The sequence below is a fragment of the Polypterus senegalus genome, chromosome 5, assembly GCF_016835505.1.
Source record: "Polypterus senegalus isolate Bchr_013 chromosome 5, ASM1683550v1, whole genome shotgun sequence".
Taxonomy (NCBI): domain Eukaryota; kingdom Metazoa; phylum Chordata; class Cladistia; order Polypteriformes; family Polypteridae; genus Polypterus; species Polypterus senegalus.
Genome location: NC_053158.1, coordinates 53,939,155 through 54,083,333, shown reverse-complemented (window position 1 = coordinate 54,083,333; position 144,179 = coordinate 53,939,155). Strand labels below are relative to the sequence as shown.

At 36.3% G+C, this 144,179-nt stretch overlaps 1 protein-coding gene across 1 annotated transcript; it reads left to right on the top strand.

Moving 5' to 3' along the window:
- The first annotated feature begins 31,263 nt into the window (after positions 1–31,263).
- trpa1b (transient receptor potential cation channel, subfamily A, member 1b) lies at positions 31,264–129,270 on the top strand. Its single transcript, XM_039754652.1, has 27 exons — positions 31,264–31,378; positions 37,084–37,246; positions 46,737–46,912; positions 48,540–48,647; positions 48,754–48,862; positions 50,646–50,791; positions 53,960–54,096; positions 56,332–56,380; positions 59,068–59,167; positions 59,691–59,791; positions 65,351–65,520; positions 65,876–66,040; positions 70,773–70,887; positions 71,985–72,151; positions 83,799–83,889; positions 90,048–90,107; positions 91,331–91,429; positions 92,452–92,522; positions 93,856–94,006; positions 96,645–96,734; positions 101,280–101,449; positions 104,894–105,023; positions 109,286–109,468; positions 110,565–110,633; positions 110,802–110,906; positions 115,286–115,392; positions 128,936–129,270. The coding sequence occupies exons 1-27, from the start codon at positions 31,292–31,294 to the stop codon at positions 129,135–129,137; spliced, it is 3,321 nt and encodes a 1,106-aa protein (XP_039610586.1). The 5' UTR covers positions 31,264–31,291; the 3' UTR covers positions 129,138–129,270.
- Positions 129,271–144,179: the final 14,909 nt, after the last annotated feature.

Genomic DNA, 144,179 nt, shown 5'->3' with positions numbered 1-144,179 from the left:
GGAATAAAAATAAACACAACATTAAAAAGGAGTGGTTTAAATATTAATAAAACAAGCTACATATTTTAAGAGAAATATACATAGGCAATCTTAAGGAAAAGTGCTTAAAAACAAACAATAGTACAATTTTATTAATTAATGAAGCTGCAGTTATATGGTGACCACACCACCCTTCCTGTAGGCAAAGCACTACAACATCATTAGTGACGAATCAAGTGGCTTGACATGATAATTAGATCTCAGAGCATACTGCAAGTACTGTATATAAGCTCTGACATTCTCGAGAGCAGGCAGTCTTCAGCCTGTCTTATGAAGCAGATGTCAAGAAACTGCAAATAGGTAAGGAGGGGAGTGGAGGGGTGGGAGTGGAGGAAGATGTTGCTGCTTTTTTAGTTTTCCTATTTTATATTTTTGTTTGCACAGTTGGTTTATTGTACCATTCAAGATGATTAAAATTATACTATCCTTCTGTTTTCTTTTCATCACACATTGTAGATTAAATTTTTTATTGTTAGTACGATGTAAATAGTGAAGCAGGGTAATATTGAATGTTTATTTAGAGTCATTTAAAACCCACATACTAGAGCTATTAAAATAGTGAAATGAAACTGTTGTAACCTTGTTTAATATCAGTACCTGACACTATAAAGTGCACTGCCATACACCTGGTTTAGTAAAGTAAAGATAAAGGCTTTGATTTGAGCAAAGATATTTGAAGCGTTTTCGACAATAAAAAGCTTTTTTTGCTATACAACTCTCCGTTTTTTTGGGGGGCTTTCACTTGCCTGAAAATACTAATAGGATGTCTTTAGCAGGAAATTGAATTTTTATGGTTGCTGAGTTATGGGACATAGAAACACCAAAACTACTGGCAAAGTGATAACTGCATGTACTGTACTGTATGCCTCATCTCACTATACAGCTTTAAAGGAAAAAAATGGCAGAGCGTGTACAAGAAATATCTACAGACAGAAAGTATTGTGTGTTTAAAGGTAAGACTTTATCATTATGCAATCTGACAACATGTCACCGCTTTGTTAGCTGTATCGTCATAGTTTTTCGTCTGCATGCTAAACAACACTTTCTTTGCTTGGCTTTCAATATATAACTTTTTGCTTTACTTGTAACGTTTACGTGTGCCTCATGCCTTTTTTAAACGTCTTGTGCAAACATTTCGGCTAACTTTAACATCTGTGGCATTCATCCTTGCTAAATGTAACAGACAGTCTAACACTGCAAATGTTGAACTGCTGTCATGGTGATCAAATGGAGGCTGCTGTTGATAATGTTGAGAACTGTTGCCTTCAATCACATTGACAATATAATAATAGTCAAGTTCAGAAGGCACCGTGACTAACTGAGTGCTAGAATTGAAGGGTTTAGGTGCTGACTGCAAGGTGGGTTGCTTTTAAAGTAAGAATCATGGAAAACAAGAAGGAAGAACTCATGAGTGAGCAACCTGAGCAAGTTAAGAGGCTTGATGCAAAAGAGGGCTCATTGCAATAAGAAAATGCACCGTTGAGGTGAGCAAGAAGAATTTGTGCTAAAATAAGAAGGCAGAAGTTCTTGTCTTAATTAGGTGGAAATGTCCACAACAGGGCTATTGACGTGTTGTTTAACTTTAGTGTTTACATGTAGCTTATGAGGCAAATGCAAAAAGACACATTAAATACCTGTTTGTCTCTAAACTGAATCTTTCAGCAGAGCATATAATGGTTCTAGGTTATGGGATATACCTCAACGGTAACCTCTAATCTCAATAATAACAATAACCTCAATAATAGCAACTTATTCACTTGATGTTATGTAATTTATAGAAGAAGAACAGTATTTTTATAATTGTTTAATATTCATGAAAGGAATGATATGGTTAGCTAGGTTTGTGATTTTAAAACTGATGAAGCATGCATCTGCAAACTATTATAATTCCCATGCTTAGAGCAATTAAAATAATGTGGTATTCAAGCACTTAAATCAGTTCTATTCTCAAATGAAAGTGCTCAGAGACAGGAAAGTGACAAGAAAACAAAAAGGAAGCAGAAACATAAAAGGCAAAAATTGGTGTGGCAAACTAAAGGAAAAAAGAACTAATGCGCAGAGACTGCCAAGCTAGGAGAAATACTCATTAAATGGTTCAGTTTTCTCAGCATGACCCCTCCAAGCTGCTCTTCTTTCTTGAAATACATAAAGAAAATTATAGCACAGAATAATTTGGATCTAGATGCAGTATATGTTTAATTCAAATATGCAGTATGCAAATACTACTGTACGAGCCCTTTTATAACATACATAACACGTGACGATGTAAAAGGCATTAGTAATTTTACTAAATCATCAGCTCTGAGGTGATTTCTGTAAGCAGCACTTTTTACAAATCCTCAATGTCAACTCTGAGGCACATCCATTTATTAGTGTATGTCCATGTATGTGTTTATCTAAAAGCACACTAACTTAATTTAGAGGAAAGATCACACACAATGTGTGATTTTTGTTTTTTGTTTGCTTTCTTTTGTGTTTTGAACTCTATTGCGGTGCAATAAAAATTGTTTTTGAGCTTTTTACCAAAGTACAAGAAATATTAAAATAAGCAACAACAGCCTCTCTCACAGACCCACAAGAATTACAAAAAATGAAGAAAATCTTCTGACTTTGATTAAATATAAGAGAGCAGTCAAACTGAGGCATTACACAGGTGAATTACTGGTATAAAGGAGCTCCAATAGCGTTCCTTGACACACGTCTGTTGAATGATTTGTTGGCTGAAAGTACTCAGTGTTAGTGTGTCAGAGAGAGGATGTGCAGCGTTGTTCATGTCGGCCATTAGCTTTGTCTTCATCCTCTCCTCCAGCCGGGTAAAGAGTGTTTCCCATAACTTAGCCTGACTTCTGAATTAGCCTGTTGATTTGTTGGGCTTCACTTAAATTAATGTTACCTGCCTAGCAGCACTCAGCAAAAAAAAACACACAGGCCATCACAGAGTTGTAGAATATGTGAAGGATGCCACTGACAACATTAAAAAAGTAAAAAGTGCATGTAATTTATAACACCTTGAAAGTACTTTATGTTTAATATGATGCTTTCACATTTGTCATTTTTTACAAATCAGCCTTAGACAATCAACTGATGATAATCAAATGTATTTTTAATGCATTTAAAAATATTAATTAATTAATCAAGAACTAATTATATATGTAGCTCATAATAGGAATAATACAAAATAAATCAATTTCAATAATATATATGATCTGGAGATGCTCTTCATATATACATATTGATTTGTATTATTTCTCCTATTGTTACTATATTTAATAATACTATTGTTTAAAATATAGGGTAATTTGGGTAAAACTTTGGGTAAGTAAGGAAAAAAAAGTGTTTTTCTATGTAAAATACAATTGTGCAAGTATAGTTAATATTATAATATACCAACATATATTTACATCTTTATTATTTAAAAAGTATATGAACAAAAATTTCCAGTATTAAATTAAACTTGATTATTTGCTAGGATTTGCATTTATTACAATTGTAAATTCAATTTTTACACAGTATAAATTATGTATTTATCCTGTAATGGCTTTAATATAGTTTGGGGTGCAGTTCCTTACTCATTTAGTTTTTTCTGCTCTCTGATCTTGGAAGAATGACAGTGTTCATTTTCCTTGATGTGTCTTTTATTCTCAGTATGTTGAGTTTCCAGGATAACTTCAGGTCAAAAATAAATCATACCATGTGAATGTCTGCTGTCTTATATTACAGTGCACTTATTATTTGTTTCAAAATTATATTAGTGTTTGTTAGTGATCCTGGAATGCATTTGGCTAAAGTGGCAGAGAAGATAGGAATTAAAGAACTTTTAACATGCTTAAATTGCCTGCCCATGAAACCAGTGGGAATTAATTTCATTAAAAATCGTATGCCTATAAGCTTTTCAAGATTGACATTCAGTAGCAACACCTAAATTAAAGTGACTAAAACAAATAAAGGCTCCTCTAACCAATGCTTCTTAAAGTCAGAAGAACTGAGTGATCCAATTTTCCAGTTTGCAATGCTATACAACAGTCCATTTGTAACTTTCCATTATGTATTTCTTACCATAAAATAAAAACAGCACTTATCAACTTTCACTTAGCAATTTCAATTAAAACTAGAAAATGCAGGGAAGCAAATTCAAAGTTTAAATACACTAAGAGGATTATAGGATTTTGTATAACAGACATTGCTCTCTTAGTCAACTGCATTGTAACACTGTGGATTTCATAATAGGAAGTGAAAATATTTGAAAAATGGATACATGGATTCTCTCTTGTCACTAAAAACCCATGTAGCCTAAAAATTTTCAAATGTTTATAGTCACAACTATGGGTTCCGCGAACAGAATTTCACAACATTTTTATGAAAGCATTTTTACTTCCCAAAACTGTGAAAAATTGTCTCTTGGATTTAAACAATAACTTTTGATCAGCTTTGTTGCTGACAATCATGTGACATAGTTCAACACTGAGAAGAACCATGAGTATAAACTGAAGTTTACAAAGGTCTGTGGTTGGCTTGTCATGGCCGGCTACAACTGTGTGGAAATACATACATAATACACTCACTTGGCATCTTACTAGTGACACCTGTACACCTGCTAATTTAAGCAATTATCTAATTAACTAGTCACGTGGCAGCAGCAAAATGCATAAAATCATGAAAGTACTGATCAGAAGATTCAGTTCTTGTTCACGTCAAACACCAGAATATGGAAAAAATGTTATCTCAGAGATTTTGACCATGATTATTGGTGCCAGGTGAACTGGTTTGAGGGTTTCTGTAGCTGCAGATCTTTCATCTAAAACATTTTCTCGAGTTTATTCAAGATGGTGAGAAAAGCAAAAACATCCAGGGCCTGGCAGTTATACTGATAGAAACCTTTTATTGATGAAAGAGGTCAAAAGAGAATGGTCAGACTGGTCCAAGCTGACAGAAAGGCTACAGTAACTCAGCAAGCCACTCTATACAATTGTAATGCGCTGAAAAACATCTCAGATATGCAACCTTGAGGCGGATGGATTACAGCAGCAGAAGACCACATCAGGTTCCATTCTTGTCAAGAAATGAAAGCTTTGGGCACAGGTTCACCAAAACTGGACAGTTGAAGACTGGAAAAAGTAGCTTGGCCTGGGGCCTCATGTATAAACAGTGCGTACACACAGAAATGTTGCGTAAGAACGTTTCTATGTTCAAATAGTGATGTATAAAACCTAAACTTGGCGTAAAGCCACACACATTTCCACGATACCTCATACCCTGTCGTACGCAAGTTCTCCGCTCGGTTTTGCAGACTGGTGGCACCCAGTGTCAAAGCAGTGTTACTGTTCCTGTGTGGTTATCCTTTCTTTTTCAGATCCACGTCCCTGACGCGGCTTTATAAATACATTGAAATTAACCGCATATTGTTTGTTAGTTTAATGCATCTGATTGTAATTAACCAGTAACAATATAATGGTCCACGGAATGGCCAAACTATTCCAAATACCATAGCTGCTTTGGCGTTGTTACTCTCACTGCACGTTCTTCTACTTCTTCTTTCAGCTGCTCCCATTAGGGGTTGCCACAGCGGATCATCTTTTTCCATATTACTCTCACTGCACCACTCGGAGTATTTATATCACTGTATCTGAGTGTGAATCACAGCAGCAGCTGATCGGAAAGAGACTTATCGGTATACTAAGCATCAAGCACACACTGCCTCACTGTAAACTTGCACTACACTTATAATATTGCACAACCTGAGCCACTTTATAAAGCGCATATTTACATATGATGACAATATCATTTTTAAGATGAAATGCAGCAAAATATGTTTATTATATTATACAGATAAAACTTTAACTTCATTTAAATAATCTACAGTATATTGTTAATAATTAGTGGACAAAGTGTCGCTACGCTAGCAAGGATCTGACGCTCCGTTTACGGATTGTTCCTGCCTCGCACTGTATGTTTCACTGGGACTGGCGTGAAGGATAAAATAATTAAACATGTTCTACGAAGATATTTCAATGTTCCTGAAAAGTTTTGAAGAATCAGAGTTATAAGCTTACAGATGGCTTAACGTCTGTTACAGAGCTGATTGTGTGGCGATTGGGTATTTGGAGAAAGAAAAGGAAGGACAAGAATTGGAGGTTAGAAAGAGACAGTACTGCTGCAATAAATTATTTCATTGAAGGTCGCGCACAATTACTGCGCCACCATGTTCCAATATTTAATAACATGCTTTAACTCTTATCATCATGAAAATGATATCAAGTATACATCTCAGTATTTTAATTATTCAGAGAGGTGTAATATTACGAATGTAATGGATTTTGTGACCCGTTTGAGGAAGAGAAAACCGGTAAGCACGTAGTGATTCACACACATAGAGCACATAGAAGATCAAATACAAAACAAAGCATTTAACGTGCTACTTTAGTTATGATGGGATTGAGAAACTGGTTAAACAAACGATTTTATGATGAAGTTTATGATGTTCTACTTTAATGACAAAATAAACTACGTGATCAAATTAGAAATTTCAACATTAAAGTTGACATTTCGTGTTTTTTCCCCACTGTGTGCTTGTTTTTTTTTCCCTGTACCCTAATAAGCTTTCATATGAAACTCGGACGGTGGACTACGAGGGCTTTTCAAGACAAATTTGATATCTGACAACTTATTTTTTTTATTTCGGGCACTGTGTGACTTTGGAAACTTGAGCTAACGAGTTTCTCCAACGCTCTGTCACTCAATCAATTTCCATTTCTTGTTTATGTCACTTTTTAAACCAACAAATAGTATGCTTTTTCTTTGCCTCCACTTGGTATTTACTGAAATTCTTATATTTTCCCCTGTGCTTTTCCCATTGCCTTTTCACAGAAGGCTGAGTTTAAAGGCTATTTATATAATTATTTGCATATTCAAAGAGGTGTAATTCTGGGCTGCGGTGGGTTGGCACCCTGCCCTGGATTAGTTCCTGCCTTGTGCCCTGTGTTGGCTGGGATTGGCTCCAGCAGACCCCCGTGACCCTGTATTCGGATTCAGCGGGTTAGAAAATGGATGGATGGATGGATGTAATTCTGGGAGAAGGTGCATCTGGATTTTTCTTGTGCATAAGCACATTTCGGCTTTTGTGCTTACATCATGTTATAGTGTGAGTTCTACGCATGCCATTATACATGAGGCCCCTGATGTGGTTTAGTGGTTAAGCTTTATATTTTAAACCTTGAGGTTGTGGGTTGAAATCCCACTACTGCCACTGTGTGACCATGTGCAAGTCACTTGACTTGCATGTGCTCCAATTGGAAAACCAAAAAAAAATGTAACCATTTGTATCATAAATGTTGTAAGTCATCTTGGATAGAGATGTCAGCCAAATTAATAAATGTAAAAGGCACACAGATAGTAGGTTCAGAATTTATCCCCAGCAGCATGAATCCTCACATCTAACCTGCCTTTTGTCAACAGTCCAGGCTAGTGGTGGTGGTGGTTGTGTAATGGTGTGGGGAGTGTTTCCTGGGCATACTTTTGGCCTGTAAATACTGATCAATCATTGCATGAATGCCATGTCCATTCTGTCATGTCCTCAATTTACCCATCTTCTAATGTCCATTTCCAGCATGATGATGCACCCAAATCAAAAGTCATCTCAAAATGGTTTTGATGAACATGACAATGAGTTCAGTGTTCTTTAGTGGCCTTCCCAGTCTGAATTCAATAGAACTCCTTTGGGATGTAGCAGAACAGGACATTAGTAGTATGAAAGCGCAACTGACAAATCTGCAGAATTCGACTGATGCAATTATGTCAATATAGACAAGTATCTCAAAGGAATACTTCCAACATCTTGTAGAATCCATGCTACAAATAATGGAGGCTGAAGACATAAAGAGGCTCGGCCTAATATTAGTATAATGTTCCTAAGAATATTCACAGTGAATGTATATTTACTGAATGTATATAACTGCTTCACATCAGCTGTAGAAATTCAATTTGGCAGCTTGCAATGGTAGTTCAGGTGAAAGCAGCTGCTACTCATTAATTTAGTAGTATCGTATTGATGCCTACTTTTCTGAGCTAAGTTGAGACTACTGTGCCTGAGTCATGAGTTGCTATTTTTTATAATGTTTTTAGATTGGAATGTTTGTGTTTAATTGAGACTGCGCTTGATTCACCAAGGTAGAATCTCTAACGATTGTGCTCAGTTCATTCACCAAAGGCAAGATGATCATGCTAGATTCACCAAGGAGATGCACTCTGATGATTGAGCTCAATTTACACCCCCTTGATGGATCATGATGACACTTAAATGGGAAAATGTGGGTCACTATGCCAAAAGGGCCGAGAACACTGCTCTAAAACACCTACTTTCTTTTTCCATGTGATTGCATGGCTGCACACTCATTGGTTGTCAATTCTCACCCATCTAGGAGGCCATTCCTATGACATAAGACAAAATCAAATCTGTTTAATTTCATTGTGGCTAGTCAATGAAATTAAACAGATGACTATGACAATTAGTGATCACAGGTGCATGCTGCAACAGTCATTGATTTGCTAAGATTATGTAAATTAATGGTTAAATTGAAAATTACTGAAAAAGTCAAAAAAGCATAGTGGGGCTTGACTAGGAGTGCTTAAACAAAGTGCGCAGGATGGTTACAATTGTTTAAGAGTGGCATTACCTCTGGGGCAAATGCCATGTGTTTTGCAAAAAATGTATGATCAATCCATGGCAAGAACACATATGCAAAACAAGCAAAAGAAAATATTTACTAACATAAATATGCAGCATACTTCACTGTTTTTTAGTCATTGCTGATTCTATGTTTTATAAAATGGGTCCTCCGCCTCCTCAGGTTCTTGAACCGTACTGCTTTTGAAGTTTGGGACCGATGGATCTACCCAAAAACAAACATGCTCTTTTGTAGCTATGAATTTAAGCCATCTTTAGCATTCTTTATGTGTGGTGCTTAATCTACACAGAAAAACTTAAAATGTCAATCTGCCAAATAATACATAGCAGTGTTGTAAAAAAGTTCTGCAGCTGCTTTTTTCACTTGTATATTTTTGGATTGGCAACTTTCATTAGCACTGTATTCTCCAATATTTTTTGTGCAGGTGCAGTATTTCATCCACTGGTACAGAACATTCACACTTTCAACTTTTGCACAACTTATTTTCTTATAATATGAAATTGTCTATACATCCATTATTAAACCAGATTCATATAGTTTAAGAATATATGGAGTTGAGCCAATTATGCAAGGAGTGCTAGTTTATCCCAGCAAACTCAATTACACTAGGCCAGTTTCAAGTTGCCAATTAACCTAACATATCTGTCTCTAGGTTGAGGGATAAAAACCAGAGTAACCAAGAGAAATGTAAGATAAACAATGGACAATTGTGACCATACAGGTAGTGACCAACCTGGGACTGAAAGAATGGAATCTACAGTTGTGAGACAGCAGCACAAGCACTGTGCCACCATTTGGGCCAAATGTGAAGTTGTAATGTTTATCATTTGTATTTGTTGTTATCACTCTTCAACACATAAAATGAAAGGGCAAAATCTATCTTTATTAAGTATTAAGTTTATCATGGTGTTTATACATGATGTTAGTCATTCTATGCTTAAACTTATGAGCAGGTTTAAGTAGTTCTGTAGAACACTACTGTTGAGCGAACTGCACAGTGTTTACTTTGCAAAATTGTGAAAATGTTTGGGAACTTTACTGAACTCCATGAAATGCAGAGAATTCAATGAGGAAGGAGCAGCCAAACTAGTTTTGGGTGGTTTTTAATAGTGCAATGGCCTTTAATTAATTTAATTTTGGGCATCTGTCAACTACAGTATTCTGGACTGATTATTGTGCACAAATAATGAACACTGAATATTCACTGTGAAAAACGCTTTGTGGAATTACTGTACATAAATGAATGAAACTGTGCATAAGACAACATTGGCCCAGGTTGTTAATACTGTATATCCGGTGTGCACATCAGGGAAGAGAAACAACACATATTGTTGAAAAATATTCATATTAATTCTTAATTACAGCTAGTCAGATGGGTCATGTAGCACAGCAACCTGGATTCAAATCCCATACTTGGTTTTTGTTAGCTATTTTTCTTCCATATCCTCAAAGATGTGCATATTTAGTTAATTCATAATTCCAAATTGGCTGTGTGTGGGTGCATGCTTGAGTGTGCACAGGCAGGTTACTCCCTTGTGACAGATACTGTCAGGATAGGATCTGGTCTAATGTGACCATGATTTGGATTAAATGGCTTTAAGAATATTATGTTAGTTTGCCAAATAATATGTGGGTGACTCTGTGTCTTTGAAATCGATTACCCTTCTGTGGTCTAAAAAGACCACAATTAACTATTTGGTTTTCTTTCTGTTTGGCATGCTCAGGTGCTCAGCAAATCATCCTGTGAACACTAGTCTTCTGTGAAACAAACTACTGGATTACATAGCTAAGATAGGATGCAACATTAAGACAGCTTTTAGTTAATCTAAGGAGTTTGAACAAATGGACGGCTCATTTCTTTTGTCAGATTTCATTACTTTCTCATATATGAAGTATAGGGAAAGTCCAAATCGTCCAAAGATTTAAGGTCAAGATTTTTTTTAATCGCGACTCTTCAATTCCACCCGGGGGAGTAAATGCTAACATTAATTTAATTTAAATTTTTTTCATTTTTATTACTATTTAATTTAATATTGTTTCTTTGTATCAGTATACTGCTGCTGGATTATGTTAATTTCCCCTTGGGATTAATAAAGTATCTATCTATCTATCTAATCATGACGTTTTAGACCTCCCTGACTTTCTTGTATACAAAGTATAGGAAAGTATTGGAATCCTCAAAAAATTATATTTCGAGATGTTGATGAATCTCAACATTTTAGACCTCCCTGAGTCCGAAAATACCGTTTTTGGAATTATGTCTGTGTGTCTGTCTATGTGCATGTGTATGTAAACACAGTAACTTGAGTATGCTTAAACTTAGGTCAACCAAATTTTGTATACAAGTATTAGGTATAAAACGTAGATTTCTATCAACTTTTGGGCTATTTTCATTAACCGGAAGTGGTACTTTACCTTTTATTCATGTAGCTGCAGAGTCCAATTTTTTCAACTTTACTTTTATAATAATTGTTCAATATATTATTAATTTGATTGGATTTGTTGTTGATGGTTCTTTAATGTACATAATATAAAAATATAATCATTGTCCTGCAGTTTGCTCCTCAAATATAAAAAATCTAGAGGAGACCACTCCCGATTTTTTGTTTTTACCTAAGTCACCAAAAAACAATGAGGCTAGTCTGGAACTAGTGGTGCAAAAGATTTATTTAAAATACAGTACGGATCTAAGGGTAAAACATTGTGAGCATTAAGATATGGTTTAAATTGGTACTTGTCATTAATAATCACTAGTTATAAAGCACATTAATAGTTAGGAAATGAGAAACTGCACTGATTTGCATTTTGAGCTCTTATGTTGATTCAGTTTTTTATTCATGCTAATAATATTACCACTGTTTTACTCTGTTATGGAGATGTGGCCATATAGTTTATTTATGTGAAATCTGTTTAACAAATACTGGTAGACTTTCCTTACATCGTAATTAATAAATGATATATCTTTATGACAGTGCTAATGTCACACACTTAAATGTGTTATGAAACATGGCTAATTCTGTTTATTTTTAATTACTGTGTCATAGTAACACCGCAAAACAGTTTAGTAAATGAAATCACCTGACAACCAAGCAACCCTGCTGTAATATCTTCATGAGCACTGTCTTTCTTTTATACTCCTATCTACTTTAAGCTGTTTTGTACAGACCTAAGTACATAAAAATGAAATGACATAGTGGATGTGTTTAAGGACTAATATACTGAAAGTATATTTCAGAGAGGGCTGCACGGTGACGTAGTGTGAAGCGCTGCTGCCTCACAGTTAGGAGACCTGGGTTTGCTTCCCGGGTCCTCCCTGCGTGGAGTTTCCATGTTCTCCTCATGTCTGCGTGGGTTTCCTCCCACAGTCCAAAGACATGCAGGTTAGGTGCATTGGCGATCCTATATTGTTCCTAGCGTGTGCTTGGTGTGTGTGTGAGTGTGTGTGCGCCTTGTGAGGTTTGTTTCCTTCCTTGCACCCTGTGTTGACTGGAATTGGCTCCAGCAGACCCCCGTGACCCTCTAGTTAGGATATATCGGGTTAGATAATAGATGGATGGATATTTCAGAGAAAGCTTAGCCCTTAATCAGGCCCGGTTCTGCCGGACGTGCAAAACAAAACACAGGCTCGGCGCGGGCCTCATCTTTTCCCGTTGAATGTCGGTAACTTGCTTCAAAGAAAAATGGGCAAGTCACAACACGTGAATTGTAGCAGCTCAAGTACGCAGCACATCAATCAAAAGTTTTTGTAGTGTTCAGTGGTTAAATGAGTGAAGGTACAGTATTATAGGGTGAGGGGGCGGCTGGAATTAAATGACACAATGGTGGCTTCGCCTCTAGAACGGGGCCTGCCCTTAATGATTTATATTTGAAACTTATTGAAATGCTTGTTGTTTTTATTGTGTACTTAACATGACAGTTAGTTAGTTAGTTAGCTAGCTAGTTACTTGCCATTAAATTGATGTCTACTCATGGCTACTCTGGGATGGCTGCCCTGAAAAGCATCCTGTCTTTGTTTAGCCAGCTAAGACTTGATCATGGAGCATCCATGGCTGAAGTAACTTTGTCCATCCACTATGCTGCAGATCTTCCACTTTGCCAAGCATGATGTCCTTTACCAGTGACTGTTCTCTTTCCTTGATGTGCCCAAAATAAGAAAGTCAGAGTCTTGTAGTTTGAGTTTTCAGTGATATCTTGGGTTTGATCTGCTGCAATACCCATTCATTTGTTTTCATGGGCTTTTCAGGGTATGCACAGGATTCTTGTCCAACACCACCGTTCAACAGCCTCAATTTTCTACCTGTCTATCTTCTTTACTGTCTGATTTCTTTATCTGTATAATGTGACTGAGAATGTCATGACTTAACATAACATGGAATAGCTAAATAGTGACATTTCAATTGCCTGATATTTGGGTAGTCTGAGTAGGATGATGGCTTGTGATGGACTGGTGCACTGTGTAGTGCTGGTTTCTGTCATGGATAGACTTGGCACACACAAACATCAGTTGCATAATCTGGTACAAAAAAGCAGAGAAGAGATGATAACTCACTGATGAATATAATCAAATGTTGGTTCCACACACAAACAAACATAATATAAGGTTATCAATATAACACCACATTAACAGTCCATTGTGTGACGCATTTCAACTTTCTCTGAACAGTAGAATGGGAGTGATGAATCCAGACATTCAAACAGGTTTGATTTACAGATAGGCTAAATGTTTCTTCTGAGGAAAGCCAGTTGAATGCATTGGTTTACTGTATGGGTAATGATACAGTAGATGTGTTAGATGGAAAGCATCAATAACAAGAATAACAAGAAGATAATGACTTAGCCATTAATATAAGGCATACAAAAATTTTAATGTCAGCAAAAAAATGTGATCAAAGGAAAGACTAGATTCCATCAAAGATTGAAGCAACCTAATTAGACTGTTTTTTGTCAGTTTATTTTATACACTTACTAAAAATGGAGACTATGGACTTCTGTATAATGACCTGTTTAGAAATAAGCTAATCATAAATTTAAGAGGAATAGTGTTATCACTGATGCTGTAACTAGGACAGCATTTAATGTTAAAGACAATATATGCATGACAGTGCAGCAAAGTTGAAAGACAAAGAAATGACATTTTCAGTAATGTGAATGGAGTAAGCAGTTACTGTATGTATTAAAAAAGCAATGAAATGAGAGCAAAAAACTTGAAAAGAATGCTTTAATACTATGATCAGGCTAAAGCTTTTCTAGTAATGCATGCACCATAGAAATCATATATAAAGATACTGTATATTATCAAATCTCAGTTAGTTCATGTTGTTTGTTTTCATAAAAGAAATATTATAAAAACATCTGTAAAATCTATGCACAGGATCATGGATCACAAAAGCCTTTGGCTCTTTGGAAAATGAATCAGATTAATTGATTGTGGATAGAAAATTTTGCAGTTTAAAACTGATGCAGAAGATCACCGACACTAGCGCCGATATTCAAGCCAGCTATATTCAAGTTTAAACTTGTGTTGAGACCAGAAAGTGGCTTCCTACAACCCTGGAGCTTTTTATTTATTTTTATTGTATTTTTTAAGGAATAGCATTATTCCTGACAGGGATAGTAAAGCCTATGTTAAGCACTAATTCAACAAAATATTTAATTATTTGTTCAATTGCCAGGCAGTATACTTTCATTGGAGACTATTCTGGTTACTTCAGCTCAGTGGCATAACTACAATCTGATTAGCTTTAGTGCAAAAAATAAATAAATAAATAAATAAATAAGACCTACCCGCCCATGTGAAATGAAATTAAATCCTATTAAAATGATTACCATTAATGAGATATGTCAAGCATATAAGCTAAATAAAAGATTAATAGTCATAATTAAGCTTTGTGGAGATGCAAGAATGAAGAAAACATTTAACATGATGACAAGTGGACAAGCATATTAACAATAACATCTTGTGAAACAACAACCATAAAGTCACTGTGGGCTCCTGGTGCAATTGCCCCATTCACACTGCTATAGTTATGCCATTTCTTCAGTTTTACTTACATCCAAAAAAAAAATGGAAGTTAGATTGAAAGATAACACAAAGTTGGATCAGAATGAGTGTGTGTAGTCAAGTCAAGTTGGGGAGCATGCACTGGTACAGTGTGTTGCCACACCCACTACACAACGAAACAACTCGGCATCCCAGTTTGCAACCCCCCATGCAGACATGCGGTCCAGTCCTACCCTCCGGAAATGACCCTCCATATGCTGCAGCCAGGTGTTACGTGGGCGACCCCTTGGCCTGGTCCAGCCACTCAGGTCCCCAACAATGTGGATCTTGCGAGCTGGATTACCCTCGGGGAAACGCGCCACATGGCCGTAGTAACTGACGCTCCCTCACAACGCAGGTAATGTGCCTCATTCAGGACTCCATGAGCAACCGCTCATTCGACACAAAGTCAAACCAATGGTACCCAAGGATTCTCCAAAGAGACACAGTACCAAAGGAGTCCAGTGTTCGTCTCAGGTCACTGGATAGCATCCATGTCTCGTAACCATATAGCAAGACAGGAAGCACCAGGACTCTAAAGACTTGAACCTTCTTTAGTGTGTGTAGGTGGGTGTATAATTATGTGCCATTTAATGAAGTGGTTGACCTGTTCAGGCTTGCTTCTTGCAGTATGCCACTTGCAGCTAATGGAGTAGGCATGTTTCTCACCATAGTACTGACATGAATTATCATGATTCCATAACTAATAAATGGGTTCATTAAATGGTTAAACAGACATATGATTTTTCCTCTAAAATGCTTATTTTTGTAGTAATCTAAAACATGGTGAACATTGAATTGATTTGTCATACTATTAACTATGTACAGAATGTTGACATTGTATTCCTAGAAAATGGTTTTAAAAAGCACATGTCTACCACAGATTTCCTTTCATGTTCGCAGAAGGTGGGCCAAGCAGAATTAATTATTATTATTATTATTATTATTATATAATTTAAAATGATCAGCATCAACACTATCCCTGATGTCAAAATGGGTAAAAGTGTCTTTGCAATGTCTTAAATGATTAAATGACCAACATTTTATGTAGAATGTTAATTCAATGATGCTCAGCACATCCTTCAAAATGTCTCTAACTTAAGAGTAATTACATGTAACAAATACAAATAAGACACCCGAAAAGATAAGTTCTGCTTCTTAAGGATTTCAAAGAGCTCCCCTGAGTCATGGGGCATACTTTAGGAATGCTGGCTAGTGCTCGGATTTTCAGAAAAGAAGACAAACATGGTATTTTGGGAGTTTTTTCTTGTCTTCCTAAGGAATCAAGGCTTGGGGGCTGTCAAAAAACTGCCTATTAAAGCCAAATGAGGGATTCCTTGTGTGATTTTAGGCTCCACAAGAAATAAATTGTTATTGTTGTTCTGGCAGAAATAAAAAATTCACAGTTCTGTGTAGGAGATATAAATATAGGCTTATTGCATTGTCATCTTAATTTACAAATGTCTAAAACGTAATGTTGACATAAGTGAGAGATGGCAGGATAAGTCACATTAATGATCTTTGGAGGCAGACTCAAATGAGCCAGGATGCTGGAAAGTGCTCAAAAAACTAGAAATACTTTTGTACCTACATATGAGAATTTCGGGGAAATTGATAAGAGACGCTATCTCTAGAAATAGGATAAAAGTGGATTGCAGTAAGATAAGTAAAATTTCACAGATTAAAGTGTAATCTACAGAAAGTAGAGGTGCTTTCCTTATAAAGCACTTATCACCAGTTTTGCATACTATGAGATGTAATGGTTTCAGGAGACAAATAACACGGTGATCTTTTTTATGATGTGCCTTGTCTATCGTAGCACCCAGTGAATGTACTGAAGGGGATAAGGAATAAAACTGTGATTGGTTACCTTTGTGATGTCTTTGGTCTCAATGAAATTAATTTTTCAGGATGATCTTTTAAAATGCATCAAAATTATACAATAAGTTCTGTTATCCTTAAAAATAGTATAATATTTAATTTAAAGTATCAAATATTATTGTGTTGAATGGTAGGTTACTGAGCTGTAAGGGAAAGAAAGTCGAAAAGCACAGAAATGAGTGTCCAGCAATAAAAAATGAAATGACCAGGGGTTTACTGGATCACAAAGTCGGTTCACCCCCAAAAGTGCAATAGACATATGAGCGCCGACAAAACCGCGACGGACAAATGAGCGGCGACAAACTCGCTAACTGGTTTTCAACAAATGCGTGGCAACAAAATCGCCACGACAAAATTGCGAGAGAGGCCAAGAGAGTGGGATGTGTATGTGCGCATTATGTACACATTATGTGCTAGGTTATAACTGTTATAACTGCTGATGGCATGCCGCAAACAAATAAGTCAGTCGAGGGTTGGCATAACACTTCGTATACAAAGCGGAATTAACAGCAGTCAGGCAGCCAGCAAGTCTAAATACGCTCAACTATCAAGACATCTTGCTGCAATTCTTCCTGCATATGCAGGGCGTGATCTTAAGGACTATCTGCGTGCCGTGTCTCATAATATTGACTTCTAAAATAAACATTATTATTTATGCTTTAAACTAGTAATTCATATTTAATGAAACCTTGTCGGTGCGATTTTGACGCCTCGTTTTAATGGGCGCTATTTTGTCAGCGCTCATATGTCTATTACACAAATGTCGGGTCACCCACAAAGTCTGGTGTTGCTGTCCATATAGAGAATGTTTTTGCTGGAGTGAAAATTCATTTTTTCGACTAAATACAGATTATCAAACAGACTTACTTTATCTCTGGCTCACTCATAAATAAATGTAAGGCTTAGTGTTAAAGCAAGTTCCTGAGCTGAAATTTCTATGCATTGCCTGTTTGTCAGCTTACACTGCTTGTCATATGGACCTTTGCAACTCAAGTGTTTTTGCTATTATTTCTGATAACTCTTTCCCAGATCAAGATTGTAGATATGATTCATAAGTAGAACTGAATGGCAGCTTTGGATTTACAAATAAGGTTCCTAAACTGTCCTTTAGCAGGTTGAGTTGCTCTGCTGACTTGATCCAAACAAAATAAACAGTGATTTGCAAAGTATTTTTGCTAAATTGTTCAGCATAAATAGTATGTTTAAAAAGAAAAACAGACAAATAGAGCAAGGGAAGTGCTTCAGTTATTCTGCTTTTACAACAGTCCAAGGATCCATGTAGAGCCATGAGACTGTTGTTTTGTATTTTAGCTCCATCGATTTATTTTTGAAAGCTCCTGGAACCAGACAATTAATTTGATTGATGTTTTGGTTACTGCTCTTCATGCATACATTTTGGAAACGAGTTCTTGAAACAACTGGGGAAACTAAGATAGTCATGGTGACATTGCAATCAATGGTTATTTTCAACCTGATTTGTCATTCAAATTAAAAGCTTGAATGTTTTATTTGCACCATGAATTTAAATAATCCATTCAGTTTTAAAATGTGTTTTGTTTTTACTTTTTGTGCAAAATGCAGTCAAGCAATTTTTGACAGTTTTCATTGTGACTTGGGAAATTTCAAAGAAACTGGAGCAAAGAGTGCTTTGTGCATTATATATAAATGTAAAAAAAGAGTATTACAAAACAGTAAGAATAACAAGTGTAATGAATAAATTCCTTAGGCCTAAAGGTCACCCTGGTTGTAATTCTTACAGGGGCTTGTCCATTGAGAGTGACATCCTGAGGTGCCTGAATGTTAATGAAAACATAAGGACTTTCCACAAATATGACAAAATTACAAATCTAAAGCTGGCCAGTTCTGAACAATCAGTTATTATTAATCTGAAGGGCGACTGCTGTAGGTTAATTAATGTATATCTTTTAGCTGATTCACACTTTCTTGTTTATTATTGGTGTTGCTTAACTGTAATTGTGCATCTAAGTTCTGAACAGCAGTTTATTAGGCCATTTTATGGTGTTTATGTTTGATCAATAAGTATTTTGTGCCATGTGAGGCTGTACAGTGCATGTACAGAAATTGTCAAGGTGGCTGTTTCTAAACATTTTAATAAATTAGTCATATCTGAATCTTGTATTATTAGTAAACAATATGATTTAGACATACTGTGGTCAAGTATACATCTTTATAATATTGAATATAATATAAGGTAGGCACTGCTTTGTTTAGATGTTGTGTAAAAAGAACAAGATATTGGGGGGTTGCACCTTGAAATTATAGCTCCTCTGTCTTAATGTGTCTCTATAAAGATAAATCCATATAGTACATTCCAAGGAAGGAGCTGCTAACTAAGAGAAGATGCTAAGATTCTATCTCATGTACCCCTGCACTCTGCCAGCTTGATCTCTACCTCACTAACATGTCTTTCTTAGGATTACATAAGAGAATAAGTGATTACCAGCTCCTTTAATGAGTAAATTCCAGCACAGTTGCTGTTACATGAAGCACTCTATCACTGTCCCAACACTTCTAGAAATGTAGAATTGAAGTCTTTGCTAAGTAAAGTGAGAAGAGGTGGCCACACACAAATGGTTTAGCATGACAAAAGGGGGCGAGCAATCTAAGAAGCACTCTGCCCTGGGAAACAGAGTGAGTCACAGATGCAGGGTATTGTGAAGTACATTTATACAGCTTCCATTACTTAATCAAAGTGCCAAGCAGTGCATTCAGGAGGGAAACAAATTATTTGGAGCCTCAGAAGAAGATGAAAAGCAATTATGGTGACTGACTTTGGAGACCTTTTCAACTTTTCCATAGGAGACTAATCTGGTGCTACTGCTTAAAACTCAGTTAGTTAAACTATGTAAGAGATCTGAAAAAAAAAACTAAGTTAGAAATTAAAACTTATGATAGATATGACTGTTATGTTTCAGTCAGGGTTTCTGTGGTCTAAACCAGGGGTCGTGAGGTCCTGTCCTGGAGGACCACTGTGGCTGCAGGTTTTCATTCTAACCCTTTTCTTAATTAGTGACTAGTTTTTGCTGCTAATTAACTTCCTTTGACCTAAATTTAATTGACTTGCTTTTGAAGACTCAGGCCCCTTAATTGTTTCTTTTTACTTAATTAGCTGCCAAACAATAATAAGATACAAAATGAGCCACAACAACTGAGGGCTGTTCCACAAAGCGAGCTAACCTCAAAATCCAGGTTTATTTCGATAATCCCGGCTTAATTTCTCGAAATTCGGTTCCACGAACGAGGCTAACCTGAAGCTCCGCTTAATTACTATGCCAACATATGCTCTTGGACAAGCCTGCTCCGTGGCAGGTTAGTTGTGAAGCTTAGCTTAGCTTGATGAATATGATTGGACAAGCCATGTGATGTCACAGCACGACATTCTGCGGGGCTGGGATTATTCTGCTGCTGTTCACTCCCTCTTTCACACACATCGACCCTCCAATATAAAATTATTACAGATTACATGCAGGCGATTCTAATTACTTAGAAAGTATAAAATGACAAGGAGTGCATTGAAGGCTTTTATATGAATAACCATGGCGTGCCCATTTATTCATAATCCAGTTGATGAGGGAGCGAGGCTCATTCGTAGAGCTTTAAGGCAACAGGTTCCACAATTACTTCAGCCCAGGATAGATCCCTTGCATTTTGCGGATGATTATTTATCTGGCGCTATAGATTTAGTAGACACAGTATTGCATATTTGTGTCAGTTATTGGAACCTTACATTTCTAAAAACACACGTCGCTCTAAAGCCCTTACGGTTGCACAGTCTTTGTGTATCGCTTTGCGTTATTTTGCCAGTGGTTCATTTCTGTACAGTGTGGGGGATGCTGAACATTTAAGCAAAGCTACAGTGTGCCGTGAAATCAGGAAGGTTTGCGTTGCATTAAAGTCCTTTTTAAATATATTCATTACCTTTCCTGGCCACCGAGGAATTCTTGCCATTAAGGAAACTTTCTTTAGAATTAATGGTGCTTAATCTTTAAACATCTATTCATTTACAGCACATAAATCATTACCTGATAAGTAACTGAATTTAATTTGTCAGGCTTTCCTAACGTCATTGGAGCCATTGACTGTACACACTTGAGGATAAAGGCTCCAGCAGGTCCAACAGAGCCTGATTACATAAACCGCAAATCATATCACAGTATTAATGTACAGGTAAGTACTGATAATATCTCACATTTATATACAAGAGGTGAAAGTGTAGTCGTCCAACATTAGCAATGTATGTCATTACCATTTCCTAAAATGTTTCAGATGGTATGCACTGCTGAACATCTAATTTCAAACATTGTGGCAAAATGGCCAGGATCAGTACATGATGCCAGAATTTTTTGCGAGTCTTCACTGGCTCAAAGCCTCAGACAAGGCAAGTCAACTAAAATTCACAAATATACTATAGTTTATTATATTACAGTCTAATGTGTCTACTTTCCATTATAGGAATTTTTCCTGGTGTGCTGCTTGGTGACAGAGGATACCCATGTCTACCGTTTCTTCTCACACCATATACAGATCCTGCAACACAAGCAGAAAGACATTTCAACCATGCCCATTGTAAGACAAGGGCACGCATTGAAATGACATTTGGACAGTTAAAATCCAGGTTTAAATGCCTGCGGCATCTCAGAGTTACACCAGACAGAGCGTGTGACATTGTAGTAGCCTGTGCAGTTTTGCATAATGTGGCAATACTGCAGCAGGAGCGTATGCCAATAATGACGCATTCTTCACTTGCTGCCAGGACCTTTTCGTTCCACTCATGTTGCTCCTGAAACCAAGCATTATTAATAATTATATTAATAATTACAATTATATATCACTTTTTATCCAAGATGAACCCATATAATTAACATGCTGTCCTGTTTATCAATGTGTTAAAATAACCTTAAAGTACCTTACAACTGATAACAAAATGCATATGTAAAAGGAAATTTTAATGACTATACATTTTGAAGGCTTGAAACTGTTCTCATTTAGTTGTTAAATAGTTTGACATCCTTAACACAAAAGTTACTAAAATCATGTTCTTACGCATTTAACTTGTCAGCTGTTTTCTGCCATGCAGCCTCACGAGCTTTGATAATACAGCTCGTGTTCCCCTTTCTAATTATTATAGCTTTGTAGTCCTCATAGGCTTGTAATAATAATTCTTGCTCCGCCTGCGAAAAAAACACAGCTCTTTTCTTAGTTTCCATTCTTACTTATCCAGCATCGATTAACAAGGCTGCCTTTTATATCGCGTGGACACGCACGAGCCTCGCTTATCAAGCTTGGCTTGAATTAGCGGAGATTAAATACACCTGAATTTTGTTTGTGGAACTCAATGAGCCTGAAGTGAACTGTTAGGCTAACTCAAGCGAGGCTATTACAAATAATCCTCGATTTTATAAGCTCGCTTCGTGGAACAGCCCTCTGGTGTCTCACGCAATATCTGAAAATAAAGAAAGGTGACGGTCTCAGGAATGTCGATCTGCTCGGCTTGACAAAATATTTTAAGAGTATGCTCTTAGAAAAGGGAAAATCAACAGTTTTGTAAATGTCTGCTAATGTACCATGAGAGCAGCAACAAGCCACAGATTTAAAGTACAGGTTTAATTAACGACAAGAATCGGCACCTCATTAAGCAGCTGGTTGGAGTGAAATTGGTTGGAGTTTGAGGCCCTGACTTAGGTGGCCTTCTGTTGGCTCACTCACTTCACATTTCATTTCTATTTGGGTGCCATTGAAGGAAAGAACTGAAACAATTCACAGAAACGACAAAGAAATTCAGGGAAATAAATCTTAAAAGACAAGTCAATTAAAAAATAAAATTAAGCACAAACAGGGAACTCATTAAAGAAAGGGTTAGAATGAAAACCTGCAGCCATGGTGGTCCTCCAGGACCGGAGTTGGTGACCCCTGGTCTAAACTTCTCATTTATGTTTTTTTTATTCATTTTTTTGTGATCAAATGTTTGTTGAAGTTTAAATAACATTATTGAGAAATACAAATAATGACATCAACAGGTTTGTCATAGAATAAAGTCAAAAGAAAAAAATTGTAAATGCAGTAATAACAGTTAAAATGCAACACCACAACACAGAAAATGTGCCATATTTAAAAGGTAAAAAGAAAAACGTCTGAATAAAACCTAGAAAGGAAATGCAGCCCCAACATCAGAGCCCACAGGGTCAGGATTTAAGAAGCAGGAAGAGGAGAGCAACAGCAACCACTGGCCATTCGGCTGTTCAGAATTTCTACAGTTCTTGAGCATGCCATTTTGTAAAATATGAAATGGATAACCCATTGATCACTATCACTGAGAGTGCTAGGATAGTAACATTGGAAAATGAAGCTTGCCAAAGCAGACAGAAACATCAGATTTCCAGCGAGAAACTAAAAATACTTTGCAGCAGTTGTGTCTAGACTAAACAGCCTCTGCTGGACAGAAGTGAGAAGGAGAGAGATTGAGAGTGAGACAAAAGGTCCGGTAAGAGAAAAATTTGACAAAGAGAAATATTAATGAAAAAATAAGATGTAAAAAGAGATATTAATGTAAAAAACAGGTCAGGAAAATTTAGTGACAGACAACAACAAAGTCGAGACTTGGGGACTCTCCCAAAACATAAAAAAGTACCTGGGATGCATGCCTGCCAGAAGGGGCAATAGCGATTAATGTACAGACCCATGGCAAAACACTTTTGGGGTGTAGATTAAGTGATATGAACAATCCTAAATAGAATGTTTTGAAGATTGGGGATCTTAGATGAAAATAAAATACTCATAAAAATACATTTCCTGGGAAGTAGTGGTGTTAAGGGACGGTCCAGTTGCCAAATAGAGAGAATTGGTAAAGACTGATATGGAGCCTTGCCCAGGCAAGCATATAGAGATTCTAGAGGTCTCAAGATGGAGGATTGAAAGTTACAGAAATTGAGAAGAGGAGAAGTTAGGGAAACATCATAAGATTTGAGAACAGACCTTAGTTGTAAGTTAGTGGAAAAAGAGGAAGATGGGATTCCAGACTCAGACCTAAGGGACTGGAATGCCCAATGCTGCTAGGATAGGCTCAGGTCTCCTGGGACCCTAAACTGGATAAACCAGGCTTGAGAATTTACATTATTTTAATATTGCTAAAAGTTATTGTTGATATGTCAAGTAAATATGTCATGTTTAAAACCTTGTATTCTTTTGACTTAAAAAAAATACTTTATAAACATTAAATTTGTATGTCAAAGTATAGTTGTTAAGGAAGATTTAAGGAATGGTCTTTCAGAGCATTAGATTAGTAGCTTTGACCATCAAGAATACTTTAGAGTGTTATAGCCTTTTCTCACTGGCCATGCAGGGTATACTCTTAATGAACAAATCCTTGAATGAATACCTACCCTTGAAGTCTTTACTATAACCCTTTGTATATTTTGTTGTCACCACTGTCCTTGTGGTGTCAGTCTTCCTTTTCCCCATGCTCTTCTAAGAGTGTGGTAGCTTTCAAGGAATGTGGAGGAGGTGCAGGGTGAAGGTCCAGAAGATGACACCATTACAATCAGCTCATCCAAAAGTCTTTTCACAGTTTTTAGCAAGTTGTGCAACAGATGCACAACAACAGAAACAAATGCCATTTTGTCTCAAAAAAACTTTTCACTCTTCAAAGTGAACCTGCGGCACTCGTGCAGAGGCAAGGGTGAGGCCTGATATGTATAGATTATAATTTTTGATGGAGCTACAGTCTTTGCATGTGCAGTGCCTGTTTGTGCAACAGCAGGTGTAGAAACATTTGTGTTGAGATCTGACACAGTTGTTCTATGGTTGACATACCCAGAATGAAGTCTCTCACTTTTAGGTCAGTCAGAGATGGAAGGTGTGGTGATACTTGGAACATTATGCATCTTTTCTTGCTGGCAGACATAGTTCACAAAGAAAGGTGAAATGCACACTATACTCCTCCTGAAATTGAGATCCCTGTAACATCCATTTTTCTTGCAGTGAAAAATGCAGTTTTTGCATAATAGTATTTATAACTTGAGTTGTATCTATGTAAGCAAGTCCTGGGAAATCACATTCTGCCTTTGTAGCTTGCAAGGTCACCTAACTCTAACCAAGGCCTGTAAAGGTAGCCTCTGTTACTGAATAGATAGTTTTGCATGGATCAACTGCACAACACCTAAACTGTTTGTCCTCCCCTTTCGGACAAATAAATTATTACTGTTCAAAGTCTAAGTAAATCTACAATACAGCTGCCCTGAGCCTAAACCAAATCAAGTCAGAAATTCATTATTATGATGTGCGTTTTAGGTTAAAATATGGTCACATGATTACCATTACCTGGCATGTGCAACAATGAGTAGTTAGCTTGCATTTGGCATCTATGTCCTCTCCAAAGAAAACCCCTTTTAAAATGGGCAAAGGGTGTATAAATAGTAGGCCTAAAAATGTAATATGTTACATCACACCACCTTAAACTTTGTAGTTGTTCTACCCACCATCAACAAAGATGACAGGGTACATCCAAAAAAAATCAGAATACTGAATATTAAGCAAGTGCAATTCTGTTTGTTTAAAATTTTAGAAGTGATAGAAAAAAATAACTATACAAATATGTATGCAACTAAAACGATTTCCATCTCAAAAAGGAAAATAATTTTTCAAGTTTGTCACCTGCTCAAATGCTTCTTCAAATCCCTCACACTGCGATAGAAAGGGAAAACATGCTTTCAGAAAGCATTTGATAAGATGCCACATGAGAGGTTGGACATCAAATTAAAAGAAGTGGGAGTTCAGGGTGATGTTTTTAGATGGGTGCAGAATTGGCTCAGAGATAGGAAGCAGAGGGTGATGGTGCCGAGGAACCTCATCAGAATTGGCCGATGTTAAGAGTGGTGTTCCACAGGGGTCATATAAATGATTTAGATAGGAATATAAGTAACAAGCTGGTTAAATTTGCAGATGATACCAAGATAGGTGCATTAGCAGATAATTTGGAATCTTTTATATCATTACAGAAGGACTTGGATAGCATACAGGCTTGGGTAGATTTGTGGCAGATGAAATTTAATGTCAGTAAATGTAAAGTATTACACATAGGTTGGAAAATCGAGAGTACACCTTATGATAAGGATTTAGGAGTCATAGTGGACTCTAAGCTATCAACTTCGGACAGTGTTCAGAAGCCATTAAGAAGGCTAACAGAATGTTAGGTTATATAGCACGATCTGTGGAGTACAAGTCCAAGGAGGTTATGCTCAACCTTTATAAAGCACTGGTGAGGCCTCATCTTGATTATTTGTGCAGCTTTGGTCTCCAGGCTACAAAAAGGACATAGCAGCGCTAGAAAAGGTCCAGAGAAGAGCGACTATGCTGATTCCAGGACTACAGGGGTTGAATTATGAGGAAAGATTAAAAGAGCTGAGCCTTTTCAGTTTAAACAAAAGAAGATTAAGAGGTGAAATGATTGAAGTGTTTAAAATTTTGAAGGGAATTAGTACAGTGGATCGAGACTGTTATTTTAAAATGAGTTCATCAAGAACATGGGGACACAGTTGGAAACTTGTTAAGGGTAAATTTCGCACAAACATTACGTAGTTTTTCTTTACACAAAAAAGGATAGACAGTTGGAATAAGCTACCAAGTAGTGTGGTAGACAGTAAGACTTTACGGACTTTCAAAACTCGACTTGAAGTTTTTTTGGAAGAAATAAGTGGATAAGACTGCCGCGGTCTGTTGGGCTGAATGGCTGTTCTCATCTACAGTGTTCTAGTGTTCTAATGTTCTAATGTACAGGTTCAGGCACTTCTAGATAATTCTAAGCTCAAAACAGAGTCCACTTTTTGTGATGTTACAGGTAAATCGTATTTAGAAGCTGTGTTGCACCATACTTTCAAGACATTGTTGTGGAAGGCAGGGGAGAGACTATATAGATAACACAAATTTATCACTTTAAGAAAGATAATCTGAGTACCGGTAGATTAAAGGAAATTCAAACGAAAACAAACTTGCCAAATATTTTCAAGCATAACGTCTAACCAAATACATCTCTTTACAATCTATTAATAGCTTACCATGGACCATAACTCTTCAATTTATGTATTTACACCAAAACATTTTATCAGTGGTTTTGGAGATTTGGACCATAAATGTTAATTTTACTTTGTGTTTAAAAGAAGAAGCACAAATCAGAACCACTTAGGTTTTAGTTACAATTCATCTCATTCCCAAAGAAAAAGTGATGATTGTGGAGACAGGCTTGTACACATTTGGACTGTGTAGCACAAACACAGCTGCACTGCAGTTTATTATTAGCATATGCATTCAGTGTATTTTGAAGACTATTTTTATAAGTGAAGATGTAGCATTTGCTTACATGTAAAGCATCAAAACAACAGAAACGTAGTTCTACATACCTGATCAAATAAACACAACGTTTAGTCAGCAAATTGTGCGACCTGACTCCAGGTGAAGAGTTTGTATATACAGTTTGTTCTATTATTAATTTACCAAGCAGTTTATATACATGCTGTTTTGTAATTGTATTTACCCTAGAAACCAGCTGTATTGTACCACAGAAACACAATTTAATAAAGCTTTCACAGGTAGATTTTTATGTAGTTAACAGCCCTGAAAATCTGATACACTTCTGACTTCATGTAATACTTATCTGGCTATCCTGAAAAAAAAGATAATCTTGGTAGTGAAGCTTAGGAAATTAAACTATTAATTAAAAACAACTTATTCTAGTCTTGGAGTTAAAGCTACAAGTCAGGATAGGAACCAACCGCCAAAGGGGGCATTAGTCAATCCTATGGTACGCTCATTCACACTGGACCACTGCAGAATTGTCAAATAATTTTCCATCTGATTCTTTGAAATTTGTGAGGAAAAGTGGAGTAATGGGAGAATGCAACACAAGCCTAAGGAAGAGATTCAGGCATTATGGCCTGGAGCTATGAGGCAGCAATGATAACTATCCTTCTACTGTAATTTTGTTAATATTTGCAATTTAAAATAAATGGACCTACAGTGTTCAGGAACCACATGTTACTCTCATAAAGTTATGATATTAAATAACCCTGTTGTCCCAGGTGACATGCAAAATCAGGACACATTATAATTGTTACAGATATTTTTTTACAGTTGGAACACAGGTGGGCAATGTGACTTGCTCATGGTTACACAAAGAGGCAAACACAGAAACCAAACTGACAACCTTGTAGTTTGAAATCCAGTATCTTAAATATACTGCCTTATAAGATTTTTTTTCTCCTGGTTTTTGTCATGTAGGTTATTAACAGGCATCTGCCTAAAGTTCCACCTTTTAACTCTGGTTTTTGGAGATGTAGTATAATGTAAATGATTGTGAAGTTTGTTGTAGGGATGGGAATGGCCTTTGGTTTGGATTTTGGAGGATTAGTCTAGTGTTTATGTGATGTTTTTATTAAGGTTTATCGTTTGTATTATTTTTCATATTTTTCTATTTTATACAGCACTTTGGTTAGCTATTGGTTGTTTTAAATGTGCTTAATAAATTTATTTGAAATTTGGAATTTATATGTATTTCTTGGGTTTTTTTTTGCATTAACCTAAACCATGTTTTGATAGTCATACATTAATCTTTAATGAAATAGGCACATGTTTAGGGTGTATATGCCTATATACATGGCTATAATGCCCTTAATTCTTTCATTTCTACATTCAGTTTCAATCTGCATTGCTACTAAAAGGTTTAAACCTTTTTACTTTCTCGTATACGAAGTATAGAGAAAGTATTGTAATTGTCCAAAGATTCAATGTTGAGATTTTGATGCATTTCGACCTTTTAGAAATCCCTGACTTTCATGTATACGAAGTATAAGGAAAGTATTGTAATCCTCCAAAAATTCAATTTCGGGTTTTTGACGAATCTCAATATTTTAGACCTCCCTGAGTCCAAAAAAAAAAAAAAACAACATTTTGGAATTATGTCTGTGTGTGTGTCTATGTTAACATGATAACTTGAGTATGTTTTCACTTAGGTCAACCATAATACTTGCATACAAGTATTAGGTATAGATAGATAGATAGATAGATAGATAGATAGATAGATAGATAGATAGATAGATAGATACTTTATCAATACCAAGGGGAAATTCATAGGTACAAAATGTAGATTTTTATCAACTTTTGGGCTATTTCCGTTAATCGGAAGTGGTACTTACCTTTTATTCATGCAGCTGCTGAGTCTAATTTATTTGATTTTACTTTTATAATAATTGTACAATATATTATTTATTTGATTTGTTGTTAATGGTTCTTTAATGTACATAATATAAAAATATAATCATTGTCTTGTGGTTTACTCCTCCATATCTGAGTATAGTATAGGGGAGACAACTCCTGATTTTTTTTAAAGTATATATAAAATCTAGATAAAGTTACATGTAGGAAACCATAAGCATTAGCTTGCATCTTTTGATCCACATATATTGAAATGCTATATATCTTCAATATTAGAAAACAATGCAATAAAATATGTTTTGTTTTATAATAATGATATTTCTCTATCAGAATGTCTTTTAAAAAAAGTCTTGTTCACCAACATCGATGTATGTCAAAAGAGGATTTTCAAAATTGAAGAGTATGCTCACTAGATCACATAATTTCAATAGAGACAACACCAGATCTTATTTTGCTTTATAATCTTTAGGAGGGTTTCTTACATTATTTACTGCTATTTATAGTTAAATATAAAAACTCATTAAAAATATATTTAATATTGTTGTGGGATTTAGTCTAGGGATGGCATGGAAGAAAACTGAATTTTGAATCTCTTATTTTTCCTTCAGCATTTAGTGAGTGTTAATACCTTGTCAGTCCATCAATGGAAGTGCCAAGGGGATCCCATTGTTGGGCTGTTTTAGAGCATCAGCTGGCCTTAATCTGGTCCTGGTGTTATGTACCTAGAGTATGTCAGCACGTACCCAGAACAGGAGTATTAGAAAAATCAACATCAGTTTAGAAATGTTTCACTAATTTGCTGGAATTTCATTAAGAATAAACAAAAGCATACAATAGGAGACGAGAATATGTTATTAATCTTGATTTACATAAAGTTTTTGGTAAGGTACCACATATAAAGTTAGTAATCAAACTAAAAGAAGTGGGAATTCAGGGTGCTGTATGTAGGTGAGTACAAAATTTTCTCAAACACAGGAAGTAAAGGGTTATGATGAGGGGATTAGTGCTGGGGTTGCTGCTCTCTTTAACATAAAGTATATAAACGATCAGGACGAGAATATAATTAATAAGCTTGTTTAACCTGTAGATGATAGCAAACTAGGTGGAAGAGCAGATAGTGTAGCTAGTTGTTACAAGGGGCTTGGACAGCATTCAGATTTGTACCCAATTACATTTAATGTAAGTAAATGTAGGTATTACAATGGCTATACAGGTGGCTATGGAACTCAGACCCAAGAGATATTAAATGTTGTCAAATTTTTTTCATTACTGACCCTTTCCTTTGAATGTATTACCCAACCAGAAAATAGCAGTAAGGTGTGTTTAATCTGACACTGGTTATATTTTACATTTATATGAAACAAAACTTGAATGTGTCCTATGGCCAGCCTTCTGTTAACTTCTTCATCATCCTGAGCTAGGATAATTGGTTCATAGTTAGAGTATGTATGCTTTTTTTTTTAGAACCGTCTTCTATACTCAAGTTCAAAGCTGGCTGAACGCTTAATAAATGTGTGCCATACATTTTGTGGTATGTGACACTGCAGTTGGACTTCTTTTCCTTTAAAAGAGGTGGTGTAGGAAAACGCAAGTGCTTAAAATCTGCAGTAGAAGGCTAGATGGCATCTGTGTGGTATTTTTCTCCAACCTGCTGTTGTTTTCTTTTTTTGCCTTCTCTGTGTAGTTTACTTAGTGTATTTAAAACATGGTTATATTTTTAGAGATTTAGACTCCTTGGTTTTCTTAATGTTATTTTCAATTGATGTTATAGTGAAACAGGCACCTAGCAGTCCAAGTTTTCCACATTAGCATGTGGAGGAGCTCTCAGTTGATCAGTGTTTTGTTCTTTTTTATATAGAGGTTCTGAGTTGGGGTCTTCCACTACCTTGTGCCAAGCCTATGCTATGTACCTAGTGTCCCAGGCAACCTAAAGCTAATTGGAAAATTCATTACAGTAGAGATAAGCTATCTTCTTACACATCCTGATATAAAACACATGAGCTTTACATAATAGAAGGTATTTATATATTATATTTGTTGGGTTTTATATATTTGGAAATGATACTTACCATTCATAAATTAGCAAGAAATGGAGAATAGACCAGAAAGTCATGGGGCTGAATAAAGAGATTTCTGTCTCACACTGTCAATCAAGGTTTTTTCAATGCTAACTTGTGTTCAGCATCCATCCTGAATACAACATAATGTTTTTCTTCTTCTTTTTCTTACTACACTTTGACCTGTGCTTGCTAACCAAAAATATAATATTGTATAAATCTTGACTTTCCCTAGAGAGGCAATATCATACTTACCGTGTTTCATTGTTATTCTTTGTCTACATACTGTACATTTCACTCATTGTAGGTATAATAAATATTTCTCCCTTTTCACAGATTTTTTCAGCAGCAAAAAGCTGAGAAAAACCCAAATGCCTTGCGAAAAGGAAATGCAGAATTCCTATGAATGTGTCATTAATGAAGATGACTCTACTCAAGTTACACCAGATATATTTAAGGTATGAAATGTAATGGTTTTCATGGCTTAAAATCTGCAAAATGTTTCTGGCATCAGAATATTGTAACTACATTATGCTATCTGCAATTTCTAATAACCACTTGGCAGGTATAGTTCGGATTAGATATTGCTTATACGAAATAAAATATTCTTATATTCTTTGGTAGAAATTCTGAACCATTACATTATATATACGAGGGGGGACCCAAAAATAACTGGAATTTTGTTGTTGTTAGGTTGGTACTTGTAGTACGTGGTTGGGCGATGTAACTAGGGTTAGGGCGATCTAGTTACACTCCTCACAAGTCAGTCTGCCAAGTGCCATCAGTCTGGAAGGTTGTGCTTGTGTTCAGTGAATTTTGTAAAAGTAGTTATGTTCAAGCGTCGTTTTTTTACGATGGCCGATTATCGTGAGCAACACGCAGCAGTGAAATTTTGTTTTCTTCTTGAAAAAAGTGTTGCAGAAACTATTGTTATTGAAACGGTATGACAACCCTGAACCACCCACCCTACTCACCAGATTTAGCTCCGTGTGATTTTTTTTGGTCCTTCGGATGAAAAAAAACTTGAAAGGAAGGCGTTTTGCTGACGTCAAAGAGGTAAAACAAAAAATGACCAGAGCATTAATGGGCATTACTTCAGACGAATTTAAAAAATGTTTCGAACAATGGTTAGATAAGTGTATTTCCAGCAATGGAGAGTACTTTGAAGGAGAATAATTGTAGTTTGTACAGAAAATTAAATTAAACACGTTTTAAAAATATTTCCAGTTATTTTTGGATCCCTCCTCATATATATTGTGAAAGAACAAGTCTCAACACTCTCAAAAAAGGTTTGGGGCAGCCACCTGTATATTGTTCCTAGCTGCAAAGGATTAAATTTGACACAGCGATGTTGCTTGTTTGAGTTCCCACACTGAACTGAACTAGTTAGCCAAGCTGGAGGATTTATATTCTGTAACCCGGAAGTGACGTCAGTCTGGGTGCCGGAACAGGAAGTGACATCACTCTGGGTGCTGGAACAGGAAGTGACGTCAGGTCAGGCAGGTTTTCCCGTATTTGATCTGCAGAAATAACAGACAAAGGTTTAGATCACCCTGCCACCCCCTGGCCTGGCGGGTAATCTCCTCCACTTGGTCCCTTCAGCTCGCTCCCAGTCGCACATGTGTGACAATATATATATACAGTATATATATATTTGGGTAATGAAGATCTATGAATGAAATATAATACTAAATACCTATGCACCAATCTGCCACTACATTAAAACTACTGACAAGTGAGGCGAATAACATTGATTATCTTGTTACAATTGCACATATCAAAGGCTAGGATATATTAGGCAGCAAGCGCATGATCTGTTCTTGAAGGTGATGCACTGAAAGCAGGAAAAATGGGCATGAATAAGGATCTAAGAGACTTTGACAAGGGCAACATTGTGATAGCTAGATGACTAGATAACAGTATTTCCAAACAGGTCTTGTGGAGTGTTCCAGGTATGCAGTTTTTAGTACTTACCAAAAGTGATTCATGGAAGGACAACTGGTGAACCGGTGATAGGGTCACAGTAGCCTAAGGCTCATTAATGTCTCTGCGGCGCAAAGGCTAGCCTGTCTGGTCTGATCCCACAGAATAGTTGCTGTAGCACAAGTTGCTTAAAAATGTATTGTTGGCCATGAGAGAAAGGTGTCAGGACACACAATACATTGCAACTTGCAATGTATGGGACTGTGTAGCCGCAGATCAGTCAGAGTGCTAATAGTGACCTTTTCCCACCACCAAAAGCACCTGCCATTGGCATGTGAGCAGCTGGACTATGATGCAAAGGAAGTAAGCGGCCAGGTCTGATGGGTCATGTTTTCTTTTAGATCATGTGGATGGTTGGGTGAATGTGCGTCATTTATCCTGAGAAGAGGTGGCAATAGGATACACTATAATAATAATTCATTACATTTATATACCGCTTTTCTCAGTACTCAAAGCACTATCCACACAGGGAGGAACCGAACCCACAATCTTCAACAGTCTCCTTACTGCAAAGCAGCAGCACTACCACTGCGCCACCTGTGAGGACTGTGTGAGGACTATGGAAAGAACACAATCCAGTGGAAGCAGTGTGATGCTCTGAGCAATGTTCTCTGAGATCTTCAGTACTGGCCTTCAATGTGGATGTTACTTAACATGTACCATCTACTTAAAGATTGTTGCAGAACCCTGTGCACCCAGTCATTAAAATGTTATTCTCTGATGTATCCTGCCACACTGCAAAAATTGTCCAGGAATGTTTTAAGAAGCATGACAAAGAACTGAAGGTGTTGACTTGGCACGAGGAAGACCTACACAATACTAGGCAGGTGCTTTTAATGTTGTGGCTGAGTAGTGTATATAAATATACATAATGAAAGATAGGCTGTCCCTGTGTTGTCCAAACTCAAGAAGACCAAAGTAGTACTGAACGGCAAATTTTATTGTAAAATAAATACATAATGCAGGCTTAAACACAAAGCATCCCATTAATCAGTGATGCCTCTCTTTGCCTTCTAAAATATGTTACTCTGCTGTCTAGGAAATGGAATAGCTCTTGACCAAACATGTGCTCTCAACAACAAGCTAACCTACTTAACAGCAAAGAGGTGGCTTTAAACACTTTCATTGTATCACTGCCAGAGCAGTCCTGAAATTAACAGTGTTGGGAGTAGATCTTTATCAGGCCACTTCCAATGCTCCCTTGTGTCCACAATTATCAGATCTTCTGAACCTCATCCCTTGGCAGTGCACATGGATGGGAAATTATATTGACATGTATGCCATAATTCCATTGTCATATATGCATTGTCAGGACCTTGTATGCCACTGTCTCCATCCTATACCATGTTAAACCTGGCAAAATCCCCCATAAACAAGTTGTATACAGTGGAAATGTATAGAAAGACACACACACATAGTGTATGCTATATATATAAATATGCATATAGTGCATTTATGCACACACACATTTTTTTTCTATCCTCCTGTGTTCAATGTTTGTGATTTTAGACCACTTCAGATGGAACACATTTGGCTCACTACCCGTCATGCCCTATGTGGCAAAGGCACTATATAGGCGCCCAACCTGACACAGACTGACAACGGAGGCACAGGTAAAAATAAAACAAAAAGATTTTGTTTTCCTCAGCTGTGGGGCATGTCTTCCCCGTGTCCCACAGGCCCTGCACAGTCCCCAAAACACACACAAAGAAAAACACCGAAATACAATCTTCCTCCACTCCTCCCAGGCAGCTTTGTCCTCCTCCTCCTCCCGACTCTAGCGCCTCGAGTAGTGGCTGCAGGCCAGGCTGTTCTTATACCCTGCCTGGGAGTGGCTGCATTCCAGCCCACATGGGTTCATTAAGCCGTGCAGCTCCTCCCGGTGGTGGCCATGGAGCCCAACAGGGCTGAGCCCTGAAGTCCCAGGCTTGTGGCCCCAATGTAACCAAGGAGGACTGCCACCACATGTCCTGGGGGATGCAGTGTGCATCCCATGGCTGCTCCCCCGTGTCCATTGTCAAAGGGGCATCCTGGTCGGGCATGGGTCCCGGCCGTCCGCCAGCCACACCTATTTATAACAAGTTACAATTAGCAGTACATTCATTTCTACATTCTTCTTTATGTACCCATAATTTCCTTAGGTGTGTCTGTTAGCTGACGTTTGCCCATTTGTTACTGGGCTTACGTACTGTAAATGTATGATATGACTTTGTTACTTAGTTAATGTTTTTGTATGGGCAGGTGGACCTCATGAAGTGCTCAGCAAGCGTACAGACATTTGTTTGTCAGGACGCAATCTTAGGATATTATTTCTTTTGCACATTATATTTAGGTAGAATTTGACTCCCTTACTTGGGAATGCACATTTCTGCCATTGGTGGTAGTATGATGGCCATTGACCCAATTCTTTCTTGAATCCATACTCCAAACATGAACCACTCATGGCATGTCTGTATTATATTCAAAAGTAGCTGAATGCCAACATAATAAAAATGAGATGGTATATTAAAGATTTTGTTCAAGATGCAAACATAATCACTGAATTAGTTTTAAATGTTCATCTATTTGAAAATATTAAAATGACTATGTATTGTGCTCAAATGAAAAAGATAAAAAGCTATTCTAACAGCTGCTTTTGCTGCATTTTTCTAAATTAAGCCTGGCATACTTTGAACCTACAGTAATCCATTTTCTAATATAGTGGTTTGTGAAAACCCAGTCTGAATAAATATCATAAATCATCTTTGCCTCTTTATCATTGTGTACATGTGATAAGACTGAGATCTGTAGTCCATGAAAGGTAATGTCTTTGAAAATAGTATGATTACTATTAACACTAAGCCAGATTATAGTTGATATTGTTTGGTCTCTTCAGAAAAGATTCACTAAACTCATTTTTAATAATTGAGAGTACTAAATAATATTTTCCTAGAAGTATGTTAGTTTCATTCTGTATATTAAAAAATTGACTTATTGTACACATTAAAAGTAATGCCTTCTGTAAAATAAAACTTGCATTTTAATCTATGATAGTACATATAGTGCATTGAAAACCACATTTTTTTAAAGGAAGTCCTAGTTAGGAATACAAATTTTGCACTTTACTAATATATTACACTTTCAAAAAAAAGAGCAAACCATAAATTAGGCATATTAATGACTTTGTAAGGCAACAGACGTCCGTTATTGGGCGCAAACTATAATCCTGGTACTGTATACATGGCCAAAACCATACTCCATGGGATGAAACGTTCAAAATACACATTTATAGAGTACAATATTTAAAAAAAGTAAGTCATTGTTTAGCGGATTTGCCTTTCAGTAAAATACAGAGACTCAGTTTGATAATAATAAATGCATACTTCAAATTATCGGCTGAATCCACTAGCTGAGAGAAAGTGTTTTGATATTATCAATGGATGCCAACATTTTTTAAGTTTAACGTCTGTGTTTTATTACTTTAAAACTTATCACTGCATATTTAAATATACATTTATTGTTATTTTTGGTTTAATTAAACTATGTGCACTATATTAATTACAAGCTATAATTTACCTAAGTCTTATATGAAAACCATAAATAACAGCAATGTTTTGCTGCAAAAGAACATTTAGTTTACTACTAGCTTTATACAGGCACATCATCCTGAACAAAAAAAGTGAGTAGAAAAAGTGAACCAACATGTTTTTAGCAAAGAAGAATGGGTTTTTGTTTCGGCATGAAATAAGTGTAAGTAATGGGTGGCACGGTAGTACATTGGTAGCGCTGCTGCCTCGCAGTAAGGAGACCTGGGTTTGATACCCGGGTCCTCCCTGCGTGGAGTTTGCATGTTCTCCCCGTGTCTGCATGGGTTTCCTTCGGGTGATCCGGTTTCCTCCCACAGTCCAAAGACATGCAGGTTAGGTGCATTGGCGATCCTAAATTGTCCCTAATGTGTGCTTGGTGTGTGTGTGTATGTGTCCCACGGTGGGCTGGCGCCCTGCCCGGGATTTGTTCCTGCCTTGCGCCCTGTGTTGGCTAGGATTGGCTTGGTTAGGATACAGCGGGTTGGAAAATGAATGACTGACTGATAAGTGTAAGTAAGCAAACATAACGATGACCTGAACAAAGCAAGTTGTGGCTTGTTTCTACAAATGTGTACTGTCTTACCTTAAACTGTGGAAATTCTCTGTCAATGTAGATAATACTGAGTGGAGATGCATCCAGCCTGCAAAACCTGATTCGTAGAGACCCCTCCTGCCTCAGCAGCGTGGATGCCTCCAGTTCAAGACCTATTCACTATGCCGCTTCAAGTGGTCAAATACAAATGATTCATCTGATTGTAAATGTAACAGGCCTTGCAGGTAAATTAGACTTTTACTTCATACTTCTATTAAAGATGCTATTGTGAAGAATAAAACAATTTACACTTTGTTAACTGGCAGCACACCCTTCACGAAAACTGGATTATCTGCATGTTTTTATTAATAAATATTTGATAGGAGTGAACAAATGTATTTTTATCCTAAAGCCTTTTGAAACTGGTGAACATGACCAAAATTTGTCTTATTTGTAGATCGCCTTTTCTTTACAGTAGTGGAAATTTGTTCTTTTTCAAACAGAAACAATAAACAGCATAATGAACACACATTTGGACACTCAACCAATCAATTAACTGGTGCCTAAAACTGGATGACACGAATAACATAATCTTGAAATACTTGGCCAGTCCTTAATAAATTTGCCGTCTGTTTAGTGTTCAAAGAAATATTTATATTTTGCATTTTCAATTACATATAATTCTTCACTTTCATTGCTCTATGGATAAAGTTGTTTCTGTCTTTCTTTTAAATTTTGAATCTGGGAGACAATTAGCCCTTAAAGACTAATCACTGCTATCCATAAAGATCAATTCTAAGCTGTTTATTTTCTTCTTGACCAAAGCTAGGCTCTCATAACAAATCGGGAATTAAATGATAAAAGATGCTTCCTATTCTGTGGCTTCTCGCCATTCGGGAATTAGTGAAACGCTGTTAAATGCGTTCACAGCCTACATAAGTCGTGAGGCAAGCAAAAAGCAAATAATTAATCATAACTGAGGTTAAAGGAATACTCTACCCAAATATGATAATGCTAAAAAAATGTTTTTTTATTTATTACTTACCCCACGATGTTTGTCATCTCGTAAGTTTTTGGAGAATGAAGATAACAGAGGTTGCCAACACAGCAAGCTTCAATAGGAACAAAAGCTAAACAAACAGCACACAATGTACAAATGACCAAGAAAAAAATCTCACCAATCCATATGTCAGATATTCAATCTTTTGCTTACAACGTCCTAAACACATGCATTTTCACTGCAAAACCGTTAAGCAAGCCAATGCAGGAAAATACTCTAGTGAATGGCTGGAGAACGCATTGAAACAGTCTTGGTTTTATTATTGAAGACAAAATTCAAGGTATCTTCTCTTGCTATTTTCTCTGGACTTTACCCTAATTAAGTGAAATCCTGTGGTCAAAGTCATTCTTTTAGTCAATTTTATAAATTCTTTCTCATTGAGATCTACCACATCATTTGCTCTTATTTTCTGTTATCTACTTTTCTATATTTTTTATCTGAGTTTTTGTATCAACACAGCAGTAAAATACACTCAGCAAAAAAAGAAACGTCCCTTTTTCAGGACTGTGTATTTCAACAATAATGTTTTAAAAATCCAAATAACTTTACAGATCTTCATTGTAAAGGGTTTAAACAATGTTTTCCATGCATGTTCAATTAACCATAATCAATTAATTAACATGCACCTGTGGAATGGTCGTTAAGACCTTAACAGCTTACAGAAAGTAGGTATTTAAGGTCACAGTTCTAAAAACGCGGGACACTAAAGAGACTTGTCTACCGACTGTGAAAAACACCCAAAGAAAGATGCCCAGGGTCCCTGCTCATTTGCGTGAACGTGCATTAGGCATGCTGCAGGGAGGCATGAGGACTGCTGATGTGGCAAGGGCAATAAATTGCCATGTCCGCACTGTGAGACGCCTAAGACTGTGCTACAGGAAGACAGGAAGGACAGCTGATCATCCTCGCAGTGGAAGAGCCCGGATCTCAATCCCATTGAGCACGTCTGGGACCTGTTGGATCGCAGGGTGAGGGCTAGGGCCATTCCCCCCAGAAATGTCCAGGAACTTGCAGGTGCCTTGGTGGAAGAGTGGGGTAACATCTCACAGCAAGAACTGACAAATCTGGTCCAGTCCATGAGGAGGAGATGCACTGCAGTACTTCAAGCAGCTGGTGGCCACACCAGATACTGACTGGTACTTTGATTTTGAGCCTCCCTTAATTCAGGGACACATTGTGAAACATTTTTAGTTTATGTCTTATGGTGTTGACTCTTTTAGTGTTCATACAAATATTTACACATTAAGTTTACTGAAAGTAAAAACAGTTGAAAGTTAGAGGACGTTTCTTTTTTTGCTGAGTATATATTGTGGGCATTGATAGATTTGGTTCATCTGTCAGGCTGGTTTCTTTTTAATATTAACAATATTCTGGGGCCAGTCTGATGTTTACAGTTTGAAACACAGGTTTACTTGTGTGCAACAAGAGCTAAGGACTTGCAGTATGAACACATACGGGTACAGAGAGGTGTTTTCTAATTTCTCAAAACAGTGATATACCAATTTTGAGGTACTAACTGCTTCCAGAGATATAAACTACTTTCATATAAATGTTACCAACTTTCGAAGATAACTAGAAAGGGAGTGGAGAATTGTACAGCAGTTCTACTACCAGAATCGGAATCAGAATTCACTTTATTGACCAGGTACAGTAATGTGTCTTAGGAATTTGTCTTGATGGCATAAGTGTGACATACAAGGACAACACAAAATACATACAAAATAAATATAACAAGATAAAATATAAAATGATAAAATATGATGCAGTATACAAAGGCAGTAAAAAAATAAAAGAGCGGTCGCCCCCTCATGGTCTGGCTTCACATTTAAAAGAATTTTATTTTTATTACTCCTACAAATGATCCATTTATTTTTCACCTAAAAACTGATGGTTATGTAATTATAATGAAGGTGAAAAAAAAATCCAAGATCATTTGTTATCATTTCAGAATTCAGCAAAAGCTAAAATTTCACAAGATACTGCCAGACTTTTGATATCCATTACATATAATTAAAAGTTAAAAAATGGGAAAGCATACTGGTTAAAGATTATTTTACTATTTTAGAATGACAGTAAGTAAAAGATGCAGCTGTGCCCCTAGAGCAGAACAGCCAGAAGAAAAAGAGACAACAGATTAACAGCCAGAATGAAAAGTAATTCATAAAGAAGGAAAAAAAAAAACTAAAATAAGCAATGAATCACACCACAGGCAATATTTAATATTTAATGCTTATTTTACTTAATGTTATTTTTCTGAGAAATCGTGGCACTCTATAACATTAATAAAAATAGTTAAGCAATATAATTATTAATAACAATGAAATATATGATATCAAAAAGAATAGTGAATTGAAAGTCATATACTTCTATTCTCATTAATGATTGAAAATGCAAGTTTATCTGCATGGCAGAAATAACCGGATTGATACGGTTACATACAGTGCTACAACATTTTAACTTTCAAGATAAATGCAGTTTAAGATTTAATTTAAATAACATTATCAGCTAAATAGACAAATGGTTTAAATTAAGAATTAAAAGGTTAAACCTCCAAACAGAAAACTGACACTTATGACGAATTACGTGGTTTAATGAAATTAGGTTAATTCCCTGAAGATTACAGCATGGTGATCTATACACCCAAGGCAGTCTGGGATGGCATAACATAACCTTTTAGAGATAACTCTTCATCAGGTGATCAAGAGGTTTATCTGTTCATGAATATATTGTCTTAAATTAGGCAGTACACAATGCTGTTGTCTTGCAACAAGGAGATTATGGTTCATGTTTTTGGTGCTCTCTATGTGGAGCTTGAATGTTCTCCTCATGTCTGCATTCCCACCATCCAAATACGTGCAGGTTAGTGGAACTGGTGTTGTCGTATGTGGCCCGTGTGTGTGTGTGTGCGCGTGTGTGTGTGTGTGTTCACTCTGAGAGGGACTAGTGCTTGTCCAGGGTTCGTTCCTGCTCTGCGTCTTATGCTTGCAGAGATAGCCTCCAACTATCTCCAAATATAGGTGGAATGGAAATTGCTACATACCTAATGTTAGTATTTTGTGACTACCTTTTAATTCTTTCAAAGGAAGAATGTTCCTTTTTTGGAAGAATGTTTATGTCATATCCAAGCAAATCTTGAGGAATGTACATCTGAATGCATCAAGGCTCTTGTTCCTACAGAATCTTTGCAATACATAACTGTTTCAGTCTGGCAGTTTTCCAAACCATTGATTTTCCACTGTTGCTTCTTAAGATGAAAAAAATATAATAGCAATGCATTTTTGTGGAGGCGACTCAATCCACATCTTCTCAGTTAGTCTAGAAATATTTTATTTCCAATAGACTATTTGAAAAATGTATGAATAGAAATTTAAAGGATGCAGGATAACTGAGCAACAAACAGAGAAACTGAATTTGTAGGATATTCATTCATGTTATAAATGAAAATATGTACTTTTGTAATACTTTTTAAAATCACTTCAAATCAAAATAATATCATTTGAATCTTTTCTTTGGTACTCCAGCATACCTCCCACACCCCAAAGGTGTGTAGATTAGGTTAATAGATTACTGTAAATTGGTAACCCTTTAAAATGAATATGCCAACTTTGGCATCTTTGTGTATTGTGCCCAGTGCCACCAAGATCCATCTCCAGCCCTTGCAGAATTTTAGTGGATTATGAATTTGTTTGGAAATAAATCATAGAATAATAAAAGTGAGCACTTGCTGACTACAAACCCAACACCAAAAGCATAACAGGACCTGGAAGGAAATAATGTTGAAAAATATCCAAAAAAATCCAAATATAATACTAACACTAAAAAATAAAAGTAATCAAGAGTATTATTTAGAATTTATTAGAAATATATATATATATATAAAATATATATAAAATATATATATTCATGTATTTTATGAAAACAATTATGACATATTTAATATCATAAGAATTTTGTATTTAATTGGAAAGCATGATGGCACAGCTGCCTCACACCTCCAGATTCTGAATCTTAGCTGGTGCGAACCTGCATATTCTCCCCATTTTCCTCTTAGTACAGAGTTTTCCTCTAACGAGACAAAGAAGTCCTGGACGGATTAATTGGCAGCTCTAAACTGGCCTGGTGTGAGTGTGCGTGTGTGTGTGTGTGTTTTTGTGCGTGTGTATGTGACCTGTTACAGTAGGTATTGCTATACAATCCAGGATTCATTGCTGATTTGCACCCATAATAAATTTTGGCTCTCTGAGACTTTAAAAAAATAAGCAGCTTAGAATGTGGGTAATCAGAAGGATAATGTTTAATTGAAGAAAATGTTTTATGTAATGTTGATGAAATATTGTAATATTATATATGACTTTTGTATCTACTAACATGAAAAAGTTCAACATTGTTTGCATCATAAGGTGAAAAAGGTTTAGATATGCAACATATTATCAGTGGAAAATTAGCATCTAATAACATCTGATAGGGTGTAAGCTCATGTGGCTATAAAGGATGGTGAGTTGTATCGACAGGAGCATGTTGAAGTGTTTAATGGTGGTTTTTTAAGAGACTATGCTGTGCAACAGTATCCATTATCCGGTTTCTAGAGGTATCGTACTGGCTCACTAACAGGGATGTTTGAAGGCTCCCCATATCTTATATAGGATTTTTAATTTTGTTGCCCAAGTATTGTACACTGAAGTACTTTTGTAGCAAACAAGAAAACAAGTATACTGTCCACATAAATATTTGCTTTAAGAGGAAATGTTAAGGAGTGCGGTTGCCGGCTTCTTAGTCATTTGTCTTTTAGGGAATGACTAACCTATGTCATGCGATAAATATGGTGCATGATATGTGTACTTTGAATCATTCCAACATAATACACAGTTAAAGAGGAGCTGGGATGGCCTCTTGTCCCCATCCTCATGCTAAGACAAAAATAAAATAAGCAAACCACTAGCTTAGTAAGCTAAGAAATATAGGTACTTACTACTACACGCGTCACACTTGTGAACTTTAATTTTATAGCTCTGGCTATTTGTGGATGGCCCTTTTAAAAAACAAAAAACATTTACAATTAGTTCCAGATGCAACTACTTGTTGGAAAATAAACTATAAAATATTATATATATTATATATTATACAGTACTTCTAGCATTCACACTCACCGTGATTTCAAGATTCATTTTCATAATTATGAGGTGAGACACAAAAATAACCAGATTAGTAAAAAAAAATTTTTTTTGATGGATTACAGCATTCTAAACATTGTCACCTTCTATATACACCCCCTCCTGATCTCTACACCACTCCATATGTATCTTCCAGTAATAGAAACAGTGCTGGAAGGCTTCTTGCTTGAGGGTCTTCAACAGGCTTGCCATTTCTGTTTTCACTTCAGCAATTGAAGAAGAATGTGTTCCTTTCAGGTCACTTTTGATTTTCGGGAAGTCAAAATCACAGGGAGCTAAATCGGGTGAATAGGGAGAGTGATTGAGGACAGGAATGTTTTTGTCAGTAAAAAACTACTTTACGTAAAAAGCATTGTGCGCTGGAGTGTTGTCTTGGTGAAGCACCTACCCCCCTGTTGACCTGAACGTTGAACGTCTTCCACATTTTCTTGTCCTTCCTTAAAATGTTTTTGCCACTCAAAAAGTTGTGTGTGAGACAAACTGGTATCTACATACACTGTTTTAATCATTTAATAAGTTTCTGCGGCCGTTTTGTTCAATTTTGCGAGAAATTTAATGTTGATTCGCTGTTTGATTTTTTTCACCCGACATTATAGAGGCAACTCGTGTAGCAATTTTTGTGCAAATACTGACTGGGTTATTCACAGGATATACCTAGCTGGTCGGTGGTTTGATAGGGCATGTAGGAGGGGATATAGTTTTATGATGTTTTCCAGGAAAGCCCCAAGCCCAGTCCAGTTGTTTTTGTGTCTCACCTCGTATACATTCTATACTGATCAGTGACCTCTCTCAAATGTTTTGTAAAATGTCTTCCAGACACTGTCTGTGCCTACTGAATTTTTATTATTTAACTAGCCGTACCCCGCGGCTCCGCCCACATAGTAGTGAAACAAGACAAACTAAACAAAAAGGTACCGCTAGCTAAGCAGAGGCAAGGTACACTCCAAAACGCAGAGGTAGACCGACTTCCCACTTCTGACATCACGCTTCCCCCTCCCCTCAGCCTGCAGCCCTTGTCTCGGATTGGCACAAATATATCGCTCCTGGAAGTGAACTATGATTCTTAGCGTGATGAGAGAAATCGAAAAATCAACCAGAATGTTCAAGCAAATTCTAGAATAAAACCCATCTAAATCCAGTAAGTACTTCTCTCATCCGCTAGCTAAGCGTGAGTGAGGAAAGCCCCGCCCCTCTCCCGTCAACCCGCTGCGTTTTTCTCAGATTCACGCAAATAAATCGGGACTGCAAGCAAACTATGATACTTAGCGCAATGACAGAGGTCGTAAAATCAAATGGAATGTTCAAGCAAATTCTATAAAAAAAACCCGATCTAAATCTGTTAAGCAGTTCTCACGTGAAAAGCAGATAGACATACACACAGACAGACAGATGTTGGATTTTATATACAGTACTGTGCAAAAGTTTTCGGCAGGTGTGAAAACATGCTGTTTCATGTTTCATGTCATAGCAAGATTGAGCACAGCAACAAGACACAAGGTAGTTATACTGCATCAGCAAGGTCTCTCCCAGACAAAGATTTCAAAGCAGACTGGGGTTTCAAGATGTGCTGTTGAAGCTCTTTTGAAGAAGCACAAAGAAACGAGCAACATTGAGGATCATAGACGTAGTGGTTGGCCAAGGAAACTTAGTACAGCAGATGAAAGACACATCAAGCTTATTACCCTTCAAAATCAGAAGATGTCCAGCAGTGCCATCAGCTCAGAACTGGCAGAAACCAATGGGACCCAGGTACGCCATTCTACTGTCCGGAGAAGTCTGGCCAGAAGTGGTCTTCATGGAAGAGTTGCAGCCAAAAAGCCATACCTCTGATGTGGAAACAAGGCCAAGTGACTCAAGTATGCACGAAAACATAGGAACTGGGGTGTCAGAAAAATGGCACAATAATGGTACAATAATGAGTGTCTGCAGGCAACAGTGAAGCATGGTGGAGGTTCCTTGAACGTTTGGGGCTGCATTTCTGCAAATGGAGTTGGAGATTTGGTCAGGATTAATAGTGTTCTCAATGCTGAGAAATACAGGCAGATACTTATCCATCATGCAATACCATCAGGTAGGCGTATGATTGGCCCCAAATTTATTCTGCAGCAGGACAACGACCCCAAACATACAGCCAAAGTCATTAAGAACTATCTTTAGCGTAAAGAAGAACAAGAAGTCCTTGAAGTGATGGTATGGCCCCCACAGAGCCCAGATCTCAACATCATCGAGTGTGTCTGGGATCACATGAAGAGACAGAAGGATGTGAGGAAGCCTACATCCACAAAAGATCTGTGGTTAGTTCTCCAAGATGTTTGGAACAACCTACCAGCGAGTTCCTTCTAAAACTAAGTGCAAGTGTACCTAGAAGAATTGATGCTGTTTTGAAGGCAAAGGGTGGTCACACCAAGTATTGATTTGATTTAGATTACTCTTTTGTTCATTCACTGCATTTTGTTGATTGATGAAAATAAATGATTAACACTTCCATTTTTGAAAGCATTCTTTGTTTACAGCATTTTTCACACCTGCCTAAAACCTTTGCACAGTACTGTATATAGAGATTAAGTGTTCTTGCGGCAGCAAACAGATTTTCTTTTCGATTATTTGTAGTTGTGGTGAGCTGTTAGCAAAGGAAAAACAGATTAATGCATTTCTCTTATACTCACACAAGTTCTTTGGCCACAGCACACATGATCACTGATTCAAGGCTATTATGTGTCTTATTGAGCGCATGTCTGACTTAACAGTCACGATCTGTTCTTAAATGTCGGATTTAACAATTATGATCTGTTCTTAACACTATTTGAAAAACACTTGAGAAATTCCTCAGAAGTGAATCTACTAATTCAGCTGGGATATCAGTTCTTGGTTGAGTTTTCACAGGAAATGAAGGACATAAAGCAGAATTAGAGATATCATTTTTGCTTTGTCCTTTTACAGCTCTGAAGGGGCCAGAATACTGTTGTTTTGTGCCAGCACTGGGATTTTAAAAGCCATATATCTCACCTGTTTAGGAACGGTTGTGAAACCGAAACATATATAATATAATAGTCTGCCTTAATTAGTTGCATTTTTAATCATTTGTGTAGGTCCAAGGAATTTATTATTGATTAGTTTCTAGTGTTGGCTACATTAAAAGTAAAGAGTTACAGATGAAAAAGAAACAGATTTTCATGGTTCAAATGCTTCATCTATTGGTCAAGGAAAGTAGTCATCTCATGAGACAATAGAAATAAGTGTTATATGGTCAGGTTTTGTTAAGAGCACTCATGCATTTCCTGATTTATACTATATAATGTTTTCCATTAGCTTCCGTGAGTGTATCTAAATGCCTTTAAATCTGTAACTCTTTACTTTTACTTTTAATTTCAATAGTTTTTTATATTTTATATATCTTCTTGTAATGGAGACATTATCTTAAGTACTGAAATTCATAATTTAAAGTAATTGTAGACATTTTTCTAAATCCAAACATTTAGATGTTTTTAATATATTTTTTTCTAGAAATAAATGCAAACGATGAAAAGGGGAATACTCCTCTACACTCAGCTGTGGAAAAGGATCAGTTTGAGAGCTGCAAAACCTTATTAGAATTAGGTGCCGACCCAAACATTCTGAATTCTCTCTTGATGTCACCATTGCATATGGCTATCAGCCTTAGACACAACCAAATTATTCAGGTAAGCTATAATACTTTACAGTGGTGTTTCTACATTAAGGGCCAGTAGGATTTTGCACCAAATATTGTGTAATATATTTAATATGCTTACCTCAGTATTTTAGTTTATTATTAAAATATTAATAAGACTCTTGAACTTTGTCTACTTTAAGCAATTGTTTACCATAAGCTCAATGTAATTACGTATCTGGAAAAATTCTTGTAGGATGTGAAATTACCTTCAGGCCATGTAACGCAAGCATGTTTTTCAGCTGGCCAGGTGGACCATTTGATCCTGCAGTGTTCTCTATACACTTTGTGTGTACATTGAAACGTATCACCCATATTAAAATGAGAACTGCCTATTGCGCTCCATGAAGCACATGCCAGTAAAGATGCACAAAAAATCCAGTACCATTTGCTCACTTAAAGGCAGTCATTTGTAAGACAGAAAGAAAATGAATACCAGGAAAGAATTCTTCATAAGACATTACATCGTGATTTTTACCAAATTTCAAGGAAAATGGTGCTATCTTTGAAAGAGCCACCACGAAAAACTATACATGCTCCTTCCACGTTGTGGTAAAGAGACTAGCAGTGCATCTTCCAGTGAGAAACAAGCACATAATCCTGTTTTTTTCAATTGTTTGCTCACCTCATGCTGACCAGCAAATAAATGGATGCACAGTGGTTAGTTCTACTACTAGATGTGCATTGTGCATTTCATGCCATGCAGTATGTGCAGTCTACGTGTTCTCTCCATTTATTGAGGCATGTACTTTTTAATCTCAAAGTTAATGACATACTTTCCTGGGCAGTTGGTGGTTATGAGGCTCTCAGTTTTTCTTAACATTTCAATCAACATGGCTCTGTTTTGTAAGATCATGACAATGTCAGATGGTATCACAGTGATCTGATGCCAGTCAGGACAATTATGGCAGGTTTCTGAATTTTCATGTTTTGGTAGTCATTATCAAAAGAGGGACAGACATAATTAGTTAGGTAACTAAACGTTTACCTTAAAAAGGCTGGTTAGGTGGTTTGGTGGTGGGGAGTTAAGCTGGTGACCCTGTGTGAGAATGACGTTTTTTCTGTCTACTGTTTCCCTTTTGTATCACTAAACATGTGCACTTTACTTTAAGTAGCATCTCAAAGGAGTAAGTGTGGGTATGTGAATGAGTTTGCACTGCAATAGACTGGCAATCAATCCTGGAATGTTTCCTCTCTTGTGCTACTAACTGCAGTAAATGAGTTTAACAATGGTCCAATTAATCTCTTTAATATCGATATATTAAAAATAAATCCAAAAAAAGAATCGTGTGCTCCATTCTGTACAATTTTAATGCTATTTATTGTGTACTAATAAAGGCTATAAATGTTTTCCTTCATTTAATGTCAGTCCAAAAAAACAGTTTTAGTCCTATATTACTGTAAGTGAAGTATTGCAAACCACAGAAGCATGTAGACATTCTTTTTTATCAAGCATAATGCCATTGGCATTTGTATAGAAAAAGAGATTGCTTTAAATATAAAATACATGGGTAGATAGTTTAAAGAAATTGTCAAATTTCTCAACTAGGCCTTAAACCGTTCCACATTTGTAAAGAAATAAACATTTGTAATTAATAAATATGCTTATTTTGATTTAGCTTTTAGTGTCCCAAAACAATACTGATTTGAATCTTGAAGGAGATCTTGGGAACTCACCAGTGATGTTAGCTTGCTCTATTGACAATCATGACGCATTAAGCACTTTGGTAAGTAAATTCTGTATGAAATGCAATCTGTGTTGAATATATTACATCACATTGACTGCATGCTATCACTTTTGATTTTAAAACTATTTTTTTTTTTTCTCATCAGCTACTGTATGGTGCGCGCCTATGCAGTCAGAATAAGTTGGGACACTTTGCTGTTCACGCAGCAGCTTTTGCGGGATCAAAAAAATGTTTGGAAATAGTTCTTAAAAAAGGTAATGCTCATGAACGCAAAGTGATTTTGTGAACATACACTTTTAAAATTTAGAATTTTGAGAAGTGCTCAACTTGATTGGTTTTTACCACCAACCACTCAATCAAAATCTGCACAATATAAACTGTAGCATAAAAATAATCAATCCCAAGCACAATGGCAAATTTTTCTATGAAAACACACAGAAGACTAAATCAGGATAGTCAGGTATGCAAATGAATAAATACAATTTTATCCTTACATTCACAAATGTCATAAATTGGAATTTAGCCTGCTATAGATTCAGGCAGGGTCATATCATTTTGACCTAGCAATACTTCTAGTGCTACTACAGTGCTAGATGTATTTTATAGAGGCTGCATTGATGATTTTCATGAGCTCTGCCAGTTGGTCTTACATATTGCAGTACATGCAGATCACACAGGCTGTAGCTTTAAATGTTGACTTTTTTACCATGCAATTTTAATCCATCTTTTTCTGTTGATTTTGTTCCTTTAATCGTAGGGAAAAAATAGTAACCAGTGACAAGCAGTGCAGAGCATTTCCCATGTAAGCACCTAGTTGTACAATGCTTGATTTAAATGTACAACTGTATGTGACTTCCTTTAGCATCTGACTTTATGTGCTTTCACTGCAAACCATGTAGATTTGACTAATTACTAATGACCATCATTTCAAGCCTCATTCTGAATCAATAAATTGTTCTATGCTTGGTTTTATAAAATACTTTCTTAAAAATAGTTCAACAGTTCTGTATTTTTTTTTTGCAAGCGATGTGCAGATTTTTTTTGAAATGGTGGTATTTGGAAAATTTTAATTACTTATATAATACAGGGCTATTCAAAATGAAACAGCAGATTTCAAAAAATTATTTCATGCAAACTGAATAAGACAGAAACACATTCCTCACATCACTGGATAAAGGAAAGTTCAAAATTTGGTTCTATGGTCTTTGAGATTGCATGCACTCAACATGAGCACCATGTGTAGCACGACAAGCATCAAAACAGTAGACCATTTCTTGCCACACCCGAGTCAACTGGTCCATAGTTACTGAATTCACAGCATCTTCAATTTGATGTCGCAAATCTTGAAGATTAGTTGGCATAGGTGGAGCAAACACTCTTTCTTTAATGTACCCCCTTAGATAAAAATGGCAGGGGGTAAGGTCTGGAGACTTGGGAAGCCATAGACGATGAGCAAGACCTTGTTGTCCACCTCTTCCAATCCATCGTCCTGGAATGGTGTCATTCAGGTAACGCCGTTCCTCCAAGAGGAAATGAGGAGGGGCACCATCTTGCTTGAAAGTGAAGTCATTCGAATCTTCTTAAAGTTAGGGAATTTTTTTATGCCATTCGTAAAGTTGCTTATGACGAGTTTTTGATGTTTGTTAAACCATCGGCGGAATTCACATTGTACTTGAACAATGGACTGACGCTTTGCAAACTGCAGCACGCAAAATGATTTCTCTAATGGTGTTGTCTCCATTTTACTATAAACGAGAAACAGCTCTTGGTGGCATTCACTGGTACTTTTAGGAGGGCTTTTAAACTTTGAACTTTTCTCTATCCATTGATGTGCGCAATGTATTTCTGTTTTATAGTTTGTTTAAAATATTTTTGAAATCCGATCTTTCATTTTGAATAGCCCTGTACGATATAATATAATATAATATAAAATAATATAATATAATATACGCATTTGTTGATTCCTTCAAAATATTGGATATATTTGTTAATTCATTGAAAATTTAAACCTTCCTTACTGTTTTGTGTTTTTCAAAGGTGAAGAACTAGGCTATTCATTTGAACATCACTTGAATTTCACTGACAAGTCCTGTAGTAGCCCACTTCACTTAGCTGTTCATGGTGGGAATATTGAAGTAATAAAGTTTTGTATAGACAATGGAGCAAAAGTCGATTTGCAACAGGTAAATTCCTAATAGCTCAGAAATAATTCAATGCAATTTAACTTAATATAATGTATGTATAAAAATGTATTGAAAAATAATGAGATATTAATAACAACATTTCATCTGAAGAAAAATATGTAACTGTTTTCAAAAAGAACATTTGTAAATATTCATCAGAGTCTGAAACTATGAAACATATCTGCAAACCCAGGGACATGAGAAAATTATAGGAAAACGTAGTCATAGAGATTTGTTTAATCACTAAGGAATTGTCTGTCATTATGCTCAGATAAGTAGGAATGAGCGAAAATGAAAGTTTATATACTCAAACATCTATTTTATGAATCTTGTATTGATTTATAAATTTATGGGGTGGTAAAGGCTATCTATGATGGCATCAGAATAAAAGCAGGAATGAACCCTGAATGGACAGCCAGTCCTTCACATTTTACAAGGTCCTACTCACACTCTCACTCAATCAGTTCAAAGATATTGATTAACTTAACATGCTTATCTTTGGTATACCCACATGGATACACAGTGAATGTACAAACTACACACAGAAAGTTACTGTTTTGGGAATAAAATAAAATTCTTCTTCAAAATAGGAAAAATGGGTTCAGTTCTAATATTACCTGTTTACGAATGGAGCCAACTTTTTTTTAAAAATATGTTCTTAATCTGTCATTTTCCATTCAGTTGTATAAATGAAAACAGCCACAGAAATCAGTACTTCTTATTTTAAAATTGTGTAGCGGATTCTAAAGCATCTGTTCATCCGCACATCCAGAAGCAGATTTGTCAGTCCTGAGCAAATCTAACACCTATAAACCAGGTTATTTGTATTGCATGCAACTTAACACTTTTTCACTTGATTAGACATCTTTACTTACAGCCTTTCAGAATAAACATGATGCCAATGTGATTTGAAAAGCAATAAACATATCAAATTCAATCACAGATTGTATTACATATTATACGTTGTATGGTGGCTTTATTTTTTTAGGCTACAGTTATCACAGACACTGTAAAAGACACAGTGCACACTTTCAGAAATAAACTGCTCAAAAAAATTAAAGGAACACTTTGAAAACACATCAGATCTCAATGGGAAAAAGAAATCCTCCTGGATATCTATACTGATATAGACTGGGTAATGTGTTAGGAATGAAAGGATGCCACATCGTTTGATGGAAATGAAAATGATCAACCTACAGAGCCCTGAATTCAAAGACGCCCCAAAAATCAGAGTTAAAAAATTATGTGGCAGGCTAGTCCATTTTGCCAAAATTTAATTGCAGCCGCTCAAAATTGTACGCAGCACTTTGTATGGACCCTGTGTTCTTGTATACATGCCTGAAAACATCGGTGCATGCTTCTAATGAGATGACAGATGGTGTTGCGGGGTATCTCCTCCCAGATCTGGACCAGGGCATCACTGAGCTCCTGGACAGTCTAAGGGGCAACCTGGTGGCATTGGATGGACCAAAACATAAAGTCCCAGAGGTGTTCTATTGGATTTAGGTCAGGAAAGTGTGGTGGCCAGTCAATGGTATCAATTCCTTCATCCTCCAGGAACTGCCTGCATACTCTCACCACATGAGGCCAGGAATTGTCGTGCACCAGGAGCCACTGTACCAGCATAGGGTCTGACAATGGGTCCAAGGATTTCATACTGATACCTAATGGCAGCCAAGGTGCCTTTGTCAAGCCTGTAGCGGTCTGTGTGACCCTCCATGGATATGCCTCCCCAGACAATCATTAACCCACCACCAAACTGCTCATGCTGAATGATGTTACAGGCAGCATAATGTTCTCCATGGCTTCTCCAGACCCTTTCACTTCTGTCACGTGCTCAGGGTGAACCTGCTCTCATCTGTAAAAAGCACAGGGCACCAGTGGTGCATCTGCCAATTCTGGTATTCTATGGCGAATGCCAATCAAGCTGCATGCTGCTGGGCAGTGAGCTCAGGGCCCATTAGAGGACATGGGGACCTTGGGTCACCCTCATGAAGTCTTTCTGGTTGTTTGATCAGAGACATTCACACCAGTGGCCTGCTGGAGGTCATTTTGTAGGGCTCTGGCAGTGCTCATCCTGTTCCTTCTTGCCCAAAGGAGCAGATACTGGTCCTGCTGATGGGTTATGGACCTTCTATGGCCCTCTCCAGCTCTCCTAGAGTAACTGCTTGTCTCCTAGAATCTCCTCCATGCCCTTGAGACTGTGCAGGGAGACACAGCAAACCTTCTGGCAATGACACGTATTGATGTGCCATCCTGGAGAAGTTGGACTACCTGTGCAACCTCTGTAGGGTCCAGGTATCGCCTCATGCTACCAGTAGTGACACTGACTGTAGCCAAATGCAAAACTAGTGAAGAAACAGTCAGAAAAGATGAGGAGGGAAAAATGTCAGTGGCCTCCACCTGTTAAACCATTCCTGTTTTGGGGGTCATCTCATTGTTGCCCCTCTAGTGCATCTGTTGTTAATTTCATTAACACCACAGCAGCTGAAACTGATTAACAACCCCTCTGCTACTTAACTGACCAGATTAATATCCCATAAGTTTCATTGACTTTATGCTATACTCTGATTAAAAAGTGTTCCTTTAATTCTTTTGAGCAGTATATTTCTATGTTATGGATTTGGATTCACATTGCAACCATTAAGAATAGTTTTCTTCATGCACTGGATTTCAGACAAAAGATGTTGGCAGTCATAATTTTGGGTTGTTATGCCATCTTACGTTTTCTAATAGATATTTTTACATCTTGGATTACTAATCGAGTGTGAAGCCTTCTGTATGTGCATAACACATATGGTCTTTACATGTTCTTGCGGATTTTCTCCAACATTTAAATCTATTGCTATTAGAATCTTTTTGAGCCTGTGAACCAGAATTTATTGGTGTGTAAATATAGCAGACTGGTGTTCTGTCTAGGTCAGCTGACTTCTTTCTTTGTAGGTTTCTACTACTCTTCTAGATACTATTAAGAGAAAATAAGTGACAAAAATTAAAAAGACCAAAGGAAAACCAATCATAAAAAATTGACAAAAATGATTATTTTTTAGTGTTGGAATTTTAGACACCGTGATGTATTTTTCATGTAAATAATTTACGTGAATTGCCCAAATTTCAAATACAGTATCTTCAATTCAATACTGATTTTTTTCTTTCCTCCCAACACAGAATGATAAATCTACAGCTCTTCATTTTGCATGTTCTCAAGGAGCTATTGATGTTGTCAAGCTGATGCTTTCTTCATGCAAACAGGAAGATAATGTGATCAATATAATTGATGGCGGCCATCAGACACCATTGCATAAGTAAGGATATCACTTAAAAATACTAACCCTGAATAGCACTGGGGTTTGGAATATTGAATGATTGTTAATTTGGAAATTCACTTACAGTACTTAAAGCAATATACAGTACAGTATATTTACAGCAAACTCAGCAAAAGGGAATGGTAAGAAAAAAACAAACATGCTGCTGGCAAAATCATAAGACGGCAGATGCTGTGATGTGTGGTATCCAAAGGCGTTAAAACAAAAGATAAACAGTTGTCCTGGAGGAAAGCTGGCATGTGATATTCTGAGCAGACAGAGAAGCAAAGATGCCAGGAGAACATAAGGATGCTGGACCTTGGTATGGGGTTTCTTTTTATAAATGGGCCAAACCTCTGCCTGTGGAGAGGGAGCAAGGCCATGGTGACAGCAAACTGATTGTACCACGGGCATGTGGAATTCTGCTACATGGCAGAGAGAGACAGAATGCCTTTTACATACAGATTTTAAACAGAGTACGGAGGGTTTAAGGATACAGGGAAACTAAGAAAGGTTTATTATTAAAAGAGGTTCTGTTAAGCCCCAAGGAGCATAAGGCAAAAGGCCTAGAAGGCAATGCCTTCAAATTAGAGAATCCCAATCGCATATAAAGTCCCTATATGAAATCCAAGAATAGTTAAAAACAGGTCACAGGGGTATACAATCCAGTAATAAACAAAAACTTATTAAAAGAGAAACTCACCAGCACTATGAGCAAAATTCATAATGAACTGCAAGGAGCTGTGGGTTTTGCTAAGCCTTTAATTGAGGGCAGTCTCTTGTGATGATGGTCAGGTGGCCCCACCTTTTGGAGAACCACCCAGAAAACACACAGAACATGAAAGAAGATACACATATGCATAGAAACCAAATTACCTATAATCTATATATAAATAAAGTCAAATACCACTGTCTCACTAATCACGAAATCTCCCAAACCATGAGGACTTGGGACTTGAAATTTGGAATGTAGATTACCATTGGCCCATAGGTGCTCGCTAAGAAACGGTTTTAAAAATTTCGTGGTACAAGTGCAAAATTTCTTACAGTTTTTTAGACCTGTTTGAATGTCTGTCCGATTTTCACGAGAGAACTACTTAATGGATTTAGATCTTTTTTTCAATAATTTGCTTGAATATTCTGTTGACTTTGCGACTTTCTCATCACGCTAAGTATTATAGTTCGCTTGTGGTTCCGATTTATTAACGCAAATCTGAGAGAGACTCATCGGGCTGCGGGGCCCTCCTCACTTACACATCTGCCTCGGGGCATAACCTTAACTCTGCTTAGTTAGCGAACGAGAGAACTACTTAACAGATTTAGATCTTTTTTTTTTTTCTATAATTTGCTTGAACATTCCGATTGATGTTGCGACTTCTCTCAATTGTGCTAAGAAACATAGTTCGCTTGCGGGAGTGATAAATTCACACTAATCTGAGACAGGCTACCGAGGGGAGTAGAGAGCTATGTGGGGCCCTCCTCACTGTCCTGTTTCACTACTCCAAGGGCAAAGCTGCGAGAGATGGCTAGTATTAACATAAAGAAAGGAATCAAAATGAACAGAAAGAAATAAAAACAGCATTTGAACCCCACCAAGAGAGGAACACTGGCTAAAGCATAGCATACTGCATTTATGTAAAGAAAGGCTTCACAGCTGCATGGTATTGGCCAGTGTGCCATTGTGATTTAGGCTTCAACTTGTGTTTAGATGTGCAGTTGTTCAGTTATGGTGCTGTATTTTTGTTTTTTTTTTTGTTTACTTGAAGGAGCCATTTATTAGAGGAAGGGTCATAAATAGAGTTGATTAGGCAAAGCAAGCTCTTAAATAAGCTGTGGAATTAGTTGCAGCTTTTCAGATAGGAGTAAATGGAGATTTTTCAAAGTGTGACACACTTTTTTCCTCATAATTTAGCATTTTATGTTAATTTTCTCCTCTTAATTTAGCATTTTATGTTTATTTTATATTTATATGGCACTTCCTGTGCTATTGCATTGGAGAAGTGCAGTGCTTAGTTGTATTTTGTGTCTTCCATTAGATCAAAGTCCCATCTAGAGATTCCACTATTAATTCTTGTTGTCATGAATCTGAACTGAAAGAGCAGATGTACAGCATATAATGTCAGCAATATTAATTTTATTGGTTACAATTTCCTTTTTGCAAGCAAATATGTATGATTTAGAAGTATTTACTGCCATTTTTACATTTCCGTAATTTTTTTGTTTTTTTTATTGCAGGGCGGTGATATTTGATCACATTGAGCTGGTTCAGTATTTAGTATCAAAGGTAATTTTAATTATTATTTTAAAATTTTGTCACTGTCTCCACTATTCCATAAAAGAATCCCACAACACCCCCAAACACCAGTTCTGCTTTGGGCCCCACTCCATCCTTGAGTCAACGCTGACTAGTTTATTTATAGTTCTGTAATCTCCATGCTCTGTTACTTTAGGCTTTTTCTTGAGTGAGATCGCTATAGTCTGTCTGAAGTCTTCTGGCCATTCACTAATGATAGGGAACTTCTTAGAGACTCCAACCAATGCTTTCCAGAAGTTTTAAAACTCTTGACACATTATCAGTTCTTACATGCTGTGAATATTATGATTTTCTTACTCCTCTTATATTTTTTAATTATTTTGAATTTATTTATGTATTTTGATTTTTGGGATTTAATTCTGATGTTAACTTTTTATTTCACTTTCATTTCGATGTTGTTAGCATTAAATTGCATCTTTTTCTGACACAGTTTTGTTTTTTCTCTCTGTTGTCACTATTTTGTCGATCCTTTTGCTATGATGTGCCGTCCAGTTGCTGGTGGCGTGTTCACTGAGTTTGTGACCCAAGGGTTCAAAGGTCAGCTTGAGCAGCCATGTTTTATTCAAGTTTGATGGATAACTCCTGTCATACTTGTGTTCTGTTTTTTCCTAATTAATTTTCCAGGTATTTTAATCTTTGGCGAAGTTATTTGGAACATAATTTAAGGTTTTGTTTTGATTTGATGAAAAATTTACCTGATTTCCTGGCTTAAGAACATAACATGTTTCCTGACTTACAATTCATCTTCTGGTCTTCTCTTCAAGCAATATCTGTACTTTTTAGCAGAACACTTCTGTTTTGTTGTTTAGTTCATTATATAACTCATAATACTACATATATAACAACTTCTCCTTCTCCCTCTAAAAATGTGTATAAATTAGTGCTGGGAATTGATTAAAAAATGAACTAATTAATGGCATAACTGTGTGTAATTAATCTCGATTAATCGCTTCTAACATTAAAACATGTAATTATAAAATTAATACATAAATCTTGAAGTAAATACACACTAAATCACAAATTTAATGTAGAATCAACTGAAAGGAATTAGAAAATGCCATAGTTTAAACTTAAACAATGACCTTAAACCTGGACTTTTAATAAAATACTACTTGAGCAAGAAAAACCTGAATTAGAATGCCCAGCTTGTGGCATCATATTCAAAAAGACTTGAGGCTGGAATTGCTGCCAAAGGTGCATCGACAAAGTATTGAGCAAAGGCTGTGAATACTTATGTACATGTGCTTTCTCAATTTTTTTATTTTTAATAAATTTGCAAAAATCTCAAGTAAACTTTTTTCACATTGTCATTATGGGGTGTTGTGTGTAGAATTCTGAGGAAAAAATGAATTTAATCCATTTTAGAATAAGGCTGTAACATAACAAAATGTGGAAAAAGTGACGCGCTGTGAAGACTTAAAAATCAGTTTGGGGATGAGTGTCTCTCTCTCTCAGTCTAGAGTATATGATTGGTGGAAGTCATTCAGAGAGGTACTATCATCTCTTCGGTCCACTTAAGGAATTTTTAGGGGAAAAGAAATTCAAGCCAAATGAAGAGGTTATTGATGCTGTGCAAGAATGGGTCAACATGAAGTCAAAAGACTTCTACTTTTCGGGAATTAAGAAGCTTCCTGCGCACTGGAACAAGTGTATTGCAGTGGCAGGAGACTATATAGAAAAATAGTGTGTAAGTCGTTTCAATGTATTCAATAAATAAAGCATAGCTCATAAATTCCTGTTTATATTTGAACACCCCTCATATTTTGGGGGGAAAGGCAGCGCCTGAAGTGGAAATTTATAAGAGCTGGTACTCTGCTTGCCTCATGGCAAATTGTATGTTAGATTCCACAGTGCCATGGGTGCTTCTCCCTTGAGTTTCGGTCAGGATGAAAACCAGGCATTTAACTCGTATATTTGTACATTGAAGGTTAATATGTAAGATGCCAGTAAGCAAACAACTGTACCAAACATTGCCAATACACCACAACATAAAATGGAAAACTACTGGTGTGTACCAATCCACTTCAAACCCTGGGGAGGAAGCACATAAAACAATTGGAAACTTAAATAAAATTACTCAGCTGATGGGTAGACAGTAGCACTTTTTGCTGGTTAAAGGATATAAATTTCAAGAATATTAAATTGAAAAATAATTGGAGCTGCGTAATTTCAGAGTGGTTAATTCTACTGTTGCACAACTCAAGAAGTCTAGATTTAAATCCCAACCCTGTTACTCTTTGCAAAATTAGCACTTTCTCTCTGTGTTGGCATGGATAGTTTAAGTGTAGTATAGTAGTGTAAGAGTATAAATAAATTAGTCAAGCGAAACACCAGCATTCCATCTTGGGTTGGTTCAAGTGTTAAGTTATGTTCTGCTTCCACATACCTTTGTAATTGGATAAAGTGGGTTCATTAATTGATAAACGGAAATAATTTTTCAGAAAAAAAATTTACATGTAGTACAAATATTGGAACTGCTATTGTTTTCTGTGCTCAGAAAAGAACTGCAAAGCCAAATGGAATGAACAAGAACATTTTGCAATTACAATAATGTACTGTACAATAAACATATTAGATACACACTTACTTCGTGTGTCCCTCATTTATATTTTATGTTTTTTTTTCATTATTTATACCTTAAAATTTACTTTCTGCAGGGAGCAGGAATTGACAATATTGATTGTGAATGTCACACGCCACTACTCCTTGCAACATCCTGTGGAGCCTGGAAGAGTGTTGAATTTTTAGTTTTAAAAGGTACCGAATAATTCATGTAAAAATTTGTTGGGGTGGTAATTCAGTATCTGGCCCAGTTACTGTCTGTGTGGAGTTTGTATGTTCTCTCATTGATGTGTTTTCCTCATGCTCCTCTAGTTTTCTCCCACTTCCTAAAGTCATGGGTTTGGGATTAATTGGTGACTGTAAACAGACCTGTTTATACGTGTGTGTGTTCTGAAATAAACTGATGACTAATTCAAGGTTAAGTCTGGCTTTCTACTTATTGCTGGTAAGAAATATTCAGCCTCTCTGTAACACTTTAATTGAAATAGTTTGTAAAAAATGACAGTCTTTTAAATTAGACACTTCAATTCATGAAGAAAACAAACTGCTTTTCTTCTTTCTGTTATATGCTGAAAGTATGAGAACCACTCTTCTTGATTCTGCATTGAATGTTTTGTTATGTTATGATTTAGTGGAACGTTAAACTTAACTCATTTACGTTTTTCTTTAAAAGTAAAACAACAGATGATTCTATGTACTCTTAATCATTGTTCTTCAGGAGCAAACGTTAAAAAGAAAGATTCTGCTGGGTGCAACTTCCTTCATTTGGCCATTCAACAGCCCAAAGGACTAAAGAATCTTTCAGATTCAATATTACAAGTAAGTTATTATTCACCTTTTCTTATATTTACAGTTATGTAAAATGCAGCAAACCACCTGCGTTGTAATGCTACAAGTGCCAGATTAAAGAAGGATCAGCCAAGAACTACATTTAGCATGATATTGGTATGAAAAAAATAAAAATATGATTGGGCATTAAACTCAAGTATAAGTGCTATGGTAGGATGCAATGAGAATACTTTATATGCAGTATTAAATCATTAGTAGATGTTCAACTTTACAAATCAACTTAATTTTGAACAAAAATGAATTGTTTTGGGCCAAAATTGCATTTTTCTGCACACACATTAAAAAAGAGTAAAATAGTATTTGACTAAAATAAGTGGAAATGCACTGCTCAATAGAATACAGTAGTATGCCTTAGGGGCACCATCTGATTAGCTATTCATTGGTAATATATGTAATCTAATAATATTGCTCTACTAGTGTTGATTTCAGTGGTAAAGTCAAAAGTAGAACAGGACCACAAAAATGTGCCCTTTCTCTGCTTTGCTTTATTCTACAGTATAACAAATTTTTACATGTGTGCTACCACAAATACACCTTCATTTTTCTATCCTCGTCATGTGTCTCTTTGTTGTCCCCAAGTCAGCAGTTTTCCTCAGTGTCTCTTCCATTTGATAACTAATCTTACCTTTTCAACTTTTCAAACATATATCCCAAAGACAAATGTACTGTGATCAAAAATGAAGATCACAATGTCATAGGTAAAACTGTAAACAAGCAGATACTGACATGTTAGCTTTATGCAGTTTGCTTTGATAAATAATAAGTGTTATTTTTGTGCCTCTGGACCTCTATACACTATAGATGTACTTTTATCACTGCACATGTGCCAGCGGGACTGAGTGAATATAACATGTGAAATAAAGTGAGTAAGACTTTAGCATTTGTAGACAGCAACCAATCAAATGATCTAATGCTTGGATTAACTGGCTTTTCTGTTCCACTAACGACTGTTACTAAACACCTTGGCAGTTGGAGAGTTTGCCACTATATGTTCACACACTTACTTAAAACATGTCACTTATGTCTTTGGAAATTCTCTTCTTTGCAGCTATGCCTCCCTTTTGGTTTTATTTATTTTAATGTGCTGTACCTATGAAACTTGCTTAATGAGATTTACAGTAGCAGTGTGATGTAACAGCAGGCCTCTAGCCTACCCCTACTTTACAATAATAACTTATACCGCCTAAGATTATTTTTTTAAGTATAAAATTAATTACCCTCTGAAAGTCAAAGTTTTTCATTGCTTTCATACTTTTCACTCCAGGTGAGTTGAATCATCAAATTTTTTTGTTGATAATATTTTGACATTTCTCTTGTTATGGTCCTCCATCCATTAGTTAGGACATCGTCAAATCATGTTCAGGATTGCATGGGCTGAAACCTTGCGTGTCAACTCCACACACATTTCGTGTTTACTCATATGGGGACTATTCTGAGTTGTTAGTTACCATAACATGCACATCTTTGGAATGTGGAGGAAAACAAAGAAAAAAATGCCGACACAGGAAGCCTGTACCTACTTTACATAGAAAGCACCAACAATGAGATTCATACTCAAGTCCCTGGAGCAGTGAAGCTAGCACCCATACCACAATGCCACCCTTGTTATGATTATTACTTCTTAAATCTTTTTTCTTTCTTTTTTTTTTTACAAACATCTTACATTTTCGAAGGAGGTACAACTAAAAACGTATAGGTTAGGAGTATGCACCCACCACATGACAAACCACCTCAAGATCCCAGATTAGGAACCAAGTGCAGCCATGCGACGCCTCAGCACCACACTAGTTCAGATGAAATGAAACGGTGTGAGGTTTTTTATGGTGGCTGGAGTGCCAATTCTGCCACCAATCCCCAGGTTTTTCCCTGCAGGCTGGATATGAATTAATGTCATACCCAGGACATGGATATCTATTAATCAATAAAGCTTATTTTCTTTTTTCTGAGGTTGCTGTTTTAAGAAAATGTTTAGAAGAAAATGAACCTACACACAAAATACGCACACAGGGCATAAATTATAAGTATAGAGGCTGAGAAAATTAACAATTGATTCTTGCAAGTGTTCAGTCAAACAAATGGCCCCAGGCACTTAGTACTATAATGTTTTATATGCATGCAGTAGATTACACAGCTATCCAAGCTGACTTTCTCTGAAATACAATAATACATATGGATTTTGAATGGTGGCTTGCATTTTCTTTCCATTTTGTGAGTCTTGTGATCTTTATTTTCACCAGTTTTTATTTCATTATTGGTTGGATTCATGTAGATTGTAATATCTAACAGTAAGATTAAGATAACTGCGTTATTTAAATCGGATTAAATATGGAAGGTCAAAAATATATGTTAGACAGCTAATGTAGAATTTAGTTTTTTTTTTTTCTTTTGCAACATAACTAACATACAGAAAGCAATGTTGTAATATGGCACAATTTGATAACCACAATGAATATGGACCCAACCATTTGCTACTTTTAAACAATTAAATCATTTAAGAGTTGTCAGCATTTGTTCCTGCAGCATCAGCCATGAGGTATGAATGAATCCTGGAGAGGGATGCCAATGTATGGTGTTGCACAATCATTCCCCACCTTACTTATACTGGGCCATTTTAGATTTATGCCTTATAAACCAGTACAGATTTGAAAAATGGGAAGAAAAATCAGAGGAAGAACCAGGCAGACATTCCACAATTTTAATATCCACCCAAAGTCACAAATTACTTGGTCTGTTTGAAGTTTATACCTGAAAAAGTTTTGGATGCAGCCAACAGAGTAGCAAAAAAACCCCAAAAAAACAATAACATACTTGTATATTGCATAGTCCTCTAATTACTTGAGTGCAAAACACCATAAAACGTTGAGCAAATTTTAGAATGTTCAATTATTATTGAATAGCCAGCCTAATCAGATCTATTAAGTGCATTTACTTCTGTAGAAGAACTATACTTTAAGAAATGTTTAAAGAAGCTATTCTAGTTGGCAGAATTTCACATGATCTCTCATCATCACAGTCATGCTGGTGGTTCTCTAAGACCTCATATAAAGCATTACACAATACACCCAATTAAAACAACATATAATCTTCTTTAACAATGCTGCTTTTATGGCAAGTTAGTCAATAATTTACACAAGGTTCATAACTTTGTTGTCCTTTTCCTTGCCTTTCATCTCTTAAATGTACAGCACGTTGGTCAACGTAACATTGTTTTTAAATGTTCTTAAATTAAATTTGCCTGCTTGCTACATATAATTTCTAGTGTACAGTATGTCATCCCTGATTTTGATCAGAACTTAAATTGGGGAAGACTTGTGTCACCAAGAACTCAAAATTAAAATAGTAGATAACAAAGTTTAGTTCTTAATAAACAACTGCACTAAGCTTTAAAAAGAATAAATAAAACCAGTCTGTCAGCTCTAAGAAAAGAAAAATACAATACCAATATTCCTCTTTCTCCATCCTCACTGAAAAAAAAAGAAATAAATTAAAAATTGTGCCCAGGGAAAATCCACTCTTCCAGTATTCTGCTCAAATCATTGGATATCTGCTTAATCCAAATCCAGTTCAACCAGTCAGTCACTGGACACACACACCAACTCATAAGGGACCGATTTAGTTTTGCTATTCAGCCCAACCTGCACCTTTTGAGAATGTGTAGGAATCTCCTTGCCAGATAGAAGTAAACAAAAATTAAATGGTGTGAACGCCCGGCCTCGACCACAAACAGACACCAAGACCGTTATGTCCGAAACACACTCTTTTATTGTGTTTTCTCCTTCCAGTACAGCACAATGCACAAATCACTCACAGTCCTTATTTTCTTCTCCTGCCACCTCCACTCCTCTCTCGTCAAGCTCCGTCACACTACCTCCCAACTCTGGCTCCCCGAATGGAGTGAGGCGGCCCTTTTTATACAGTACCCGGATGTGCTCCAGGTGCTTCCTGACGAGTCTCATGTTGAGGCGGAAGTGCTGCAGTCCATGTTTCCTGGAACGTTTGGTTGCCCCTTGGCGGTGGTCACATGCCCCAACAGGGTGGAGCCTCCCAGCTCTGATCTTGTGGCTCCCCTGCACTCCATGGCAGTAGCCGTCTTGTGTCCCGGGGAAGGTATCGGAGCTCTCCCGGATGTTCCACGTCCCAGGTATCCTGACTATGCAGCCGTCTATCACAATGGATAGTGCCTGGGCCAGAATTCAAACTCAGTAGTCTGAAGTTATGAGGAAACAGTGTTAACTACCTTATCACCATACATCCTCTTTAAGCATAATCAGTCCATGAAAGTATAAAGTTTGCAGCATATCTTTAAAAGGCTAGCCTAACTGGGCTTCCTATAATTTTTGAATTGTGACAGTTTAATTTGGAATAACATACCTGAGAATTTCCTTTTGAGGCAGCCTTGTTAGGTTGTGACCATCGTCTCTCACAGGGGCAGTAGGATGCTGCTCTGATTTACTTTATTACAGTTATAGGAGTCATTTGGCATCTTGCTGCCTGCCAGCTGAAGTAGTAGTGTGTCCTCTCTGCAGTTGTACTTATAACAGGTCATCTATAAGAATATGCAGTTAGATTTGTAAATTATGACGAAATGCGTTTATATAACATTATCAAGAAAATTGTTCACAAGTTAATGAGGGAACAATCATGGAATTACACAAATGCAACAAAAGCCAAAGCTAGACTTTGGGAAAATCTATAAAAATTACCAGTGGGAAGAAATTAAAAGAAATGGATCCAACAACCTTCATGACACTGCATGACGATGGTGAATGTAAAACCTTTTAATATTGCAGGTGAACGTTAGGGACACCCAGTTATGTTCTGAGGGTTTGTGAATGCCTAACTATTTCATTTGTTGTGACTCACTGGATAATTCCGTAGTGGTTTAAACAGAGATACTCAAATGAAATCATAATTTTATCAAAAAATTAAAACTTTCAAATAAATTATGCTCTAAAAGTGTTAACCTACCTGCACAATAGTAATGTGATTGTTCAATAAAAGAAGTGTGAACTTTATATAATAACCTTTGATTAAAGAAATGAGTATAACCCTATTAACTGACACTTCATTTTACACCTGTAAAGGTATTTTCAGCTCTTGCAAAAGGCATTATTTCTTTTCTGTTGTCATGACTGAGGTATCTTTGTAGGAAGGACTTTTAGTAGCTATATTTCAAGGGAGATTCAATTTGGTGATTCTTACTGCTGCTAGAAAGAGAGCCAGGTTCAAAAAAGACAAACTATAAATAAGCAAAGTGTTAAATGGAGCAGTTGAGGGAAGAAAGTGAAATCTAATAAACTATTCTGATATAGTATACTTAAAAACAGAACAGTTGAAGTAGTGCTCAATACCTGGGACATAAATCCAGCTTGACATGCGGCCTACGAAAATGAACACTAGAATGAAGAATCAGAAATTATTACTTCTAAATTTTCCTTTTCAAAATAATTATCTAATGTTGTTTCTGACATAGAATGTTTTACTATTAAGTTTAACCATGTTTTTCCTTTTTATTTTTAAAATGTTAAGCGCAAGGAAGTCATGGCTCTACTAGATGACAAGGACAATGAAGGGTGCAGTCCCCTCCACTATGCCTGCAAACTTGGTGTCCCTGATTCTGTAAACAACATGCTGGGGTTAAAAGTGTCAATCAGCCTAAAATCAAAAGATAAAAAATCCCCTTTGCATTTTGCAGCTGCGTAAGTATGAAATATTTTGGCAGTCATTATTACTAAGCGTCTATAACAATAAACATACATCTCAGTACGTTTATTAGGAATGTCTTGTGCATTTTTTTTGTGTTATATAAAGTCAAACAAAATAGTAAAAAATATGACTCATTACTCTAACATTTTCACACTGGTTTTAGTAAAAATATTTTTTGCTATATTATTTAAATTGTAGAATTTCAGATTGTATCTTAATAATTTGTTGCTGATTAGAATATTGTATTTGTTATTTGTTAAAATGAGAAAAATGTGTATGGAATATTTAGTATAATAATATTTGGTTGCTATTTTTAATTCAGATGCCAATTACTTTTAATTATTTCAGGTTTGGAAGAATTAATACTTGTCAACGCTTATTAGAAAGAATGAAGGACACTAGACTTCTAAATGAAGGGGATGAAAAAGGAATGACTCCTCTTCATTTGGCAGCTCAGAATGGACACACCAGAGTTGTTGAAATACTCCTTAGAAAGGGTGCCTTATTTCTTTGGTAAATACTTATGCTAATAATATTGTTTTGAAAGCATAGACATGTTTCAGTGAGTAGTTTAGAGAATGTCCTTTTTGCTTTTTACAAAAAAAAAACATTTAAAAGCAGTCTAACTGAATAAACGGCGCACTATGCAATATACATGTGAGTTACCAGATGTCTTTGGGTAGAGAATTTTCTCCTTACAATATATTTTTGAAAACAGATAATGTTCAGGCACTCTGCTTAAACAATGTAGCTAATGTTTAAATCCTTTGGATTCAACTTTCATCCATTAAATACAAACACATTTAGCCAGAATTTTTGGACTTAAGTATAAACTTTAATGATCTTTTAAAAATACATTTCTGCTCCTATTTCAATGTAACATATAGTAAATTTAGAAACATATGACTGACACACATTTGAGTACAGTATTGCCATTTATGCAATAAATATAAAGCAGCACAGTAGAACAGTTGCAAAATGGTTTCAAATCGGTATTTTATTTTAATATGTAAATGAAAATCTTATTGAATTTCAGTTAAATTTCTGTTCTTCTTACATTTTAAAAGACAAATTAAATATTTCTCATTATTGATGCCTTTCGCACACACACAAAAAAAGCATGACACTCTTACTATCCTATCTACGCATTCACTTGGAACAGCACCAACAGTATATCACAAGCAACTTTTTCCTCCCAAGTCATAAATCTGACATATAATCACATATCTATGGTTTATTTTTTTTTAAAAAAAGCAATTTTTTTCGTTGCACTGTGTAAATAGAGACAGGGTAGATGGAAAAAGAGTTGCAGCACAAACAGCGTTCTGATGATCAGGTGTATATAGAGGGGCAGAAGAGGATGGGGGAAGTGATGGTCAGTTCAGGCAGAAGTGACATCACAGTTCCTCCAGATTGTGCTGCTCCATTCTAGGGCAAACGGAAATCGAGCTAGTAGTATTGTTACGACCAGATACTTCACTGTAAGATAGGATGACCCAAATCCTGAGTGACATGCCCAAAGCTTGCGTGTTTGACAACTGTAATATACTGTATAATGGCAGTTAATCAAACAAAATTGAAGTTGTAAAGATATTAGGAGCTACATTAGAGATTTTAAGTATTATGTTGTAAATTTATTTAAATGTAAAAGCCATGTCACATTTTGTGACTTTTCCAGTTATTTTCACCTGTAGACTTCATGTACATAATCTTATCGAGTTTGGATTCGCAATACTGTAAATTTCAATTTCATAGTCTGACATACCAAGGGACTCAGCAAAATCAAACCACTTTGTCTTAAGTTGTAGGGTGTGGCTCTGTGTGCATGAGAGTTGAAAAAAAATGAATGCTTACCCAGAAGTATAGTGCATATAATATAGCAATGAGGAATAAGGAATGCAGATGTTTTGGACCTCAAAACAGAAAAGAGTCTTGTCTGTCTCGTTTTTACCATGAATGAACGGAAGAAGAAAAAAAGGGTGGAGATTATGGCTGAATTAATCATACATGTTAACCCTTCATACAGCACCGGCACCAACAGGCAGAACATTACTGGCTGTCAGAAAAAAAAAAGTGAGCATGCGATTTTTTGAAAGTGTATGACTGTGCTGAAAAGTGTATTTTAAATCATTACCTTCCTTTCCAAATAGAAGTCACGTAATTTGACATCACCTTAACCTTTAGATATAATACCGCTCTTCTGATGTGATTTATATTGCATACATAATGTATTTATTATAATCTATGCATTCAATTTTGGAGCCTACAAGTCAGGGAGATAAAGTCTGTCCTTATATTGTCTAGAACTGGGTCTGGGAGGTCACCCAGGATATACGTATCTTTTTCCAAGGCTAATAGGTGAGAGATGTAGAGGAAATGATAAGCGTTGGCCCTTAAGGTTCACCATGTAATTCCAGACCAAGGGCCTAGTGCCTGGTGATTAGGCTTTAACTAATGTGGTTATTTGCTGTAAGCCAGAAGCCCCTGTCATTCTGTAGTTCACTTCACTTCTTCTTTCGGCTGCACCTGCATGTCCTCTCTCACCACATTCATAAACCTTCTCTTAGGTCTTCCTCTTTTCCTCTTACCTGGCAGCTCTATCCTTAGCATCCTTCTCTCAATACACTCATCATCTCTCCTCTGCACATGTCCAAACCAACACAATCTCGCTTCTCTGACTTTGTCTCCTAACTGTCCAACTTGAGCTGACCCTCTAATGTATTTGTTCCTAATCCTAACCATCCTCGTCACACCCAGTTCAAATCTTAGCATCTTTGTGTAGCTCACTTCACTAATCCTGCTTAATACTTTAGTGAAGCCCTTAGGTTGACAACTCCCAAACATGATGATCCATGACCAGAAAAATATAAGAATCTGGACCAAATTAAATTTAAAAGGTTCTTATCTGATTTATTAAAGCACAAAGCAAAACAGAAAAATAGAAATAAAATAAATATTCAGTAATATAAGATTTGATGGTTTAGCTCATTTGCCTGCTTTAACTAAATATATAAGTGACAAAGAAAAATAACGGTCTTACAATAAATATGCACTACTGACACCGATTCTGCCCTTCTCCTCTATCTTCAGGATGGAATTAGCCATTCAATAAAATCTATTGCACATTTACTGTATCTTGTATCTTTTAACAACAGGCCCAGGCACTTCCAGCTATACAGTTTTGCTCAGACACAACCATTTATTAGTAAGTAACTTTATTCTAAAACAGGGAACTTCACTCACAATTTCCTAAATAGAGAACAGTCCTTGTCGATAATGAAAATTGGTAATTAAATATGTTGCTAGTTAATTCTAGTTAAGACAAATTTTACATTGTATAGAAGGAATGTCATTTGTATTAGCAAATATCATTGGCTTTACCTCACCATTCTTATGTTGGCATGGGTTGTACATGAATATCAGATCAAAAAAGGGGGGTGGGATCTCATTGACACAGGAGCGGTGCCTCTCAAAGATCAGTTCTTGGATGAGTGAAAGACTAACACGCCATGTAGCTAAATAGCAAGTCTCATTATCAGCAAGGTCTGTCTAAGAAAATTGGTTGGAATGAACACATGCAGCCACTGCTGCCCATCAGGACTATGAGTGAACATCCCCATCCTAAATGGAACGTTCTGTCATAGGGTAATACAGTACTTTGGCCCTGGAGTGTGTTTGATTTGTGGCTGTGTGTGTGTGTGTGTTTGTATTAGCATGGCAATGGACTGATACCCTGTTCAGAGTCTGTTCCTGCCTTGTGCCTTATGCTAGCTGAATTAGGCTTCATCACCCCTGTGACTGCATGACATGACATTTCCTTACATGTTTAACACTTTTTTTTTTTTTTTACATTTCCTTATTTTGCATTTCAATTAAAATTAACAAAGGGTTTCACAATCCTTATCTTAAAAAGCAAATAGAGTAGTATATACTTTAATAATTATTTCAGAGCCAAGTGTTTCTGATGATAAAATACAGTATCTTAGGTCCCTTTTTGGTCTGCTTTAAGCTGGAACTTGGAAAAGATGAATTTACCCTTGTGACCTTTAATTGATCTTCTTTCTCAGCATTCAGTTCAGATTTTCTTGCTTAAGTTGTAATTAGATAGATAGATAGATAGATAGATAGATAGATAGATAGATAGATAGATAGATAGATAGATAGATAGATAGATAGATAGATAGATAGATAGATAGCTGCGGTGGGTTGGCACCCTGCCCAGGATTGGTTCCCACCTTGTGCCCTGTGTTGGCTGGGATTGGCTCCAGCAGACCCCCGTGACCCTGTGTTCGGATTCAGCGGGTTGGAAGATGGATGGATGGATAGATGGATAGATAGATAATTTATTTACTCAACTTAACAGTCAGATATACAAATCTGAATTTTTTATTATTTTCAGAATCTCTGCTTTATTCTGAACTGAATCAATCTTTTGGTAGTGGGCTAGGGTGGCCGATTTTCTTTGAGTAATGCCATACAGACGGCAGATAGGATACCAGTCCATTACAAGATACACTCATGATCAGAATGGGCCAAATTCGAATTAGTAAATCAATGTATTATGGATATCTTTGGGTTGTGATGTACAGTATATATTCTATATTCATTCCTGCTACCTCACATAAAAAAGACAATCAAATCTGTTGTAACAATAGTGACAGGTTTCCTAAAAAAATAGACTTAAAATGATAAAATATTAATGTAAAAATAATTACAATATACATGCATTGTGAGACGTTATTTCCACCCTTGCTGATGGAAAAGCTATATTTTAGCATGAGGGATTGTGAAGGGTAGATGTGATCATCACTGTCAGATAAGAAAAAAATATTTTTCATTTTTCCTGGGATTCATCCTTAATGTTTTGAGGGAAACTGACAATGTAATACAAGCATATGCTGCACAAATAAGTATCATCCTTTACTTTTACTCCCAATTACTTCTTTTTTTTTTTCTTAGTTACTAGTGTAAAAATTTCACATTAACTCCCTATAAAACATGTTATATTTACTCCTACTTAGTCTTCTTATTAAGAGGTATGCCTTCCTGTTTAACCCTGAAACTCATCACAGGTCAATTCTTTATTTGATTGAATGTTGTATTGCTTCATTCTATAGTAATATATTGGTTTTAAATTAAGTATACTGTGTTAACAAGAAAAAAACAAACAAGGAAATATATCTACTGTATTTTGCAGTTGACGTAAAGTCCTTGTTTTTTCTCATTTAAATCATTTACATTTTAGTGATCATAAAGGCTGGACTTGCTTCCATTATGCTGCAGAGGAAGGGTATACTCAAACTATGAAGATACTTTTGGAAACAAATATCAAATTAATGGATAAAGCAGATGAAGATGGGGTAGGTATGGATTTGTCTGTAGGTAAACCATTTTGTTTTTTTGAAGCCACATTTTAGCAAAAATGCACAGTACAACAATATAGTCAGTTTAGCATTTCAGTTACATTGTGTGATAACAGTATTTCTGGAAAGAGTCCAAGCTAATGACAGGAGTTTTGTTTTCCCCTCTCCTAATATCAACTGGCCAGTCAACAATGAATTGATGAACAAATAGTGCTGGGCTCCATTTATGTTAATCAGTAACAAACTATTTTGTGTCATTCTGTTTTCACTATGTAATTAGTGAATTTTGTATTTACATTTCATCTGAGAACTTTTTGCTTTCAGTGAAGAGTGCTACACAAAAAATGAAGTCTGAAATCAAAATTCTTAAATAAAACAACATACAGGGTAGGTAGGCAGAAACAATCAAATATCAAATGAACGGAAAAGACAGCTTGATGCCTGCATTGGCTGTTTCTGTATCAAGTTTATCTCTTTTCTAACCATTTGTTATATCTCACTCACTTGCCCATATGAAAACTACAAGCCACAAGCAATAAACGCAAAGCTGGTATTCCACCCACTTCCTATTTTCTCCACAAATACTCCTGATATTTGATTCTTTGCATCAATTACCCACCTGACTCAAAACTCAACGGTCCTCTGGTAAAGAGTAGCGTTTAATCTCTGAACAGGTAAAATTACTAAGATGTCACAATGAAATCCCAGGGATGCAGAAAAACAGTGCCCATTGGTAAACACTGGAATCACTGCACCCATGAATCCTCATTACAACTTAGAAGAATAGAAGATCTAAAATAATAATAATGTTTGGTAGGTGATGAACTCATTACATTCTGTAAGGGTTTTTCCACATTAAAATAATGTGAGTGATTTACAGGTATATAATGGATGTAAAATGTGTAGAATGCCAGGTAGCAATCGTTTAAGCTTAAGAGATATCAGACATGCCACAGGTTCAGATCCTGGTCATACATATCTTCGATAATAAATGTTGGGTCACCTTATGTTTGTTATACTAGTAAAATTTCAAACAGAACATTATTTGAGAATAATAAATGTATTTGCTTTCTTTATTGTTGTCTTTTATAAAGAACACAGCTCTTCATTTAGCGGCACGAGAAGGACATGCTGCTGCTGTGGCTTTATTGCTGAACAAAGGTGCTGAAATAAATTTAAACAAAAGTGAAGGTTCCTTCCTTCATGAAGCAATATATAGGGGAAGAAAAGAAGTAGCGTTTGTTGCTATTGGAAGTGAAAGGTACACTTAATTTATTTTACAATACAATACAGTATGCTGTTAGACAAAATCTGCATATTATTTATTTTCTTTTTAAAAAAATAGTTTGTGCAGGAGGGTTTTACCTTATCATGACATATTTAGTAAATTGTCAAAATATGAACCTCTGTAATACCGTTACACTTTAAAGAAAGTTGAGTTTCTCAGATATGATTTGGGTACAATGGCTTCCCTACACAATGTGATAAATTACTATTCTTTAAAACTGAATAGTATGTGAACGTACTTGTAATGTCATGTATGCACACACAATTGTATTATAAATTGTATGTTAAATGTTTTTAGAAACCATGTTAAATATACAGATTGTAAAAACTGCACAGTGATAAGGAGACCAGTTTGCATGTTCTCCCCGTATCTGTCTGGATGTTCCGGTTTCCTCCCAATCTCCAGAGGCATTTAGGTTAGGTGAACTTATGGCGCTAAATTGGCCCTAGTTTTTGTTTAGTGTAAGCGTGTTTGTGTGTGTGTTTGCCCTGTGACGGACTGGCATCTTGTTCAAGGTTTGCTCCTGCCTAGTGTTCTATGCTAGCTGAGGTAGGCTTCAAACCCAAATCCCCTAACACCAACAACCAAAACCTGGTCTTGATTAAGTTGGTTAGAGAATGGGACCATTAGGGGCCATTTTAGTACAGTAAACTCATTGTCATGTTCAAGAAACCAATTTGAAATGATTCGAGCTTTGTGACATGGTGCATTATCCTGCTGGAAGGTACATGGTGGTCATGAAGGAATGGACATGGTCAGAAACAATGCTCAGGTAGCCTGTGGCATTTAAACAATGCCCAATTGGCACTAAGGGGCCTAAAGTGTGCCAAGAAAACATCCCCCACACCATTACACCACCACCACCAGCCTGCACAGTGGTAACAAGGCATGATGGATCCATGTTCTCATTCTGTTTGCGCCAAATTCTGACTCGGAAATCGAGACTCATCAGACCAGGCAACATTTTTCCAGTCTTCCACTGTCCAATTTTGGTGAGCTCATGCAAATTGTAGCCTCTTTTTCCTATTTGTAGTGGAGATGAGTGGTACCCGGTGGGGTCTTCTGCTGTTGTAGCCCATCCACCTCAAGGTTGTGCGTGTTGTGGTTTCACAAATGCTTTGCTGCATACCTCGTTTGTAACGAGTGGTTATTTCATTCAAAGTTGCTCTTCTATCAGCTTGAATCAGTCGGCCCATTCTCCTCTGACCTCTAGCATCAACAAGGCATTTTCGCCCACAGGACTGCAGCATACTGGATGTTTTTCATACCATTCTTTGTAAACCCTAGAAATGGTTGTGCGTGAAAATCCCAGTAACTGAGCAGATTGTGAAATACTCAGACCGGCCGGTCTGGCACCAACAACCATGCCACGCTCAAAATTGCTTAAATCACCTTTCTTTCCCATTCTGACATTCAGTTTGGAGTTCAGGAGATTGTCTTGACCAGGACCACACCCCTAAATGCATTGAAGCAACTGCCATGTGATTGGTTGATTAGATAATTGCATTAATGAGAAATTGAACAGGTGTTCCTAATAATCCTTTAGGTGAGTGTATATATATTGAATATATTGAAATAGTTTTACTGTCAAATAATGCAAACAGTACGCGGCACGTGTTTCGCCCTAATTCTTGGCTTATCAGGCTGTACACACTCACCGCACCCCCTCTCGGCAATCGAACCTCGGACGTCGGCGCTAGAGGCGAAGCCTCTCATGTTGCGCCAGGGTGTGTGGTTCGTTTATTTGACAGTATGTAGATTGGGGTGTATATATATATATATATATATATATAGTATACAGTATATATATACTAGCAAAATACCAGCTTACGAAGTACTGCCTTAAAATTTTTATTAAGAAGAAAATTAAACCTTTTTAAACTGAGGGAAAATATACCAATAATTATTTGTTAATGATCTCTTTGTATACCACATTGTGAGTTCGGCCCTCCGGTTGTAATATGACCAAGCTGTGCGCTGAGCTTACTCTTGAGCATGCAACGTACAGTTGGCCATGTGAACAGTAATCTTGTTTCAAATCTCACAGCTTGGATTGCTGCTGTCATAATCGGTTTGAGATTCATGGTTTGTTTCAATTACGACAGTATTTGTAGGACTTGTGTTGAAGAGACATTCGGCATCTGTCAAGCGTTGTAAGTATACAACCGGTTTCATCGATAACTTCACATCCAGCTTTTGAGAGTTTAAACATTCATAAACATCAAAGTGTCCACTACTGAAATCGTCACCTGTCAATCTAAGATGTTTAAGAGGCATTGGCGGTTGTCGAAAGGTGTAAAATATTTGGCCATTTCAGTACACTTGAAAGCGACAACCTAACAATTCAGCGGCATCCATCAACTCACATGCAGATCCATAGATGAAGGGCTTAAGCATTTCACTCTTATAGTGCTTCTGTGTAGTATAATTATCTCCTGTACAGTCATCAGTCCACACCTTGAACCTGTCTAGTCATTCAATACATAAGACACAATGTTCCTCCAGATATCAAGAGTGAGCCTGATATGGCCGTGCAATATGTAACAAAGAGAATGGAAAAGGTAGGTGCCATCTCCGGGCATGGAAACCACTCGGTAAGTGACAGTTCTTTGATTGATGGTGATCACCTCGATAGACATGTTAATGTGGGTACGGTTGGAATGATAAAGGAAATGGGTACCTGAACAATGTAAAATAAGTCTAAAATACCTACACAATAACTATAATCATAATAAGTGAACAATAAAACAGCGGACTAGCCGTGGATTAAATAAAAAGGCTGTAGTTATCAGCAGAGAGACGTGAATCCCATGGCAAAGCAAGGAAGGCAATGTAGAGACTGGAGCGACGGATGGCCTTATATAGGCAGGCAGCCAACAACGTGGGAGGTGCTGGGATGGGGGACCCAACGCCGCCTCACACGGTGACGTGCTGCAGGCTATGGTCGTATATATGTACGTAAGTAGGATTCAGTTAGCGTTGGAAACCCGCTTACCAAATTTCTTGAAGATGGGCCCATAAGTAACAAAGACCGTTAAAAAGTTCAAATTGGCGGCCGACAGTGGCATCATACCACCGAAATAAGTACATACATTGGTTTCGATTAGCGCAGGGAAGCCGCCTACCAAATTTTGTGAAGATGGGGCCATAAATAAGAAAGTTCAACATGGTGAACGTTGTCAACCGTTATGACCGTTACACATAGAATTTCAAAATGAAACCTGCTCAAATTTTGTAAGTAAGCTGTAAGGAATGAGCCTGCCAAATTTCAGCCTTCTACCTACACGGGAACTTGGAGAATTAGTGACATTGGAAACTTCAATATGGTGGCCGACAGTGGCATCATACCACTGAAATAAGTACGTACATCGGTTTTGGTTAGTGCAGGGAAGCCACCTACCAAATTTCGTGAAGATGGGGCCATAAATAAAGTTCAACATGGCGAACATTGTCAACCGTTATGACCGTTACGTGTAGAATTTCGAAATGAAACCTGCTTAACTTTTGTAAGTAAGTAGTAAGAAATGAGGCTGGCAAATTTTAGCCTTCTACCTACACGGGAAGTTGGAGAATTAATGACGTTGGAAAGTTCAATATGGCGGCTGACAGTGGCGTCATACCACCAAAATAAGTACGTACATTGGTTTCGGTTAGCGCAGGGATGCCACCTACCAAATTTCATGAAGATGGGGTCAGCCTTCTACCGACACGGGAAGTTGGAGAATTAGTGACTTTGGAAAGTTCAATATGTCGTGAGACAGTTGGAGAATTAGTGACGTTGGAAAGTTCAATATGGCGGCCGACAGTGGTGTCATACCATCGAAATAAGTACGTACATCGGTTTTGGTTAGTGCAGGGAAGCCGCCTAACAAATTTCGTGAAGATGGGGCCATAAATAAGAAAGTTCAACATGGCGGACGTTGTTGACCATTATCGATCGTTATGACTGATACGTGTAGAATTTCGAAATGAAAGCTTCTTAACTTTTGTAAGTAAGCTGCAAGGAATAAACCTGCCAAATTTCAGCCTTCTACCTACACGGGAAGTTGGAGAATTAGTGATGAGTGAGTGAGGGCTTTGCCTTTTATTAGTATATATATATATATATATATACATATATATATATATATATATATATATATATATATATATATATATATATATATATATATATATATATATATACTTTTGAGAATGCAACATATAGTTTTGTCCAGGAGGAAAGCAATGTTGCCTCAAATCAATGGCAACCTTTTGTAGGGTGTGTCCCTGAGACTTATTAATTGTCATCGCGAAGCAGAGCCTTACTGGAAATTTGAGGCATTTCAATTGATCAGAGGGTATAACGGTGATGCCAGGAATACATTCAGAGTGTGGCACTCTGCTGTTTTTTTGTGTAGCTGCCTTCACACAGCTTCTCCGCTGCTTTATAAACGAACGCCATATAAGGCTATCGTTTCTCCTTGCTTCGCGGTTCTGTACTGTTTTATTGTTCGTTTATTACGATTCTTATAGTTATTGTGTAGCTATTCGAGACTTACTTTACTGTTCAGGTACCCATTTCCTTTATTTAATCCGCGGCTTGTATGTTATTTTTTGCTCGTTGATTACGATTATATAGATATTTATTGATTCCCTTCTTTAGCTGACTGCCTGCTCATATAAGACGCTCCACTGTTTTTTTGTGAAACAGCCTTTACACAGCTTCTCCGCTCTTTTATAAACGAACGACATATAAAGCCATCACCTTGTCAATTGTGTAATGCGTTTTTTGAACAGGTTTGATGCATGGAAGTGATCACTCGTACTGCGTTCAGGAAGTTCACATGAGCTGCTCTCTTGTGTGATATTGCGATGTCCACGGCTTAATTTAATGTTAGCTAAGACCCGGCACTTAAAGGTTTCTGGCTGTACTCCGGTTGTAATATGACGAAGCTGCGCGAGCTCACTCTTGAGAATGCAACGTATAGCTGTCCAGGAGAAAAGCAATCTTGCCTGAAATCAATGGCATCATTTTGTAGGGTCGGTCCCTGAGACTTATTACTTGTCATCACGCAGCAGAGCCTTACTGGAAATTGGAGGCATCTGAATTGAAATGGGAGATCAGAGGGTATAAATGGGACTCGAGGAATACATTGAGTGTGGAGAAACTCTAGAGAATGCGTGTGTATTAACTTGTGGATTTTTCTGTGAGTATTTAGTGGCAGCGTGACAAAGTTGCTTCCGCAAGACCGCGTTAGCTGTGGAGCTCAGCTCGGAGAGAAATGAAGTTAATGAAATGAGGTGAATGGGAGGGGAGATGATGATGTGACTCCCCCACCCACCTTAACTCTCAACCTCTCCACAAACACAGTCTCTTGGATCTCAACTCTTCTTTATATAAATCAGTAAAAGAGAGAGGACTAAACACTAAGGAAAAAGAACGGCAAGACCGCGTCAGGTGCGGGGCTCAGCTTGGAGCGAAATGAAGTGAATGAAATGAGGTGAATGGAAGGGGAGATGATGACGTGACTCCCCCACCCGCCTTAACTGTCAATCCCTCCACAAACACAGTCTTTCGGATTGTGATGTCCACGGCTTTATTTAATGTTAGCTCAGACCCGGCACTTAAAAGTTTCTCTCGCACTTTTTCTGAGTTTGAGCCAAACATTATTCTATCCCTCACGATCTCAACTCTCCTCTATATAAATCAGTAAAGGAGAGAGGACTAAACACTAAGGAAAAAGAACGGCAAGACCACGTCAGGTGTGGAGCTCAGCTCAAAAGTGAAATGAAGTGAATGAAACGAGGTGAATGGGAGGGGAGATGATGACGTGACTCCCCCACCCGCCTTAACTGTCAGTCCCTCCACAAACACAGTCTCTCGGAATTTGCATAAGCACAGTCCTTCACCAGCAATTTTAACTTAGTTACAAAGTGATCAAAACTCTCGTATATACCTTGCGTCCTCTCATTAAACTTGTATCTCGCGAATATCGTATTAGTCATGGGCATGACAAACGCTAGCGGCAGCCTGTATATGAACTTAATTTAAACTTTATGTTTACACCGTGCTTTGTTTCCGAAGTAGCTGCACTCATGAATATGCTTGTATGCGTCACTCGCTTCATATACTTTTCCTACCTTCTCAATTGTGTAATGCATTTTTTAAACAGGTTTGATTCATCGAAGTGATCACTCGTACTGCGTTCAGTCAGTTCACGTGAGCCGCTCTCTTGTGTAATCTTGCGATGTCCTCGGCTTTATTTAATGTTAGCTAAGACCCGGCACTTAAAAGTTTCTCGCTACAGCAATTTTAACTCCGTTACAAAGTGATCCAAAGTCTCATTTATACCTCGTGTCTTCTCATTAAACTTGTATCTCGCGAATATGACATTCGTCATAGGCATGACAAAAGGCAGCAGGAGCGTGTCTATAAGCTTAATTTAAACTTACGTTTTACACCGTGCTTTGTTTTCGCAGTAGCTGCACTTATATGAATATGCTTGTATGCGTCACTCGCTTCATATTCTTTTGCTGCCTTCTCAATTGTGTAATGCATTTTTTCTTCAGCGATCTTTGGAGTTCTTTCTTGTTTTCTACGTACTGCGTTCACAGTCAGTCCACGTGATTCCAGACGCAACTCTGCCTCCCACAGCCATCAAGCTGCAGTCTATTAGAGTATATGGATAAAAATAGGTTCCAGTTATGACCATTACGCATAGAATTTCGAAATGAAACCTGCCCAACTTTTGTAAGTAAGCTGTAAGGAATGAGCCTGCCAAATTTCAGCCTTCTACCTACACGGGAAGTTGGAGAATTAGTGATGAGTGAGTGAGTGAGTGAGTGAGGGCTTTGCCTTTTATTAGTATAACAACAACAACAACAACATTTATTTATATAGCACATTTTCATACAAACAGTAGCTCAAAGTGCTTTACATAATGAAGAATAGAAATAAAAGACACAGTAAAAAAATAAAATAAGTTAACATTAATTAACATAGAATAAGAGTAAGGTCTGATGGCCAGGGTGGACAGAAAAAACAAAAAAAAACTCCAGACAGCTGGAGAAAAAAATAAAATCTGTAGGGATTCCAGACCATTAGACTGCCCAGTCCCTCTGGGCATTCTACCTAACATAAATGAAACAGTCCTCTTTGGATTTAGGGTTCTCATGGAAGGGCTTGATGAAGATGGTCACGTAGAGTTCTGCCTTTTAATCCATCCATCATTGTTGGAGCATCATGAAGCTTTGAGTAGGTGGAGGTGGCGCAGGCCACCACCACAAAGAAACCGGAAAAAGAAACAGAAAAGAGAGTAGGGGTCAGTACGGATTTTAGAGTCACCATGAATAGTTATTATGATGAATTGAACATATAGAGTATCAGGATTAAGTTAAATTAAGTTAAATTGAAGTTATAGAAAGGCCATGTTAAAGTAATATGTTTTCAGCAGTGTTTTAAACTGCTCTACTGTATCAGCCTGGCGAATTCCTATTGGCAGGTTATTCCAGATTTTAGGTGCATAGCAGCAGAAGGCCGCCTCACCACTTCTTTTAAGTTTTGTTCTTGGAATTCTAAGGAGATATTCATTTGAGGATCTAAGGTTACGATTTGGAATATAAGGTGTCAGACATTCCGATATATAAGATGGGGCGAGTTTATTTAAGGCTTTATAAACCATAAGCAGAATTTTAAAGTCAATCCTGAATGACACAGGTAACCAGTGTAGTGACATCAAAACTGGTGTAATGTGTTCAGATTTTCTTTTCCTAGTTAGGATTCTAGCAGCTGCATTCTGCACTAGTTGCAAACGATTTATGTCTTTTTTGGGTAGTCCTGAGAGGAGTGCGTTACAGTAATCTAGTCGACTGAAAACAAACGTGTGAACTAATTTCTCAGCATCTTTCAGTGATATATGAGGTCTAACTTTACTTATGTTTCTTAAGTGAAAAAATGCTGTCCTAGTGATCTGATTAATAAGCAATTTAAAATTCTGATTACAGTCAACAATTACCCCTAAGCTTTTTACCTCTGTCTTGACTTTTAATCCAAATGTATCCAGTTTATTTCTAATAGCCTCATTGTATCCATTATTGCCAATCACTAAGATTTCAGTTTTCTCTTTATTCAACTTGAGAAAGTTACTATTCATCCATTCTGAGATACCAGTCAGACAATGTGCTAGTGAATCAAGAGAATCAGGGTCATCAGGTGCTATTGATAAGTACAGCTGTGTGTCATCAGCATAGCTGTGGTAGCTCACGTTGTGCTCTGAGATAATCTGACCTAACGGAAGTGTAGATTGAGAAATACAGCGGACCCAGGATAGAGCCTTGTGGAACACCGTATCGGATAGCATGTGTCTTTGAGTTGTAATTACCACAACTAACAAAGAATTTTCTCCGTGTCAGGTAGGATTCAAACCAATTTAAGACACTGCCAGAGAGGCCCACCCATTGACTAAGGCGATTTCTAAGAATATTATGATCAATGGTGTCAAATGCAGCACTCAGATCTAAGAGGATGAGAACAGATAAATGGCCTCTGTCTGCATTAACTCGCAAATCATTTACTACTTTAACAAGTGCAGTTTCTGTGCTGTGATTTGTTCTAAAACCCGACTGAAATTTATCAAGAATAGCATGTTTATTGAGGTGGTCATTTAACTGCATTATGACTGCCTTCTCCAGAACTTTACTTAAGAAAGGCAGGTTAGAGATGGGTCTAAAATTTCCAAGAGCCGAGGGGTCAAGATTATGTTTCTTAAGTAGGGGTTTAACTACAATATAGATAGATATAATATAAAATAATAATATAATACAGGGTGAGTCAAAATTATGTTAACACTAATGGTACTGCTATGTATATATGTACTTATATACAATTTATGTGGACAATCCATATGCCACATATGGTACATGTGTTGAAAATGATGGCGAAAAGGTTGAGACATTACTGTAAATCATCTTGCACATATGAAGTATCTTTTGTGAATAAATTGTTTCAGCCTTTCTAATGTTAACATAATTTTGACTCTTCCTGTATACATATATATATATACAATATACAGTATATGTACATTTTTTTTATTTTGTGTATAATTCAATTTCTAAAGTGAATGTCCCACCTTTACCACAATTTGTGTGTCCATGTTTGTCAAAGAATAACATTCAATGATTCACAAAATCATCTTTCTTTTCTGCTTGTTTGAATATAGATTTAGGTGTGATTAAGTCAAACTACAAACATTCTAGTGTGCTTAGGAAAATTCCATATTTGTGACACACTTTCCAAATCACTTGTTTAAAAAAGCATTTTTAGCATCTGTATAAAATACATCTTGTATTTTTGCTTGTTATGTTATTTCAATTAAGTGCTCAGATAGTTTTTTATCATTGTGAAATCATAGACTATATTTCTTAGGAATAGAAAAACGTCTGAATTAGCATAAGATGCCCTAATTCATGATGCACATAAGAAATGTAATGATTTATTTCATGAGGAAGAAGTACATAATAAACAAGAAAAAATGCTTCAGGAATCTGAAAAATTTAAATGAGTGCTTCAACTTAAATATTTAAAGTTTAAATATTTAAAATTGTAATTGAACATGAGTAATTTTTCACCCTCTGAGATCCCTAGTAAAGGATCAAAAATCTAAATCACATCATATTCCTAATCACTGACCTGGAAATAGACTAGAACAGGGGTCCTCAATCACGGTCCTGGAGAGCCGCAGTGGCTGCAGGTTTTTGCTCCAACCCAGTTGCTTAATAAAAAGCACTTATTGCTAAAGTAACACTTCTGCTTCACTTTAGTGATTTTGAGCCCTTATTGCTTAATTTTGTCTTAAACAGCTATTTTAATTGCTCCTTATTATCAATAACATGCAAATGACAAGAGAGAGCAGCATTTCTCCATTTAGCTTATTTACATTTACACCTGTGTGTATTTATCTGCACTATTGGGTTTAATTAAATACTTGGAAGAAAAATGAAGAGAAAAAAGTGAAGGACTGAGAATTACTCGTCCATTTTAGCCTTCAAATCATTTACATGATAGAAAGGGAAAGAAAATCTAGGATATGAGAATGACCTGACATAGCAGAGTTAATTTAATTTCATAGCTTGTTAGTGCTTTATTGGCAAGAATTGCTTTCTAATTAAGCAACCAGGTCAGAACAAAAACCTGCAGCCACTGCGGCTCTCCAGGACTGGGATTGAGGACCCCTGGACTAGAAGCAGGGGTTCTCAATATCGGTCCTGGGGACCCCCTGTGGCTGCAGGTTTTTGTTCCAACCAGATTCCTAATCAGTGACAACACCTGGTAACACTGATCTCATTTAATTAGCTGGTATTTTTTTTTCTTTTATTCGACATTCAGAAAAGCATAGCAGTATGATTTTTACATTTATAAGACATTTATAAATATTTCTGCTTTTGCTATAGATTTAAATGCTTAACTCTCTTTTGTTGATTTCATTATACTTTGCCCTTTCTCTGTGCAGTTTTCCCCCCTTCATTGTATCTTAATAATGACAACTTAAAACGAGCAGAGCAGACACCCAGGCAAACAGCACTGAATAATCAAAGGCTGCAGCTACTTTAGAGTCAGACCCACTAATTAGTAAATAATGGATTAATTAAACAATTAGAACACCTAGAAAAATAGAATGAAAATCAAGATTAAAATACTATTAAAAAGAAAAAAATACATTATTCCTATATAACTGCTTGGTACATTTTGATATATATATATATATATATATATATATATATTTTTAGCAAACTTAGTTTTCTAATTAATATATTGTTCCTTAAACACAGAACTTGGGAAATACAAGTTCACTTAATTAGCCCAGGAGTTCAATTAAAAACAGAAGCTGGTTGAAACAAAAACCTGTAGCGACAGGGGGTCCCCAGGACCGACGTTGAGAACCCCTGGTCTAGAGCAATACCCTATATGCCAATGTTTGAAATTTGCCATTTTTAACCTTCAGGAAGTGGCACTTAGAGGGCTAGGACCACAAGAGAAGAATCAAATATAAAAAATTTCATATTCGTGATCAGCAACCTTGAAATAGAATAAAACGGCACTCCACAAGTCTTTATTACAGAACCCTGTTTATTATACGTTTTGTGAAAAGGAGTAGCTTTGACCCCTCGTATCCCATTAGGAGGTGAACCCCTGGGGTCTGTTAATGTAGAAGGCACAACTTCAAGTCCTTCGTATTCTTTTTGCTGAATACATTTGTTGGTTTACGGTTTATCGTAAGGGTGTACATAATATGGTCCAAAATGGCCAAAAAATGAGGATCTTGAGTACTGAAAATAGGGAGGGGGGTAAAAGCTCAACATCTTGCATGACTAGGCATCAAGATGAGTCAAATGGTATAATGTGTAGAGGTTTTCTGGTGCCAATGAGTCAGAAGGTGATGGAAAAGCAATGAAATGATTTCAAAGTAATTATCATAAACACAAATTTACCCAAAACTGAACTACAACAAAATCTCAAATGGAATAAGCAATTACCTAATTAACAACAATGACAATCTGTTTCTTGTATAGCCCAAAATCACTCAAGGAGTGCCTAATTAAATTCCTTTAGTTCCCAAATCAAATGTATGTTTTTTTGTAGAAGCCATGAAACTCTTACCACTTATAAGCCTGGCTCTGTGAAGAAGGTTCCTGTGCTAGACATGATCGAACACCTGCCAGAAGCTGCTAAAGTAAGAATGTAAAGGATTATTAATAAAATATTTGTACATTGTATTTTACTTGTACATGCTTGACTTTTTTGGGTTTGTTCAAATGTTTCTTCATACAAAATTTCTTGAGGCTGAGCTGCTCAAAGGGCGTCAGGGCACTCCTCCATTAGAGAAAGCGATTGTATTTGAAGAGTTGGTATACAGAAGAGTATGTGGGGTGTGAGAGGAAGACAGTTTGGTCCTTAGTTATTATAAACAGAAAATCAGTTACTTGAGTATTTCACTATAACTGTCTATTTTAAATACCATTGAATAATAAAATGTAGTAAAAACTAAAAGTAAAAAAGTAAATCATAATAAAAAGTAAATAAAAAATGTAATTACGTTACATTAACACCTCATCATAAACAATATTATGAATTATTCTATCCTCTAACTTACATTCTATAAACGTTGTTTTTTTGCATTTCTGTTCACATATTGTTCAGGATATTTTTCTGTTTCTCGTTTATTGTATGATTCTCTTTGTTCATTACTTATACAGTATTATATGCAGCTCTTTTTGGTTCATTTTCTTTTTTTCAACATTCAATATCAGTGCTTGCCGCTGTTTTTCTGTCGCAATCTAAAATGCGACGTTCTTGATTAAGTTGTGGTTTTCTGCCTTGCCATTATAAACGACTGCATTGAAGGGCGAGTTAGCAGCACTGAGAGTGTCATGGGGTGGTACGGAGAGAGGATTTGCACTGTAGCAGAAATGATTGGGTGAGCTGAAGGCTGAATAAAGCGAACTTAACGGAAATCTTTTTTAATATCATAGAGAGGTACAGGAAATTCTGTAAAATGCAAAAAATATTATCTAAGAGCAGCTTTGCTAGCAAGTAGTTAATGCATTTATAAATGAAGCCATTTTTACATATATTATTTAAGTGGAGTGGTGGCTCTAAGGCTAGTGAAGGCTGCTGGTTCAAATCCAGTAAATGGCAGAAGTGATTCCACTCTTGAGCAAGGCTCTTAGCCTGCAACTGCTTCATCCTGGGTATGACGTTAATCTGTATCCAGCCCTGCAAGCAGGTCTTCCAAATTGCAGGGAAAGGTTTGGGGGTTCGTGGCATGATTGGAACTCCAGCCAATGTAAAAAAAACGTACACTGTTCCTCTCTATTCAAACTAGTGTGGTGCTGAGGTGTCACCCATTGCACGGCTAAGAAACACCACATACAGAAGTTATAAAGATAGATAGATAGATAGATAGATAGATATGAATAATCTCACACTGCCAAATGGAGCATTACATAGCTGGTTATATGCAGTTGATACAACTAATTTAATCTTAGTTAATTTGTTCATCTGATATACAAAAATAAAAGCAGTCTAAAGCATGCTTCATTCATACAGTACCGCATGAAATAAAAATCAAATCTGCCAGTTAGAGCCCACTATCCTGTCTAACTCGCTTAACAGTCAAACAGCCAAAACGCTGAGCAGTGCAACAATCTCAGCTACATGCCGCCAGATAATTCAATGAAGTAATTACAAGTAGCCCCACAAGGAGATAAGCAATTTAGTTACAGAAAACGGGGTTCTATTTGTCTTATAAAACACTATAGAGGAAAATGTTAGTCATTACAGTCTCCACTGCATGAACCAAGAACACAAAAGAATAAATTATATCCACTGGAAAGCATTGCAGCCTTGATCTAATTTCAAATGATTTATCTGTATCTCAAAAGAAACAAGGGTAGAATCTAGTACATTTTTGTGATTATGGGTCACCTTACCATGTCCTCATAGTTATATTCCACTGTGAAGAAATCAGGTAGAACTGCAGAATGCATACTTTTTAATGTTTTTATATTGTGTTTTGAATGCACAGCCAGATTAAATTATTATAAGAAAGCACACAGTTGCAAATTTGTGGACTACTGATCAATATAAACATATTTTTCAGTACTTGGGAATACTATTTAACTTTCTGGTATTTAATTCTTCAGTGAAAGAGTTAGTTGTAGCATTAGGACAATGGTTAACTGTTGTCCACGCTATTAGTGTATAGGCTCAGTTAAAAGATGCACTTTGGAACCCCTCAAAGTAGTGGTGATGGTAAGAATAAAAACAAATTATGAGCAATGCTGCACAATCTCTCTCTTTGACACACTAATAAAGGGTACTTTCAGCAAACTAATTATTCAGAAGAAATGTGTCAAGAAATACAACTTGGGCTCCTTTATAACAACAGCATCACCTGCATAATTCCTCACTGTGACTGCCAAGTCAGAAGTTTTCTTTCTTTTTCTAGTCATTCTGGTGTGCATTCAGAGATTATCTATCTATCTATCTATCTATCTATCTATCTATCTATCTATCTATCTATCTATCTATCTATCTATCTATCTATCTATCTATCTATCTATCTGCCAAAGTCTTAACTGAACTTTAAAACTTATCTAGAGCTCATAAAAATGAAGGAATAACTGGAGGTTATGATCAGCAACAGTAATGCTATTTGTACATTTGATGATGCTCAAATGCAAGGATAATGATAATTATTTTTTTAAAATGGTAAACCCTTTATTATGTTTTCTGCATTTTACAGCATTTGTCCTTTACCTTCAATCATTCTATCTGCAGTAGCCTCTTGGCTGGGTTAGGATTGTATTGGTTATAAGGGCACCTGTCAAAGTTTAAATAATTCCAACTTCAAAGTTTCTCTGCTACTATTGAATTTCTCATTAAAAATCCATGAATCTTCAAAGGCTGTTTATAGATATTGACCTTCCAGTAGAAGTGACCTTACCATATCTATTTTAGGATATATCAAAATCCATTTGAAATATCCATCCATCCATCCATCCATTATCCAACACGCTATATCCCAACTACAGAGTCACGGGGGTCTGCCGCAGTCAATCCCAGCCAACAAAGGGCGTAAAGCAGGAAACAAACCCCGGGCAGGGCAGCAGCCCACCACAGCCATTTGAAATATCTGAATGTATATTTGGGCTACTTCAGAATTAATTTGGATTACTTGAAATAACTTATTTTTGTATATTTTAAAAAGTATTTCCAATTTGTTCAAATGCATTTTGAAATATTTCAAATCCAGTGGTACTCATTTTGCAGTATTAAATGAAGTGTCAATATCTAATTATTAATTTGCAGTAAACTAATTTCAGAGTATTACAAATGTATTTCAATATTTGCTGTCCATTTTAAGATATCTGAAAATACAGATAATTTGTCTTTCAAAAGAGTCAGCATTTTAAAATGTATTTCACACATCTTTTAAATAGACCTATTTCCAAGTATCTGAAATACATTTTCATATGTCCATCTTACATTTCAAAATAATTTCTTAGACTTGTTGATGCATCTACAAAAGGTTTTTGCCATCCATTTAATTAAAAATGCATAAACATACTTAAAATCTTCTCTTCTCAGTTGAAAGCAAGATTTGCCTACTTCAACCACTGTCCTGTGAGCCATCTGTCACAAAAGCTGATAGCTCCTAGAAATTTATCTTCTGATTCTGCTGTGACTTTGAGTCTGTCAGATTTGTTCCTGCCAGTCTCCCCTAGTTTTCAAGTCCCTTTTGATGGTGTAGGAAACTCTACTCACTGTCAGCTCAGCTTTCTTTACAATTTCTCTAAGGGAAAGACCTGCACTTTTAAGGGCTGTAATGATCCGTCTGTCTTCCTTTCTTAATTGCCTTTTCCTTCCCATTATTATAGCAATACAGTATACAGTGCAATATTGTACAAATAATGCTTCAGTGGGTGTAGCAACACAAACACTGGTTTTAGACAGACAGAGGATTGACAACGGCTGGGACACCTGTAGGAATTGTTTGCCTCAACCTTCAAGGCTTAAATAACTTTAATTGCTGCAGAAAATATGTAAGCTGTCAACACATTACACTTCTCAAAATAAAAGTGCCAATGTGGTTCTTCAGAGCGATCAACAGACTCGTCCACTTGAAGGTCCCAGAAAGAACATTTATTTATTTAGATCTGAAGCAGGCTTCATATAGTGAATAACCATGAGTAGCAGATTTGTGATGTACCAATAGCTCACGATTTTAATGCAGTTACATGGGCTAAATTAAGTTTTTCTTAATCTGTTAGCTCCCAGGTAGATTGTAATACATTAAAGATTTAAGTTTTGTTCTACATACAGTGATCCCTCGCTACATCGCACTTCGACTTTCGTGGTTTCACTCCATCGCGGATTTTAAATGGAAACATATCTAAATATATATCATAGATTTTTTGCTGGTTCGCGGATTTCTGCGGACAATGGGTCTTTTAATTAATGGTACATGCTTCCTCAGTTGGTTTGCCCAGTTGATTTCATACAAGGGACGCTATTGGCAGATGGCTGAGAAGCTACCCAATCAGAGCACGTATTACGTATTAAATAAAACTCCTCAATGATATACAATATGCTTCCCGTGCGGTGCTTCGCATACTTGAAAGCCCGAACAGCATGCATTGATTTTTGATTATTTGCTTTTCTCTGTGTCTCTCACTTTCTCTGACATTCTCTGCTCCTGACGGAGGGGGTGTGAGCAGAGTGGCTCTTCGCACACTGGCCTAAAGGATACGGATGCTCCTCTAAAAAATGCTGAAAGACTACTTTCACATTGCTCCCTTCCTTGCAGATGCTTTGTCCGGCGGTGCTTTGCATACTTAAAAGCCCGAATAGCCCTATTGATTTTTGATTGTTTGCTTTTCTCTCTCTCTGTCTCTCTCTGACATTCTCTGCTCCTGATGCGCACTCCTTTGAAGAGGAAGATATGTTTGCATTCTTTTAATTGTGAGAAAGAACTGTCATCTCTGTCTTGTCATGGAGCACAGTTTAAACTTTTGACTAAAGGGTGTTATTTCATGTCTGGAGGGCTCTAATAATGTTAAAAAATGTATTTAGAAGGTCGTAAACATGTTTTCTATGCTCTAACTGCGAAAATATTCAATTTATGAATAAAGAATCCTACTTTGCAAAAAATTAATTTATCGCGGTAGAGTCTGGAACAGATTAACCGTGATAAACGAGGGTTTACTGTATTAGGAAGTTTTTCAAAGCACAAAGAATACAATTCATATGCATTACCAGAATGAAATGGTACTTTGTCTAGCACTGGAGCTGCGAGGAACCACACAATCATAAAATGCCATTAAAGGACCATTATTATTATTCTTTTTAAAACTGAATTTTATTAAAGGGTAAGCAAGCCTCTAAAACCTACATCAGTTCAGGACGATATGGAAACCATGCCCCCAGCTTAAGGGCCATTATTTTTAAGAGTGTTCCTTGAAAAAGACATTTTTTTATAATTCTAAAAATTACATTATTTACCTAAAAATTTTTTTTTTTCCTTTTCAAAGTTTAATTTGTTCCATTTCAGGTTATTCACTGGACTTGAACTGCTTAAATTTGAATCAAATCCAAAAAAATGGAATGCTCTAAAATTTTTTACCAATACTATATATTGTCATTAATACTGCAGGCCAAGTAATTCTGAAGGAGTTGCTTTTTATGGCATATGAACACTTACTACACTAGTCTTGGCAGCATTTACATTTTGTCAACACACACACGTACTGTACAATCAGATTTCATTTTTACACTATAAACTTTAATTAATCCAAAGCGATTTGTTCTTAGGCTGGGGAGTTCTGAATATAAACTTGCATATTTGTGCAAAGATAAAATTGGAGGTCTGATGTGGTGAAATGTGTGTAACAACTTCATTTTTATAACACATTATCATACACAAAATGTAGCTCAAAGTGCTTTACAAGATGTCAAATAGTTACAAGAAAAGAAAAACACATTATATTAGGCAAGAATAATAATGTAACAAAAAACACATTAATACAGACTTACATATCATAGATGCATAATTAGTAGAAAAGTATAGTCTAATATATAATATTGTATTCTAAGTCTCTAAAGAAGATTACAATGATGAGGTCAGATGACTGGGTGGAGAGAAAATAAAAACTACTTTTAAGATGGAGAAAAAAACATAATCTGCAGGGGCTCCAAGGCCACAAGATCGCCAAGACCCCACTGGGCTTTCTATGTAACATCGATGTACTTTGTGTAGAATAATGTACTGTACATTGGTATCAAAGGAGATCTGAATTTTAACAGTATTTTTATTTTTCCTTATTTAAGATGCTTTTGGATAAAGCTATACAGGAATCAGATGATGATGTCAACAGTGAAAACTACCATGTAAGTTATCAAGCTGTGTGAGCATTTAAAAATTGAAGGAAACTGAAAATGCTGGGTGGAGTACACATTAAAAAAATAATTTTATGGTTGCGTTTCAGTTCAACTCCTTTTAGATTATTTTTCAAAGATTCAACTACCAAATGTTGATGAGAGGTTAGCAAGTGCTTTCCTGTAAAGGATTCCAGTATGATGTGTGAAAATAAAGTAGAGGGAGGGAAAATACAAGGTGGAGTTTTACCCAGAAACCCTGTTTAATACAGTACAGAGTAAATAACAAGAAGTCCTAATGAAATAATCAAAGAGTAAAAGTATTATTTTGTGTAAGCTTTCTCTGGTGGGATGTACCCTCTGTGAAACTTTTTGGCTGAATGATTTGACTTTGAGTTATCATCTTCTTTTACCTTAATTAGATTGGAAGAGGTGGGATCAGACTGTGATGTTACAGACCTTTTGGTGGGGCTTCTTCTGACCAAGGAACAGGGACGGAAACTACTATTATAAACAGTGTTAAGCCCCTCTCCACACCCCAATAATTTTTTTATAATCCTTTATTCACCATATACAATTTCTTCTATTAGGAATTTGTAATTCTTACATATGCCAAATTACTCTCCAGAGAGTATTTTGGGGTCAGAACACAGGGTCAGCCATTTGCACAGCACCCCTAGAGCAACTGCAGGTTGAGGTCCTTGCTCAAGGGCCCAGCGACATAGCATTTCTTTTGTCACTGGCAGGATTCGAACTGGCATCCTTCTAGTTGCCAGAAGTGCTGTTGTTAGGTTATTTTGTGCCCTAGGCCAAGCTTATTCGGGTGTTTGGCAGCTACCCTGGGGGGCTGGGTCCCCCACCTTATGATCTGTGCCCTAGGTGAATGCCTAATTCGCCTTAATTGTGGCATGGCCCCTGGTTACCATCACAGATCTTTTAGCCCAGATCCTTAAGCTCCCTTAATTCGGTTTCTGTAAGACACTAACTATGTCCACATGTTGGACAGATGTAAATAATGAAGTTGGGACTTGCCACAAACTTATATTTTCTTCTACAATCAATTAAAATTATTAGTTATTCTACTTAAATCAAAAAAATGTCCTCAAAGATGATAATTACAAAATGGTAAAACGTATGCCAATATGTTTAAAAAACAACGAAAGAAAAAACAGTTACAATATAATTTAAAAAAAATATTTGTGCATGTCCTTAATAATGTATTTTTATCTTGACAGATTAATTATAATTTTAAGTACCTACAGTGCCCATTGTCTTATAAAAAACTTGCAGAAGAAGATAAAAAATACACATATCATCCTCTTGCTGCAATGAATGTAAGACAAATATCTTTTAAATTATGCACTATTTAAAATTGTTGAAGAATTGTTTCCTATGTGTAATTCCTTGCAAATATTTTCAACTATAGTTTGTTGCATTTTATAATATAAGAAGTAATTTTCTAATTGTTTAAGCGTCTAAAGTAGTAGTAAAGGCTTTTACTGGAACCAGTTTAGATAACCTACCCTGACTACATTGACAATAAATAAAACAATCAGCAAAAATCAGCAATACAGCATCTCAGATCAGTCAGCAAAATGTTCATTTTAGAAAATGAATACAGTAAAATAATTTTATATCCAAAGAAGCACACTGTTCTCAGCGTGTTGTGCAAATTCAAAGATTTGTTCTCTGGAGCTCTTTATTACAGGAGTGTGGAGCAAGGTCCAGTATTATAAGCAGATGTTACATACACTCAGGGGAGAAACTTGTTTGCCCTTCTTTAAAAATTGTATAACATTAAGGCTATGCATTAATTCAGGGCATGCAAGTTATAAAAATGAATCAAAACCAAGTTATACAATGGTTACTGAAGCATTTAAGACGTGATTCCATATAGAAGCTGCAGGCTTTTCGAAAGTACACGTCTTTTTAACAACACTTAGTGCAGCAATAAATCCAGGCAAAATTCAGAAGCAGAAGAAGGGATGGACAAGTGTAGAATGGATAGAAAAGAAGAAGGTTAAACATGTCCTGATAGGGAAAGTTAACAAGTTAAAAATCTCTTTTAAACCAATTAACACTTTTATAACTTTCTGTCTTCTTCATCCTGAAAATAAATCAAACACTTTCTTTGGTTAGGCATAAAGAAAGTGAAGCTCTTTAGCATTTAATGGTGGCTACTCCATCACAACCATATATATTATAAACTAAACTTATTTGTTGATGTGAAAAATTCACATCAGATTTTGCTTTGCTTTTTCGTTTAATTCAAATAAATATGATATGCAGTGTATGATGGTATTGATACACCTCTTGAATAAAATATGGAAATGTAATCATTATTTTTTTTTTTCAGACAATGGTCCGATTCAAACGTGTAGATCTATTGACCCACCCTGTCTGTAAAAAATATTTGCAAATGAAATGGTAAATATACTGATATTACAACTCAAATCAAATCGATTTATTCTATAATAAAGGCTAACACACTGTAATAAAAAACAGTAAAAGGTAATGACTGTAAATCAAGTCAAGTGACATGTTCACAACGAAAGCTTTTACAGGAGAAGCATTATAGATATATATGGCCTAGCAGATGATGAAATCCAAGTTGGTGCATAACGCATTTTTTCTGCTTTGCTCTACATACTTTAAGGGAATGATCAAAAAATGTACATACAAGGAATTTCTTATATATTTATTGTAGAAAGATAAACAGAAATACGGAGATGTGAAAGGAGACAGTGAGCCAGCCATGATCCTTGTTTAACACGGAGAAAGACTGCATACAGCATATATAGGGATGGTTTCTTTGGTTAGCACAGCGTTGGAGATCAGCATTAATGTGGTCACTAAGAGCATTGATAGTCAATGACAACTTCCTGTTCAAGTTTTCTTTTAAATTGTGGCAACTAGAGGAGAGGGAGTGAAATTAATTGATGGAGGGATCAGCCTACAAAAATGTCTTCATTATTCCATAATTTCATCACTTCAATTCAAGTTTCATTAATGCAAGCTGGATGTGGTGTTAAGATGGTCGAAGGTTGGCTTATGTTTGTAATACCTGAATTTCACAGAATGTCTGGAAGTTGTTGCCCGTCAGGTGTGTTTCATCTTGACAACAGTGTAGCCATCTGACAGAACTTTTGTTCAGTAGTTTAATGCAGTTGAATACAGTGGTGTGTTTAATCATCAGTTTGCAGTCTAATTGTGCGTCTCTGGAATGAAATGCAAAAATGGGAAAACCTTTTTGGATCTAACAGTTTATTTGTAATATAGTGGGATACACTAGTGCTAACATGGGCAAGCATCCATCTTCTCCACTTACCACACCTTGCTGAGCAAATCCCCTGTCAAATTCAGACTGTTCTGAAAGTAAATAGAGGCACCACTGAAAACTAACTAAATTTTTTGTATTCCTTCAGCAATATTATGATTTATCATAGTAGGCTTCAGTGAAGCAAATCCATTAAGGCATGTTTTATTAGTAATGTTTATAGTTTTTGTAAGTCTAAAGTTCTTAATAACTTTAGTAAGTTTGTACGCTTTTCTATAATTTTTGAATATCCTCGTAGATGTATGACAGCCTCTCCCACCACTTTGTTTTTAGTATTTTATTAAAAAAGATGCATGTCTTGAATGAAAATTACTTTATGTTAACAACTGAGTATCTGTACTGAAAAAGGATCTTTTCTATGTATAGTCATTAAGATAAAAAAAACAAAGAAACATTAATTCCTTTCTCTTTTTAATTTTCAAGGGTTGCCTATGGTTTAAAAGCACACGTTCTTAATCTGGTCATATACACATTTGGCCTCCTGCCTCTTACTACACTTATTGTAAAAATGCGCCCAAAAACAAACTTCACTACTGAAGATAACTTAAGAGTGAATAATGACCTAAAAGATAAGGTAAGCCTTCCTATATCTAAAGTTTTAACAAAAAGTACCTCCGATTTGAAAATGTATCTTCACATTCAATGGATTTTCTTTGTATTTTTAATTAAGCCATTTATTTTTGATATTATTAAAGAAATACTCTATCAAAAAGTGATTTTTAATACATTAATTACCCCATGTAGTTTGTAATGGTGCCAAGAAAAAAAATATGTTTATTGGAGAAATTATGGAAAGATGCCTCCACAAACTGGTATTAATTTAGGACACTCCCAAAACGTATCACCAGCCTGGTGGTCCTACTGTATATGTTTAATATAATTTTTAGTTGTTTCAGACTACTGCAGACTAATCCTTGAAGTCTGAGCTGATATCTCTAGCCCTGAGAATCTTTGGCTTAAATGCATGTCCTGCTTTAGACAGATTCTCCATATGGAGTTGTGTAATGTCTATCAGAAGTCTTATATTTAATTTTTAGGCTGTAAACATAAAAAGGCCTGTATTAATCTTAAATGATTTTAATTGCCTAAATCAACAGACTGAACAAAACAGCACATAAGAATTTGGAATAAACATTCATACAACAGAAAATATCTCTAAATATAAAACTGCTCAAAAAAATTAAAGGAACACTTTGAAAACACATCAGATCTTAATGGGAAAAAGAAATCCTCCTGGATATCTATACTGATATAGACTGGGTAATGTGTTAGGAACGAAAGGATGCCACATCGTTTGATGGAAATGAAAATGAAAATCAACCTACAGAGCCCTGAATTCAAAGACGCCCCCCAAAAAAAAGTGAAAAAATTATGTTGCAGGCTAGTCCATTTTGCCAAAATTTAATTGCAGCAACTCAAAATTGTACGCAGCACTTTGTATGGCCCCTGTGTTCTTGTATACATGCCTGACAACATCGGTGCATGCTTCTAATGAGATGACAGATGGTGTTGTGGGGGATCTCCTCCCAGATCTGGACCAGGGCATCACTGAGCTCCTGGACAGTCTGAGGTGCAACCTGGTGGCATTGGATGGACCAAAACATAATGTCCCAGAGGTGTTCTATTGGATTTAGGTCAGGAAAGTGTGGTGGCCAGTCAATGGTATCAATTCCTTCATCCTCCAGGAACTGCCTGCATACTCTCACCACATGAGGCCAGGAATTGTCGTGCACCAGGAGCCACTGTACCAGCATAGGGTCTGACAATGGGTCCAAGGATTTCATCCTGATACCTAATGGCAGCCAAGGTGCCTTTGTCAAGCCTGTAGCGGTCTGTGTGACCCTCCATGGATATGCCTCCCCAGACAATCATTAACCCACCTCCAAACTGCTCATGCTGAATGATGTTACAGGCAGCATAATGTTCTCCATGGCTTCTCCAGACCCTTTCACTTCTGTCACGTGCTCAGGGTGAACCTGCTCTCATCTGTAAAAAGTACAGGGCACCAGTGGTGCATCTGCCAATTCTGGTATTCTATGGCGAATGCCAATCGAGCTGCATGCTGCTGGGCAGTGAGCTCAGGGCCCATTAGAGGACATGGGGCCCTTGGGTCACCCTCATGAAGTCTTTCTGGTTGTTTGGTCAGAGACATTCACACCAGTGGCCTGCTGGAGGTCATTTTGTAGGGCTCTGGCAGTGCTCATCCTGTTCCTCCTTGCCCAAAGGAGCAGATACTGGTTCTGCTAATGGGTTATGGACCTTCTATGGCCCTCTCCAGCTCTCCTAGAGTAACTGCTTGTCTCCTAGAATCTCCACCATGCCCTTGAGACTGTGCAGGGAGACACAGCAAACCTTCTGGCAATGACACGTATTGATGTGCCATCCTGGAGAAGTTGGACTACCTGTGCAACCTCTGTAGGGTCCAGGTATCGCCTCATGCTACCAGTAGTGACACTGACTGTAGCCAAATGAAAAACTAGTGAAGAAACAGTCAGAAAAGATGAGGAGGGAAAAATATCAGTGGCCTCCACCTGTTAAACCATTCCTGTTTTGGGGGTCATCTCATTGTTGCCCCTTTAGTGCATCTGTTGTTAATTTCATTAACACCACAGCAGCTGAAACTGATTAACAACCCCCTCTGCTACTTAACTGACCAGATTAATGTCCCATAAGTTTCATTGACTTTATGCTATACTCTGATTAAAAAGTGTTCCTTTAATTCTTTTGAGCAGTATATTATGCCTATAGTGCTAAATCCAAGTTTTGCTTGAGTAACCAGTTTGCTGTCCAAAATACTATACTGTACATTAAACACTGTTTGGAACAAAAGTTAACATTTAGTTTTAAAATATATGTTATACACAATTCATTTCTTTTTAGATCCAGAGTTTTTTAATGAAAATTTTTAACAAACAACATCCTTACATTTATTGCATTATACTTTATAAGGTGGTTTTCAGGTACTGATTTGTATAGTGTTAAAAATATTAAAAAATAATAAAGATAATATAATATATTTCAAATCAGTCCTGCAATGCTGCACCATCCCTCGTTCATTTGTACCATGCATCCATTAGTATCTGCACAGACGTCAGATCATCATGATCTTAAATCAATTAATGGATGAATATTTAAATTCATATTTTAAATTGGCATAAAATTTGGTAATATGTAACTCAGGTTTGCAATGCTTCTGTTTTTACCTTTTTCAGGAAAACTACTTGCTGACTGTCTGTATGATTTTAGTTTTGATCATGAGTTTATATGCTGTTGGAAAGGAAATTGTGCAAATATTTCAGCAGGTAATATAGATATTTTTATATATATATATATACATTTTATTTAGTTTTTTAAAACCAGAACATTACAATGACATGCTATTCAATCAGATAAATAATAACATAACAGATGCAACCACTTACTTCAAAATAAATACAGCAAAAACAAAGGAAAATTAAAAATACAGTGCAAATAAAAAATAAGCAAAGAAAGAGCAATTTTTTTTTGTTGAAAATTTTTTTAATTTTATTTTAGTCTTTTCCTACTATGGAAAATAAAATTAGTATATTCCTGTATTAGCATAAATAAATATAGAAAAATATATAAGCATTAACTTTTGTGCAAATATTAATGCAAGTCAGGCCTGCTAAACGAATGTTTAAATAAAGGCACATGCCATATTTCTTTTTTAATTAAAGCTTAGCTCTAGCCACCAATATAAACTAGCTTGAAGACCAAGAAAGGGAAGTAATAAGATAAGACAGCCCAAGGGTGGAAAAAGGTGGAACATCTGCAAACTCAAGGCCGACTAGAAAATAAGCAAAGCAGAACGGTAGAGACTAATAACAAAAGATAAAAATAATAGTGGTTATTATGAAAGAATGTGACAGGCCAGCTACAGAAAAAGGAGTCAGAATGAGCAGCGAATGGGCTGTTTTGAGCGAGGTCAGAGTGATAAGAAATGATAATATAAACTGTAATTTTTGAACTGTTCGGGGCACAGCTCGATTTGGCCTAAATGGGTTGAGTCCATGTTATTGTTTTATTGCAATAAAGGCTATATACTCTGTTTGCCTATCCTCTGACTCCTAGAGCCTTCATTTCAGGTAAAGACCTTTTGGTGCATCTTTTGCTCCGATGATTTTGCTTCGTCACTACTCATATTTATATTTCAGCTATATAAAAATAAACATACTTAGAATTATAGACTGATATGTAACCAATGAGTTAATACAGTTCATATTGAATAAAGAAATAATCTATTATTTGTGTAAAGAAATCTGCATTCTGAAAAACAAGAAAGAGGTTGGAGAACCAGTTGTTTTTAAATTGTTAGTCAACCAAAATGCTCTAATTTTTACTTTTTTTCTGAAGTTTTCATATATGGAGAAGTCAATGACTTCCCAGCAGTTACATGGACTATTAACAACAACAACAACATTTATTTATATAGCACATTTTCATTCAAACAGTAGCTCAAAGTGCTTTACATAATGAAGAATAGAAAAATAAAAGACACAGTAAGAAAATAAAATAAGTCAACATTAATTAACATAGAATAAGAGTAAGGTCCAATGGCCAGGGTGGACAGAAAAAACAAAAAAAAACTCCAGTCGGCTGGAGAAAAAAATAAAATCTGTTGGAATTCCAGACCATGAGACCGCCCAGTCCCATCTGGGCATTCTACCTCACATAAATGAAACAGTCCTCTTTGGATTTAGGGTTCACACGGAAGAACTTGAAGATGATGGTCATGTAGACTTCTGGCTTTTAATCCATCCATCATTGTTGGAGCATTATGATGCTTTGAGTAGGTGGAGGTGGCACAGGCCACCACCACAAAGAAACCGGAAAAAGAAACAGAAGAGAGAGTAGGGGTCATTAAGGAGAGGTACTCAGTGATTCAGAAATTGTAGAGAAAGAGGGATGTGTGGCTTAGGATAAAAAGGTGACTGAGATCAAATAATTCAGTGGGATCAGATAAAATTTATAACAGAGTACTTATGGAAGAGAGTACGTAGGTATATAAACTCTTGCTGTATATTTTTCAAAAATTCCTGCACACAAGAAATTCTTAAAGATTAGAAGCTAGCACATGCTATACAGGATACACAAAAGATGATTGGATTGATCCAACCAACTATAAACTAGTAAGTTTAACATGAATCATAAGTGTAAAATAATGAAAGTAATTATGAAGAAAACATTTGAGCATTACATGGCAAAATCAGGTTTGAGCAGTTATCATGGGTTCAAATGGAGAAGATAATGTTTCCGTAATATGCTGGAAGAAGCAACAAAAAGCTTCACAGGTGTGTATATATTACTTACCTTGATTTTTGGAAAGCCTTTGATAAAATACCCCATGAGAGGCTACTGATCAAACTAAAAGAAGTGTGCTCTGCAGATGTTTGCAAATATTGGCCTAAAACCTGTAGCAAAAAGTTTTGGAACTTTCTCAGAATTTACTGATGTTAGAAGAATGTACCTCAGGTATCAGTACTAGGGCTGCTGCACCTTTTATTATACAGATGCAGATGATCAGTGGCGTAGCTAGTTTGCTGAAGGCCCCTGTGCAGCGCCCTGAGTTGGGCCCCTCCTGTCTAACATAACTGTTAGTAATCTATTCGCAACTAGATCCTGGGGGCCGGCTGGTCATTGGTCACTCTGGTGACAAACAAACCAGCTCTCTAATTGAAATTTGTAATAACTTTTTAAATTGCTTTATTACGCTGTAAGTTAGCAAAAATAAAATAAATTGTGAGAATAGAATGTGGGAGGTGTGGGTAGTAGTAGTCGCACATAAATATATATAAAATTTAGACCCGCTTACTTTTCCAAAACAACTTTGTAAAAGATGATTAAAATGTAACATAAGCTAGAAAGTAGAAACTGTTTTGTGCTATAAAATGAAACAATTTCAATTTGTAACAAATTAAAACGACAAGACCGAGTAACAGGATACTACTAAACAATTGACCCGTTTTACTCAAGTTCTGAGAAAATGGACATCATAAATTGGTCACGCTCATAAATGCTCACATTCGTGACACTAATGCACAGAAACCATACTAAGGTAGACAATAAAACAGATTACAGATATGTTAAACTATTAAAACTTACAAAAATTGATCTGACTGCCAAGTCACAAATTATATTGCTTATAATATCACTTCTTCTTTCGGCCGTTTCTGTTAGGAGTTGCCACCGCGAGTACCTTAAAATACTCGCTTGCGTTCCTTCTGTTGCTCAAAAGTCTCAACAATGTTTCACACGCCAAGTTGTCTGGCACACTTGTTTTCGATTGAGAGTACAGCCAAGCCACTAGGTTTGTCTTGCTGTGTGGTGCTTCTGAAGTCATTTTTGATGAGTTTTAACTTGGAGAACGATTGTTTACATGCAGCGACAGTCACTGGTATAGTCAGCAGTAACATGTAAGCCATGCAAATGTCACTGGAAGTAGACGGCAGTGCACAGTGATCTATCAGCAACAGTTCAGCTACTTCAAAAACAGTCGACTTGGTTGACAGGATTGATTTAAAACATGCACGAAACGACAACAATTGAGAGGAAAATGCCAGTGAAATGTCGGTGCTGTAGCGTTCAATGAGAAGATCGGCAGCAGCATACAATTTGTTGTCAGCCATCGAGGTCAGAGTTGATAGTAACACGGCACTGAACGTTGAAGTCACTACATCAAGACTGTGAAACCGCTGTTTTAGTTATTAAAAATTTTTAAAAATCTATACGGTCCCGAGTGAGCCCCCCAAGCTTGCAGGCCCTTGTGCTTTGCACAATCTGCACAATTCATTGCTACACCAGTGCAGACGATACCAAACCAGGTTTAACAGCAGATAATCTGGAGTCAGTAAAACCATTAAAGAGGGATGTGGACAGAGTAAAGGTTTGGGCTGATCTGTGCATATTAAATTTAATGTAAATGAATGCACAGTATTTCAAGTAGGAATTATTAATTTTAGATTTACATACAGGATGATTTGAAACTTGACAGCATAATTTACAGGAAAAGCACTACAATGACCTGGTATCCTTAATAGCGAGTAGTTGGAATAAAGTCTGCCCTCTCCTTGTCTTATTCATAATATTTACAAAGTCCCCGAATGCACCCAAATGTTATACCATATGTTCATTTTCTAACTGGCTTAATAGACTGCATATGGTATTTTAAAAATAATGCAACACAATAAGTAACGGTATAGTGTATCTCTAAATATTCCACAGTAAAATTATTTATTTTAATTATTACCTGAAGTACTACCTGAATTGTATCTCAAGTATTGTAAGTTAGTAGATAATAAGTAAATTTAAAATAATGAGAAAATTCAATTTTCTCTTTTGTAAGAAGCTTTGGATAAAAGCATTTGCTAAGCAAATAAATGAAAATGTAAATGTAGTACCACCAATCTACAGGTTTGTGTCAAGGTTTAGCGAACCACAGCTTTTGTTTAATATGACATAATTTCCAACGCTATTTTCTATGAAACAAAAAAATAAGTGGAAAATCACAAAATAGATTAGTGGATCCAGTGTGTAATTCAGGGGAACTGGAATAGAACTCTGCAAAGTATGCTCTGATTGCTATGTTTTTCTAAATTATATTCAATTCACACCGAGTTATTATGCAGAAAGTACTATAATTTTCTAGTGGAATTGATCAAAATCATTAGCACATGTGAAAAGAGCCTTGTAACTAAAGATATATAATGTAAATATATATGCACAATAATTCAACAATTTTGTTTATGTTGTTGATAAGCTAGAGCATTATGAAAATAAATTATAAGACATAAATCAACTGTTCCTTTTCTTTTTAATTACATTTGCAGCGTTGCAGATATTTTTTTGACTATTCTAATGGACTGGACTGGGCTGCTGCTATTACTTCTTTACTGTTTGTTCTTCCCATGCTTTTCAATGTCAAGGATACGTGGCACTGGCAATTTGGGGCTGTTGCAATTTTTATATCCTGGCTAAATTACCTGCTGTATATGCAAAGGTTGTATTCATTTTTTATTTATGTATACTACATAAATTAACTACTACTCAAATATTATTTACTGTAATATATTAAAAAAGGGCTTTTACTCCAAACATAATCTTAACAGAAGCACATATGGTCCTATAAGAATGTTGTACAAAGCTGATAACACAAACAGAATATTGATTTGTCTTCACCTGATCACTCTATCTACTTGCTCCCTATTCTATGTCCAAATGTAACTGTTTTAATCTCTTCAAAAAAAGTATGATCAGAACAGTAAAAAGAAAGTTAGTGAGGTGATAGTTCAGAAAGAAGTGAGATCAAACAGCTAAAAGGCAAAAAAATCAACAACCAAATTAAGAAGAAACAGACAAGTTTTGAGGTCAAGACAAGCAATGGTCAAAAACAATAATCCAAACCCCTCAAAAGCAGTTTTAGCAAAATCTGTTATGTTTATTGAACAAAGTAAAGATAATTACTGTTTTTGTGGATTGGCATTAAATAAGGTGCCAAAATCACTTAACCATTTCCCGATGATATCACATACCTAGGACATGTCCTCTAGTGACATCTGGCATCATGCCAGCCAAAAACTGAAACTGGTAGAGTGATGTCATCATCATCATGTGATGTTAAAACAGTAATCAAAAATAATAAATAAATGTCAAAAATACATGTAAGAAGATGTAATATTAAATTATTTACTGTCTTAGAGACATCCTGGTAGAAATGTTCGAGCAGTCCCAGTTCTCCTTGCAGTCCTGGGGCCTCATGTATAACGCCTTATGTAGAATTCACACTAAAATATGGTGTATGGACAAAACTAGTAATGTACAAACATACACAAAAATTTAGATGCATAAAACTCTGCATAATCAAAGTTCTACATACTTCATCCATCCATCTTCCAACCCGCTGAATCCGCACGGGGGTCTGCTGGAGCCAATCCCAGCCAACACAGGGCACAAGGCAGGAACCAATCCTGAGCAGAGTGCCAACCCACCGCAGGTTCTACATACTTTCCCTTTATAAATCCTAATCAACGTGAATTTTAGCACACATGCACAAGCCAAAACTGTGTCTATTTGAACATGCAAATCAATTTAAATAGACCCTTCCAATTGGTAAAACCACATGTAAAAAAGAATTTTAGTGAATGCGAAATGGAGGTCTGCCTAGTGAAGTGGAGGCAAGGAAAGATGTACTACTTGGTGGCTTAAGCAGTGGTATAAGCAGCTATAGGAAATTGGTGGAATGGTACAGCATGGTGGAGGCACTCAAAAGATCACGTTCAGAAAGTCTCACAGTGCCCAGAAATAAAAAAGAAGTGGTCTGGTATCATATTCGACGTTAAAAGGCAAGTTGTAGCCCAGTGTCTGAGTGTAAACACCACCAGAGGAGGTAGTGGAATTCTGGAGCTCACACTGTTTGAGCAATGAGCTGCTGCAATTATTGGCGAGACACAGCATTTTACCACCGACCAAGCCTGAGAGTGGAGGTCATTACAACAATGCTTTTGTTCAGTAAGTGATTGTCAAGCGGGGTGGGAAGCCACATCTTCAAAGGATACCCACTGTCACCTAAGTAATCATATTATATGGTTACATTATACAGATAACTTACAGTTTGGATCGAAGGGCTAATATTAAATGTCTTATTTTACCAAGAAGCCAGCAATCACACACACAACACCATCATGTTTGCTCCCCACACTCCTCTTTCTCAGAATGAAGGAATCATTAATGAGACGCATTTTCGCATTAGAGATAATCTGCACATTTATAGAGTGGAAATGCTTTTGACTTACATAAGCAAATTCAATGATTACATTTGGAAAACATAAGTTACATTTGGGAAACTGGACATTGCTGCAAATTGCACTTTGATGTTTGGCTGTTCAACCACAGTGTAAGGAAAACTTATATATCTAGATATCAAGTGGATAAAACCATCCCATGCAGCTGCCAGGGCACGACTTAGTGATGCCTGAGAAATACCTGATCAGTCATCCAGTTCATTTAGGAAAGCTCCTATAGCTAAACACCTGAGGGTGGAAAAAAAACTTGCAAAGGAACAGGTAGAGCACAATTGGTCAAAGTCTTCCTTTCTAAAGCTGGCCCCAGTTTAGCACATGGCTCCAAAAGGATAGCTTTTGGAAATCAAAATTGACTTAGAAGCGAGGTATCATCAAGGGAGAAGATATCAGTATGATCTCTAAACATGCGCTCTCTTCTAATCCTTCCACTTGCGATGTCTTCTAACAATGCTACAGCAGCCATGGTAGTTGGAATAGTTAGGCTATTCCGTGCACCATTATATTGAAACAGATTGGTTACAATTAAGTGCCTTAAATTTATAAATGATATGCAGTTAATTTTGGTGTATTTGGTAAGGCTTGCATTATGGATGTGAATCTAATAAAGAAAGGGAAACCAAACAGAAACAGTTGACGCTGGGTGACACCCATTTACAACACTTAACAGAAATGTGCGTACGCCTGGTCTGAGGCTGCCATGAAAATGTGCCAAGTTTAGCTTTTATACCAGTCGATTTGAGCGTGGAAACAGGCGTACCCAATATTTTTGTACATATGCACCATTTATACATGAGGCCTCTGGACTGTAAATCTCTAGGATTTAGAAAGGGACAGATAAAGTCTTTGACTCATTGCACAGGGTATTAATGCACCATCTACTTGGCTTGTGGGACTCCTGTTGTCCCCCACTCCCTTTGGACTACTGTATCTCTAATCTCTAAAAGTAATTTTCACTGAACATATTAGTGCTGGTCTTATGTGATCTTCAATTAACTTGTACTGCAATCCCCACCAGGCCCTCTGTCAGTACAGAATACATACTGAATACTGTATATAGTCTTTCTGTCTCTTTTTATCTCTCTATTAAAGTTAAGTCTTTAATATTCTAAAGGTGAAATTTAGAAAAATGTTGAAAATAACTTTTAGAAAGAAACTACACTATAAAACTTACTGTACTTGTGTAAAAGACATGAATAAACGATGGAGCAAACTGCCATTCTGTCTCAGGACATGAACTTGTTTCAGGTTCATAACAGTAAGAAGAAAGAAACTGATCTTTCTTTAAAAGTTTTTCAAAGTGTAATGCCTGCTTTGATTAAAAATGAAAAAATTACCAAGGAACGACAGAAAAATGATTAATTTTTAGGGTTGTAGTTAATTGCATAAGTGTCAAAATGTTGTACTATGGTTGTTTTTTTTATACTAGTATTATATGACTCTGCGTACTGTTTATTCCAACTGCAAAAAAATACCAGAGATGGGGTCTGACATTAAATATTTGATAGGAAGTCTAAGTGTAAGCACAGTCTGTGTACTTACTAAATTATAATAATGTAGCAATGGTAAAATCATCAAATTTCTTAAAAATAGCTATTGAATTTTCTGTTTCTGTTCATGTGATTTGATTCTTGTTTCTTTTGTAGGTTTGAAAATTTTGGGATTTATGTAGTCATGTTTGGAGAAATACTCCGCACTCTTATTCGAATTGTTTTAGTGTTCTTCTTTCTAATACTCGCATTTGCACTCTCCTTTTATGCTTTAATGATTGAACAGGTAAAGCACCATTTTATTCTTCTTTCAGATTCAGTACGAGAAACAATTTTGTATATGTAGGTATATGTTGATAGAAGGACATGCTTTATACTTTCTCATGGAAATTTGTTAGTGGTAGGGATATACTGTATAAGCGTACAATATGATTCCACAGATGCAGTAACATAAATCAGTATAGAAATGAGATACATTGCTGTAATATGATCTCACACCTGGTATTTCTATTAGTAAGAATATTCTTTCAGCATATTGCTTCATTTAAAGTTCATCATGTTCTCAACCCAAATATATAGATTCTTTATAATTTGGAGTTGCAAAGGCTCATCACACTGTATTCTGAAATTAATGTTATGTCATTGGAATTTAAACACTTAGTTTGTTATTAGTGTCTAAAATGTTGAATTGAAAGGATGTATTTTGTTTGACAGTAGGCTTTATTAACTTTCTTGTAATAAAGCTGTCTCTTTCGTTTTCCATTCAGGTCAGTATATAATGATTGCTTTTTCTCTATTACATTGCATAAAATTGGTTCTGTTGTTGCCATTAATTTATTTTTTTCCCAACCTATACTCATCAAGTCTACTTTTTAATTAAAAATTGTGCATGTTAAACATACTTACTCTTTATTTTCATGTTATAATTATTGCCTTCTATAGGAATATTTAATACTGTACGTTAAAAGAAATGCTATATAAAACATAATGTAATTACTGATTGAAAATGAGACATTGATTAAACAGTCGTGCTAGAAAGAAACAAAGAAAGAAAAAACACATTGTTATTGTCTTCTAGTTAATGTAACCCAACACTTAGTATAATAGACATAAAAAAGCACATATGCAGTAACTGCTTTCAAAACTGAATACAGCTTCTCATTTTGTCTTCAATTGAAATGAATATCATAATATAAAAATGTGAAAATTTAATTGAAAAAAAAAAACAATAAGAGATTCACACATTTCAAAATGTAGGAGATCCTGCTCAGTTCCCTTCAGGCTATTTTTAGGGCTAATACCTTCACGGATTTAATAAATGCAAACTAATATTCTGAAACATGAAATTAAATTTGAAGAACAAAAATTAAAATTAGTCACTAGCAAAAGGAGTCCACAAATTTAAAACTGTCAATGCATTTCCTTTATGTGTAAGAAACATGTGTTTGCATAATTGTAACATGCAGAGTTTTTATTCCAGTGTTCCAAAATTTCTTCATGAGCTCTTTTTTAAAACCTGTATACTATGTACTAAGAGATTATAAACTTTATCAAGTAGTCCTAATTTAATAGAAGAAAATCCACTGCATAAAATATGTAAAGCATATTCATGTCATGCATTTCATTTTTGCCACAATTTTTTGTGTTTTATTTAAAAAGACATCAATCAAATGAGTTATTGCTTTACAATGCAGTATAGAATAGAGAGCACTACATTCCTTTCCAGAAGAAGGTGTTAGCAGTGCCAAAATTAAATGAAATACAATAACCAATCAGTGTCAAGAGGTGAGGAAAGGGATATCAGCAGTAGGGGTTGTGAGTTTGTAGAGTACTTAATTAATTTTTATTGTTCTTTATAGATTTTTCTGTGTAAATCCTTTGGTGTGAACATCAGAGAATCCATGAGCAATGTTATTTGTTCGAATTTACAAATGTTTTGAGTTTTCCCACAATGCCATTTTGTATACATACATGTTGCAATTTTGCGGTCCTGTTGCTGTGATGCAGATTGGGTTGCTAGGGGTGTGTCCCTAGAGGTAACACTAAGTGATTTCTTTGAAAGATGAAAGAGAAGATTATTTTTTGGTTTCGACTCATGCTTTGTTTTTAACTAATTTCCGCATCCTTTCTTCTTCTTCTGCATGCACTTGAAGGTGTCAGAATAACTGACAATTACAATTTGGTCATATTTTGCTATTGCTGTACATGCAGCTATGTTTCTGATCTCTGAATTTGTCTGTGCCCTTTGTACTAGGGTGTTGTACCGTGTCAGCCATTATGAATGTAGAGAAAAGTCAAGCAAAAAGGGGCCTGAGTTTCCTCGAAACTTGCATATTGTAATGTTTTTAGTTATCCAATAAAAGGTGTCATTTTGCTTGACTTTTCTGTGCCTTTTGTTATCATTAATTTGTTTCTATCTTCTTTGCTTTGATCTTGGATTTCCTCTGACCTCCGCTTTTAGCGTCTTCATCATTTCCTGTTCTCTCTCTGCTCACATTTCTCAGGCACACTATTGTGGCCATAATGTACTACATGAGATATACAGAGAGACTTCATGCACAGTCACACAAATGTGTGTATTTGTTGTTTTACTCGACACAAGCATACTCCTCCAAATGTTGCCACAGGATGCCCATTCCCAGTGCTCTCTCTCCAGAAAGCTGTGGTATATAAGGAAACATTTTATAGATTTCATTGCCAGTTTAAGTAGCTGGCTCCATCTAATTTGGTAAGAGCTCTTACCAGCTAGCTGTTATACAAATTTTTTTACCCTGTATTACTGTATATTATGTAGAAAAAGACAAGATCTTAAAGGGTGAGAGTGCTGACTGAAGTAAGAAACAGGCTGGTGATGGTGCTACTAGTGGCTTCATTTGCTCCTGGCATTCCTTTATTAACCTGCTGTTGTTCCAGTGCATCCATGACTTGCCTAATTAACTCAGTGATATCAGTCATTTATACTTTTAGCATGAACTTCTGTTAGATGTTTGGCACAGTGGTAATGAAGAAAAAAATCGATAACAATATGAAATCTGGCTATCACAAGGGGTATGAATAAAAAAGATATGAAAAAAATAAGTTTGGAGATCACATTTATTCTAACGATTTTTTTTTATTGGTAGACAGTTAAAACAAGCAAATCTCTATACCTTGAAAATTTAACTGTTGTAACAGATAGGGGGTGGTATTGCTCCCTTGAGCTCTCAGATCAAACGTCAAACAACAGGTAAAAGTCCAAATATGCAACTTTTATTATTAAACAGTGTACAAAGCACCCTCCTCTCCACAATACTCATAAATAATACAATAACTAATCAATAAACAATCCTCCACACTCCCAGACACGTTGCCACCCTTCCACCCAGCTCAGCTCGATGTCTGGGGCTTTCCCACAATCCTTTATAGTCCCTGACCCGGAAGTGTTTCCAATCCTCCAGTCCATGTGATCTCCTATCACTTCTGGGTCAGATTAAAAGTCTTCTTCTTCAACCCGGAAGTATGCCATTCCTCTTGTCCATGTGACTCGGACATACTTCCAGAGCGTAGGGCAAATATGACTCTCTGGACCTCCCTGCAGCATCCTCTGTTGGCCCCTGTGGTATCCAGCAGGGCTGTAGGGGAAAACTCTATCGTCCATGATTCCCTGTATCCGGGGCACCTCCATGCTGCAGGGAGAGCTCCATCTGGCAGCCTGGGGCTATTGGCTGGAATGACAAGCCGGCCATAGACCACACTGTACTGATAAATGGAAACACACAACATTAGATTACATACCATAAGAGTAAATATTTTTAGTGAGACCAGAATAACAACTTCCAAAGATTCATCAACTCACATCATCTGTTGATGAACTTATTTAATGTTGGGACTGTGCCAGTAGATAGTCGTGACTGAAATGCTTTTCTTGCATCTATTGCCAGAGACACTTGCTCTACACCTTGCTGATTGGTTATTCCATTTCATTTAGTTTCAACCCAATTAATGTGTATATGTGGAAAGAAATTCAGTGCGGTCCCAGCAGAAACTGAAATACTGTATACTGAGTTTGCTTTAGTTTTACTTAAAGCTCATTTAGTGCACAATCAAATGGATATGACTTAAAATATTACGTCTTTGTGTTTCATTTTAAAAGGGCACAGATATTGTGTGTTGCACTGAAAATTAATGTTTTTTATTAATGAAAGTACAAAATAAATATTCCAACATGAGTGTATTTGAGTATTGCATTGCATTTTATTTTGCGACGTGTCATCTTGCTTATGATCATGCCACACCTTTAATCACTTTTGAAAAGGTAGATTATCCAACAAAATCAAATCTGTAGAGAGACGTCTACTTTATATTAAACAGGAATACATAAATAAAGAAATAGTAAAAATATGTATGGTTTGGAAATAAAAAAGTAACAACGAATGCTTAAAACAAACTCTTCTCAGTTTTGTTTACTGAAGCAAGACATTTTCTAATCCTTTTTCACAGAGAAATTACAGAATACCATACCATTCAACAACAAACTGGAATAATACATTTTCTTTTCCTGTTTCACAGAGAAATTACAGAACCATACCAGTCTCTGTAATGCAGACATTTGCTATGATGCTGGGTGAAATAAGCTACCAAGACAATTTCTTAGTGCCATTCCTAAATGGTAGAATGGCTTTTCCACCACTTACATTTATTGCTTTAGTTTGGTTTCTTCTTTTGGTCCCAATTCTTCTGATGAACTTGCTGGTGAGTGTGTCTATAAATCTTTGTTTTTCTTTAAATACAACATATTTTCAGTGACCTAGAAGTGCATTATTTCAATTAGCAAGACATTATGCTTACAGTTTTGATAAATGAAGACATACCATATTATTTTACCATATAAGTACATTCAGATAAAAAGTTAACTAGATTCAAATTCTGTAGGTAGTTCAGAATGCAATAATAAGGGATATTTACTACAGCCTGTCACTAGATGTTCATAATGCAGAGAAAATGTTTTCCATTTTTGTTTTGTTTTGGGTGTGGTGTACCTTTATCAGAGATTTATAGGTAAAATCTTTATTACAAAAAATAACTTGAAACATATGAAGAATGTCATAATAAATGGTCTTATTGTGTGCTTGAGAAAATGTCATTTGACCATTAAAGTAAAATTGCAATAATGCAAAATGAAAGTGCAGTGGTTAAAGCTGCCTTACAGCTTTAGGACACTGGCCTTTAATGTCTTTTTAAGATTGTTGTTCTCCATTATACTCCACTTATTATGATGTTATGTTAATTTTCAACCAAGAGTTTATGTACCCTGCAATGTACTCATGCCTTGTCCTGACTTGGTTCTTCAATTGTAGTGAATTCAATGTGTATAGCATAGGACACCCATCATTGTAAACTTGCACTAATTAGTTCTCAGATGCAACTTTCCTAGGGCGGCACAGTGGCGCAGTGGTAGCGCTGCTGCCTCGCAGTAAGACCTGGATTCGCTTCCCGGGTCCTCCCTGAGTGGAGTTTGCATGTTCACCCCGTGTCTGCATGGGTTTCCTCCGGGTGCTCTGGTTTCCTCCCACAGTCCAAAGACATGCAGGTTAGGTGCATTGGCGATCCTAAATTGTCCCTAGTGTGTGCTTGGTGTTTGTCCTGTGGTGGGCTGGCGTCCTACCCAGGGTTTGTTCCTGCCTTGTGCCCTGGGATTGGCTCCGGTGACCCTGTGTTAGGATATAGCAGGTTGGACAATGACTGACTGACTGACTGCAACTCTCCTGGCTCTAGCTCTGTCAATTTTCCCAGTATACACACAGCAATATAGTACATCTTATTCAGCTTTATATTTTTATACCTTTAGATTGGTTTGGCCGTTGGAGATATTGCAGAGGTTCAGAGAAATGCTTGTTTGAAAAGAATTGCTATGCAGGTAAGTATTCTTAAAATTAATTCTTAAAATGAAGCTAATATTAGATATGCATATTAACATAGTTATACATTTATGAACAATTTTAATTATAGTATGTTAATTGACTTTGTATCTAGAAAAAATAATAACTTTTTGAGAAAATAAAGATTTTTTTTTTTCTTCAAATAGGTTGACCTACATACAAGTCTTGAGGAAAAGCTGCCTTACTGGTTTATGCGCCGAGTGGACCAAGACATTGTCACAGTCTATCCCAACAAAGTTTGTGGTTCAAAGGTTGAACAAAAAATTGGTTATTCATTTTATGTAGCAACTTGCCTAAATTTGTTTTATGACATGTGAAAAAGGTCTCAGATATAAACCATGATCATTAGTCATATTCCCATGAAAAGTGCATTTTCTAAACAAATTCTACAATAGAAAATACTGTTTTGTAGTGGATGAACTACTACTTCATGCGAAAAATAACTTGAAGATTAAAACAAGAGTTAATAATTTTTCACTATTTCTGTAACTTTATCAGTTGTTTTCAAATATATTCAGGAATTGTGCCTATTTATTTGCTTGATTGTTGTAAAACTGTTGGTTTATTTAATATGGCTAACACACTCAGATATCATTCACCCTTTTTGTTAAAATTTAGCCAAAGTTTTTACTTTTATAACTTTCAGTTTTCAGTACTTTTACTGCTAAACTGTCTTCACTTTCTCTGTTTGTCTGTAACTGAAGGGCCTGATATGAAAAGCAATTTTTCAGTAAATTTTCTTACAAATTCAGAATATTTTTAAATGTGTTCTATTACCTGTCTTTGACAGGTAACATGGCTTGTATTAGTAATAATAAATGGATTAAACAGGTACTTTGAGTCAAACGCACAATTAAAACTATATGAATGTAAGAAGAAATTAAAGAACATAATTACATTTGGAACTTTTCATATTATACATTACCAGTAACGGCGTACTGCACAGTTTTCATACTCTTTCTCTGTACGTTTAGCATTCATTTGCTCAGAGGTTGATGCGCTTGCTGCTCCCTGAGCAGCTCTTCTTTTCTCCACCCTGGTGGCCCACTTCTTCTCTTCTTTCGTCGGCATCTTTTTGCATTAAAACTGATTAAGTGTTTGTGTTGCAATTACTTAGTGTGTTTTCTTTAATTTTTCACTTAAGCTGGCACTTAAGTTTTCAATCTGCCTCAAGAATGATTTAAGATATGAAGAGGTAGGGGAAGTGACGGCAACGGTGGTAGAGATGAGAAAGGCACCCGTACACATGTGCCGCACGGCCGCCCTGCTGCCCACTGCTGAGAGTTGATTCTACAATAAAATAAATAAAATAAAAATAAAAAGAGGAATAACATTGGAGGCCAACCATCACCCCAAAAGCAGATAGTAGACATCACATAGTATATGTGTACCAGATTTCAGGTCAATAGGTCAAATGGTTTGCGAGCTACAGGTGATTTAAAATCCTGGACAGACAAATGAACAGCCACAACAGTGTATTATATAAGAAGATATCACTTAAATATAACAAAATAATTGCCGAGCTTTCACAACTAACATTTAAAAAAATTTAAGGACAGACATGACATTGTTATGATCACCTGAAGAAGATGTGTTTGGCGAGGGTGACTCTAGATATTGTAAAAGTGCATCTGAAATAACATAAAATGCTATGAAATACACCTATGCAGTTGAACCTATTACCTTTTATTATAATATTACAGACTCATATCTCTGATTACACCCATTAAATGATTAGTGACATAAATACAATCGAACCATGGAGCATCTTCCCTATTGATCGAATATGGCCATGAAAGTGTGCTTAGTAAGGTTAATTAGATAATTATTATGGCAATACAGTAACTTTATTTTTCATTAAAACCTTTCTGACAACCACAGAACTTGGTTATGTCTGTGATGTCTAGATAGCACTGTTATGCATATAAAGAAAAGAAAATTCAGGTAGCTAATTACAAGCAGGTAATTAACAGCCTGCAGACTAACATTGCACATCAGTTATCTAGTGTAGTGAACTTAGTTGGCTTACATTTATGCTAATAGTGATAGTGATGCTGGCATGCTGCGGCAATAAAACAAACACATTTCATGCAATGGCAGAGTTTTCATATGTCTATGTTTAGTTCACTTTCATTTTGCATTATTGAGTGCCTGATGGCTTTTGCCTTTTTATGTTGAAACACTCCTCAACAAGTTCTCATCCTCTTGTCACCACTTCAGCTGCAGTGTATATTTTGGTAGTGGTGAGGACAGGGGTAGGGAAAGTAAGTTTGGTGAGCCACACCCCGTTAACCTAACAGAGGGTTTGACATCTTTCCCATCTCTCCACATTGCATAGGTTTTATGTGCCAGTGCCATAGAAGTATGGAGCATGTACAATGCAGCTCATGCTGTCCAAGACAAAGGAGAACTAGCTTGCTAAATCAACCCCCAATAGGGATGGCACCCTAGGTGGCCACCTAAGTTGCCTAATGGGTTAACTGGCACTGCAATAGTTAACAATTACATGTGCCACTACTTTGGTTGTTGTTTTCAGTATGTATATTTTGTCAATACCTTTAATTGAGTTATATGTTTAATTTTATACTAACATAATTTAAATAGCTATAATACATTCATTATAAACATTTTTGTTATACTTTATTAAATGATTATTGCAAATAAATATATATACAAAATAGCTCATAGAATATCCCCATCTCCTTAAAGGTTAATAAAGAATTTTAAATAAATCCCATATAGCATGCTCTCATTAGTACAGTAAACCCTCGTTTATCATGGTTAATCAGTTCCAGACTCTACCGCGGTAAATGAATTTCTGAGAAGTAGGATTCTTTATTTATAAATCTAATATTTTCGCAGTTAGAGCATAGAAAACCTGTTTACGACCTTCTAAATACGTTTTAACATTATTAGAGCCCTCTAGACATGAAATAACACCCTTTCGTCAAAAGTTTAAACTGTGCTCCATGACAAGACAGAGATGACAGTTCTTTCTCACAATTAAAAGAATGCATATATATCTTCCTCTTCAAAGGAGTGCGTGCAAGGAGCAGAGAATGTCAGAGAGGGAGAGGCAGAGAGAGAGAACAGCAAACAATCAAAAATCAATAGGTGCTGTTGGGCTTTTAAGTATGCGAAGCACCGCGATAAAGCGGCCACAAGGAAGGGAGCAATATGAAGGTAGTCTTTCAGCATTTTTGAGAGGAGTGTCCGTATCCTCTAGGCAAACAGCCTCTGTGCAAACAGCCCCTCTGCTCACACCCCCTCCGTCAGGAGCAGAGAATGTCAGGGAGAGTGAGAGAGACAGAGAAAAGCAAACAATCAAAAATCAATAGGTGCTGTTAGAGCTTTTAAGTATGCGAAGCACCGCGCGGGAAGCATATCATATATCATTGAGGAGTTTTATTTAATACGTAATACGTGCTCTGATTAGGTAGCTTCTCAGCCATCTGCCAATAGCGTCCCATGTATGAAATCAACTGGGCAAACCAACTGAGGAAGCATGTACCATAAATTAAAAGACCCATTGTCCGCAGAAATCCACAAACCAGCGAAAAATCCGTGATATATATTTAGATATGCTTACATTTAAAGTCCACAATGAAGTTAAGCCGCGAAAGTTGAAGCGCGATATAGCAAGGGATCACTGTATAGTGTAAAGTCTAAGCATTGTCTTTTTATTTTGCTGTTTCAGCAGTGTATAGAAACATCTTTGTAGGCTCCCTAATATTGACAGAAAGATAACATATTTGTCTCAGAATTCAAATCCTAAATAGTTCTGTGTAGTACAGTCTTTTATAATCTTACTGGTCCTGTAAAAGTTAGGAAGACCATGTTTACTTGTCCTGGCAGGAATGCCAGAGTTAGTCAAATTCAAAGACCTGTCTGGAATAATAATTCTTAAATAATAAAATAATGGAAGTACAGAGTGGAAATACAAGACCAAATGCTGTGCATCCTACATCCTTATAAGTGGGGGCAGCAGGATTCAACTGTTTCTTTAAGACCCCTGTAGGGTTGCACAGCCCTTTTTTATGTATAGGTCAGTTTGCTTCTAGTTATATCTGAGCCGAACCCAGGTGAAGTAAGAGTTTTACAGGGTCAGGTCTATCCCAGATGTGACTCAGGTGGAAGGACCTCCTCACCACAGACCAGGGGAACCTGCAGTCACTAGCCAGGTATCATTAGGAGCTTATCTGGCAGGAAGGAAAAAACGGCAGAGTGGTTTGAGGAGATGGAAGAATAGGTGAAGGAGTGCTTTATTGGTGGCTGCTTATAGTGTCATGTGGAGTCACCCCATGGGGATAGCAAAAGACTTCAGCTGGTTAAGTCGGCCCCGAAAGGCAATCTTATATGATTCTGTTTTGTTTTGTTGTATTATGTTTTTACTCATTCTGTGTTCCTATTCCTGTTTTGTTTTGTTTGTTGTTAATTAAACATACGTCTTCCGTGTACATGAGCCACCTTAGTGTTTCTGAATTCAGAGGCTCAAGCAACCCTTAAAGTCAATGTCCTAGACAACTCATTAACACTGTAGCCAGCACAAAACTTACTATAAACACCGTAGAAGATGGTAGTATGTCTCGCAAGCTTTGGTAACTCATTGTTTTTTTGTTTTTTTAAACAGATGCCATTTTTCTTCAATTTAAATGCAGCGTCAGATTTGCTGCCTAAACTAGAATCAGGAGATTGTGCAAGCCCTATAGAATTTGAATTGAAAAAGCAGAAGTTCAGGTAAGCAAACATTTTGTATCAATATTTAATAAGATTCATCTAAAAGTTCACAAGTCTTGTTTAAATATTAATATAGCCTATTCATTAAGTACTTTAGATTGTAGTGGATCAAAGCATATGTTTGCATTGTGATGGTGGGCCTCTCTGTGTGGCACTCTTACCAGTACCAAAAGTACCACAAATGTTATCAAATGTATGACACAAAATAAAATCCAGGAAGTGATAAACAATGGGAGAACACAAAATGACTTAGTAACACACTAAAGCAAATCCTGCTGCCTCTATGGCGTGAGTATATGGGTGTTTTTGCATATTTCACCCACTCACCCCCCAAGCTCTCACTGTCTCCTTTCCACGCTGAATTCAGGCTGCATTACCTCCCTGGGTAGTCTTAGCTGGCATTCCATTTGTGTCCCAACTCTAATTTTAAAGGCTGTCTGGCAAAGGGAGAGCTTTGTGCTGTAGGTTGCCCCCATAAAGTCAGGTGGCCTTCTCCCCATAGGACTTTCTGATGGCCCTAGATATTCCTGAACCCTACTGCACAGTTAAAGGGCCAGCAACAATTGATGACACTGGTGCTGTTTGTCCTCTAAACTCTATATGAGTTTCCCAACTGTTAACTACAAAAACCCTCTGCTACCACCCAGTAATTTGGGGATACTCTTCTGGCCTCCTGCCTCTTCAAATAACCTTTAACTTAATTTAGAGTCCACAAAATAATTACTTTTTGAGCACTCAACAAATATGTGGGGAACACTACCTTTTAAAGGCTGCATACACACTTTGAGAGTTATCCTGACTACCTTCTTAAGACTTAGCCTCCAAATGGCTACAAACCCTCTTAACCTTAACTGTAGGTCCTCCCTACAAAAGAAGGGCCATACCAGGTCTGCCACTTATTTACTTCCCACTTTTCAGGTTGGCTCCGTCACATTGTTTTACTTTATACTTTTCTAACCGAAAAAACTATAATATAAATCTGATCCTAATATATTTATTAATGCAGAATAAGAAATCAAACTTTAAAAGAATTTTTGACCTAGACGGCTGTCTCATAACACTTTGACTCTGATTCAGTTCCAGCCTATTAAGGAAGCATGTTTTATCATGGGATGTGTTAGGTGTTAGGTTTATTGGAATTACTTAACTATCTTAGTCAGGCTGTGTGCAAGTTAGACTGCCTTAGGATTGACTGCTTTCATGTCTATGACACTTTCCTGCCTTGTTCCCAATTACCCATGACTGAGCATTAGAAAAAGTGGGTTCAGAAATGAGTGAATGGAAGTTTTCTGGATTCAAACTAAGAGAGAAGTAAGGTGGCATGGGAGTGCAGTGGTGTGGACTGCTGGCTCAACACTTCAGAAACCTAACCTCAGTTCCAAACTTTGTCAGTGTCTGAATGGAGTCTATATGCTCTCAAAGCATCTCTATGCACTTCTCTAAATCCACCTTTGTTCTTCCACATCATAAAGGTATGTTCGTAAGATTAACTGGTGAACTTAAACTAAGCTTGTAGGACACTTTATTGTGTGCGTGAGTATGCCTTTAAGTAGACTCACATTATATACAGGTAGCTTGTTGACTTACAACCACGTTTGGTTCTGACGGTCCAGTTGTACATCAATCTGGATGTAAAATGGATCAGTAAATGTTTTCAGCACAGATTAAGTTCAAGTTCCAAATGTTTGGGTCAGCAAAAGAGTATATGGAGACACTGGTGAAGTGATATACTCCTCGACCACACAGATCTGCCGTAGAATGGCGTCTGGTGATGCCACCTCTATGTAGCATCAAGTCTCAATCTAGACTCTTTTCCTGTGTAGTTCCAAGATGGTGGAACCGGCTGCCAACCTCCATTTATACTGCTGACTCCCTCAGTGTATTTAAAAAAAGATTGAAAACCCATCCGTTCTTTAAATATCTGTTGATTGATAAAAAACAAAAAATTTTGCTTAGCAATATTTTTATATTCTTGGTTAATTTGTTTAACTGCTTTAGTGATTGTAATCTATGAGTGTAAATGTATGAGTTATTACATTTTTTCACTTGTGACAATCAGCTTTAGTTACCCAGTCTATTACACTTGCTGAACAAACAGGCACTAGCCTAATGTTACTCGATTGTTTACCTCGTTCGTAAGTCGCTTTGGATAAAAGTGTGTGCTAAGCAACTAAATGTAAATGTATTCAAACCTGTCCGTATGTACAGTACTATATAAGTCATATTGTTCATTTTATATCCTTTTTTATCATCATTCTTGGCACATTTTGTAGATGTTCTATCATTTTTTTTGTAAATATTTTTTATTTTATTATTTTGTTTCAAATTGTCCCTAGAGTGTGCTTGGTGTGTGTGTGTGCCCTGTGGTTTGTTTCCTGCCTTGCGCCCTGTGTTGGCTGGGATTGGCTCCAGCAGACCCCCGTAACCTTGTAGTTAGGATCTAACGGGTTGGATAATGGATGGATGGATTATTTTGTTTCGTTTATTACTGTTTAACCTTTGACCTTTAACAACTTCACAAATCCTTTCTTTGTCTGTGTTATGTCATCAGTATGTGCCTCCAGTGTTCATTGTGTTAACTGTGAGAGGAAAAGCAGTACTGGCAGAGTTTGACTACTCATATTTTCTGTTTTAATATTTCATTCTGTTAATAATAAACATTAACATATAAAGGAGTTCAGTGTGGTTTCATTACCCCATTGTGGCCGTTCGCACAAAGCGGCATATCGTGAGTCACAACGCAGGAGCTTCGGAGGTTAACCAGATTCAAAGCCAGAGCACATCAGTACACTGCTCCAGTGAACACTGGTTACAATCAGATAACTTAAAGTCACTTGCGATCACATTCACTTATTTTCCTCCCTCATACATCTTGATCACCTTAATGTTTGTGTCAAGATAAATTGCATTTTTACCTGATTGTAGGACAAATGTAATTGAATGTATTCAAAACTGCTGCAGGTTAATAAGCTGAGATCAAGGTGTAACAGGTGGTGTGGTGAAAACTGTCTGTGAGATGTGGTTGCAGTTGTAACTCGAATGGTTGTATATAGGTTGTAACTACTGGTTGTTTTCTGGTTTGTGCCAGATGCTGCAAGTGTGGAATTGAGCACCATGTAACCAAGAAACAATTGTGCTCATAGAATAAAGAGATGAATGTAATATTAATGTATACTATTAAGGAATGACATTGGATATTAAGGTCAAGTCAGTCTAGTTAAGTTGCTGACTAGAATTTGTAATTGAAACATTTAGCTCATTTGGAATTTCTCCTTCTTGTTTTCTACATTACAATGGATTAAGTCTGTCTATAATGAAAAAGCTATATAATAAATCCATAAAGTTAAATAACTGACTATTTCCAATCTACATCTCATATGATCTGTGATTTTTCAGGTAAGGAAGAAAGAGGTTGTCAGGTATGGTAGTTATACTCACTAGCCATGGCTCCCAGAGAGTGGCAACGTGTTGTATATTGATTAGCACATGCAAGTAAGAATTTCACTGTACTCTCTACACATGACAATAATGAGCCTATAAACATATACAGTCAACCCTCGTTTATCGCGGTTAATCAGTTCCAGACTCTGCCGCGATAAATGAATTTCCGCGAAGTAGAAACCATATGTTTGTATGGTTATTTTTATATATTTTAAGCCCTTATAAACTCTCCCACACTGTTAACATTATTAGAGCCCTCTAGACATGAAATAACACCCTTTAGTCAAACGTTTAAACTGTGCTTCATTACAAGACAGAGATGGCAGTTCTTTCTCACAATTAAAAGAATGCAAACATATCTTATCTTCAAAGGAGCACAATCAAAAAATCAATACGTACTTTTAAGTATACAGAAGCACCGCGATAAAGCGGCATTTTGTAGAGGAGCGTCCTATCTTCTAGGCAAACAGCCACTGTGTAAACAGCCCCCTCTGCTCACACCCCCTCCGTCAGGCAGAGAGAGTGAGAGAGACAAAGAGAAGCAAACAAAACAAGCGCCACGCGGGAAGCATATCTTTTAGCATTTAGGAGTTTTAGTTAATATGTAATACATGCTCTGATTGGGTAGCTTCTAAGCCATCCGCCAATAGCGTCTCTTGTATGAAATCAACTGGGCTAACAAACTGAGGAAGCATGTAGCATAAATTAAAAGACCCATTGTCCAGAAAGCGGCGAACCAGCGAAAAATCCGTGATATATATTTAGATATGCTTACATTTAAAATCCGCGATAGAGTGAACCTGCGAAAGTCGAAGCGCGATATAGCGAGGGATTACTGTACATCTATGTTCATTCATATTGTCAGCTTTATATTTTTATTAGACTTTATTCAAATGTATATGCTTCCTAAATGCCTCCTTCTTGGTCTGTGTTTGGTTTCTTATGACAGAAGACATTGCAAGAGAAAATAAAGCACATTTTTTAGAAGACAAAAATAGCTGCCACTACAAAAGAATGTGCTTTGAATGAAAACCTCTAGTGACTGTACATCTCTAGACGAGAGCTTGACCTCCAGCTATAGACAATGCTGCCCTCCAGTGGAAAAAGTACTGATGTAGTGCTTAAATCTCTGTTTATAGATGAAATATTTCAGTTTTAATAATTTTGCAAGGGTTAAAAAGCAAACTTTCAAGGTTTTAAAATAAAGTTTATTATTAACATAGTTTAAATTTTTTTCTTGGTGTTCTATTTTTACATTTTGGTTTTTTTTTGTAAATGTGAACCTGCAGAATTGGAGGTGAACTTGGCTTACTAAAGTAGCAGTACAATGAATCTACACAATGTAATAAAAGTACTTGCATAATAGTGCTTTATAAATAATAATAACACATAGATTTACAGACTTATAGAGTCATTACTTTATGTGTACACATCACAGTCAACTGCTTACTTGCATTTCCTAATCAACACACAGGTTGCCCGCCTTCAGTGCCATAATTAGTGAATATATCTATCTTTATTTTTATGCTTTACTTGAAAAATCTCAAAGTATCTTTGTCATTAACAGATTTTAGTAACGAGACCTTGTAAGTGTGGCCATTATTACAGTTATGTTAGATTATGTTTGTAGCTGGAAGTCCACAAAGGGAGAAAATTAAGCATGTATCTTAAAACAGTTTTTTTTATCATTCTAAGCTTTTGATTCCTACCAAGAATCATCACCAGAGGAACATGATTAGACTAACAGGAATCCAAGAATATATATAGCAAATAAGAAGGGGAGGGGGTGAAATTAATGAGATGGGGTTCAGAGAGTGTTGGTCATAAAGTCTTATTTATTATTTAAAGCAGGAAATCAGCAGCAGAGACACAAAATGTGGTTTACAGCATACCAGGCGATTCATGTCCAACTGTATACATGGGACAAACATCAAAAACACTTGCCAAATGTAAACAGGAACATCGCAATGCAGTCAGAAGAAAGGACCCACGGTGTCTCATTTACACACATACAAGTTCAACAAGCTCACATTTAAATTCAAGGCTAATACTAAGAGTGCCAGAGAACTGGCTGAAACGTGGCTAACGAAACTCAATTAACCGACATTTGGACATGAACTCAGCATATGCAGGCTTGAAAAGAAGAACATGCATACAGTATAATAAATGAGACTTTATGACCAGCACCCACCAAACCACACCTCATCAATTCCCCAGTCCCCATCACATCCACCTACCCACCGCTTCTTATTCAATATATATTGCCTTGGATTCCTGTAAGTCTAATCATGATCCTCTGATGATGATTCTTAGTAGGGATCAAAAGCTTAGGAATAATAAACTGTTTAAAGATATGTGATTCATTATCTCCCTTATGTGCATTTCCAGCTATAAATATGCAAACCGTATCACAGAACTTACCTTTATTATATTTGTATATGTACATAATGTTTTTATAATATTTTTTAAAATATTTTTTTATGTTTTTGTAATTGTACTGTAGTGCAGTTATTCAGACATTTAAACTATTGAATAAAATAAAAATGTGAGCAGAGAAAACGTAAGAATATTATTTTGAGCTTTTTTTTCTATTTCTTTGTTGTATGGATTGTGTACCCTGATAAAGTATACAATTCATTAAGGTGAAGAGCATAAAAGGTGTAAAATTTCACTTGAAGCAACTAATTGACTTTCAACACTTTGCCATTTCTGAAGGAATCGCTGATAATACATAAGAACAAAAATTTAGCACAAGCTCAAGGCCAAACTCCCAATTAGGCTGAATTCCTGTCAATACCTGGACTGTTACTGAAGCCAGTGGAAGAAATGATTTTATGAAAAAACAGTTGAGCAGAACAGGAATGTAGCACCTGATAAACATAGCACTTCCAATTAAACACTGGATAGCACAGATGTTCATCGAGTTTATTCACTTACAAATTCAATTACAACAAGCTACCATCTCTTGAAAACTAAACAAAAAAATGAAAGTCAGAAAAAAGTGACACCTCTTGAACTTGATACATTAAATGTAAATCTCCTAAAGCCACATAAAATATCTTAATCGGACAGAAAAAAAAGCACAATCTGTAAAGTTTCATTTATCTTTCCAACAATCTTAGTCCAATTCTGGACTCGTTGTACTCACATTGTGAGTCAGGATTTAAACGAGACCATGGAGTTTTGAAGGAGAAGTGCTAGTCACTGTGCCTTTTACTCTTTGACTCTTTCCACTGATTTTTTTGAGTCATCTTATTTTATCACAGGGTCTGGGGAGCAAATACAAGGGACGTTCAAAAAGTTTATGCACTTTTATATTTTGGTTGGAAACAAACAGTAAGGGCAAAAACATTTTTTGATGATGGCATTAAAAAGTTGGTACAATGCTGGGAAAATTGCATTGCAAAGGAAGGAGACTATGCTGAATAGTGATGTAATTTGTTTTTGAAATTCTTAATAAATAGAGTTTAAAAAAAAGTGCGGAAACTTTTTGAACATCCTTTGTATCTATGGTAGAAAATGTGTTGAAGTCAGAAACCAATCCATCAGACACCAGTCCATCACAGAGCATGCTCACTTGCGCATTCATTCACTGATTTGGTAACTTAATGCGCTTGTCTTTGAGATGTGTCAAAAAACAGAAAACCTTTTCAAAATACCTGTGAACCCAAGGAGAATTTGCATACACCTCACCAACAGCATGTGTTTGCAGAATCTCATAAAAAGTAGCCTATTTCTCCTAATTATTGATTAAAACAAGTCAATATACTTAAATGTAAATTACATCTTGTAAAAAATGAATATCTTCTAATTAATTGAATAGATAAATCTGCTTACACCAAATGATGCTTTGTTTGCTTGTTTAGACTTCCAAACTATAATAGCAATTTTGAAGTGTAATGAAAGTTATTAATGTAGGAATGTAGGAAGAGATTTAACTTGGTTAATCAATTATTTGTTTTGCCTTTGACAATGTTGGTAATTAATTAAATAATTTGGTATTGCTCCTATTTTACATTACCTTTCTCTGATGTAGCAGCCAGTCACCAGGTGTTTGACTTCTATCAAGGTACCTGATAAACACTTGTTTTCAAGAAACAGAATAATACAATTTATTGATAAAAACAAGAATTATAAAAATATGATAACTGCATATAAATATTGATATATAAGACAGAACACAAACAGACAAACATATAACACAGAAGAACCTGGCAGTTTATTTACAGTTCTAATTTATCTTGGCACAGATAGTTTTATGATACCAAGTCTTAACGCGCACGTGCCGGTCCCGGGACATAACAGCGTTTTAAAAACGTTACAGTAATGTGTGCATGCCCATCTGCCATGCATCTCGACACCCTACCCATCAAATGAAACTTCAAAGTCTCGTCTTTCCGATGATATAAACCATTTTGACACACAACAACCACAGCACTGACACTAAAGCCTTTTTTACAGAGAAGTACATACTTTTAAGAGTTGACTGTGCCTACCTTTGAAGACCCCCTGCAAGTCAAACATCAATATTTCCGAGCAGTATTGATCCCATTGTGTCCGTAAGGCTCCAGCGAATATAATCCAGTAAAACGATTTAGGTCCAAAACACACGATATATTCTCAAAGGGACAAAAACTCCAGAAAACGTTTCATAACTTGAGACCACCTACGTAATTTTTTTCACTTATATTGCTCATATTAGACGTAATTTGTTTCTGTCGGCGATAACCATGCTACCGCATGAAACACGGAAGTGTTAGCTTCTGAAAGACACCTAAGTTGGCCAATTACGACGGGTCTGGGGTTGACTGGCACCTCGTATAGCCAACCAGTGTCACAGAAAGCCTGCAGGATGACGTATAGCTCTGAACTCTGGTAGAATCTACCAGTTTGATTGGACACTGTGACTGACACTCAAAACTTACAGCCAATGAGCAGCCGAGCATTTTGATATGTAACTTGCCATACTAACTTGTAAACAAAGCGATCGGAGCTGCGTGAAGGTGGCATTTGTGCCAGTCTGCAGAGTTGGTGCGTGGTTGTTTATTGTGATTTCGCCAAGTTTTTTCGCATTTTAAATATGAATAAAAGTAGAAGTTTAAACATAAATAAACGCTCGATTAAATAATAGATGCATGTACGCGTTGCGAAAGTATTCAACCGGCACAGGGGACGTGTAATGGCAGAGAGCGACATGCCACGCCCTTGTGCTTTCTGCTTGCTAGTGATTGCTGCCATCAAGTGGCACATGGAAAAACGCTGAGCTGTGTTGTAACAGTTTGTAAAAGAAATATATATAGTTTGTGTGCATTTTATAAAAAAAGTAAAAATAAAAATATAAATATATTTTTGGCCCATAACTTGTATTGACTATTTTTACATAGAAATGTGTATTTTTTATTGTTTTTATTATGGAACATGAATTTCCATAACTAATAGAGTGACACTGTGTGTAGATATAGATTCCTTTAGGTGTAAGCTTTCAGTAGAGCCCTCATTGATATATGTGGGTTGAAGCATTCAAAAGTTATTACACTTTTTCCATATGTTCCAAAATGTGGATAATGGTCCCTCTAAAAAGCCCCTGGGCATGCCCACATAAAAACTGGTGTAAAAAATGTCATGTTTACAGGTATTCTTTTCAAATTTGAAATTTGAGTAGTCAACAAGTTATTCTATTGGTACATAGTGTGTTTCTGTCCCCACCTACCTACTGCAGCTTTATTTTCCTTTATTTTCATAAAAAAACTTAGGCGAGAACAAAAAAATTCATTTTTTTTGTGAGTTCTAATGTGCATAACTTTTGATCAGTCACACCTACAGTGATTCTGACTACTAAGGGTGAAACTAGAGAATGTTACCTTTACAAAGAGACCAAACATGTGTTTATACTCCAGATAGTTCAATAACAGCAATGATTCTAATTTGGAGAGGTCGAATTACAAGCGATTTAGCAAAAATGACCCCGAATTATAAGGGGTTTTAAAGATGTTATCCAGCATTTTGCAAAGTTGTTGCTGCAGGTTCATGTGGAGGATTCTTCTTGCGCTGAAATTCACTTTTGTTTTTTTGAGACGTGGTCCTTTGTCTATAACGTGCAGTGCTTTCCTCGGTTAGCTCTTTGCTGTGTCATCTGCAACTTCATAGGGAAAAACATTACTGTTTCTGGCACAAGAGTTTAGATACTCAAGTTCCCTTCTTGGAGTAATGGCTGCTTCTCAGCCTTTCAGACTAACACATTGCTTAGCTTGGCAGACTGGATCTTAGTTTGTCGTTTCACAAAGAGAAGAGATTGTCAGCTTTCAGCTCCCAAGGGAGGGAGTGGCTCATCAGCTTTTAAGTTTCAGAGAGGGGGGTTTCAGAGATTTTTAATCATAGTGAAGAGTCAGAGAGTAGACCTCCCTGGGAGTTCCCCAAGAACAGAGTGCCCAGTGAATTAATTCCCTGTGAATTAGTTTTTAAGCAATGTGTAACCTCTTGTGATTGGATTAAAATTACTTCATTTGTGCAATTAGTGCCTTCTCATAGGTGCATTATTTTGGCTTTCAGACTTGATACTCGTGGGTGCCTGTTTTGCACCTTCTAGTCTGCAAAGACGGCAGTTCAATTCTAGTTTACAGTTTTGTTATCAGATGAAATACAAGCTGGTCCTGATATGAAGAATTCAGTCCCTTACTTTGAAATGTGTGAGGGTTTTGGTGCAGCTAGATGTCAGCATTCCAAACATAAAATGTGAGGAGACCAGAAGTAAGAACACCACACAACTTTTGCTTGAAGATTGATCATTTTAAGGTCATTTTCATTAGAACAAAATGGAAACAGTACTCAAAATTCTCATAAACTTTTTTTTTTAAATATGAATATAATAATATATATAAATAAATATAAAAATGTATTTGTGATTCCTTGCACATTTTTCAAAAGGTTCAATTGACAACGTTCTCTGTTACACTTTAGGACTGACCACTTTTCAATAAGGCCATTAAGCAACTAAGTATCACCCACAGCTGAATAAAACACCACTTTTGTTTTTGCTTTAATTTAACAGTCTAATATAACTTTAGCTGTGCTAAAACATCAACAGCTTACAATACACTGAATTGTTACTCACAGAAAGACAGCAAAAACTAAACACCCACCCTGATACTAACAAAACAGATTATCTTAATATTCTATTGTAATAGACCCAAATAATAAATTGTAATTTAAATATAACTAAGTACGGCATGGTGGCGCAGTGGGTAGCGCTGCTGCCTCGCAGTTAGGAGACCCGGGCTCGCTTCCCGGGTCCTCCCTGTGTGGAGTTTGCATGTTCACCCTGTGTCTGCATGGGTTTCCTCCGGGTACTCCGGTTTCCTCCCACAGTCCAAAGACATGCAGGTTAGATGCATTGGCAATTCTAAATTGTCCCTAGTATGTGCTTGGTGTGTGTGTGTGTTTCCTGCGGTATGCTGGTGTCCTGCCCAGGGTTTGTTTCCTGCCTTGCACCCTGTGTTGGCTGGGATTGGCTCTAGCAGACTCCCATGACCCTGTGGTTAGGATATAGCAGGTTAGATAATGGATGGATGGATATAACTAAGTAACATCAAGTAACTCAGGCAGTCTTATATACTGTAGTTTTCATATTTAATACATCAACAACAAAAAAAGCATCATCATTGCAAATTTGTTTTTAAAAGGACATCACTTGAGAAAATGCCTTCTTAAAAGGACATCATCTGTGCAAATGTTTCTAAAGTCCTCCATAAAAAAATTGTGACAAACCATCAATTTTCCAAATAATCCCACAATGTGAATTTATTGTGACTGTGCACCTTCACTTGTCCTGTTAGACTTTGTCTCAGATTATGTAATTATAGCTTCCCCTCACTATTTTTATTTGATGTAATCACTCTGCAATGTCTTGTTTGCTATTTTAATCCACAAACAGTCTCACTACCATTGTTAATGCCAACAAATGTTTTGATCAAGCTGGCGTCAATACTGCAACAGCACAGTATCCATTAAATTACATTCAGCCGCTTGTTAAGTTATTGGAAAAAAATGAAAAGGATTAGAAAGAAACCTGGATGAACTGTGTATATAACTGGGCTAGCTATCCATTATCTTGAAATAAGTCAAAAAGATTGCAAGGTAAAGAGGTTAAGGGTTTCCGCTATTCCAGATTAAACAAATATAGTTGAAACTTCCTAAAGCAAAACAATTATTACAAACTGTTTGATTTTTTAATTGAAATTTAATTAGCGATTGATTAATTAATTAACATTTATTTTAAACAGTAACTGCCATCATCAAGTATTTCATGCTTTTAAAACAACATTTCATAGAATTCACAGTTCAGTCAATTAGTCAATATATCAATATACTTAGTACATGAATACCTTTTGGCAGAGTTCATTGGTTCCTTTCAGACTCTAGTCTTACCCCAGAATAAAAGAAAGGAAAGAGGAGAATTGTAATTCTAGGAAAATCATAGTCTGTATGTTGGCTAGGAAGTTCTTATTTAGTTTCTTTAATTAACTTTGGTGTGAACAGTGAATACCTATCTGATGTAATTACCAGCCTTTGTAGTATTTGACTTACGTCATGTGTTTTCTTCCTTTTCATGGAAAAGGATGGCCTCTTAAGCTAGTCCAATTAAAGCTCTTCTCCACGTGGTTGTAATGTAAACCCTCGGATGAATGGCTATTCTTTGTGCAGCATAACTCCTTCTGTCCTCCTCCTCCTCCTCCTCCTCCACCACCCTCTCTCTCTCTCACCAGTATGTCTTTAACAGCCGCCTTTACCTTTTTAAATATACAGTACTGTGCTTATGATGTATTCAACACGACAGTCAGTGGCCAGTATAGTGCTTCTTCTTGCAACATTTTTGTTGGAAACATTTGTTTTAAACACAAAGACAGATTGGTAGATAGAGAGTGGTTTATTTGTCCCAAGGGCAAAATTAAACTTTTTACAAAGTAAAAATAAAAAAATAGGCAATTAAATAAATAATATAACAAACAGCAACAATACCATCCCAAAAATACAGACCAGAATAATAATAATTTGAGAAATGCACATGTAATAAATAATTATTTCAGATGAGAAAAGCTTTAAAAACAAAGGTGTGTGGTATCACTATAAAATTATATGCGGATAAAGACTCTACCAGAGAATGAATGAACATGAGAAGCTAGCAAAAAAGCGGAAGTTATTATAACAGTCTGCTCAAAGCAAAATGTTGTCCCATCTGCTATTACACTTAAGAGGTATTTTTATGGACCAAGTTTTGAATAGAGAGCAATATATTCATTAGCGTTGAGCCAAGTATATAGTCAAAATATGTGACCAAGGAATGGATGTATTTGAAGATCTCTTATCTAATTTGAGACAGATTTGCTCAATGTGCAATTCCGAACTTAATTAACCTGTGTCAAGCACATGATTGGGTAAATGCTGTCCAAAGCAGATTTCCATTCATTATCTTCAAATCTGATTGTAATTTTTTTTCCTAAAACTGTTTAAAGTTATTGAAAAGTGTGTTATTACAGAAGCAATGACATAGATTTAATGTAATTTCTTTTTTAGCAGTACGATTTTACAGTAATATATCCCTGAGATCAATAAAGGGGGAGGGGTATGAAATTGAGTTTGTTGCTTCTATTAAAGTGTCTAACATGAAAATAATGAAAGGAATCCCTTTGCAGGAAGTAATATTCACTTAAATTAAGTTCCGAAATTCCCACAGTAATTAGAAACTAGTTTAGAGTAACTACTTTGTAGATTTACTGTACATGCAGACCTGAACAAGACACATTCTCGTTTCAAAGACGTCATCCTTTCAAAACTATTTAGCTCTAAGTTATAAATGGACTAGACATTTTGAAAATGTTTTTTATATGTAATAAAATACAAGGTTAGTTGTATATGTTTCATTATTGATTTATCAAGTTAAGTTTATTGTCATGTGTACATACTATAGTATAATGAAATTCTTCCTTGAATATCTTCTTTTTGATTTACTAATACAAAATTTGATATCATTTTAAGTTGCTTAAACTATTCAATTCCTAAAAGGCAACCAACTGCAAAATTACAACTCTCTGCCTTTGTTTTCTAGACTGAAAGACATCTCAAACATTTTACAAAAACAGCATAATCTTCTAAAACTTATCATTGAGAAAATGGAAATTGTGTCTGAAGCAGATGAACAAGATGATCCCGACCTTTTCAGTTATGGTAATGTGAAGAGGCAGCATTTACTCAACAAGAAGAGCAAATGGGATAGTGTAATAAAAGCTGTACATGCCAAAAAAGAATAAAGTTCACTCCATATGGTAAAATACGAAGGTTATGAATATTAATATATGTCTACTCTCTCTTTCATTACCAATTCTGTGTGATATAAAATGGAGAAAACTCTCTTTTCATTTTGTGGAAATGAATCATGTTGAATAATTATACAATGGAACTGCTTTTGTTTTTGTTTTTTTTAGGAAGTTCTTCATAATGTAAAAGAATATTTACTTTTATACTACAGTATATTACTCATAACTCCACAAAAGCCTCACCTATTGGAGAGGCACATATCTGTGTTTTTCTCATTCATTATGTCAGTGACATGTATACTTTACTGCTTAAAGGGATGTGAAGTGCTTCATTGATGGTCTTATATTATTAAATTCATTGGCAGACCAGGTATTAACTTTTTACTGTAGTTTTCATTTAATAAAAATGTTGTTTGATTATATTAAGGTGTGCTATACATGTCATGCTTTATAAATTATAATGGGATTCACTCAACAGTGCAATGGTTAGTGCAGCTGTTCTAACTTTCTTGCACCTTCCGCCCACAACAGTTTGCCTTACAGATGTGCATGTTAGGTTAATTGTTGGCACTATGTTGGCTTAGTGTGTATGTGAGTTGTCCTTGCAATTAATGGCATTCTCTCCAGAGCTGCCTTAACCTTGAGGCTTCCACGATGCACCATGGATCTCCACTTCCCATATCATGGAAAAATTATAGAATGAAATAGTGGTAAAATTATATAGTATGCAGACCTCATATAGAATAATATTTGATATTTTGTTTGAAAAGACAAAATATCATTTATTTTCATGAAAAAACTCGTTTAACTGCCTTGTGCTTTAATATAATTTACCTAATAATTTGTAACATTATATTTTACATATAAGTATTGAAAAAATGTCAAAACATTTCATTGTATCATCTTGACTAAATGATCACACGAGCCAAAATGATGACTGGGAACTGAGCAAAATGCTGAAAGCTGCAATTATAACAAACACCTAAATAAAAATATAAACCTTCATAGCCAGCATAATCATACGAGTACACTATTATTGTAAGCTTTAAAGGGACTTGATTTCCACAGTCGTCTTCTCCATCTTCTCACTTCCTGACAGGATCTACAAACATACATTTATCTGTCAAATGCTCCTTATTGCTGTACCAACTGATGAATGTGAATTTTTGTATCCTTCGGTGGTGGTCAGCTGGGTTTCAAAGGAAGTCATAAGTGGATATGATTTATATAAATATTGTAGCGTCCCAGCCAGGTTGAAGGCTTTTTGGAGTGACTGTTGGGTCCAATTGAGGGAGGGCAGAGTTCAGCGTGGAGGACTGACAGCGGGGGTATGATTGACATGTAAATAGAGGGCGGTACCCAGAACGGGAGGAGGATGGAGAAGTTTGTGGGAGAAGGGGCTAGAAGGTTGTGTTGTGGGGTTAAGAAGTCTGCGTTTTTCTTTTTCTCTTTATGTTTTTCTTTAATGGTATCTCTCAGGACCACAAATATGAGAGAAATACAGGAGACTGTAAATAGTTTAAAGTCAAAGACATTCATTTTTTTTTTTTTTTTTTGCTGTTACAACCCTGTTTTTTTTTCTTCTTTATTGTTCAGGTGTACCAGTAGGGGGCGATATAGCTCCCTAGTTGGAATGAGTTCTTTTATATTGCAGTGTTTTAAATAACCAAAAACTATATACAGTAGATATAATGTAAAAAGGTGATATCCCTCCCATAGTGATATGGCGGTAAAAATCACATAAGAGAAAATAACTTAGCTTTCTTTACTGACGATTTACATGGCATTACAAACGGAGGAAGCCATAACAGCATGACAATACCAAGGTGTGCTCTTGATGTATACAGTCTGCCAATTCCCATCGCTGCATTGGAAGGCTTTTCAGGAGAGACGATGATATTATCCGTCTGTCGGCTTTGAAGTGTTTGGCTATTGTCCAAGCCTTTTACAGTATACTGGTTCCTTCACGTACAGATCCTCAAGTAGGCAGATAGTCCATTTCCAAGCAAGGAAAGAAGATCCCGTCCTCACTTCCTACAGAGGACAAAATAGTATACACCCGCGACTACACATTCCCCAAGTTGTCTCCGTCCATCTTATCCTGTGCTTGGCTAAACAGTTCTAAATGCTGAGAGCCCCTTTTGGCCTGGCCTGTACATGTGAATGGATTTATAAAATAATTTCTTGTACAGAGCACAGTGAGATTAAACTTACATTCGTGTTACATCAGGTAAACTGTTTTGTGAGCTTTACTTTGTCCGTCTGTTTTTTTCTTCTTTTCAAACCTAAAGTGGAGTTTGCTACAATGTAAACAAATACACTAATGGGTTTTAACATGTATACTGTATTATGCTTTTATATCATAAACAGAAGAAGTGAATATAAAAGTTACATTTTCTAACATAATGAAAATAATTTGACCTTTTTTCTGTGTATATAGAAACCTACAAAAAAGTAGATAAAAAAAAAAAAAAGTTGGCACAGTAGTTAGCTTTGTTGCCTCATACTTCCAGGACACAGGTTTCTTTAAATCCGGGCTCCATTACTGTCTGTATGAAGCTTACACAATTTTCCTGTGTCTGTACAGGGTTCTCAAGATACTTGTGTTTTCTCCAACATTCTAAAATGTGTATGTTGTGTTGATTGTTGACTCAAACTTGGTCCTACAAGTGTGAATGTGGACATGTGTGCATCCTTTGTTGGTCTTGTATATAGCCTAGGCATGCTTTCTGTTTTACATCCAGAACTGCTAGGATACAATCCAGCTTCCCACAATTGTATAATGAAGCAAACAATATTCATAGAATGAATGAGTTGGTGAAGATGGATGTAGCTCTACTGTGTTTTCATCCAGTTTGATTTTCAGCCAGGGTACCTGTATCATGGAGTTTGTTATTTTGTCCTTCTACAGAGCACTGAAATTTAATCTGAGAGTTCAAAGGCATGTGGTAATCAGCATCTGTAAATTACCTTGGTACCTGTATATTCATGACTGTAGCTTACTATTGCCTGGCATCCCATCCTCAGATATTTCCTCACTTAGATTGTTTGTGGTTTCTAGCAGTTGTGACCTGAAAATGAGAAAAAAGGTTTACAAAATGAATTGATGCTTGGAAGACAAGGAAGATCACAGTCTATAGTTGTTTGCAGATGTATTTCTTCTTCCTGAATGTTAATTACATGTGTATTGTATTGTATGATACGACTTTTTGTATTGTGTCATAATGTGTTCCTTTAGTCTGCTGTACTTAGTTCTCTGTCTGTTAGTTAACTTGTTAGTTCTGTCCTGTGAGTAGGGCAAATAAAACAGGATTCCCTTGCATTATCTGTTGTTAGTTGTGTTACTGAATATTTTGTGTAGATTTGTCAATGGTATATTTTACTTTTTAACTGTTATGGTACCCTGAACATAAAAAGATGCACTTGATTTCTCCTTTGCTGAATATTATACATATATACGTAGCTGCATATTAGACCAGTTTATGACTTTCTATACTCCCTATGACTTGTTTAAATAGCTATACACCCATTTGTCTAATCCTGTTCTTGAAATGCCCCATTGTTTTACAGTTTAGTTCAGCATAAATGATCTATATGTCTCTTCCTTTTTCATTCATAAGACCTATTTTTTTTTCTACAAATACTTTTTAATAAGTTTAATATGTGGAATCACCTGCAGTGGGCTGGCGCCTTGCCCGGGGTTTGTTTCCTGCCTTGCGCCCTGTGTTGGCTGGGATTGGTTCCAGCAGACACCCGTGACCCTGTAGTTAGGATATAGTGAGTTGGATAATGGATGGATGGATAGATGTGGAATCACATTAACATTATATGACATTTTTTTACTGCCTCCTGGGTGCAATTCAGAATCTGGTCACAGTTTTCGGAATTCTTTTCATATTCTTCATGATTCTTGTAAAGATGTGTGAACTTTGTTCATTGGAAAATTGGCTCATTACTAATGAGTGTGCATCCCCCAGTGAAGAGGTTTCCTGCAGTAAACCCAATGATACAGAAAAATGGTTAAGATCAATGAAAATCTATAAAGAAAAATAAATGGATAAGTAGATTTAAGAAAAAATCTGGAGATGTTTGTTGTGATGAGAGACCTTTTCTTCAACATACCATTCACTGAACCTTAGCCATTTTCAAAATGCTATCCAGGTACAAATAAAAAAGATAATGTTTGGTAGCATAAATTAGATTTAACTATAAAATATTGTGCATATTGTTGATTATTTCTGTGAATTATAAGGTACTCGTAATATATTACAATAAAACTATTTATACTGATGTTCTTGAAATGTATTGTTTTATCAACCAAAATATATCAGGCAATATATTGGCAACTGGGGTGTTCATGAAAAATTATATTGTTTTTCCTAATTTATATATTAAATATACCTGAAATAAAAACCTGGCATCTTTGCATTTCTTCTATAGTGTAAATTAGGATAATTGTTTCATTTTAATTATAAAATACAAACCATTTAAAACTATAGAAAAAAATATCTGATTTTTTACAATCGGAAATTTAAAACAAAGTGCTTGATTGGGGTCAAAAAAGTTGAAAATATAATTATTTTGCTAATGGTCAGTAACTAAGTTCAAGTTCAGGTTGGGGAGCATGCACTGGTACAGTGCGTTGCCACAGCCACTACACGGCAAAACAACTCGGGATCCCAGTTGGCAACCCCCCAGGCAGACACGCGGTCCAGTCCTACCCTCCGGAAATTACCCTCTATCTGCCGCACGTGGGCAACCCCTTGGCATGGTCTAGCCACTTGGGTCCCCAACAATGAGGATCTTATGAGCCGGCTCACCCTAAGGGAAACGTGCCACATGGCCGTAGTGCCGTAACTGACGCTTCCTCACAATGCAGGTAATGTGCTTCATTTGGGACTCCATGAGCAACCGCTCAAACCAACGGTACCCAAGGATTTTCCGGAGAGACACAGTACCAAAGAAGTCCAGTCTTCGTCTCAAGTCACTGGATAGCGTAACTAAATGAAAACTAAAAAAAAGGTATAACTAAATATGAGAGACATTCAAAACGTTTCAGCACTTTTTTTAACTACTGTATATCTATTAAGAATTTCAAAAACTTACATTTTAAAAATTACATAAATTTCCTATATAGTCATCTTCGTTTGCAATGCAATTTTCCCAGCGTCGTACCAACTTTTTAATACCCAATTACTACTCCTCCTGTCTTCACCATTTCCAACGAAAATACAAAAGTGCAGAAACTTTTTGAATGTCTCTTGTAAGTAGGAGCCTGTAAATTATCAGGATTGTAATCATTATGTATATTGATTAAATTTTGACTTTATATAGTGTATTTTTAATACTGCATTCTGAAGAGACCCAATTCATTGAAACATCTGCAAACAAAGAAACATATGAAGAGACTAATGACAACAACATTTATTTCTATAGCACATTTTCATAGAAACGATGTAACTTTACGTGCTTTACAAGATGTCAAAGAAATAGTCACAAGCAAAGAAAAGCTAGATAAGAATAATAATGAATAAATAGCATCCAACAAACAAATAATGCACACTCACACAAGATAAATATACAATTAAGAGAAGTAAGTAAAAGTAAATCGTTAAATATAGCATTTTTTAAGTCTCAAATTAGAAGTCTGATGATAAGGTCAGGTTTCCAGGGTGGATAGAAAAAAACTCCAGGCACTCAAAAACTCAAACCTCCAAACACTCGGTTATGCTCAGCTATTTAGCTAAAAGCTCAACTGTCCTAGTATCTCATCAAGATATGTTTTGAAAATTTTTAGGGGTCTCACTTCAGTTGTATAACATGGCAGACTCTCCCAGATCTGTTGCCATGATCTTTTGTCTGTAAAAGCTTTCCTTATTGAATACACTTCCCTTTTGTTTCCATTTGCGAAAATGGTTCATTATTTAACTGAAGGAATTGTCCCATATTAACTTTATGGAACATTTTGAGAACGACATGGATTAGTTCTCCACATTACCTTCTCTGATCAAGTCTAAAGAGGTTTAATTCCCTTAGCCTATCAAAGACAGTGTAAGCTAGTAGTCGTACAGGTTTATAGAATTATCTCTAACCTCAGACTTGTTCAGGATGTGACTTTTTGAGCTTCATGTCAGGAGGAGAAACAATGGCTTTCTGATAGGAGGAAGGTCAATGTAGTGCCTTGTGGTACTTAAAGGTAGGCAACTGAACAAATGAACCCTCTGGTCAGACAGACAGAACTTGTGGCAGCAGCACTTAATTTAAATTCTATTCATTTGTGCTTTAATGTTCACTTAGTGCTCATCCTTCTCTTGCATTTGTTGTTATTAGTCTTATTCTTGGTGCAGGAGGTCCTTCTGTTACCTTCTCAACCTAGGATATATAATGTATGCGAAAGTCATTTTCCATTAGCATCTAAAAAAACATCAGTTCTTTGGAAGTTTTCAGGTGCTGCTGGTAAACTTTGTACAAGCCATATCTGCTACATTTCCTTTTGTTATTTACTAAAATAATAAAATCAATTAAAATTGTACTTTAGAATGTTTACAAATATGAGTTTTTCCAAGATTTTTAGGAGCTGATAAAACACCTATACCAATTAAAGTCGGTTAGTAAAGCTGGGTGATACAGTATATAACTTTTCACTTACTTTTTACCTTTCAGACAGGTTTGATTTGGTGTTTTGTCATAAGGGGTGGACTGTGTGTTCATGAAAGCTGACAACCAATAAATGTTCATCATCTGTAAGTGCAGTGTATGTACAATGCGGAATAACGAGCATGCGTGTTTTTAACCCCAAAAACAGAAGACTCATCTTTCTCATGTCTCGTACCTGTTAAGCCTTCATACAGCATCACTCTCATAGGCAGCACATTATTGGCTGTCACACAAAGGGGTGAGCATGGCTACCCTGGAAAGTCGGCACTTAGTCAGCAATGCAGACATGGACAGAGATCTTCAATCGACTGAATAGACGTGGTCTGGCAATAAGATCATTACCTCAGTTGGCAATTCTGACATACCCCACAACTAGAAGTCATGTAATATGACATTGGTTTAATTCAGCTAGTTAACTTTAACCTCTGAAGTGCACTACCCACAGTCATAACCAATCCTAAGAACAATTTTAATGTAGTAAGTAAGCTTAGTAGGTTTCTGCAGTCACACACTCACACTGACAATATATTTGATTGAAAATGATGTAACTCAAGGTTTCTAAGTTGCTCTTTTATTGGCATACACAAAACCAATTTCTAAAAAAATCTAATGTACAATCTCAGTCATTTTATGCACTGCAGCACTTTTCGTTAAGGCACATCATCTTTGCCTGCTTTAAAGAAGCATAGATATTTTACAATTGTCCTTATATTCAGCATTGCTTTTAATCAATGAAAGAGAAGTCAGTCAGTCAGTCATTATCCAACCCACTATATCCTAACACAGGGTCACGGGAGTCTGCTGTAGCCACTCCCAGCCAACACAGGGCGCAAGGCAGGAACAAATCCCGGGCAGGGTGCCAACCCACCGCAGGATTAAAGAAAAGGCTAAATTAAATTTTAGTGGCCTAATTTCTCCCAAGGAATGTTGGGTAATATGGCTAGTCTTACATGCATCTGCTTTCTGTTTTGTGCCTGATACTAACAGAACTGGCTGGAGCTCATTGTGAGCCTGTAATGGAATGATGGAATAAGGTGTTTTACTCTTTTGCCCTTCTGCCATAAATACAATATGTTTGTTTTTTCATTTCTTCTTCTCTATAACTGTGCCGCTTTTCTTTTGTTACGTTATTTCAAATTTTCCTGGTTTACAAATTCCTTGTACAGTTGTTTGGCTTGCTGCATGTTAAACAGTGTAACAACTCGGCCATTTCTTGCTTAGCAACTATAGCTGCAATTTTATATGAGTGTTAAGACTCAGGTGAGAATAGCCAGAATCTTCTACTCTTATGGAAGTATGAGGCTTAGTTTCTCTTACTTCTTCATCACTTTCAACACTTTATCAAAATCCTCCTTTTAACATATAAAACCTTAAATGGCCAAGGTCTGGCTTACTTGTCTGAATTTATCATGACTTACAAATCAGAGCGCACATTAAGATTTCAAGATGCTGGCCTGCTTATTTTTCCAAGGATTAATAAAATAACAGTGTGAGGTTGAGCTTTTAGTTACAGGGCCCCTAAACTTTGGAATGGTCTGCCTGCTACTATAAGAGATGCACCTTTGGTCTCAGCTGTCATATCCCAGATGAAGACTCACTACTTCAGTTTAGCATATCCTGACTAGAGCTGTTGATTAACTGTACAGACTGCATCTCTGTTGTTAGTCATTAGCACTAAAACATAAGTAACATCCATCCATCCATTATCCAAACTGCTATATCCTAACTACAGGGTCACGGGGGTCTTCTGGAGCCAGTCCCAGCCAACACAGGGCGCAAGACAGGAAACAAACCCCGGGCAAGGTGCCAGCCCACCGCAGGGCACCATAAGTAACATGATAGTTATAATTGGATACTAACCCTCACCTATTCTGTTTCTCTTCTTGGTACTCAAATGTGCCACGGCCCACCTGCTGAGTTGTTTTGCCTGCCTAAGGTAAAGTCATCCCTGCTGGAGGATCACAGGAAACGACGGGTAGAGGGGTCCTTTCATCGGATTGGCTGGCCCAGCGCTGACTCAGCTGTGGAATGGCCAAATGGGGGAGGCAGCATGATGGCGGAAGTCTCCAGGACTCTGAACAAATCCAGATCATATCATGTGATATCATCTTTGGTTAAATTATTGTCATATTTTTATTTTTATACTGTATTGAGGATTACTTGTGTTTTGTTCTGTGTATTGTATTGTATTGACCCCCTTCTTTTTGACACCCACTACACACCCAACCTACCTGGAAAGGGGTCTTTTTTTGAACTGCCTTTCCCAAAGTTTCTTCCATTTTTTTCCCTACAAGGGTTTTTTGGGAGTTTTTCCTTGTCTTCTTAGACAATCGAGGCTGGGGGCTGTCAAAAGGCAGGGTCTGTTAAAGCCCACTGCGGCACTTCTTGTGTGATTTTGGGCTATACAAAAATAAATTGTATTGTATTGTATTGCAGTTTGAGTAAGATCACTTTGATTTATGGTAGTTTTTTTAATGGTGTTCCATGTTTTACTTACAGCCTTGAGGAGTGTTTAGATGTTCAGGGAGGTTTGGGTTTGATTTTTTTTGTCTTTTATGTCTTAGGATATTCAACAGAAAGACACTGGCATGGGAGCTCCTCTCTACTAAATACCCCCAGCCATATTCTATGATGAAGTAGCTCAGTGGAATTTCAGGCCTTTTACAAAAATGAATGTATAAAAATAAATTTCAAGGTCAGGTTTTTGGCATTCATCAGGGTGAGCACCAAACCAGCAAGGTGAATGTTTCTCTGTGTATTGTGTGACAGTCAGTAAGCCTACATTTCTACCATGTTGCAAAGAGATCAATCTGTATAAATTATAAATGAGCACAACATACTGTACCCGATTAAAGCAGAATATATTCAAAATATGGATTAAATTAATTTATAAAGAGGCAGAAAATTATACCAGACTCAGGAAGTTCAAGGAAAAATGTTGATTTTTGTCACAACATCTTGAAAATAAGTTCTGCAGTTCTGCCAAGGTTGAATGTGTTCAGGTTTTGAGGAAGCTGATACATATTTATTAATAGGGATAAGTTAAGGTTCGGAGAAAAATAGTGTTTTGGAGGTTTCAACAAGCTACGACAATTTGAAGAAAGATTTTATCCATCTGTTAGATTAGAATTGCTTAGATTGTGATTCTGTACTGAAGTGCTCTCAGGTTGAGCAAACATCTATGGCCTGGCTGTGTGTGCTCCTGGATGAATGGTAAAGTAGACTGTGACAATACAAACAAATCACATTAGGGGTGTCTGGATACATGATGATAAAATGAAAAATCTTTCTAGATTTTAAAAGATGTTTAAAAGAATCACAGGAAAGCATTAGAACAAATTATGATCAAAATACTAAGTGCATTAATTAATTAGTATCACCATTTTAACAAATTTCTCTCTCAATGTGAGTTAAAATGCCTTTTAGCCGCCTCTGTTTCTGATTTTCCTTTTGATTTTACTAGCCAATGAATTATGTTTATTGTTCCTTTATTATTTCACTCACATATTTCAGCTCTCACAGTGCAAATGTGAAACAGAATTCCCAAGAACATGACACCATGCTCAGTAAGCTTGTTGATCACATAAATTGCAATTTCACACTATATATACGACAAATCCCTTTGAAAAGATAGAATGACACTTCTAAGCACCTGCACTGGAAATTCACAATTTGGGGAATGATGGCATTCTGTTTTCTTGCTGTTCTTTCAGAAGCAACATCTCATATTGGATTCTGGGCAAATCGTATATGTGTATACAAGAATTTTTCAGGCTTTTCAACAATCAGAATATGCAGCCACCAGAACTAATTGACAAAAATGCATTTACAACTCCAACTTGGCTCTATAAACGGCCACATATTGAGAATAAAGAAAGATGCAGCTGTATCTTTAAAGATGTAATAATTAACTTGGAGGTTTCAGAAAAAAACACATAAGTAAACTGTAATGTTTAAACAGAAAATATTGCATTAATCATTATTAGAACATGCCCTGTCTGCACAGTTAATCAAGAGCGTGGATTGAAACACTATAAACAGTTCAAACCCTATTCAAACCAAGTTCCATGGTAGCCCTTCATATTACCGATTACTGTTTGAATGTTCCCATATTAGCAATGTGTCCACATATTATTAGGCATGTCAAAAAAAGCATTAAAAGATTCAGACTGGGAGCTAACTTCTGTTTCTCAGGCACTAGTGGATCACTCACTGCCTCACATAAGTCACCAAACAGTTACGTTGTAAAAGTCACTTGTTTTTAGTCATTATGCAAAGGTAAAATAAAATATCATTTGTTTTATATTTCATTATCTTTCTATCTCACTGTCTCTCTTCTGTTAATTTACCAGCTTTAGGAATAAAGCATAAAGACTGCCATGGATCAGTGAATAATACATTAAACCTGAAACATTAGGGGTTCATAAGTTGCTAAGTTTACTTTAAGGCTGTAATCACTTTTCTTGTTGACTTTAAATAATACATTAAACATAAAAAGATCTCATTGTTTAAGCTTTGAAAGACATTGACCACATTTAATATAATATGCATCTAATGCTGTTAGATCATTGCAATTTGCCGCCGATCCAGAAGCTTTTCTTATCTTTGTGGTTTTTCGTGGACATGATTCAGAATGTTTACAGTCAGTAAACATGCCAGACGTGAACAAGACATTTAAACCGCGTGTTGAAGAGACACATTCCTGTAAGATGCATATTATTTTGAAACAAATGTTTGTAAAGAGTCTAGAGCTTCTCCAGACTGAAAATAAACCTCAATATAATGCCAATACATTACAGAGCCCACTTACAAACACGTCCACATTCACACTGGGCTAATTTAGATATGAAATTAAACCACAAGCAAGTCTGTTAGGATGTGTGACAAAGCCCAGAGTACTAGTGTGAGAGTGCATATGGCTGTATTTCGATATGCCTGGTAATTATGATGTTGCGACTAATGCTTCTTCAAACCAATAAATCCTCAAGACTATAAATTGGTTAAGTCCAATATGTAAATGAAGGTATGATTGGATATTAAAATTATGTAAAATCCAAAGCCTGTCTAAAAAACCAGAATGCTCATTAGAATGCATGAAATTTAAATTTTATATGATCTGCAGACTTTTTTAAAGTATATAGTTGTAGTAGGGACAACAAAGTTTAAATGAGGTAACTTGTTTCACTTTTGTATTTGTCAGTTTTGACAATTGGGGGGCGGCATTACAACACCCCAAACCGTAGACACAACCACCACAACACAAGTCCTGTGTTTAATACCAGTCTTATTACAATACATTATTTTACAAAAAGGCTTTAAAAGTAGCAAAACAGTCATATTCTTCTCTTTTCTCTCTCCTTACACTCCCCTAGGTGAGTTTTGTCCGTCCTCGACATCCAATTTCAACTTGCTTGGATGATGTTGAGCAGCCTATTTTATGTTGGACCCAGGAGTTGTTCTGGTGCTAGGACATGCCCTGACAGAAGTATTTCTGAGTCAAATGGAAGTCCCATAAAGTAGGGATGATGGATCAATGCAGCGGCACAACCTGGTGGCACCCACAGAACCTGACAAGGCTGCCCTAAGGGATTATAATATCCAGTATGTCCACCTAGCATGTCAGGGGAACATATAGTCCTGCCAGGTTCTCTTCCCCTGACCTTACACTATGCTGGCCTTCTGTCCAGACCAGGAAATGCCCTTCATCCCAGGTGGGGCGAAAGTATATCCTTTAGGGCACTTACACAGTTTTAAATTGATTTTATTGGTATTAACTTCCTTGGCATTAACCCCAAGTGTCTCTTGAGCTCAAAATTCTATGTAAAAACGGTTGAGCCTTAGTGTCTTTCGGGATAGGGTGTTAGGATCTGTAAAATGTTAAGCCCAAGTAATGCTCAGGAAAGTATTCTTTTGTCATCTAATGGATTAAATAACATCATGCAGCAAAAATTCATGAATATTTGTGTGCATTTTGCCACTTTATGGTATGTCATCGACATTCATGAGTGGGGTGCAGCCTTCAACCAAAACACGCAAGAAATGTAAAGATGTAAAACCAGTTTTAGAGCAAATGGAAACTGATCCATTAGTTGAATCAAGATGTTGACATGGATAGTGAAACCGATGCATACGGCACTGTACAACTGAACTGCCTGGTGACTTCAATTGTGTAAATCTTCAGCGGGGTGCAGTATCTATGTGGTAAAAAAGCAACAAAGTGAAAGGACAAGAAAGACATTAACCTCCTAAGCACTGCTCACAATGCGGCAACTGTCAATGTTTGTGTCAGGGGAAATGTGGAAGTCATTAAGCCTTGTGCTGTGGTAGCCTACAATAACACAATAGGCATCATGGCTAGGGTGGATCAGGCACTGATATTCTACTGTCTTGACTGATATGACTGATATGCACAAGCAACAGAAAAAATATTATAAGCAAAGTGTGCAAGGAAAGACACTTCTGCTGTCCCAATTGCAAGGTTTGTCTATGCGTTGGTGTCTGTTTTCGAAACATGTCACATGAAGGATGTGTACTAAATCTTCATCAGTACATCAATAGACACTTGACATACTTCTACTCTATTTATGTTGACATTTTGGTATTTTCATATTTCTATTACACATAGTAACATTTTTCTGTTGGAAAAAATGTCAAACTTTTTGGCTAGTTTTTCTTTGTATTTCTTAATTTAATTTGTTTTTGTGAGTATGCAGGATATATAATCCTGCATCGATAAAAGGAATGGCTTGTTGAATAACTGAATATTGATATGGCATGCAAGCTGAACAAAAGCTATTGATTTTGTGTTGTTCCATCTACTCGGCCATTTTGGAGTGATGTGTTTTTGGATATTCCTGTTATAATCATCCTTCCTAATGAAATCTTTGAAACACCATAGAGCCTGGATTTTAAGTTGGTTCAACTTTATTAAGCGTGAAACACTTAATTAAGATCAACTCAGAGGTTTTGGAATAATTCAATTTTCTCATTTTCCTAAACTGTTGAAAATAAAGCTACCACAATGGTTCTTCAGAGCGACACTATAGGGGAACCATTTTTGGTTCCCAAAAGGCTCATTCACATAAAGGTTCAGGAAATGTACCTTTTACTTATTTAGATCCATAACAGGTTCAATAAAGATAACCAAGCAGATAGTAACAGATTTGTAAAATTCCATTAAGTCGTGATTTTAAAAGGACTATTGCTAACAATAAAACAGGCTAAGTTCAATTTTTTTTCTTTAATTTGTTAAAGTCCTGATAGGTAGCCTACCATACATTAAACAATTCCGTTTTATTCTACATATTATCATGTTTCTCCAAGCACTAAGAACCAACTTCATAGACAAAGAAACTTTTTCAGAATGATATGATGCTCTGTCAAGCAATGGTTCTATGAGGAGCCACACAACCCAGTAAACAAACATTTTTAAGGGTATACTAACAAAACTTTACTTTGGAGTGGTCTAAGTTTACTTAACTGAGACATTTCTCTTGACATTACATATTTAGTATAAGACCTGTGAATCCTTCATATTAAAAAGTAATTTTACCATAATATCAATATGCCACACTGAACAGAGATGAATAACCTATCTACTGATGTTTTAAATATGTTATGATGGCCAAAACAATCCTTTGTTAAGATCTTGTTACATAAGAGTAAATGAGTAATAGTTGCATTTTTGCAGTCCCTAAACTAAAGTGTTACCCATTTATTTGTAAAATTAGTTTATTGAGAGATGGCACAAATGTACAGTACTTCCTCACAAGACTGTGAGACATGGTTTAAAATTCCTGCGCGTTCACTGCGTGTGTTGACATGTGCTCTATCAACCTGGTTATTCACAGAATCCTGGTTTCTAAGATGCCATGTATACCTTATCTAGCAAAATACCTGCGCTTCGCAGCGGCGAAGTACTGCCTTAAAATTTTTATTAAGAAGAAAATTAAACCTTTTTAAACTGAGGGAAAATATACCAATAATTATTTGTTAAGTATCTCTTTGTATACCACATTGTGAGTTCAGCCCTCCAGTTGTAATATGACCAAGCTGTGAGCTGAACTTACTCTTGAGCATGCAACGTACAGTTGGCCATGTGAACAGTAATCTTGTTTCAAATCTCACAGCTTGGATTGCTGCTGTCGGTTTGAGTTTCATGGTTTGTTTCAATTACGACAGTATTTGTAGGACTTGTGTTGAAGAGACATTCGGCATCTGTCAAGCGTTGTAAGTATACAACCGGTTTCATCGATAACTTCACATCCAGCTTTTAAGAGTTTAAACATTTATAAACATCAAAGTGTCCACTACTGAAATCAGCACCTGTGAATCTAAGATGTTTAAGAGGCATTGGCGGTTGTCGAAAGGTGTAAAATA

Excerpts from the sequence above, each read along its gene's own strand:
- trpa1b (XM_039754652.1), top strand. The coding sequence starts at position 31,292 with ATGCCTTGCGAAAAGGAAATGCAGAATTCCTATGAATGTGTCATTAAT. Across the intron at positions 65,521-65,875 it reads CCTTTGCATTTTGCAGCTGC|GTTTGGAAGAATTAATACTT; the intron begins GTAAGTATGAAA and ends TAATTATTTCAG. Across the intron at positions 96,735-101,279 it reads TTGTGCAAATATTTCAGCAG|CGTTGCAGATATTTTTTTGA; the intron begins GTAATATAGATA and ends TTACATTTGCAG.